Raw genomic sequence first — 144,179 nt, 5'->3', positions numbered from 1 at the left:
TTTAAAAAAAAAATCCTTGAAGTGTCTCTACTGTGTAGTGTATTAGTCACCCTATCTTTTACAGATTAAGCTCTTTGGCATTATAGGAGAAATCATCTGCTGCATACTGGCATCATCAAGCAAAAGCAGATTCATAAACTCTGCCCTTAATCTCTCTTTCAGTTTTCTTCCAATTAGAAACAATCTTTCGTTGATACTCTAATTAATACTTACACATTAAAATATTAGGCATTATAGCATAAATCATCTGTTATATTCTTGCATAAAGCAAAACTAGGTTTGTAAGCCCTTGCCCTTAATCTTTCTTTCAATTTTCTTCCATTTAAAAACCATCTTTCCCCAATACTCTAATTAATGCAAATGATATTCATGATTAGTTAGTATTATGCTAATCTGAGCCCCAAATTTCCCTAAATCTACATGGTGTTGTCTGAGTACCAGATTGCTTTGGGTTCCTAAGTAAAATTACATTAGCCTGCCAGCTGTACAAAACACCATGATAGAGTAGAAATCCAAGCAAATCATCAAGATTACATTAGTTTTGTTTCTTAATGAACAACTGTTTGCATTAGGGATTACAGACAAATTATGATTTTCGTCTCTGTACCCAGGCAGCCAGGCATCTGTTGAGAAGTTTCATTTTTTTTCCTGACTAAATAGATTGAGGAGAGCTAAGACAGAGAGACAAGTCTAATATTTCACGTAATTGAATTTTTTCCATTACAAAGCAATCAGCGCTCTGTGGCTCACTGCTAACCTTGAATTCTCTCTTCCACTCCAGCCTGGAATGCAGGAGAAACTTGAGCAGCTTTTTTTTTCAGAAAGCCATCAGTCACCCAGCTTCTCCTCTCTTCCTGCAGAAGCAGATTATGTACTTTGTAGTCATACCTGCTTGCTGTTACACTTCAAGCCTGTTTCCCAAACCGTGCTACCGCAATTCCTGCTGCTCTGGTATATAAGCAGCACGCCGCCAAAAAGCATCCCGTGTGGAAAACAGAGCACAGGGCTTGTGCCTGTCTGAGTTAACAGTGCACACAGGGAAACTCAGCCAGGAAACTGGGTGGTAATGAACATGGTGCCACCAAGACTGCCAGTCTTTAAAGCATGACAACAAAGCGCAGCCCTATACATGTACACCGTCTGTCCCTGTTTCGTGTCAAACTCCTGTAGCATGCTTGTTGTCATGTTCTGCTTGATTCAATTATGCTCCTGGTGTACAGGTTTACTCATTCTTCCATGCGTTAATCTCATCTCCAAAACTCACACCGCGACAGCTCATTATTGTTGGCAAAAATGTAATACACAGACAGGAAAAGGTTCTGACACATTCATCATTGTGTATCAAGACTTCCTGATTACAAGATAAAAGTAGCAAGTTAATCTGATCAATCTGTAGAGTGCAGGGCAGTAAGGGGTAGGTAAATCACCGTCCATATCTTGGGTGACAACACAAAGCAGTAGCAAAATAATTCTGCACAATTTCTTTTCACATATCAAATTGTATTTTAATATTACAGCTCACTCTTGGCCTATGCAGAGCATCAGATGTATAAAAATGTTTACTGAAGGGCACTGTCAGTGTTGTGGAATTTACTAAGAAACCTTACCTGAATATCCTCCAGAACACAACCTTCTTTTCACTTCATTCAAATAGCCAATTTAGTCAGTCATTATTAAGTTTATCAACAACATGTGAAGTAAGAAAGTAAATTAAACTGAAAATTACCTTTTCTATTTATTGTCAAAATTTACATTTCAGATTTTCTTCTGTACTTTTTCAAGTTTCTTACTGCAAACTACTGCAGAAAAATACCACTCTAGATCTGATGTTATATGCTGTCAAAAGGACACAAATCTAAAACTATTTGCATATAAATGTTACAATAAATGTTATTAGGACTATCATGTTATAAAACTCATTTGAGAGCTTATGGAAAAAATCTAAGTGACTTCCAAAATGCCTTGGAAAAATTATTTATTAGTATACCTAGTCTGAAACAGGTAAGCTGCAGTTCTGTCTTCACTGGGTCTTATTAGCTGCAGCAGTTTAAATTGGAGCAAGATGAAATCAGGTCTTTTACTTGAGAAATTGCGTAAGAGCCAACTAGAGTGTTTTGCCTTCCATGCTTGTCACATATTGTACTTCTGCATGAATATTATTTTGCTTTTGACAATGTGTACAGAAAATTAAAATAGTCACTAAAATTAGTCAAAGAGGAGACGACCTTCATATCAGATACTAGGAAGCTTTTAGTTACACACCAGCATCAGTTGGGATGTAGAGATTGGCAAACACAGTATCAAAAGTACCAGGGAGTACAGCATGTAAGTAAAATCATTCACTCCAAGAAGTAAAAACCTCTTTCAGAATTAAAGCCCTCTACAATTTCTGCTGTGGTAAAAGGCATCAATAAGGCAATTAAATGGACCTGAATAATCTATATGCTATCAAGTGCAGACATTCTGTTAGTTAATGATACATCAGTTTGCTTATTGATTTGTGAAATAACACTAAACATTAATTATATTCTTCCTTATTACTTTTCCATTAAATAACTTGAGATAATTCTAGTAGCACTATGTAAGAATACATCTGGGTGAAGCAGCGTGAAGATCACTGTATGATATTAACTTTGGGTAAGACTTTTTAGTAAATCAGAACTTATCTTCCATTTCTATTAACACATTCACATTGCATGCACTAAACTAAGACCTTACACCCCTTATTTGGGCAGCACCATTAACCAGAGTATAATTTTACCTGAGAAAGAATAAAAGAGTTCCCTTCTCTCATGGACAATTACTCCTTATCTAAGGTAGTCTCAGGCTTAAAAGACACTCATAACGTTTTCCCCTCTGGAATAATTCCCAGGTTAGTAACTAATTTGAATGAAAATAATAGATTTTTATGAGAAATCACAGCATGAAGTTGGAGCAAGACACATCATTAACAGGATTAAAGTGAAAAACTTGTTGGTGGGAATGAGCTGAAATTGCTAGTGAAGACTTCAATACTAACTTGAATTAAGCAAATGGCCGACCTGGCTCAGACTCTGCCCCAAGAGTCCTAACCTATCTCTCAAACTTGCTAATTATCAGTACCAAGTGTGGGAAACTCTTGGGCTTTAGGACTGCATTATACCCTCGCAGAGCCAAGATTCAAGCCCAGGTGCAAAGTGAAAGCCAGTCTGCTGCTGCTGCATCTGCCACGGTTGTTGGGTGGGTAAATGGCAGTCTTTGGGTCAGATCCATTTAATACCTTCTCCTAATGCTGGGCCTCTGAAAGTACAATCAAAAATAAATTTGACTAGCAGGATAAGAAACTTGACAATATGTTAATACAGACTTATGTGGACCATATTCTCCTTTCTTAACATGACAGGATGTTACATTGCTGCTCTAGCCAGAGAGATGACAGTTCTGTGAAAGCAATAGCTGATGTAATAACAGACCACAGCAGTATTGTGGCCAGCAGGAAACAAACCACCATTTCCCCTAGTATCCTCAAGGATTCCACTGATAAAGCCTTGATTTACAAACACTCATGCAGGAACAGTGCTATGGCTGGGATGCTGAGGCAGTAAACTCTCCTCAAGAAACATCAGTGTGTCTGCAAAGGTGTTCTGAGAGATAAAAGCCCCGTCAGACTTTCAGGATAGTGCAACAAATCTTGGTGGTCTCTGAAACTGTATGAACTTTTACTGTCAGGTAGAACAATGACGCCTTCATGCATGGAACAAGCACAGCCTGATTTATTTGGTGAAAGAATCTTGTTTAATATCCTTTAACAGGTGATTTTTAAAGATGTTATAAAAGCAGAGTTTGTCAAAACATGTATAAGGTAGTTAGAGCAAACAAACACAAGTCAGCCAGAGCAAATGGAATACGACTGGTTAAATGGGACAGCCTGGCATGCCATAATAGGAAGATGAAGCATTTCAATTATTTAACTAGTTTAGTTTAAAGACAGTATTAAAGAATTCAGTTTGATCTTCAAATTTTTTTTAAGGGGAACTTAGCTCCTAAGGTTTTGGTAACATCTTAATTTTACAGATTTCTTGCCCTAAACAAAAGATCATATAACTTCATTGGTTCAAATTTATTACATGGAATAAATTGGAAGTCTTTATTACATGGAAGAAATTAAAACCCCTCTGTCTCATTTTCTAGAGCATTGGGAAAATGTACACCTAGTCTAACCAATCTAAGCACAATATTTCCTTGACTTGCAAAGAATTAAGTTCACTACCACTGGAAGGTAATATTATTCCATATTCCCTAAGAAGTGAGTCACCATTTAAAATGATGATACATAGAAGATCTCTCCATTAGTGCTGAATATCTTTGAGAAACTGTCATTCCACAATGACAATCTGAGATGTGACATTTGACATTGAACCTGTGTTTAAAAACATAGATCTATCACTGCATTCTACTGCAAGGACAGAGAAACATTTGGATTGCATTGAACATTCAGTGGAACATTTTGATGACATTGCAAAGTACAGCAGCACCATCTGTTAAAATATTGATGGTGTGGTTTTGTTCTGTTTTGAATTCTGAACAACAGTAGTAAAATTTTAAGACAGTTAATTGCGCCACTGCATCACAGCACAAAGTGTTAAAGTTGCTCTTAGCAGTTCAAAAAGAAAATCAAAGTTAGTTTCTAACCCTATTGGGCTTAAAGATTCAAAAGAACTAATTGTATTTGTTCCCAGTGAAGCTCTTTCTTCTTCAAACTATCTTTGCCTTGATGTTATAATCTCAATGCCAGGTGTAGCTAACCTAGCCATCTCTTATTTCCAATTACTAAAAGAATGACCTAATCAGTTGGGTTTTTTTTCTGTGAATAACTTCTGTTTCTAAATTAAATTGCAGAAAGAAATTGCAGAAAACTTTACCTGTCTTTATTTTAGCTCTTCCATTTCTCTCCTGATTTTTGCTCCATTCAACATTGCAATTCTATTGTCTTACACTAGGATTCTGAAAATATATCTTAAAGAGTGAATGTGTTTTGACAGAATTTTCAGTCTGTTAGTATTAAAGCATAGAGAAATTAGCGTTATTTCTTCATTATTTGGATTCAATCATCATCAAGTAACATTGGAGGCCATAAATTCCACTAGAAAACAACCTTTTTTTTTCACATAATGTTTTTTTTAATGGAGCAAAGAAATCAAATATCTGGGAGGGGGAAAGAAAGTGAAAGAATCAAGTGATAACTTCAGAACAGAAAAAGCAACTTTATTATGACTTGCACATAATTTATGCACGTCCTACAGAAGATTCAGGTACAGCAAGGTGCCATAGCCTAGTTGGAGCACACATTTCCTCAGTCATAATACATGTTCAGAGAAGTTGCAATGGAAAGCTATAATTGAATAGCTTGAAACACCAACGTTAATTACATCTTAAATACTACAGTTGTATAAATCTCAAGCACATTATTGAAAGTACAATTGCATTTTACCTGCTGTAGAGAGACGCTTTGGAATTTCATAGCTGCTTTTTCCTGATATTAATGAGCTCTGGGTGGTGCCTTAAGCCAGCGGAGTGCGCACATGTTTAGATACCCAGCCACAAGCACACCTTCACACAAAGTAATGTTCACAGCACCGCTGACATACAGTTTTCACCATAAGAAAACTCTCAACATTGCCAGAAGGAACAGACAAACTGAGGCGCTGTCAGACTCACAGAGTAGAATCCTGATAAAAGCATGAAGCACAAGCAGAAAAAGTAACTTTGCTGAGAAGGTGCTGCAACTGCTAAACACCTCACAGTAGCAAATCTAACTGGAAACACAGTCATAACATGAGTCTAAAGACAGAGAAGAGTTAGAGAAGTATATGCTTGACAGTAAGTACAAATATTTTTTTCTTGGGACACATTTTTTTTAAATCAGCAATGAAGGAGTATTGAAAGTGATTAAAACCACCTTAATTCTACATTAGCACGTGGTGTTAGTATGTGTGTAATGTATGTGCACTGCTACTGTGTTGCTTGGGGTTTTTTGATGAAGGGAGATTATTCCCCCATTCCATAATAAAAAACATTAAACAATAGAGATGAACATGCATTGGAGAACTGTAAACAAATTTATTCTGAGTTGTCCAATTATACAGAGTACCTGAGCCAAATATTTTTTATAGACAAAAATGCAATGGTTCTGAACAAGAACTAAAAACTATATATTTATAGCGTCTCATAAGCCTAACAAACATATCTCCCAAAAAAGATATCTGGTGACTCATCATTCAGAATAACCATTAGATAGTCAGTAAATGATCTTGCATTATTTGTATATGATGTCGCCACTTTCATGTAAAGAAAACTGAACAACTTTTATGGATATAACCTTATATCCTTCTGTCCACTCCTCCCCCTGAAATGTATAGAATTAAGATCTGGTGTTCTAGGTCCACAAATAAGCACAGCACATTCAATATGTCCACAGTCATACTGACATTTGTTTCTAAATCATTTAATTAAAAGTCATTATTGAGAACAAAGGATTCATTAACAAGCTGTACATCTGAACAACGGATGGAGTTGTTGTGTTATGAATATCATTTTAATCCAAATTAGAAAACTACACAGATGTGCTGCTGCAAAATATTGACATACTGCAACTCCCCTGGAATGTGATTAACATTTGTATTAAACCAAAAAGTACATTAAAATCTGGATTCACTAATAAATTTAGGATTGGAATAATTCTTTTTAATGCTGAAATACAGCATATTACTATTTAACCTCCACTTGGGATTATTTGCCCTGTTAATATGCCTTAATACAACATGGTAAACTTTGCATTGACAGATTTTTTATTCCAAAATTTTTTTACAATGTCTTTGATCATCAGAACTGCCATTAAGCATAACAAAATGTGCAGTATTTACAATAGATCAGAAGTTTTTAATTGTCTCTGGTTTGTTCTTAATAAAACCTGTGATTTCAATACTTTTTCCCCAAGAATTTGAAAAGACAGTTTTTCATTATCTCTACTGCAGAGGCATGTAAATTTGTGCACAAAAATGGGATTTTGATATTGGGAAGAAAAGATTTTTCTTTAGAATATGTTCTTTCCCCCTATATAATTGCATGAAAATGATCTACAAACCAGAGACATCAGCTCAGACTTAGGCACAGATTTAACAAAATAGCTTTCAAGAGATATGTTAGATGTAAGTATTTGGAATCTTTTCCCACAAGAAAAACCCAACAGCCTGTTAACAATGCCATAAAGTTACGTAAATAGTTACTTAGATTTTAATTTGTGACCTGTAAAGTAATGAACTATTAAATTTGTGAATTCAATCACAAAACCTGATTATGACTATAATCCCAAACTAGCCATTTGTCATTAGTGAAGGGACAATGAAAAAATATCTACTTTTCCCATGGATATCACTCTCTCAATCACCCACATTATCATTGTTCCTCACTTTTTAAGTGGAGATTTTGCAGCAAAAAAATTTTCTAAATTATTTCCCAACTGTACTGAACAGCACTTTATAGAGACAGGTTCTGTCTCTTCATGTCCTTTCCCTCATCACAAATTTTAATGTAAAAATATGATGCACAACCAAGATGTTCATATTTACACAATTACAAAAGAAAGAGATAATCAGTTAACAGATTTTCATATATTCAGCTATTTAGTATATTAAAAGTTTACTTTTGTTTGCATTTGGTTGTTTATTGCATTCTCAGTAAAACTTTTGCCCTCTTGTGTTTTAGTAAATATGTCTGTGTTCAGGAGAACACAGATGGAGAGTGTGTCATTTATGTTTGTTTGGTTGTTCCCTGACAAACCACGTTTTTATTGTAGCCAAATAAAATAATATGAAGGAAACAAACAGGAAGGTAGGAAACAAAAAGCACCCTGAAAACTTAACAGTCATTCCATTTAGTTTAAAGAACAAGATAGAATGTTGTATTTCTTGGTGACACTCGTTCAATGTAATTACTTTAAAGTTATCAAAAGCCAATATTCTATGTTTATTCAAATGGAATTTTATCTTAATATTTACATGCTGCAAAATAGTTATAGACAGCTTATGCATAATAAAATCCCACTAATTTTATAATGATGCCTGCCATAAAAACATTTGCGAATAAACTTTTTTATAACTATGAATAACTATCTTATACAATATTTCCTGTTCTCCATAAGGCATTTACAATTCTGTGTTTACAATCATTCAAGAAAAGCAGAAGCAGAAAGATAAAGTTTATCTTGCTTGTTTTTTCACTTAGAAGTCTTAATGATTCACTTACACTACATATTTTGGATAGGAACATACTATAAATAATTACACAATCAATTCTGTGATAATATTTTGCACACAAAGGCATTGCAGCGTGAGATTTTTTTCTGAGAGAAAACAATTCGTATTAGCAGTGCACACACGGGTTTACCTTAGATCTTAGCTGCGAATTTGTATGTTAGAAATATGATGCAAAATGAAATGCAGAGCTAAAATATCATTGGATTTTTACCAATACAGAACAATTCTTAAACTCTCTTTCCAAAGTGTGCATGAAATACACACTCAAGAGAGTGAACATTTATATTACATGTATTTTACAGATCACCATTCAGGATAAAATACTGCAGTGAAAGTATTGATTTTCTTTTCTCTTTGGAAGCTATGTCATCTCACTGAAAGGTATCCTCAGTGAACACTACATTAAACTTAAGATGTGCTCCTTAATAAAAGCAAACCTTCATGCACACAATATTAAGGAAATACACTATGCAAATATTTCATAATATCTATGTCTAAACAACTGTCAGTCACTTTAACAGCTCTACTCAATAATGTACAAAATTACAAGAAGAAAATCTGATTAAAGATCTAAACATGAATCAAAAGATGATACTAAACAGAGTAACACCCAGCAAAATAGCAGTTTAACAAAACAGCTTTTTATCACCTACATTCTACTGTTCTTTTAAAGTTACGCCAGCAGTTCAACAAGTAACAAACACAGAATAATTCTTCTTCCCTGTACTCAGAAACTACAGAAACAATCACAAGTAATAAGCATAATTTAAATTAAATACTCCCTTCAGGTTTGATACCCTCACTGAAAGCACGTATCAACATCCACCTTTGGAAAGATAACGAAGTCCTCGCAAAGCAGTGTAGGAAGGCAGTTATAATCAGAAACCTGCCTTCTGTCCAGGCACTGGGATGTGCTCTCCACTGGTGCTCCCCAGACCCACTGCCCAAGAATAAAGTGCCTATTGTCCCAGCACTGTACTAATTGTAAAAACGCAGCGCATGCAGTAAGCATTATAATTATCCCGACAAACAAGCAAAGGCAATCAATGAAGGAATGAAAGGATAAAAATATGCCACCAGACAAAGCAACCCAAGAATGAAATTAATATTCATAATGGAATGCAAGCTGGCCGAATGTCCCTTTCATGGCATGGTTATTGCATACAAGAGACTATTGTCCACAAGTGAAAAAATCCATATGTGGAGAAAATTTCATGTAGTTCTGCTGAGGAGAAAAGCTTTTCATTCCCAAAATAGTTTCTCCTAGTCCCACTGTTTTGATTAAGTAATGTTTTGGGCTCCTTTGCCTGGTAACATTAAAAAAAGTTGTCTCTCAGGATCCACCCTTCCCTGAGCTCAGTAAGGTTTGCTTTTTTTCCAGCTCTCCGCTTTCATTTGCAGCTGTATAAATATGAACAAAAAAGCCAGGCTCATCCAAACAAAGAAAAAATGGACTGAATATGCATATCCTCATTAACTAAATTTAATTATGACAAGCAGCATATTAATCAGTAGTTGCTCCAGTTACTGCATTCATTGGTAGGGAGGAGGACTCCAAATTAAAGAGAAGCGTGGGGGACAATCGCATAGTGATTAGGAGGCTGCTCACAACATGATACAATGCACTTTCTAAATAATTATTCAGAGGAAACAGAATAAAGAGGCAGATTGCTCTATTTTTAAGACCAACTCAAGAACAATTAGCCAAGAGCATGATGACAAGGCTGCTTTCTTTTTACCGTGACTGCTTCCAGCTTCACGTTCTCATACCAAGTAGCTTGACAAACTGAAAAATTTGCATTTCACAGGGTGCTAGGGTGGCAAGGAATAAAAAAAAAGGAAAAATGAAAAAAGAAAAAAAGGAGGAGAGAGAGCTGAGCAGGAGGAGAAATAAAATGGAGAAAGTAAAAGAAAAATCCCATGCTGTACTTGCTGCTGTTTTAATGAGAAGGCCCATGCCCCTACAGCAGCAGAGAAATCCTGTCTGTCTCACTGTGATGTTAGGAGCTCTGAAGAGTCACTGAGCTGGAGCCGCAAACTGTGCGCTCTGAACTTTGCAGCACGTGCATTGCAACAGTGAAGGAGGAGTTCAGAAAAGAAAAAAAAATGCTTCCAGGGAGAGGAAAAAAAAGTTATCACACCAACTTACCATCCACCAGGTCCTGGCTGACATGTCATAGCAAAGCTGCCATTTTATGGAGCTGTCCGATGCTTTTCCTGCCATTACGCTGTCAGCAACCTTCATCAGATGCAGCTCAATGGAAGATAAGACACCTAATCAAGAAAACATCAGCAGTGGCTTGCTGGGCTACATGTAGGCCAATCCTTATCACACTGCATCATGGGAAAAGCTCCTTTATTAGCAAGAACTCCAACCTCACTGATATGAAGACAAGGATCAGGTCTTTTCTTTTTCTTTTTCTTTTTTTTTTTTTTTTTTTTTTTTTGTCAGAAGGGATTGGTGAAACCAGCCAGCGTTCTTTGTGTATCATGTGTACACCAGTTTAGTATCTCACAAGTGGGCGGCTGGCTGCATTGCTGGGCTGCACAGACCGAAGTTTATTTGCATTCTTCTCAGTTGTATATTGTTTGACATGATCCATGGCCGGCTCCGAGTGCAAGAGAGGAGGGGGAAGAAATTATTCTGAATTGGTATCTTCCCCAAGAAGGACAGACAGGTTCAGCATCGCGGTGGGGCCCTGGCCCAGAGGTCGGAGCACACGTGTGTGCACACGTGGATCTGGGCGCTCGCACACGCGTGCACGGGCGCGCGCCCCGGGAACACACAGGTAGCAGCTGCAGCTGGGGCAGCCGGGGCTGCCAAAGGCTACAAACTCCGCAACTGGACATATGGAAACAGTTTAACTCTTTGCAATCAGCTTTAGCGAGAAATAGGAAGACTGTAAGTCCTCAGCAGTTAGAATTTAAGTGATGCAGACTTTTCCTCCTCCCTTTCCCATGGATGTTCTTGATTTCCTCTGCTCTGGATGATCTAGCTGGGAAGGGGGGAACAAGTGGGCAGGGAACTATTTTAATCACACCTCCCTTCTGCCCCACAGCTTCAGGTCATTTACCTCTTCTAAGTACTCTCACCCTCCAGGGTGAAAAGGCGTTCTTCCTTCAAAGTTTTCCTTGCAGGGCTTTTTCCCTAATGGAAAATCTGTCATTCCCTGAAGGAAGGACTAGCCTAGAAGAACAAATTTTTCTGACTTTATTTTAAGATGCAGAAAAGAAAAAGTACTTACATAAGCACACAGAGGAAATCCATAAACCCTGGCTTACATTTAAAAGCTATATAAAGAAGAACCAGGATTTGCCAGTCCTGGATGAAGTGATCAGCATAGGTTTTACTGGAGTATTGCAGATTCTGTACATACCTTAGCAATAAATCCCTCTTTAGCAAAAACCATATCAAAGCAATCACCTTCTCCACATCTCCAAAATTTTATCCTTAAAATTAACACTTTAGCATAGCAACAATAACTACAGCAATAACAACAAAGCAACAGCAATTATTATTATTATTGTTATTATTATTATTATTATTATTATTATTATTATTATTATTATTATTATTTTTTTTTTTTTTTTTTTTTTTTTTTTTTTTTCTCTTTTTTATTATTATTTCCACAAGATCAACTCCTGAGTTAAGGGCCCATTTGCTGAGGTCCTGAAACACTGACAGCATCTAATGAAATGAACCCCTGAGCCAGCCCAGAATGCTGAAAACAGAACAGCTCTGTAGCAGCACCCAGTACATCAAAAGATAAGAGCCATTTTCCCTTCTCCCTGTGTGCTATTGAGGTTGGCTTGCAGCCTCAGTTTCTCAGTTGTTTTAAATACACTGATGAGGCCAGCATCAAAGAAGTCAGACCAAAATTAATGGGGATTTTGGCCATCCCTATCCCCTAAATCAGCACAGTTCTCTTTCTAGAAGAGTTTCTGTATAATAGATGAGGATGTTTCCTTTTTAATTTCATTTAGGTCACAGTGATCAATTTGGACATGAGAAAATTTTTGAATACTGTAAAGTCTGCCTATGATCATATGCTATGGGATGGCTCAGCGCACTTAGAGGGCACAGGAGGATTAACTCCAGCTCTGTACCCTACATCCTGCTCAAACAGCCTGGCTTTGTGATAAACATTATAAGGTATGGAGAGCACCAGCAACAGAGTTTTATCCAGTTTTTGGCAAGCAGTGCACAGGCAGATGTCCTGAGGCTGAATCTTTCATGTGGCCTTCACTAACATGCTCATCATGTTGGGCCTACAGCAGTCAACTGTGGGTGTGAGATAAACCCTGGACATCACCCCTAATTTCCTAACAAGCATATTTGCCAGCTCAAGAGAAAAATGGGACTGATGTTGAAGAGGGAGATTCTCTGCAGTTTCCCATCTACCAAAGTCCGGCCACAGGTGAAGAGACCAATTGCTTCAGCCACTAATCTGCCTTACTAGGGCAATTCACAAATCCCCAGCAGCACTGTGACGGCTGGGAGTGTGAGCCCACACTTTAGGTAATCATGAGCCAGTTCACTGTGCTTAAAAGAGGATAAAAGTTTTATCACACTGTAGCTAGCTGAGAGGTCTCAAGCTGCTCTCAGATGTCCAGCCTACAGCAGATGCAATCTTGCAACAACGTCTTTTACTAAGTCAGTCAACAGTGGAGATGCTCCATCCTAGAAAGCTCCTGAAGTTGCAAGAAGACTATGCATCTCCTATAGCCACAAGCAGCACATGAATATTTGCTTTTGTACATCCAGGAAAGACAGAGTTAATGATAAGCCTCCCTTCTGCTGCGGCATGTTGCCTTCTGGCATTAGCTGCAGGCAGAATGGGGATTTCTGGCACCCAGGAAAACAATGCCTGCAGTGCTTCCCCCACACACGCTGCTCCCATGCCTCCTCCTGCCTGCTGGGAGGTCTGCCTTTCTCCCAGCCATGTCTGTTTTGCAGGTGGAACTTTTTAAATGCTGTAATATGTGGAGGGACCACATCTCCTATGCAGCTTGAAGATACAGTCATAACCAACATAGGTGTATGCTATTGGACAAAATTTTTTCAGATGACCTCTTTTTCCTTTCAGAAAACGACAGATTTCTGAAGAAAGTATACAGTACAATATGCTTGTTACATAATAGCAATGAATTTCAAGGTAATTCAGGCTTACATATTGATATAAGTCTGGAGTTTTTTAAAGTGGAATAATTTGAATTTTCAAGTGAGCTGGATTATTCAAATTAATTTTTCAAGTGAATTTAACATAAATTTCTTTTGGCTAAGCATTTTTAAAATCTTTTCAAAGGAAAGAAGACATATATGAAAATATAAAATTTGGCAGAACTAAAATCTGTTTCTAATTTAAAATAAATTAAATGCAAGCAAGTTCACCCACTTCTAATATCTGTCTTCCATTAGGAAATAATTGCCAATCTAGCTTTTCCCCAAAGGTTTAGGTTTTTGTAAGGTTTGTTTTCTCTAGGCTTACTCAGCTTTTGATTCTATTCCAGGGAACAGTTCCATTTCATACCCAGAAGGAACCTTTAGGAATGTTTCATTTATTTCCATAAGGTTCCAACACCTACTAATAGGCTCAGAGTAAGAATTCACACTACTCTCCTCTGGAGGATAGGCAGTGCTGGGACAGAGACACAAATTAGTATTGTAGATTTAAGTAATTGTAGAAAACAAACTCTTCCACACTTACACATACTCGTTGGTGATGGGCTGAAGCTGGGAGATCAGTCCCAGCTATTTACAATGACAGATTTTACAAGTTTTAGATAGGTGTTGGAAAGCCTCTTTGGCATTCCCTTCTTTGGTCAGGGGTACATACAGCCCTGCCTCAGAGCTTCTTGGGAATCCAGAAGGACTGCTGATCTCTAGAACCCAGGGAGACTTCCCCACCATCCTCCTCAGCATGTACCTTTCCTGTTTCTCCTGCTGTTTTCTGGTAAATATTTTAATGCATCATTATTGGCAGCTGCAAAACCCGTTGAAATAAACTCACACAGAAACATTCTTAATGGCATTAGGTCTTTTCATTTCTACTAAGGGAGCAGGACGTGGCTGCAAAAGCCTGACAATCTGCTGCCTTTGACTGAGTTACGTACCCTGGAAAATATAAATTGGATTATTCCTGTATAATGTGGCAGTAATGGGGGTGGGGAGGTGGGGAATACCTGCTATTAACTTTGCTCAGCCTTTCCATTTTTCCTCATTTGACATTAGTGAAGAGACAAATAAAGCTTTTAAAAAATTAATTAAACCATGGCAGTATTTGCCCAAGAAATATCTTTGCTGACTTCCAGAGTGATGAAAAGCCGTCATTCCTATTGAGCTGTTTTCTGGGCATCTTAAAATTAGACACTTCCCTCTAAGCATTCTCTTTCTTGTGGGTAGAAATACCTCTTCTTTTGTGAAGCTCCAGAGTGCCCAAGACATGGCAGGATACTTCCAGGAACATGAAGAGCTCCACAGCTGAGTTACAAAGGTTCCTGGCGGAGGATCCAGGGGAGGCCGCAGCATTTCCACTGAGAGTAAAAGCGAAGGCTGACAGGGAGGCGTCTGAGAGCGTTCTTCCAACGCTCCTACTCTTTCTCCTGTCCCAAGTGCCCGCTAGTCTTCCAGGCTTAGCACAGCACTTTTTGGGACAGGCAGAAAACAGAGGATGGCAGGTACCATCTGGGTGGACAAACTGGCTTCCAAAAGGCTGGAGACTCAGTCCTGGTCCGATGACACTCAGGAACAAAAGCAATGCTAAAGTATTTTTTTTTTTAATAGCTTTTTGAGGTAATGTATCTGCAGTGCTGACTAGCAAGGCAAAGTGAAAGCCCTTGTTATATTCAAAAGCACACATCAGTCCAACTGAAAGGCAAATATGATTGTTTAACTTGAAAAAGGAATAATGATACAATTTCATTATGTCAAAAGAACTGATGCACCTTGTGTATATATGTATATATCCTTGTGGGCTATCGTGCATTGCAAATTGGGCAGAAGACAGTCGGGTAGTCAATGATGGAGACAGGCCCAGAACTGGAATGTTAAATTGTACAAGAAAAATGTAACAAAATTATTCATTTGCATGATTTTCATCGAAATAATCAATGTGCCATAATGAATCCAATGCACAATAAATCAACATGCTAAACTTCTAGCATTCTTTTACATTTATTTCTTTTAAAAAGTTTTTAAAATGCAGTATGTAATTTTTTTCATGTCTAAAAATACTTTTCCCAAAGGAAAACCATTATTCAAATGTGAAGGTGGAGTTACACCTGCCATAAAAAAACCCCAAACGTTTGACATTTAAGAATTATGTGTCTCACGCGAGCATTCTTTCTTCAGTAACTACCTGTTTCATGAGGAGGGTAGCCTTTAATGTTCAGTATATGATAATACTCCATCCATTGCATTTGTGGATTGGATTTCATCCCTATGAGCAATGTGAGAATCATACAAATCTGAATTGTATCCCCTGAGATGTAGTGCTAAGAACCCCAGAAATAAATGGAGGCCATTATGCTGCCTGCTCACAATCTACTTAGAAGAAAGGATGGATTCTTTTCACCTTCTCTTTGAAGAGAGGGGCATACTGATAGGCTTTATCAAATACAGTGCACTTTTGTAACTGGATATGAAGCAGGTACTTTGCTTACAGCCCATCTCCAGTTCAGTGGCTGCCAAAACAGCTCTATCAGCCAAGACCAAAACACTTACACGGTGCTCACTGTGAGCCAGTAAAAGCAGAGGGCTCTAGGGAAAGCAGTGCCCTTACCCCAGACTGCATTGCAAATCTGAGGGGGTGGCATGGGTACTGAAAAAACCAAAGCGGATTGCTCCCCTTTCCTAGGACAGTGCAAGCAGTAAAGGTTTGGAAGCCAAACCCACCCCTTAAAGTGACTCCTTGCCATTTCACTGCCATGAAATGCTGGTCCTTTTGCATGACAGTGCCCAAAGACTGCAGTGCCACACTGTGCCCTCACAGCCCTGCTGAGTGCACTCAAGGTGGGCAGGAGTGGTGGGGATGCTGCTGGTGCTCAAAGCCAGCACCTGCCTCTGGAGCAAACATAGCACTCACACTATTGAGAAACCACATTTGCCACGTAGATACCAGTTCACAACTGCTGCTCTTCTGTCAGCTAGCTCTATCCCATTCTTCTCACACCTCACAATTTCTGATCAGTACTTCACATCTCCAGGCTAACTCAGTTATTACTGGAGATATTAAATTAATAAAAAAGTGTAGCTGGATTTCCTTTATTTAATATGCCATGGAAATAAATTATTTCCAAACAAAAAGTAGATTGGCGTATTTTCTGGGTGCAATACATGCCTCCTCTATTTTTCTGAGATGGACCCACTGCTGAGCAAGGCTGAGCCCACCAGCAATGGCAGTAACACTTCTGTAATAGAGGTGAAAAAGAAGAAAAAAAGAAGGTACAGAAGGAAAAAATAGTTCTTGCACAGAAGTGATTGCAGCCCGCAAGAGAGAAACAGCCCTGCAGACTCCAAGGTCAGCACAGAAGGAGGCGAAGGAGGTGCTCCAAGCACGGGATGGGAGATTCCCCTGCAGCCATGGAGCAGCTCTGTCCCTGCAGTTCATGGAGGCTCCATGTTGGAGCAGAGATCCACCTTCAGCCAACTGAGGATGCAGGAGCAGGCAGATGCCCAAAAGATGGCTGTGATTCCATGGAAAGCCCACTTTATCTATGGCCCTGTGGGGAGAGAAGCCCATACTAGAGCAGGTTTGCTGACAGGACCTCTGGGACACATACTGGAGAAACCTGTTCCTGAAAGACTGCACTCTGTGGAAAGTGACTAATGCTGGAGCAGTTTATGAAGAACTGCAGCTGAAAGGATGGACTGAGAGTGCAAAAGTTCATGGAGGACTGTCTCCTGTGGGAGGGATTCCACTCTGGGGAAGGACTCCTCTCCTTGAGCAGCAGCATAAGCAACATGTGATGAACTGACCACAACACACATTCCCTGCCTCCCTGCACTACTGATGGAGAGGAAGCAGAGAATCTGTAGTAAAATTGAGCCTGGGAAGGCTCAATTAAGGGAGGAGTGAGAGGAAGGTGTTTTTAGGATTTGTTTTACTTTTTACAAACCTGTTCTGATTTTGATTTGTAATAAGTTCAACTAATTTCCCCAAGCTGGATGTGTTTGCCCACGACAGTAATCAGTCAGTGATCTCTCCCTGTCCTTATTTCAACTAGCTTTTAATTATATTTTCTCTCCAGCTGAGGAGGGGAGAGACAGAGCAGCTTTGGTAGACATCTGGCATCCAGCCAGTGTCATCGCACAACAGGGCTTCTGGAGCTACTTTGCCTAAAGCAAGCAGGTCTGACACTGAGTCCATAGTCACCACATATATTGAGTATTCTGCCTGCCTTCTATCAGCAGGTTAGGCATGAGGACTACTTACCTCAGTGAGCGTAAGGAGATGTGGGAGTTGAATTGTGACTGGCAATCATTGTTCCTTAGCTAGAGATTGTCCAGGTAACCTCTTGGTATTGCAAACCATACTTGGGATGGGAAGAATGTGATGGATAACTGGCTGAGGGACAGGGATTTTCCCATGTGGTTAAATACCAGCTCCAGGCCCTCACAGCAAACTCCCCCAGGGCAGAAGGACTTGGGCATGGCAGGTGCCTTGGTTTGAGTGCTGGTCAAACCAGAGATGACACAGCTGGGGCAGAAAATATGGTCTCCACCAGTTTTCTTTGATGAAACAAAACTGAGAAGGTGAAGTGCAAAGAAAGGTGAAGGCCCTGTTCCAGATAGTTTCTTCCAAGGATATTTATATTTAGATCCTTTATTTCATGTTGATGTTTTTGGCAGAATGATGTAAAAGGGGTTTGTTATTAGACACGAGGCACAGATAGTGAAGACTCCTTGGTTTGGGGGGCATCGTAGGTATCTGCTGAGAATAATCCAATGGTATCTGTGTAGCTAACTGGCTTATCTCTGAGTAAGGCTTATGGTTATCTTCATTGACCTGGCTGCCCAGGTAGTGATGGTTAATGATTTCCCCATGATGAGCATTTTCATGATCTTTCACATCCTCATGCAGTTCACAGTCTGAAAGCCCATTCTGCTTGTAAAGAGAAAACTACAAAGGTATGGTTAAGCTTTATGCAGGGTGAGGCATTGTAGCGTAGCTGCAATTGATTTCACCTGAATGATTTTCAGCTGAAGTGAGAAAAGGGGGAGAACAGGTCAGGACTAAAAGAAAAGTTCTTACTTAAAATATCTAGGAACTCTACTTCCTATTAACTCCACTGGACCAGTCAATGTTTTTGACAGCATTTTTCAGCAAAAGGAGACTTCCTTATATAATGTTGATAGTAATCATAATCCTCTCCTGAGGCTAAGCAAGAATTCTGACTTCACTCAGCACCAGACTGGGTCAGGCCCAGCACCATTCTGTGAAGAATGCTAATGCACTACCTGTATGAGTTAATATATGCAGGAAGGCAGGAAGCACAGGAGGTTTTTAAACAGTGTTCAGCTGCACACTGTGAGAGTCTTTACTGCCACAGTCAATCACAGAGGCTGTGCTGTCCCACAGCTGAGCATATGCCTCCCTTGCCATAAGGTCAATTTCTATTTGGTCCCCCAAGAGATCACCACTATGACTCCCACACAGGCAATCCCTGCAGATGTAAGATGTTAATGTAAGACCTCTGATTTCTCTGCAAGTCTTTTTCTGCTGGAGTGTCTGTCCTGCTGTTAAAAGGCTTGCATCTGCCATGATCATCTCTTCTACATTCTGCCCTGCTCAGTTGTGGAAGGTTGGTGCTGTTCCAGCAAACAGCACTTCAGGCTATTCCTCAGTTTGCAGCCCATGGTAGGCAAGCCAGATGTGTGAAGGGTCTACGCAGACGTATTTTGCCTCAAGTTTTGGTGCCAGATCATTGGAGCTCACACAGGTATCTGTCTGATGCCAGAGGGGAGGATCAAGTTTTCCCAACAAAAGCACTAGCTTTTTAACTGAGTAGTTATCAGTATCCCTGTGACTACAAGTGTGTGATTTAGCTACCTATCCATATATGTGGATAGTTATCAATGCCTGCTACTGTGACTATTGCTATTGTGCACAATGCTATTGTGACTTCATACAAGTTTTGACGTGCCCTGTTATTTAGGTGTTTACTTTCATATTCATGTGCTTCTGAATCTTCCTTTTGTCCAGTTTTACCATATAAAGGTTAGCACACTGTGGGCAGAGTATGAAGTAACTCAACAAACTGACAAATCCTCTGCTGCCCCATTAGGCACCACAAACCTGCAGGGAAGAGCAAACATGAGTAATTAGAAGTGCACAGGGAGCTCAGTGGTGCAGCACTATAAGAGGCCAGCCCCATTTCTTTCAGTGCATCATCCTTCTTTACCCCAATGAAGCACAGAACAGCAAGCTACAACAGAGAAGAACAAACTGTATATAAATAGAAAGAAGTATAACATTTAACTCAGTTCACATCTGGGAAAATTACTACCTGTCTGAAAACTGCTCCAGGGTCTCAGCAGGGTCTGTTTTTTAAAGCTTGCTTCTGAAAGGACTTTATATAATAATGTAGTTCAATTCATCTGAGCAGCTTAAAATTCTAAGGACATATTAAACAAATTGAATTAATCATTCTAACCACCTAGCCAGCTCCTCTGGGTGATAATAACTGAAACATATATAGTTAATGATAAAGATTTCTACCTGCAAATGTCCCTGGGGCTTTGTAAAATAACTGCACAAAACATATGGATTGAGATAACATTCTGCAAAGAGTTCACTAAACCTGGAGTTGCTGTCCTACTCACAAACTAATTACACATTGCATATCTGCTGTTCATTTTACATGATAAATAAATACAGCTCAACATCCATGGCATTGGTTTTGTACACAACCAGAGACGTAATACAATACTGACCTTCACATTCAAAGACTTTAGGCATTATAACTAAAAGTGCATTTAAGGTACGTTTGCCAAAACCCTTACTAGACCTAGCAATGGTAAGTGGACATATGGAGCCTCATCAGTATTCTCCTAGATGGAGACATAGCACCTTTCTCTCCAACCCCTTTTAAGCAATACATTAATGTTATTTACTGCCTATCTTTCATGAGAAAACAAACTGCTCTTTCACTCATTCATGTGTCCTTTTTCCCAAAATTTGATAAACAGAAACAATGTGCTTAAAAAAGTTTAATCTTTTATCAGAATCAGCTGCAAATAACTGTCAGAAAATTTGCCATTGTTGACTTTCTCAAACAAAAGAGATGTAATTGAGATAATCGTTTCAACTAAATGCTGCTCTGTATCATCTGTGTTTATTAATTCAACATCTATTTGTAAGAATAATGGTTTCATTCAGACTTCTCCAAAACTGGAAAATTGTTCCTATGAATCATACATGCTCACTGATTTTAACTGTGACAGATAAATTTTCTTTTTTCTTTTTTCTAAGCAGATAAAGTAAGATATATAGGGAGTGGCATATCTTAAGTATAACATTAACCTCTGGCTTTTCAACTGCTTTTGAATTAATTTTTCAGAAAACAGCACTTGTATTTTAATGAGAATACTCTCCGAGGTACATAGCTATCAATTTGGCTGGCTAGTACGTTCAGAATCATTTTGTTGCTTAAAAAAGACATGCAGGTTAGAAATCTGATCAATTGCACGTGACTATGGCTAAACTTCAACAGTTCCATCAGTGCTCCATCTTCCAAGTATCCGCAGTTTTGACACAGTTGAAATGTCTAGTTTTTGAAAAGTAAGATCTCTAGGCAATTTTCAGGAAGGGTGCACTGTATGTCCCAGCCAGATGCACCCATTCATACCTCAGCTATTCCACAGGAAAACTCCAAGGAATTGTGCTTAACAGAACAAGAGCAGCTGAACTGATGGCAGCAGAAAGGATGAAAAGATCAAGTTAGACTTTTTTTTTCACTGCCATTACTTGAAAATTAATATAAACTTAGCAACAAAAATTTTATCACCTGCCCACAGGGAGATGCTACTCTGAGATATGGAGGATTGTGCTGCATCTCTCTGTTCATCTGCAAAAACAAGCAAGAAGATAAAGGGTCACGGACCCACATTGCTACTCACAGACTCCTTTGCAGCCTCATCTGCGCCTGGTGTGCTGGGGCTGCGGTGCTGTTACTTCTGCTATCTTAAAACAACATTAGGTTAAAAATACATGCTTTATTCACCAAACAAGGCTCCCAACTCTCCAATATGCAGCAAAAAAGAATTATATAGAAGAACACACTTGGACCAGCAGAAAAGCCATTGCAGCTCCTTTCCTAGTTCACCCATGTTGCTGTGGCTTTTCACTAACCAAGGATATGAAAGTAGTACCTGTTGCATTTGACTCTGTAGCAATATTTTTTCAGATTTAAGAGGCATCATTTAACTAGTCTAAAGAAAACACTTCTTAGCTTTTTTGTTCTGGGAGTATTGAGGTAGAACACGGAAAATAAATTCTGATTTTTCAGTCCCAGATTAAAAAACCTTGACATAAAGCTGAACAGTTCATGATGCTGAAGATGTACTACTGGTGAATGAAGAGACTTGCAATAAAAATTTTCAGTCCTGGCTCTTAGTGAAAAATAACTAGAATTAGTCTTCACCCATACACATTCTGCATTTATGCTTTTGTAGGAATATGCCCTGAATATGTAACTATGTAGAAAATAGCCAAATTAAATTCAGAAAGGTATTTTCTGGAGTACAAGTACTTACTATAAAAAGGCATACATATAAAGCTTTAATATTTGAAAGCAAAATAAATTTATCTCAGGTTATTTCCCATGACATGCACACCTGTTATTCTTAAATTTAATCCAAATTTGAAGTAGAAAACTAAACACAGTTTCTTATGTGATCTCTCTTCTTGGTGTATCCAAGAAGCTCATGGGAATGAGCTGAAAAACACATATGCTTCAAATTCCAGTCACCTATGCACTGCTAGGATGTTAGGGGGCCAAATCCCTTCCTTGTGTGACGTGTGGGATATGGCTGTTTCTTCTGAAGTGCACTATTCAGATTTCTCTGACATGGGCAGTACACCTTCAGCACTGCAGCTCTGCACAACTCCCTAGTTGGAAACCCAGGTGTCTTTGCTAGGAGAACCACAGGTCACGCCGATGACTGAAGGCAGATATTCTGAGCCCCAGACTTGCAGTCTAACCCAGTGAGTTAGCATCCATCAGCCAGCAAAACAAATTATCACATTCCACCTCTAAAGGGCTCAAATTTCTGCACTGTCCACACTGACATATCTTATACTTACCAAAAAAGAGGAGCCCATTATGGCAGCCAACAGACTGGATTTTTGGGGGTTTGGGCCCCAGCTACAGGAAAGTACAAGCTTCATGGAATAAAAATGAGGTCAGGAAGCATATCCTAAACAGCAAAATCATGCTGTATTTGGAAATAAATTATTACTTGGGCTTGAAAGAGTTGCTACATTTCAGCAGCACATATCCAGTTTATTTTATGTTTATCTCTGCGCAACTGAAATACAGCTTTTTGGCTTACTCCACACAAAGCCTTTGCTCCACATGTCTGTTGTCACACTAATCTTTCAGCAAAGTGAAGGTTTTTGAGATGGGAAGTGTAATGAGAGAATTATTGTGAAACTAGAAGACACACAAAAAAATGTTCTATAACTGATACAATTATGGCCAGGTTTTTTTCAGCTTAGCTTAGCTTCTTTTTATTCAGACTAACACATCCTCCATCCTTCCTCAAGCATATTTATTCAGCTTGAAGTACACAAGGTCAAATTTTCCCTCCTACTGCACTTCCACGTCAGTATTATTTTGGCTCATATGAGTAATAAATCAGACTACAGGACTGTTTGCATGTATTTGTTCATCTGTGCTACCTGGACGCCTCTTAAATTTATAGACTCAAAAATACTGTTTCATTCAGTTTATAAATTGACAAAACACATCAAGAAATACCTTCAGGAGCAACACATCAAGAAGTACTTTCAGGAGCCTTAGGCACTAAAAATACTGGAGTGTACATTTTAAAATTACTTTTATGGGCAACTTGGAATAGAGCTCATCTTCCGCACATTGAAAAGCTGGCATGCACTCATACAAGCCAGGAAAGATTGCTATGGAAGTGATTTTTATTTCTGTTATTAGCTGAATCCGGTTCTTGGTTTGAAACAGAAGATGCAAGGCCTGTACCACAAACCATCACCAAGTAGTTTGTGCCTCCTGATTCATGAAGTGACACATGAAGTCCAGCTATGCTAATCATTTCCTTGCAGACATAACCACTGTTTTTTTCCCTTGGGTTTACTAGTCTTGCAGTGATCTTCCCAGGTGTCTAAAATCTTCCCTGTACTTCTAAAGCTGAGACTACTGCACCACACCCAGCAGATTTTGTTTGATTGCTCTCTAAATTTGTTTCCTGTGGCCACTGCTGCATTTCTTTTTACTTCTTTAATGCCAGTATCTCATTTGAAATAGACCAAAGTGTGTGAAAATTTTCTGCATCAAAATCTGACATAAATTCCCATGTACACAAAACAGAAGAGCTGCTGATTCAGATTCATTTGACTCTACCAAAAACTGCTCCAAGGATGAACAAGCTAATGCATTGTAAAAAAAATAAATAATGCAAGCCGAAGATTATAAACCCCAAACTCTATTTCTGTAATTTGAAAAATGGCAATTTATATAAATCTTAATTGATACCGACATCAGAGGTTCCTACTCTGGCTGTAACTATAGGCAAGAAAATTAACCAGTGCTGTAACTAGTATTGTGTACCAACATTAGTTGATAGACTATTCCTAACAGAGAAAGATTTTAATGTTTTCACCAACATTCAGCTCTTCTCTTTAAAGCAAACAACAAAGCTCAGATAGTAAGTACCTCACTAACTATTCAGTGATTTTTCACAGTTCAGTTTTTCAGAAGAGTCATTTGGGATTGTAGCTTTTTCATTTGTTACAATAAAAATATACAGCAGTGGGAGTAATTTATAACCTAATTAGAAAAATCTACAAACATCTGAAAAATATTAGTAAACAATTTACACAATTTTAAATCAATGTAAATGAAATTCAGTGAAGAGAAAAAAATTTTTATTTTTTTATTTAAAAATAAGATTTCATAAAAATACAGGACAAAAAATTCTCAGTAGGAATGAAAAAAATAAATCATAATTTTAATCCATCTTAAGAAATCTCACAGAAACATTACATGAATCAAATTAACAAAGATAAATTAAAAAAATACAATGCTTATAGCTGAACATACTCATGCATTTTCAGATTTGATTAAAAGAATACCACAGTAAGCTTTCCTGTTCTGATATTATCCAGTCATTCACTTCGTATATTACCATTCAGGCATAATCAGTGTTAGACCTCATAATTTTCAACTCCAGTAGGAACTTCATTCAGCTTTATTTGAAAACAGTCAAGATCAAACTAAGAACAAATGAATAAAACTGAATCACATGCCCATGTTTCAGCTACAAAATTCAGAATGTTAGTTTACAAAAATTTTCCTGTTAAAGAGACAGAGTGATAATTTCCTGTCTGCAAACCACTGTGATATACAGATATGAGTCCAGGGAATGTGCATGGAAATCCCCAGAAGTGCACAGAAATTAGAAGTTAAATTTCGTATTTTCTAACTTGAAAACCTCTGTACACCATTGACACTTAGATGGCCCTTGTTGCTACAAGAGGTTTTAAACACTCTGCCATAGCCTGGCCAAGACAAAAGATGTCACTGGATAATTTCAGCAGAACTGAAATCCTAGGCCTTATGTAGTCCACAGATACAAGTATTTCAATGCCTCCTAAGGGCAAATACTCAGCCAGTGAGAAAGTAGTACAAAAGTCTCTTGAGGAACGTTTTCTGAAGTATCCAGTCATGTAGTAAATTACCTAAGTATGGATGGTGTATTTAGAAGTACCTGTTCTTCCCAAAGGCAGTGCCGACCAGCATTCAGCACCACACTGTTGCTTTTGAGATCCTAATACTTCAACTAATTTAGAATTAGATTCAACTTCTTAGTGGGAGAAAATCACCTCCCTCAGCCTCTTGGCTGCACTTCTTATGATGCAGCTCAGGGAACAGGTGGTTTGCTGTGCTGAAAGCACACATTACCAAGTCATGTTGAGCTTCTCATCAACCAAACATGGTAACATGAACAATTAAATATCCTGGATTCTGAATGCAAACAACAATGTGATCTGTCATGGTCTGCTGGTTTGGGATGAGGTAATTTTCTTCAGGGACCTAATGCAGGGCTGTGTTTTGGATTTGCGCTGGGAAGAGTGTTGATAGCACAGGAATGCTTTCCTTACAGCTGAGCGAGAAGGAAACACGGTGGCATGGCCTTTTTGCTCCTTACAAGGAGGCCGGGGGTGCACAGGCAGGTGGGAGGGGGCACAGGTGCGACAGCTGACCCCAGCTGACTCCAGGGACATCCCACAGCACATGGTGTGACACTCAGCAAACAAGCTCGGGGAAGGAGGAACACATGAATGTTTGGAGTGATGGTGCTTGTCTTCCCCAGTCACTGTCACGTGTGGTGCAGCCCTGATTTCCTACAGCTGGCTGAACACCTGCCTGACCATGGGAAACAACAAATTAATTCTTTATTTTGCTTTACTTGCCTGTACAGCTTTTGGTTTACCTATGAAACCTAGACTCTTGACCCAAGAGTTTCACATTTTTACTCTTTCAATTCTCCCCCTCATCCTGCTGGGGGGAAATGACTGAGTGGCTCTGTGGTGCTTAACTGCTGACTGGTGTTAAACCAGGATACATGACATTCCACTTGGTGTTTTATTAACCATGCATTTATAAACCAATTAGTCAAAATAATTCTCACGAATATCTGAAGGACAGCTCAGAACATATTTTAAAAGTTAAATATATTAATAAAGACAGATGCATAGAAAATCTATTCTTAAAACTCCATGTATGTGAAAATTCAAGACTCATAACTCCTGCTCAAGAGTGAAAATTATTGTGTACCTGAACTACTAGACCAGCTATGTGATGGAATCTCTCCTTCAAAGCAACAGAGCAGAGGACAGATTCACAGATATTATTTAATAAAATATCTTTTATTTTAGACATCAGCATTTTTCAAATGAAATCTCAAATCTCTGATTATGAGAAGACAGCAAGTTAACAATTTTCGGTCCTACCAGAAGTTATCCCACACTGTAAATAAACCAGCTACTTGCAAATTTTTTCAGGGAGGAGTTCATTGGTTCTTTAAGTTCTCTTTGTGCCTTTCAGGAAATCAAATATTGCCAAGTCAGAAGATAAGATTCACTTTTCTTAATAAAGTACATGTTGTTCGGATATTATACTAGGATGAAATTTAGTAAGACCGTCTTTAAGATTTTTTTTAATGCATAAAAATGACAAACACTAATCAACCTTGAAATTGCAGTTTTTACTAAAAGAAAGAACTCTAAGGAAGACTTTCTTTCCTTATGGAGGGAAAGAAAGTGATGGATCAAAGGATTCAAGAATTTCAAGGTCTGAAGGATTTTAAATTGGTTGATAAAGTCTGATTTTTCCTGACAGAACAACTCATTCTGAGAATTAGTTTCAGAAACATTACTTGGAGAAATGTTAATAACATGATAGGGTACTTCAGCTGAATTAAGAAAAAAATTATTACTTTTACCATTTTAGATGCCTCTCATTCAAAGAATAAAATTTAGTACCTCCTAAAATGTCAAGACTCTCCAAATTCTCCCCTTTGTCCCCCAAACACTTAGAAAAAGAAAAGGGACAAAAATGAGCGGTCTTAATCATGTTGCAAATTGATGCCTATCAATTATGATATTATCAATTATTATGAATATTATCAGTTATGATGAGTAGGAGACTGAGAAAAAGTAGATTTCAAAGGAAATCAAACAACATGGGAACATTTGATAACATGAAATTGTGAAATTAGCACTTTTGTTTGAGAAACAGGCAAGATTTTTACAGACATCACTTGCTGGAAAGTATAACTGATACTCCATCCTGAAACAGTAATACTGGGAAGCAGAACACACAATTATATGCCCCATGATAAATATACCAAAAAATAGTTAAATTCTTGGTTCTCCTTCTGAATAAGGTTCAGAACTGTGCAAACTGCTCTGATAACTGAACAGCATTAAAAACTTCAAACTATGCTTTGCTCATGAAACATTTAAATATTGGCACAGAAAATTAAATATTATTTCCCTGTATATTCCAGAGACTAAAATAATGGGGGAAAGGAAAAGAACATAATAGAGCCATTACTTTATTATGTATATCCAGATTCCTTTCAATTTCAAGCACTGCTTCAAGCACTGCTTCAGTCTTTTAATCCATTTCCTCAAGCTTCTTTTTGTTTAAATATTGCTGCCAATATGTCAATACCACTTGAAAGAAAGCCTAACCTCACTACAACTGGCATGAGAAAAATAAAAAGGAAAATAGCTGACCATTAGGCTTAAATTTAAATTAAGGAAACATTGCATCTGTTTTTAATAGGACAGGAAAAGTAAAGTTGGATCAAATGTTAGACATTTACAAAAGTTTTAAGTTCAAGTGATTTTTAAGATGCACTTCTTGGAACTTTCAGTGGATTATCAAAATCTGTTAATTCAATAAAGGGACACCTAAGATTGGCACTAACTGTACTAAGACTTTAAGAGAGTTGATCTAAAAATTTTTTGCGAACACCAGTCATGAAAATTCTTACTCTTCTTTTTCGAAGTAACTGTTCACAAATAAACTATTACTTTCTGCACAATCTACATGTATAAAATCCTGATTTTGTGTCTTTTACTGTGTCCTGCTGCATGGCTGTTGTTTAAGGGGGTTCCTAGTCCTGTTAGACTACTCAAAAAACACAGTAAGCAGCATAGCTGGAAACACCAAGTTGTGAATTTCTCCTAGAAATCCATAGTAGTTTTCACAATCATGAAGTTAATATTTGTATAGATACGGAGAGCTAAAGCAGGTACATAACTTTTTCAGAGACAGGAAGACCGAGCTAGTACTTTGGAAATATTTATCATTTTACCAGATCTGAAAGACGCTTTCTTTGGTTAACTACTTCCACACTTATACGCTATCAACATTAACATAGTATCCTATTAAATGTGTTTATATACTTCAATGTTCGTGTTAATAGCAAATCTATAAATATGTATAAATATTAATTAATTTTATTTTAAATATACAAACACTTAGACCAATTCCAGCTAATCAAGACTAAAGAAAAGTAAATATAAAATTTTAAACTTTTATTGACAATATACTATTCTTTATGACACATTATGCCAACTAACTACATCTATATTTTTTAAAAGTAATCATTATAATATTTCCACCATGCAACTTCTTTGTTCATTATTGCTGATTCAAATCCTTGGGATTTAGGGAAAACATGCATAGTATCTGCATAGTTTACCCTGAAATATTTAATCCCTCTCATTGACATAAAGACATGAACACTTTTCACTAACATCATATCTAGGCCAGAAGGTAACTGTAAGCTGTTCTCTATGTAAACACACACATTTGTGTGCCTCTACAAAACCTCTCTGAGAAAGGCTTAGGAAGTACTCTGCTTCAGCTTTCAATGTTACCTTTTATAGTGCAGTGCTGCAGGATTACTTTTGCATATCATAAATAACTCATGGAATCATGGAATTTTAAACATATGCAGCAGAAAAAAAGACATTATTATTATCCAGACTGACCTACTGATAAAAACTCTAAAAAAATTTCAAGGCAGAATAAGACACTTAGTGAGAAAGCTAACCACCAATGTAAACTTCAGTGCTTTCGACACAAAAATTAAAACAGAAGGAGAAAGAAAAGGAAAAAAAAAGGAAGAAAAAGAAAGAACCAGTATCAAACTGGATGAAGACTACATTCCCATTGTTTGCTTTTGGTATTAACCTCAAAGACAAAAGGAATCTCTTCGGAAAGCTAGTTTGAAAGAAAATAAGCCTGAAGTTGATTGTTTAACTTGCCTTAATTTCAGAATAAAATCAAGACCATAACTAAAATAATGCCTGGGCCACACGGTGATGCCTATGACTGGATTTTAATTGACTTGAAGACTGTCACAGTCCTATTATCATAAAACCTGTAATGCACTTCCAGCATGGAGGACCCATCTGTGCCCACCATCCATCTGTTTAGTCATGACTGGCAAAGTGGTAGGGAACTCGCAGTGGTTGCCGCTGCCTGAAAGGAATAAACCACAGGATCTTCCAGTGAGTGCCAAAAACTTCTGAGAAGGTCTGCTGCCACGGCTTCTGGGGCCTCGATCTACAGAAGACAGCATTATTAGTGAAAGACAGCATGCCCACAGCGCACTTCAGTCAGCTACAACAATGTAGGCTGGCTGGGAATCCAATACTGGACTCTGATGAAATGTGTCCAAGCATCACAAACACAACTTTTATTTCATTACGACGCGCAGCTGAGACTTAACTTTGGAGAACAGAAATTATCTGTGTCATCAATCAAACAAAGGCAACTTTTGAAGCACAGGAGACCTCAATATGAATGAAATGTATGTCAAAACACTGCAGAAAGTATCTTTTGATCTGTACTTCTGAAAAGAAAATATAGTTCCACTGGCTTTGAGTAGGGAAAGAAAGGGAACAACATGCAGCTATTTTGTGTACAACCACTATTAAAAAGATTAGTGAGGTGCTGCTACAGATAGGAAGTACAGCGCACAGTACCATGCAAAATCATCTTAACAAAGAGCTACTCCCTTAGCATTTCAGCAATGTAGGAATTTTACAGAACTTACATGTCTTCACAACAGTTAGACATTTTTTCTATACTTGTAGTGTCCTGTTAAAGAGAAAAAATAACACAATGAAAAAGTATTTATTTACATTCCAAACTTTTAAAATGTCATTATGATAGCAAGTAACCACACCAGGGAATTAATTATTAATGTACGCTGTTTTGACTTTAGTTCATTAGGATGCATATTACACATATGCCATATTAGTTTTAAATAAATGTGAGATTATACATATAAATTTTAACTCAGTCTGTCTGTTAAATTATTTTTATAGGCATGATATGAAACTATACTGTGTAGTTTGACTACAATACCAAAGAATGCCAACAAAAACTTTCAGCATTATTACAGCAAAAATTAATTCAGATATTACAATTAATGCACAGGACATTTATGAGCAATGTGTATAAGGCCCACTCTTGCCATACTTTCCACAAGCACTCATTCCAGACTTGGAGTATCCCACAGAGATAACCACAAAGCTAGTAAAATGCAGTCATTAACAGATGTAGTATTTTGAAAAGCAGGAGCTAGTCAGAAGTTTTAAAATCATTAGCTTCGTGAGTATTATAACACAAACAGCACAACTGAAAATATACCATGAGTTTCTACAGTTCCTATCATTAAATACAAATATAAAAATTGTTCTCTTAAAATATAAAAGCTAATAATGTGCAGAGTGAAGGCAATCCTGCAGATAAGAGCAACTTAAATTCATACTTTAATTATAAAATGTCATGGTAAGTAACAGATCAGTTTTAGCTTAGATCACCCCGAAACAAAACTTTTTAAATTACCAATGGTGGGTTTTTTTCACTTTTCACTACAGATTTCACCAAAAGGCTTCCTTTGTGAGTATCATGTAGGGAGTTTCAATATAAATTCATAGTTCATTACACCCTGAAATCACTTGCGAAGTTCAAAACACAATCAATTGAAATATTCTTCATTCTTTCAACTCCTTTTTATTGGTAGTTTGGTATTTCCCTTCATTTTTCACTGATTCAGGCATGCACATAATGTACCTGTCAAATTACAGTAGAATTTGAATAAGACCAAGAGCTAATCTCAATTGCCTCAACCACATACAGACAGAAAAGGGCTGTGGTTTAATTAGGCTGCTACTTCATTGTCATCTGAAACACTCCCTAGCACTAAAAACCACACTGTGCTCCTTGATTGTTCCTGCATGCAATTCAGTGCAGGCATTGCTGGGACTCCACCCCTACCTTTCAGTTAGGGGAAGTTTTAAGGGGGAAGGGCGGAATGTGAGTGGGAAATAACATAGAGGAAGCTGATTTCCTGCTCCACCAGACGCGGCTGGCCCCAACTCCCTTGCCAACTTTTTGTATTCTGCTTCCCAGCTCTTAAGTGTTTTGGAACAGGATCCCTTACCACACACTAAATAGCAAAAAATCTTAATTCTGTCCACAACCTATCCAGCTGATACAGCAAAGGAGAGAAGTTCATTTTTCTCATGTCAATTCACCAGGATGCACAAGTTCTTGCCCAGAAGTCTGTGTAGAGAAGCCATGCCCAGCCAAGGTTACATAAACCACAATGGCCCCATTGTTAGGTGGGTTTTAACATCCACTCAGCAGTGAGGGAGGAAAGGACTGGAGGAGAAAACTGTAAACACTGTTTGTTGTTTTGATTCCCACAGATAAACTGCTGCTCCTCTCACATTATAGGCCTGTCTTCCCTCTCCTGCCACTAGCGTGGCATTACCCAAGTCCTTCTCCTTGTTAGGGCAACTTCACAGCCAAGGAATACTTTGCTTTCTTGGACTGGCTTTTTACTCAGCCTTTGTCAGAGAAAACATCATCTTTCCCTACCACAAAAATTCAGACATGGCTTTTTGAATAAAAAGGCCTAAGTAAACAAGAGATTACTTCCATGGCATTTCAGCAAAGTGGTAATACCATTTTCATGAGATGCTATAGTTCCTTTTGTAACTGCAAAAATATCTCAGTTCTAGGAATTATTCTCTGGTCCACTCAAAGCTGTTTATCAAATAGTACAAAATAGTATTAGCATATTTGAAAGCAATAATGGCAAATGGTCTTTTGTAAAATAACATGCTATTCCAGACTCTAAATGGACATGTAGCTATGGAATATTTATTCTATCATTTCAAAAGAGGGGCCTTTAAACCAGCTCTGGGTGCAGAGGTAACATCACCAAATATCTTAAACATGGCTTTCTGCTGTGTTTCTGCAGATTGCTTACTCATTAATACACTTGTACCACTCCCTAAAATACAGGTTTTGAGATTTTTTGGGGGAAAATCACAGATTGAAACCTGGAGATTGTACTTAGTTTTACATGTTGTTATGGCATGTTGTCATGACCCTGAGAACCTCTCAAGATGTGAGAGGTTCTCAGGGTCTGCTCCCCTCCAAACTGTAAATTAACTAAGTTAAAGAACCAAAGCAGGAACTAACTTCCTTCCTTTCCTCCCTTCCCATTCCTCTCTTCCCTTTGCTCCCTTCCCTCCCTTCTTTCCTCCTTCCCTTCCCTTCTTTTATTGCCTGCCTGTTTCCCTCCTCCCTCCCCTTACCTTAAAATGGCAACATACACTTCAGATTACTTTTGCTTTACAGCAAAGAAACTGGGGTTGAGCAGCGAGTCCTTTGCTTCTTGGATACTTTTTCAACATGAAAAAATATTTAGAGCCACATTTTAAAAGGTTCAAACTAGCAAAGAAACATTGCTTTGAAGTTTATCTGCTTAACAAGTACTAGTGACTGAACTTAAGAAACAAAATACCTTCCCTGCACCCTCATACCTGCCCTCTCCCCACACTGCTGCCAAACAGGCTCATCTGAAATCTGCTTTCATTTGAGAGTGAACCAGTTTACCTTTTCACATGAAAGTGAAACTTCACAGCACCCCAGGAAAGTCAGTAGCCCCTCTGAAGACAGGAGATGACGGAAAAGGAGAGTACCACAGTTGAGTTTTGACCTGTTATTTAAGGCTTCTTTCTCAGACATGAATTTTTTTTCTTTTGCAGACAAAGGACCAGAATAATCACCATTCTTCTGAATGAAAAGGTGGTCTGCTCATTAAAACATCTCATAAATGTCTTCCAATCAGAGTATCATCTCTCTTATGCATTTGATGTGTACCAAGGTTTTGCAGCAACATCAGAATTACTGTGTTCAGCCTAAGAGGCTTTGGCTGTCTGCATCTACTATCAGCTTGGATTACTATTAATACAAATAGAACTGTGCTAAGATTTTTTTTCTAGACTCAAAGCTAATGCTAATGTTAAAACCTTTTATGAGTGCTGGCACTCAACCAAAAGTTTAAAATAACTTGGTATGAGCAAACATCACATATCTATGCAGTCCTAGTAATCTCTAAAAATTTCTTGAAATTTGAAATTGAATACAAGATGAAATTGACAAATACAACTGATTAATTTGACAGGATGGATCATCTAGATTCCAAAAGGCATCATCCAGAATGGAAATAAAAACTGCTCCTGCACCTGTTTATTCAGAGATACATACCCAATGACAAGCATCTTAAAGCAGCTACAGGAAAAAAAATCACACCTTAGTGAGACAGGAAAAAGAACTTAAGAGGAAATAAACACAGGAATAGGAAAAGGGCAAAGTTTTCAGATTCTTCTGAGGAGAGAAAAAATATGAGTTTTTTTCACTCTGAGGATATACTACAGATCCATAAGAGCAGTTTGCTTACTCTAAATTAAGTAAGCTACTGCCACAACTAAGACTGATGTAAAAGGAAGGAGAAGAATGGAGAGAAAGGAATGTACGTAAAAGCACTGACAGAGTTCTGCAAACCAACCTCAGATTCACTCACAAATGAATGCATCCAAATTAGCTCCAAAGAGAAGTGCACCTTTCACATCTATGCTTCTATTTAGCATAACCAACTGCCAAAAAAAAATATAAATTAGAAAGATCACATGCACCAGTTAACCAACTGTCCTATAGGATGGGTTTTATCATGAACTAACACATCATGAAAAAAGCACACGCAAAAGATATTTTTCCCTTATTGATTCACATTTTCCAAAGTATAAACTGCAATTTGTAACTTACAGGACTAACTCCAAAGCATGTAGCTACAATCCCTGGTTCAGTTTTTCTTTTGTGTTTGCTTAAAGAGACATGCAATCATTACAGCTCTCTTAAACACTTGCACTAGTAGAATATAAGCATTATGCCATACTTTTATTATTTTCAAATGTTCACTGTAGGTGAATCAGCAGAAAAGTATGATGAAGCATAAAGAAAACAAAACTTGCAAGCCTTCCTGGATTTGCAGCCTTTGCTTTTATCTAAAAGTTCAAGACAACACATCCTTTATATAAAGGGTTTTTTTTATCTTCTGTCTAGCATCCTTTCATGGTGTGCATGTAATTGATAGATGAGCAACTCAAGAATAGAAAATACTAAACATAGAAAGAATACATCGAATTTGATAAATTTTCTTTTATTTTGGCATTAAATACATATTGGGTTTACTTCTGGCCAGTATTCTTTCCTTAATCTAGACTTTTCATATAAGATAGTTATTTTTATCAATTAAAACTATGTTCAGTCTGAGAACTATTAGTTCTATTTAAAGGTTAAACCCCTATATCAGACTCATGTACTAAATGAAAAAAAAGCTACACTCTATTACTTCTAAGGGAATAGTTCTAGACTCTTCTATGTTCTAATTAATTTAGTTAAATAATTTTTTTACTGGCTAGTAGATACTGACTCAATGACAAGAAACCATCTAAAATGGAGGCACCATAAAATCTCTTAACTTCAGGCTGTTGCAAATCCACAGCATGTTTGGTGCAGATAGCTGCATAACACGAGACAGGACAAAACATGTTCTATTTATTGATCCCTACAAGTACCATATGATAAAAATAGAAGGGAAAAATATTTTAGAAATAGCTGTTGATCATCTTCACACAGAAGTCATTTTAATAGTCTGATGTCTAAATCTGACAAGCAACATGTAAACAAAATGTACTCAGCCCCTGGAACACTCAAATATTTTTATAGTTACTTATCTTCAAGTAGTTAAAGGTACTACCTTTACTATTAGGAAAATGTATTAGCTAAAGGACTTCTTCTTTAAGTGATAAACCAGGGATAATTCTGACATATCTGATGATATTCTGTACTCCTTGCACAATTTAAAATCCAATTACATTTTCTAACTTGCACTTTTTCCTTAAAATAATGTAAATTATTAATTTAAAAAAAGTTCATATTTACATAAGACCATACAGTGAGCTAATTTAAAGTGATGTGATCTTTTTCTCCCTAGAATGTCTTACACTTCTATTTATTCCTACATTTTAAATAGCTCATAAAAAACAGGTTTTTAAAAAATAAACTAGCAAATAGATAAATACCACATTTTATTTTTATGTAAATATGTCTTTAAAGATGTCAGAGTACATTTAATAAAAATGCTAAACAAAGTGCAAACCCATTTGAGAGAAATAAGGTAAAGGTGCAAAAGAATTTACACAGTTAACAAACTCATATTCGAAGACCAGGACATTACTAATTCCTGACAATTTAATTTATAGAACTTCATGCAGTCTTCTTATAGGAGATCTAGCTATAGGTGGATTAAAGGTAAAGACAGGAGAAGGGGAAGAGATAAGAATAACAAGGAAGACAGATAATGTTAATATTAGTTTATTTTCTGTTAGTAATTTCCAGTTACTCTTTCGGGGTTATAATTTATGTATGCTTTGCTTTCCCTTGTAATTATTTTGCTCTATATTGTAGCCACATAAAGAATGCAATTGCCTGGAAACCCTAATTTCCCCTACCAATCCTAATTTTTAATATGCTAAACTTAATTATGAGGATTAATAGTTCCTTGATTACACTTCTGCCATGTTTGAAAAAACAGGAAAGCCCTTAGTATTCACTAATCAAAATAGTAATTAATAGATTATCTGATTAAAGATATGACTGCAAATATTTTTAATTACAAGATACTTATTATTAAAGACAAAAAGCATTTCAGCAGAACTAGATCATTTGTCACTCTGCATATTAAATGAGCATTGGATCAATACCATACAATACACAAATACAGAAAGAATTAAAAAGCTTTGATTTTATTAACAGAATAAATGCAGCAATATTTTCATTATTTTGAAACACAATCTTTGTAAAAAAGATTGGAAAACTACCTGGTAAAATACACTTCCTAATTTAAGGTGAAAACGAGAATCACTGCAACAATAAAAAGCAAGTATCAACATTTTTAAAAGTTTCTAAGGGGAAAAATGTATGTGATAGGTACCATACTGCACACCAGGCAGGCTGTTAAACACTATTTTCCCTTCTATCCTTCCTACAGAAAATAAAGGGAAATTTCTCTTTTCCACATCCAGAAAGTACTGATGGAAGAGGATACTGGCATATCACTGGACACCATTCAAACAGTTAATTAACAGGAAACCCTGGTAGCATTAATTAAATTAATAAAGACACTGTCCACTTAGTTTATGATAATGCATCCACTACCTTGCACAAAGGCCACATGGTATCTATTAAATTTATAAAGGCCTATCCATTAAATAGTTCTGCCCCAGAGAAACAAGTTAATTACAAGTTCTGCCCCAGAGAAACAAGTTAATTACAAGTTAATAATTTCAATGAAAAGTTTTCCTCTGCAATACTAGCATAAATCACATTAAATCATATTTAATGGACCATAATGGAAGAATTTTCTTCCATAGAAATAGTTTGTTACAACATATGGAAAAATGAAAACACTGTTTAGTGTTTGAGATAAAAACAATCAAAGGTAATCCTTTAAAATTAGGGTTCAGATTAGTCTCTGCAAGGGATGCTGTTTAACTGAAACATCTGGTAGTGTTATGTTGAGAGACAGGCCTTTTTTAACTTTGGAAATGAGATTAGTAGATCAGTTATTTGTAAGTGTCCAAGTAATTTCTAATTATTTTATCTGGGTCACAGATAATCCGCTTTTACAGGGCTCCCACAATGACATCAGAGGATCACTGTTGAACTGATTATCCTGTTACCTTCCACCATCCATGGGAAGACAGGATTTTCCTTTTGTACAGAGAAAGAGAAAGAAGTGGCTGATTGCTTCAGACAGGTGGCAGCCAACAAAATAAAGAATACCACAGTTCTTGAGAGGAAGAAAATCTCATCTATGCAAAAGGTACCAGCTTTTAAAAAGCAGTCAACAAATGGAATACTTCTTAGCAGTGTCTGGTGCAATTTAAAACCTCACTAGATAGGAACAAATATCGAAATAATCAGAAAAGCCATTGTTTAAAAAACAGTATGCCATGTCATTTTTTACATGTTTTGTAGTAATGCCTTGTAGATCATACATAATCAACAGAAGAATCCTGCAGTATAAACAGAAAAACTGGGCTTATCATCATTTAACTCTTAACATGAAAGACACAGAGAAAAAATTTCTTAAAACCATAATGGAACATGAGTGAGAGAAATGCAAAAGCCAGGGCTAATCTTCTATTAATATACACACGAGCATCCCGGGCATTCCACCTTTTTTAAAAAGACTGAATCAAAGCACTCTTTTTAAAAGAGCTCTATACCTTCAACAACCATACATCAGAAACAATCTGGAGTGGATAAAACACACTTTTTTCCCTTGGTGAATTAATGCCTTTTCCTATGAATAAATAGGCATGTTATGGGGGCTTTCGAGATAAAAAAACATTGGTTACATATAAAAATAAGAGAAAAATCCTTGAAAAACACATGTCAAGAAAATATGTTTTGAGAAAGCAAGCAAGTTTCTGGGTACTATTTGATTTAGCTTCCCAATAAATTGTATTATTTCATGTAACAACATAAAAAAAATCAAATGGAAATAAAAATTAGTAACACAAATACATCCTTCTAACACTTTCTTCTAGCTTAAGTGCAAAATACTTAGATAAAATTTTAGTGCAAAATTTAGATAAACTTTGGTTTTGTCACTTTAATACAATGTCATTAATACGTGCAAGCAACTGTTGCACAAGACAGATTGTCTTGTATTTTTTTTCCCCAGAAGATTTTAAAACTTTATTATTATATTAGTAAAACTTTATTATATATTAGTAAAAATTATCACTTTAAAACAAATTGATAATTTACCTATAAATCATACTTCTATGACTTACGACAAAGCACCAATAAAAACCCATACCTCTACCTTCATGGAGCTTTAAGTGTCTATACTGCAGCTATTTTGTTACCTGTAGTGATTCCGGCCAAAGACTAATCCGAAGTACAAGCAGCTAAAGGAGGCCCTGAAGTAAAGAGTAACAATAATCTTTAAAATTGTTACTTTCTATAGGAGAGTAAAAGAGTTGCACCCTTGTAAGGTGCAACTCACACTTTCCGGTATGTTTTTCTGTTTTACTCAAAAGTTTGCTTCTACTTTTCAAAGAATGCCATTTAAAAATCAGGGTGTCTGAGAATGTAAGAACACAGGCTCGGAATATAACATTCTAAATTGCTCTACAAGAAATGAGAGGAAACAGAGGAGTGGTAAAGGAAGTAACAAGCACTAGAGACAGGCAGGCCTTCAACATAAATGCATAATCATTTTGGAAATTACCTTTGACGGTGTTTTAATTCATGGGTGAAACCAATTTTTTCCATCCAGTTCTGTAAAAACTTGAATAATTTTAAGTAAAAATACTAATTGTTGATGAGATTTTAAGAGGAGTATCTTCTTAAGAATCCTAGAGTTTCTAAACTAGGATTTTAAATTTCTCCCTATTTCAGAGGCTTATGAATTAGAGAGAACCTAGATACCTCTATTTCAAAAGTATCCAAATAAAACTTCCCCAACAGTAATGTAAAGTTCATACTAGAAGAAGTATCAAAGTTCAGGATGATAACAAAATTAGAGGCAAATAAAGCTCAGAGAAAGCAACTGGGGAAGGAAGACGAGAAGAGCCATGTGCCCCTTCTGACAGAAGTGTGTTTCACATATGCTAGTTTCTAGGGAGAAAGCACTAATCCTGTATGCAGAGGCCACCTCAGCTGCTCTCCTCTTCATCAGAACAATTCATGTCAAAAGTTCCTCTAAGGACAGTTTTTGCCAACCAGCTGTTCTTCTCTCATTGTAGGAAGTCACCTCCTTTGCTCTTTGGCTTCTTGGACCTCCAAATGAGTTATGAATAGCCTTGTGCTAATGATACCCTAACAGTGATACCACAATCACAGTGGTGGCAAATGTACTCAGAGAAATTACTGCATGGTAGGTTACTTAGTCTATTAATCACCTTATCAAGCACTACAGCCTCAGGAACATTCTCCCTGTAAGAGACAAATTTTAGTACACAGCTTACAAAGTTTTCATTCTTACCAGAGAGCACATTTTTTCCAAGCATCTTGAAATAGATATTACCAATATCAACAGATATTGACTTCATTTCTGGAAATTTATGTAATGATGGTCAAGCAAGTTTACCTTCTGGAAAAGCAGGCAGTCTTGTTACAGAAGAGTTAAAGTTTGATTAATCTTAGATTTGTTTTTTTTCCAAAAATTTCTGCAGCACTTGTAATGTTAAACACCAATGAACCTGCTGGACTTGTTCAGCAGCAGTTTGCACCCACCAAAGTTTAGATCACAGAGCTACAACACTTACTGTCTCTACTATTTAAAACCAGTTTTTTTTTTTCCAGGAGTTGCGGAATTAATCTTGGTACATGTTAAACTGCAAAAAGGAGGCACAAGAGCATGAACTACAAAAATGTGTATTACCTGCTCTCCCATACAAGTACAAGAATTGCTTTGCCTGTATCAGAAGGTCCATGTTCTTGTCGCTTGCACACATCTCTAGGCAGCTTTAGCAATCACTAAAATTAATGCTTTCAAGAACAGCCATGGAGCAATTCATATGACGTGAATGCTTTAACTGCATATCCATGCCTTCAAGCACCTTAAGTTTGTTTCAAGGTGCTTTTCTTCATATTACACTTTCATGATTGGGTTCTGCTATCAAGTTTTAATCTATACCTTATAGTAAGTTAATTTCATCACAAATTCCACATTTAATATACAGCTCATTTCAGTTCTTACACTACTTGTAGACTAATCACAACCGCACCAAACGGACTTGCTTTGTTTGTTTGAAGTCTGACTAATTGTTGCCAAGCAGAGTTCCTCAAAACAACTGTATTACTTATTCTTCCTAATTCTGTATTTGCAAAGAAAGGAATGAAAAGGGAGAAGACAATTGCGCTGCTGGTATGAAATGCTCTGAGGGGGGGTTGGACTACATGACCTACATTCTTCAATGAGTCAATGCAACAGCATCCACATAGTGTGAATGAATTAATATTGGAGATACACCAGTAATGGATTTCTACTTCCCCAGCAATCCCACCAAGCCTGAAAACTTGTCCATGTGACAATAGCCCTTCTGCTTTTGGGGCAACAGGTAGGGTGCAATAAGAGGCCCTAATGAAGATCTGTACTTTTTACCATCTGCCTCTCATAGACCATCCACATCCACAATTACTGTAGCATGGTTATTTCACAAAGCTCAGCAAAGACAACAGAAAAAACTATCCAGACATACTGCACCTCAACAGTTATGATTTCAGCAGAAAAACTGGAGGTAAAAATGCTATACCCCACACCGAGTCCAGTGTAGCTGCCAACTCTGTAAGTGAATAGGATGTACTTCATGGTATGTAAAACAGACAGAGAAAAAAAGACTACAGCAGTTTATAGAGTGCAGTGGCGACAGAGGCCTGAAAGTGTTAAGGCTCAGGACAGCAAAGTTACAACCGGGCATTCATGCCTGTTACAGTGGCAGTGCAGTTAGTATCCTGTGTCAGAACAGAAACAGCCCAGGTTTCAGGTATATCTGACAGAAACACGTTCAGTCTGAGAGGTCATATTTCACATCCAGTAATAGTACCTGAATGGGTGCTGATGGTCACTGCTAAAATTTAGTCCAGCTTCTGGCAGCACACAGAACAAAATTATAAACTTAGGGTCTGGTTTTCTTGTTTTCCTCTGTATCCTATCTGTGGTTTAGTGCAGTCTGATCAGATGAGTTTTTTGATCCTTTTCATACATATATCCACTTAACAGAAACTAAAACAACATCCATATTTCAGTACCTAACAATTAGGCTCACTAAGTATTTGTCTCTGTCTCACCTGTTACTGGTGAGCAGAATTAACCACATCAGCTAGACAGCCACCTTAGAGGTGGTATAGGAAAACATCCCAGCCCTAGATAATGCAGACATAAAGGCAACATTTAAACAGGGAAGAGAAAACCTGTCAGCAAGACCCCGGAACAGAAATCAGGCACACAGTAAAGGTGCACAAAGGTCAATCTGCTGAGCTGGGGTTGAGAGCATGTGTAAAACACATTATGGTAGAGTAGTTGGGGAACAGTAATAATAATAGACAGTAATAATGGTAATAATAATAGACAGTGTAACTACCATGACAGAAAAAGCAAAAGGCAGTAAATATGTAAAAGTGATACAGTAAAACCAAAAAGCAGTATTATTGCTTTATCTAACATAATTTAAAACTACACTGTAGGCTTTTTTCCTTTATTCAATACAAAAGAATTACACCATACAGTTGGGAAGTTTTCCATTATGGACCTACAAAAGTTAATGCTATGCAAACCTTCATAAGTAACATTCCAAAGTAAAATCTCAGGCAGATCTCCAACAGTTGTAGCCGAAAATATGCTGCCGTGTTGTACATTACTGCCTTTAAAAAAAGTTCAGCAGGCCATATCAGACTCTTTCAACATGTATATGTAACTAATGTAACTAATGTACTCTTTCTGTCATGTTGAACAATATTTTAAATATTTGTATGGATTCTCAAGACAACTTCAAAAATTTGCTGACAGCTATTAACTTCTAATGTACAGAACAGGATGTTATGCCAAATAAAGGGTGTTTCTTGCAAGTATTTATTACGTTATCAAATTCACTTAACTGAAAAATTTTTCCATGCAGAGGGTATTTTTTTCTGTATATCTAAATGCAGAATACCCACCTGGACTGTAAACAGCACGATTACATTGCAGAGTTTAGCAAATAAAGAGATGAACATAAGCATATTTATCAAAATACTTAACAAAGATGCTGTTCTGTTCTCAAAATTTGATTTTATCAGTTGGCCTCACTGTCACATAAATTTTGACCAGGCTACACAAGAGTTTAAAATAAAAACAAGAATCAACTACATATCTTGTACACTGTGCAATTCCAGGACAAGGTATGAGTCCATTTTACTAATACAAATCACGAAACTGACTGAAGTGATATTATTAGACACTTCTGCTTTGACTAATTGTACTGAAAATAAAACTAACATATACTTCTCAAATTAGATACTTACAGTGAAAATACCCATTAGCTGAGTGTAAAAGAGTCGACTTATTCCACCTAATATTATTAGACCCATGAAGGCAGATATTCTTAGGAGAGCAAGTTCATGTCTAAATACAAACACATCCTAGAACAAGACAAAAAGAAGAGAGAGACTTTAATTTAGTTACAAATTAATTAAAGTCTTTGAACCAAGCGGAAATAAGCTGTAAGAGGTGTTCTCAAAGCCTTAAAGCTGAAGGCAAATATTGGATTCTGAGCTACATCACACATCATTGGTCTATTTATGTTATAAAAGCAGAAACCAGTAATATTTTCTTTATACATGTTAACAGTTGGGGGTTTATGTTGCCAGACTGTTAAAAAAATTCCTTCAAGTAGTAAAGGTTTTGGAAATAGATCAAGCTCAAACGGATTATTTCTGAATCTTCCGTCTCAAACTGTGCCAAACTACTACAAACAAGCCATATAATACAGGAAAACTACTCCTGTTAAATGGTCTGGTTTATTATAACTTGGCTACCAGGCACAGCTCATTTCACTTTTACATCACCTCTTCTGAAAGAAAACAAACATTCCAAGATTGACATTTGAAGATTGTACCCATAAAGTCCAACTACCCCCTACCAGATGGTTCTTACTGTGGTGCTATCTATTATCCAACATAAACTTATCTCCAACTTTTAAATTTTGGCCTAGAGTTGGATTGCTGCGACTCTGGATAAGGATGAACAGTACAGATGCTTCAGGGCACACAGAAATATGGATGTATCCAATCAGCTGCGTTGGAAAGTCTATTCTCAACCAGCAAAAAATATAAAAAGTATTACAGAATGTTATGTAATATCTTCAAAGGATAGAGCACCTTATTTTTATCACAGAAGAACATTTTTACATGGCATTAGGTGTACTGTGATTTCAGACCCCATTCTCTTACTTTTAAGTTATATTTATGTTCTCAGAGCTGTTGTTCGAATATACACATCGTTTTTTTACAGAAGTTAGATCATGGCAGGAAAGTATTAAACCCTTTCAAGTGAACTTTATATTACAACCAGAATATAGAAGAGAACTGAACGAAAAAATGAAACAAAACAAAAAAAACCCCTAACCAACCAAAAAAACACCCCCCCCCCCCCGTTTATGTTCAACCACTAGAACTTGAGGAAGAGGGATACTGGGTTTTCATTATACAGAGAACAGTTAATGTTTAGCAAAAAGAAAAAATAGAAAAAAATCTATGTTTAGCAAAAAGAAAAAATCTAATTTTTCATTTAAGTAATTTCCATGAAGATTCAAAATATACACCCAGGAAAAAAGTTTAAACTGCCTACTAAAGCTGTGAAGAAAGTCAGTATTTAATGAACAAGCAGAAAGCACTAGTTAAGCAGCAAAACCAAAAAACAATCCCCAACAGTAATTTCTGAACTATGGTAATGGTTCATCTCCTCTCCCCTCACTTGTTTATACTGGCCTTTCTTGCTGCTGTAGAAAATAGACTAATTTCCATTTCTTTTAATGCTTCTTACTCATTGAATGAGTTAATTCAAAGATAAATCAACTCAAAATAAAAGCAGTCACACTATTCTTTACTTCTCTTTCCATTAGCTAATGAAAGCTTTAAAGAAAAGCAAGGTAAGACACAACTTTTACTAGTTGTACTTCTTCATTATTTTTCAAAGAAGATGCAGAGTGGGCTTAGCAACAACATCTGTCAGCTCCCTCAGCACCTGTGTGTGCAACCCATCAGGCCCATGGATTTGTGGTTTTGTCTGCCTAGCCAATCTCTAAACAAACCTTCAGTGGCCAAGGGCAAGTATTCTTTTCTCCAACCTTCATCTCTTGCCTTCAGGGTCTGGGATTCCTGAAGGATGGCCACAGCAGTGAAGTCTGAGGCAAAGCAGTAATTCACTTTGCCCTCTTTGTGTCTTCTGTCACCAGGTTACCCATCTAAATTCAGCAGCATCTCCACATTGGTGGGGATCTTTCTAATCCTTGTTTTGTTGCTGATATACTTGTAGATGCTTTTCTTGTGGTCCTTGATATCCCTCAACAGACTTCATTCCAACGGGCCTTGCCTTTCCTTGTTGTATCCCTGCATTCCCTTCCATACTCCTACAATCCTCCCATAGGCCCTCTCTCTTCTTCCACATCCCTAGCAAATTAATTCCTAAGCAATTATGAACTGGAAATCAATACTGGGCACTCAAATCTCTACAGACAAGACAACATTTTTCTACAGAAAACCAAAGTATATGCAGTAACTGAGCTTTTTGGTAATCAGACTTTAATAATAGAATGATTTACACAATTCTACCTGGGAACAGAAATATTTACCTCCATGAAAACAGAAGAAAAGACCATTTAAAAAATAATAGTACTAATAATAATGTAGTCAGGATGCTGCAGCTTTGTATGAAAACTCAATGCAAGTTGGTTTTATTATCCCTTTTTAAAACTTAGACAGTAACTCTTTTTCAGATGAGAAAGCCAATCAAAACTATAACTAATCAAAACTAGTCAATAATCAACCAATCCCTCTTTCAATGTGTTTTGAACAGATCCTCTTGTTCAACAGTATTCACCAATATCAGTGCAGTGTGAGTACTGACTTAGGGTGATTTTGGAGTTTGCGGTGCAGGCTACTTCTGCTAACAGAAAGAACTGTACAGGCTGAGCCATCAAGCATACACACAGATAGCTGACATCACCAGTGCATGAACATTCAACTATCATAGCACAACAGGGTTTTGCTCCACAGCAGCTTTTTTCCACATTGCGCCAGGCTGGCTGTCATATATGGCCTTGGCAAAGATGCTAAAAGCATATTCTTAACAACATGAGAGCTTTCCTTCACATAGCCTCTTTCTAATCTTCTTTATGTCAGCTCCACAGCCTAAGTGGTTTGCCAAAACTTCATGTTCACATGGGTTGCTGCCACTGCCTTTCTACTTCTCCTACACCACACCACACAGCACTCCCCATTGGCTGCTGCCTGTTCCAAAGGTTTCTAAATTCCATTTAGCTGCTACTTCTATCCATCCAGTAAAACTGCAAGGATTCTTAGTTACCCATAAAAATGCACAGAAATGTGAACAATAAGAACTTGTCACAAAACATGTGTAGGTTTATAGGATTATGTTGAAAAATGGACACAAACCACAAGACCTGGTATCTTTATCTCAACAGACAATACCAAAACAGTCTACAGAAAGTCTCTGGGACAGATAAACAAGGGACTTCCTCAACCCCACAGCAGAAAACATGCCTCATCTTCATTTGTGAGCATCAACCACTATAGATGACCCCTAGAATCAATGCTACCACTGACTAGAACAACAGCTACCATGGCTTTATGCTATCATACAGGAGAGAGGTCAAAAACCTAGATTGTAGTCCATCACTTCCAAATTCAACTCTCTTTGTCCCCTACCAACAATAACAACAAAAAAACCTTTAAAAACATATAACAAGTCCCTGCTATGTGCATTACTGTTACTGTTTTCAAGGATTTATAGTTCCTTTAAAGCAGCATACTGTCCTGAGGACAGAGCTTTTGGCAGGCAACACAGGACTATCGTATCTGTTCCAGAAGAGATCATCTTCATAATTTTTCATTTACAATGGAAGATTAATTTATTCAATCTTTATTCTTTACTGAAATATGACACACACAGAGATTAATATACAAGAAAATACATAAAAAGCCCTCTTTTTCTTTGTGAACAATATTTTGTGTAACACATGATAACCTGGTTGTCTGTGCTCAGTGGTAAATGAAGTCAGTCTATCAACTTGGGTATCACAAAAATAGTGCATAATACAAAAGAAAGCCAGGCTTTCCAGAAAGCAAACTAAAAAATATAGACTGCAGGTTTTGTAGAAAGAAAGAGGAAGGATTTAATTCAATATTCATGTACTGTTCTTACAACTATAGTGAAGGACAGCAGGGTTGGGTTGGTTTTGCAGAATGCTGAGAAGAAAAATTTTGTTGTTTTTCATTTTTAAAAAGAGAAAAAGTTTCCTTTAGACTCTCTTTACAGTATAAATGGACTTTGGATGATACATATTTCCAGATTTTCATTAATATTAGTCAATGCATACTATTAATATTACTGCAAAAAATCCTTTTCCAAAGCAAAGACAATGATTTGTAATTGCAGAAACAGGAACAAAATAAAACTAAATCAGAGCAAAGGGGCCCAGGTTTTTATATGTTAAGAGGTTTGGCTATGACAATTATTGTAGCAAAATTTCTAGCAAACAGAATGTATCAGCAGAATTCCTTTTGCTTAAAATATTAAAAGCCTTCTATAAATAAGGTAAAATATACTGCCAAAAGCATTTACTTTTGCAATTTGACCAGCTGTATCTAGAATCTGTGCCAGCACAGCCATGGAGAGAGCAACTATGTAGTGGTAAGTCTAGTATTTATTCTTCTCATCTCACTATTCAGAAGACCGACTACTTCCTAAAATATACAGACTTCCTGACATTTTTTTCATGAAGATGTAAGAATATTCCTGTGTTAATCTCTGCAAATCACCAATGCCTGCAGAAGAACTAATATGCTGATTTTATTTGAACAATATATTTTGTCTTGAGCTATCACCCCACATAATCAATTTAACTATCATCTCCTTTATTTCTAGCAGTAATTGCACTCCTCCTACTGGACAAACAGAGGTAACAACCATAACCTAAATTTCTGGCAGTGTATGTTACAAGAACTAAGACTACTATGAAGCAATTTTCTGCAGTAAGAGGTGAAGCTGAAAGATTGCATCTCTACAGAAACAGCTTCCTCCATTACCTTTAGAGCTTCCACCCTTAACTCAGAACAGTTAATTTAAAATTTTTGGGGTTTTCTTTCTTGACCCTTTAAAAAAAATCCACAAATTCGAATTAGGAAAGAGCTACTAACATGCTGGCCAAATTTGCATAATGCCTTAATCAGTACTGTAATAAAATTATCATTTCACAACAACACTAAAAGCAATTTTAATTCTACAACTTCTGTGTTTTGTACTACTTTATATCTGAAGAATAAAAATGTAGATGAAGGCACACTGCCAAAAAATTCACAAGTATTTTAATGAGCAAGAATAAGCTTATTCCAGATGGCTTTTTGGAAAAAAAAAATCATCCAGTTCTTTGAATCTGTTCTAAACACTAGCCCCTGCAAATTCAGAAAATGTAAGCTCCCAGTTACAGCCAAAATTTCAACAAAGAACTGTGCTTTTGTGAAAGGCTGAAGGTACGGCGCTCTCTGGAATGCTGTGGTATCTCAGCTTTAATTGATACAAAGGAGATAAAAAGAATCTTGCTGAATGCTTGCCTAAAACCCTAACTACTACTAAGCCTATCTTTTCACCAGTCCTGTTCCTTTGGTGTCAAAAAGACATAGTTCTGACTAATTATTCCATGGCACAAATCTATACAGCATCACATCCTCAGCAGCACTTAAAAAAAAACTGCCTCATGGAGCTCTGGTGTTGTTTTCCAGGCAGATATGTTGACTAAGCATGACAACTATTTCAGTTTTCTCTACTTCGCTGTGTGCTCTCCTATTCTACAGCTGAAAAACTGAGAAAGCTAAATACTATTTAGTGTTACACTATACTTAACAAAGGTCTTAACAGCCCAGACCTGCTGTGTCTACTGTTTTTCTATATTGTATAAACATATTTTTCCTCTCTGGGGCACAGAATACTGTATACTATAGCACAGATCCACTTTGTAAAAGGAAGAGTGCCATTTGAAGTGTTCACATAAGTAACAAAAGAGAGCAAAGTAAGCAATTTCTTCCACAGCTCTCTGTAAACTTAGGCAGCCAAATACAAGAACCTGAGCCCCTCTTCAGGGAAACACATTACAATGGGTTAAAATAATTGTTGCATGTGTTCTGCCTTCTAACCTGTCACCTGTCAAAGGAGCAGGAGCATTAAAATTAGGCCTCTCTCCAAACAACTTCAAATACCGGCAAGTACAAGTTGTATACATATTCACACTTGTTTTTTGAACTGTCATTATTAATAATTATTTATCATCACCTCCTTAGGTATTGTAAAGTATCTGAAGCAAACATGATTTCCATTTCCCTCTCTTGCACAGACCACCCTCAATCAAATAATTTGGTTACTTTTCACACTACTTTTAAAAAGCAAGGCTAACAGACAGAACTTTGGCATGTTACCTAATACAGGGTAATTACAGGAAACAATGCATTCAGGGAATATTCACAATAAAAAGGAAATACCCTATCATGACATTATACTATTAGAGGCCAACAAGTCTGTTTCAGTGCCTATGGAAAGGTGCTCCAAGCAGACAGCAAATTATTTTCTGTTCCATATTTCTAAAATCCCTTTAATGATTTAAATGGAAGTATTGATGTAGATGGAAAAAATAATTAAATTCCTTTAGAATACAATTTATTTCAAGAACGAGTTACAAAAATCCTCAACTTTGGAACGTTATACATAATAAAAACTTGGTATTTATGAATTTGAATATAGCACTTTTATCAGTTTTGGATTAACCAAGTAATACAGTCTTCCTACACTTTCAGCTCTCCTTTACCACATCATCTTCACATACACTTTTATGGGAACATCACACCCAGTTCAGACTGACACAGGAACAAGTAAGAAGCTTGGAAGACTATGTCGCATCTTTTTCCAGAAGCAGAATTTTTCACAAAGTGAAATTCTCATATAACATGGAATACAAAATCATATGACAAACTTTAGTTGTTCAAAAAAATGGAAATTTTTTTTTGTGCCTTACCCACAGTGAAGGGTCAGGTTCCAGTAGCCTGGAAAGATGAGTATGACATCGCCAGCAGAGAGCATGCTGGGGTGTCACATCGACACAGAATTTAAAAATCTTCTGCACTTCAGTATTTGGAAAAAATCTCACCAAAATTTAGAGTGTAATATCTGAGATAATCTTATTCTCATATGACATTTGGAACATTACCTAATTTTGAAAATGTTTTAAACTTGTTTTCTAGGTTTTTCTCCTTCGTGTACTTGTATTTGTTATAGTCCACTACAAATACAAAGTTCATTTCAGATTTAAGCTTTAAGTTCTTATGGTTCTTCATAAGCAAGATAGTATAACAGTTTTCTTATAAAGAAAGAACTTTCAAGCACTGAGCAAATTTCAAGCAACCGTCTTCAATATTCTGAATACTACAGATAATAGGCATAAATGAGCACCAGATAGCAGCTCTACAATGTAAGTTTCATAGGGGAAGGAAGTCCTTGATTTTTTACTCTACTCCAGTTGGTTAGACCACATGAAACAAACCAAAGTTAATTCTCCCTGAACCCACACAACCTTTTCAAAGCAACAGAAAATACTGCTACAAAACCAATGTATATTTTTCCCCTAGCAGAATGATCACGTGTTCTTCTTTCTTAAAAAAGCAGTATCAGCTATTTAAAACATGATATTAGGATAGCTATATATTCTGCATAAATCTACTTTGGAAAAAGTAAAAGGAAAATTTAATACATCTAAAGTAGTTACCTTAACTCTTTCCAGTACTGATAATCACTTCCAAAGAAAGCTAATTGGTTCTTCCCTCCTTTCCTATATTCCTAAGAGAACTAATGTTGTGCTTTTAACACAAAGAACTCATATGCCCTTTCATAAAAATATTTTGTTACTTACTGTAAATCAGTTTGCTTACTTAATAACATACAGCTAGTTGAACTCTCTTCACTAAGAGTGAAACTGAGCTACCAAAAATGTGCGGTAACTAAAAGCCAACACAAACTACATTGCAATACTACTTGTTCCCTTCACAGAGAAAACAGGTTCTTACCCAGTTTTCTTTTTTCAGAGGCAAAAAGTAGTAGTAATGGCAGAAGTCAAGTATCAGTGTATAGGAACTAAGGATCTGGGTGTAGAAACACAGCTGCAAAAACAGCCAGTGATTGTCTTCACCAACACAATTATTAATCCTGTAGAGAAACAAAGCATGCATATATAAAAACAGAAATACAAATACTAAAGTTATGATACTGTGAATAGAAAACTTTATGATTTCTTAAGGAGCAAACTACTGGATCCCTTGCACCACAACTTAAAGCATAGATTGCACTACTGAGATCACTGCTTAGAACAGGAGACACAGTTCTCTGTAATTTTATATAGCAAAGATACTGCTGCAACTTGAAGTAAAAATCTAGTAATAAAATTATTTTTTGAAACTCAGTGAAATTTCACAGTAATATGTCTTATCTTCTGCTACTCAATACATTTCAGAGGTTGTAAACTACAAGAGTGCAAAAACACAAACAAATGTTTTAAAATAAATGTGATCACAGGCTAACCCAGTAACAAAGAAATATGACTTAAAAATGAACCAAAGGCACAGAAGACAATAAAGGCATCCATACTCAGAAACTCCTGCATATTCCAACATGAAAAGTGTAAAGGAAACACAAGGATTCTATCTGTATTAAGTACAAGATCAAAAGTTACATGGATGCAAATTCATACGAGCATTGGCACAGACAACAAGCTAAACCAGAGTGACAAAAGCACTATACTAGTAGTAGTCTCTGAAGTAGAAAAACTTGACAAAAAAAGGTAGTTTGAAAAATGGCTAAACCAATGTAAGAGAATCCTGGCATCATTTCTGTACTCTGCAGTTTGTCTTGTAAAAATTATAACTCAGAACTTCTTTCAAAAATGTTTATTTTCACTTACTCTGATTTTTACTGGTAGGTATAGGAAAGTTCAAATGTATTACTTCCTTGCTTTATATGTCTAAATGATTAAGCACTACGGGGAAAAACACAGGAAAAATGAGCAGCAGTCAAGACCACAAATTTCAGAATGATTCACTAAAACAGTAGATAATTAGAAGAAATGTCCTGATTTTACCATGGACAGTGGTGATCCATCCTCCTCACACAATGTCCACAGCGACTGCAATGGTGTGAACGCTTTGGTCTCATCATATTGCACTTGTTACATAACTCCCAATGCTCTCGCTCTAGGTGAAAATGTAAAGACACATTAGAGAGATTTAAACTCAGTTAATCAATGCGTACTCATAATAAATCTGTATGTTTGTAACTCTAATTAAAAAAACAAATCTTACTATGATCTGAGAAGGATAAGCACCACATAAAAAGCTTTTTCCCACTGTGACCTTAATTAAACTGGAAGATATTACTGCTACTCCATGCCAGTTTCCATCTCCAAAATTCCCTCTCTTCCTATAAATTTCTACAAAGTAAGTATTACAGAACAAACCTGTTACTCAGACAAGGAAGACTAACTCAATTATTTCCTTACATTTCTACTGTGAAAAAAATTATCTGCTAGACACAATCAGGATACAATCTCACTGCTGTTCCAGTACCCCCTGAGGAAATACTGCTTCTGCTAGCTAACTAAAAGATGACACACAGTGAACGCTTCAGGAGCATCTTCCATCTCAAAGCATTTTAATAACATGCATATCACCACATGCAATTTTACATATAAGACATGCAAAGAAAGAGATTGAGATTAGGGTTGTATATACAAATATATAATATTTTTAAATTACTGATGTGAGATTCTTTAAAAGCTAATATCGAGAGATACTGAGTAGCTGAAGCTACCAGGAGTACGATTGCTCAGCTTGGCTATTATTTATCTCAAATGCACCATTCAAATTAGAGGAATTCTTTGAAAAGCAGAATTCAAATTATATGTTCAAAAATTTCATCTTCACATGGGAAACAATAAGATTAACACTGAAATACTTCCAGTCACAAAAGCATATATTTTCTGTCTTTAAGGAAAACAGGTGGATGACAGAAATACTTTGACTGTTCAAATTGTTTCTACCTAAACAATCTTTTTTGAGGCACAAAAATTTCTCATATCTCAGGGACAGAGGGAAAAAAAGGGAAAAAAAGCTTCATATTTACAGTAGGACATTCTGAAATTTTATACTGTAAAACACTGTCCCAATGTAAACAAAATAAAGTTATATTTAGCACTTCTGAGACACCTCCAGGCAGCTCTAATCTGGTCTTTCTTGCTTGCAAAATAACAGTTGGACACTGGAAGTAAAGAAACCCAATATCTGAGATCATTAACCAAGTAATAATGACAGATGGAAACTGATTTACAATCTGTTTGCATAAATCCAGTGTCACAAAGGTGTCACTCACTAATAGGGTAGATACCAGAAGAGTTCAGAAACACCCCAACTCATTTTTAACACAATTTACACTGTGTAAAAATGTATCCTCCTGTCAGCCTAGCGCACACCAGAAAATTGTAGCACTACCTCCAAAAGTACAATACCCTGATATATCAGGCGCCAAATCAAAATATCAAAGTCATGACCTAGCCTAAACATTTCACCTTCGGAAGACTTATTAAGTATGACTGCTGTATGGACTGAATGGAGCATCCAAAGTTTGGGGATCTATGCAAAGAGACACCTTACATTAGAAAAAGCTCTTTGTGTACAAAGGGAATTTTCACTGCTCCTGGTACTTTGATAGTAAATGAAAACTCCAGTAAATGTAACTGTCTGTAACTAGCGAGGATCTCCATTCTCCATTCAGGTTGCAAAATCCATGTTGCTCCCCCTGCAGCAAAACTGCTGACTCCAGAACCCAAGTCTGAAACACCTGATGTTTTACTGGATCAAAGGATCAGCTGCCAGAAGCAGAAAGAACACTGGGATGAGATTTTTTGCAATTAGTGGTGACACATCTGAATCCCAGGGAGATACACTCCTTTCTACAATAAACTGTCTACTTCATGCACATCATATCATCAGCACTAAGGCTAAAAAGATCATGTCTCCAAACACATCATCCTAGATTTTCAGTAACATCAGGAAAAGAGAACAAAATTTTATTCTGGGCATTCACCATATCTGAAGACAAGACTGAAGCATTCAGCCTCACTGGATGGGACACATTTTCTTCATTCATGAAGTGTTACCTGTTAATGTGACAAAGCTCATGCCGTTTAACAGCCCTACTCCATTCTAAACTCCTAAGTAAAAGCTCTATGCATTAGATAGTAGCTCCCAACAGTTCATAAAAATACTGTACTTTTCTGTGGAGAATCATTAAGGTTTTAAATTTCCTCCAACTTCTGAAGCACTGGATACCATACAGGAATTGTGGGATAAATTTGCAAGGACAGAAAGTTTAAGTCACTACTTTATACAAATGCAGTCTAACTAGCACCATGGTTTAGGTTTTTTAACAGCTCATACAATCATAAGACTCTGGAAAAAAACCAGCAAAAAATACACAGGTAAAAACCAGCATAGGACTACCTTGCAACACCATTTTCAACATCATATAAATTTACTAAGACCAAAGATATAGAATTAAAATAGCTAGCTATCTATAAACATTTTTCATTAAATATTATCAAGTTAGTAGTATACGCATAATGTTTGAATGTCTAGAATGCAAAAAAAATCTGCCTGTGGAAAAATTTTCTAGCAGAAGGTCCTACATAACTGAAGAATGGTAGAATTTCTGGTAGAATACAAGTTTAAGAAAAAGAAGTTTTGAAACTACACAAGGAAAAGTGCTAGAAATTTACAACTTTAAAACAGTGACATAGTAACTTTATTCAGCAAGGACAGATCATGGTTTCCAATAAGTCTCACAAACACAAATTTATTCCTAATTATTTTGAGGCTATTAAAATAACTTTCATTCAATTATGTAGAATCAAGTTAATGTACCTGTAATTGGTATTTCTGGATTTTCAGGTAGTTTTCCTGGATCTGCTACTGAGGCTCTAAATAATGAAGCTATACAAAACAATGAGCAGAAGTAATAACCTAAAAAAATAAATAAGCATTTGTTAGACTTTTTCATACATGCAAAGTACACTGTATCAAAAAATACAGACGCTCCAGAATTGAGCTGGAAAACACTCAGCCTCCTCATTCAATTCCAGATATATTTTTGATATTAAGTACACAACATTAGGAACTCCCCAATAAATAGAGTGAAAAAAGTAGTAAACAGTTCTGATAGCACCAGCAGGTGCTACTTTGACCATACTACTGTTTTTCAGAAATTCCTCCATCATCTTACCACACAAACACCAATCATATCACACCTCAAAGCCCCCATATGGAAGGTATTCCCAACAGTGCATCTTCACCTTGAAGTTTCTTCCAGCCATAATTCAAGACTTTTCCCCAGGAAACCTATGAGCCAAACCTGTATGAGCTAACCCACACAGGGACATATGACAAAATTAACAAAATTTAGCTTGTTGCCAGTCATCACTACTATCGCACCAAATTCTGACAGGCACTCGCAGATGTGAACCTGAAATCCTGTCAACAAGTTCTAAGTACAGGACCTGAAAGCTACATTCAGCCTTTTCACCAGTTTCCACAAAAACAAGTTCTACAACAACACCCCCAAAATTAAGTCCTGCAGCTTCTCAGAACGCAAAAACATAAGACGCATCCACTACATTTACCCTTTATCTTACCTTTTGTGTTTACTTTCACCCTAATTTTTATTTTCTGATAGGATTTTTTTTTAATGTACATTAAGTAGAAGCATTATTTTAGTAGTAGAAAAAAGTTAAAATTACTTACACAAAACTGCCACAACTGAAATATTTCCCTCTTCATAATGAGGAAAAAGGATGACCTTTGGGATGAAGATTGTATTGTACAGCCAGACAAAGATAATTAGGCCCATGCAGCACCAACCCTGAGGGTCAACCACAAAGTGAATCCGTAGCCCCATTGAACATAAACAGATAATAAATTGTCACGCCCAAGACAATAATCCTAGAGATAAATAAAAAATATTTTTTTTAAAAAAGAGTAAATTAAGTAGTATAGTGCAACCTATACAGTTCATACATTCAAATTTGTACATTCAAGTAAGAAAGAAAAAAACTATCAACTGTTGATTTAAGGAATTACATAAAAACTTAAAAAACATTTCACATACATTTTTTGAGCACCATGCAAAACATTTTATGAATTCATTAATTAGATATATCTGGCCAAGAAGCAACATTTATCACCAAGATGCAAGTAAAACCACTACCTGGGTAAACTATTAAGTAATAGGTAAAACAGCAACTGTCAGTCAGGTGGCAGCAGCAAAGAAAACTCTTCCATCTAAGTAAAAAGGTTGTAAAGCAAGTAAGAAATATAGGGAATTATTTATGTTCCACAAAGATTCACCCCACCTATCTATTGCAGTCTCCCCTGTATTTCATGGTTGTTTTCTTAAAGATTTTATGCTAAAATAGTCAAAAGTATCACTAAGAATTCAGGGTTTCCTCGCTTAAAAAACGTCCTTCGTGACATTAACAGCAAACCAAAGGAGAAAGGAGTAATTACCCTGACATCTTTCACACAGATTATTAAAAATATCACACAATAGAACATTTTCTATTAATCACATTTAAAACATCAAGGTTTCCATCTTTACACTTTAGTGGGCTGATTTCCTTTTGGTTTTAGACTGCAGAAACCTCACCAAGTCCTACAATGTGAACTTCTGAACTTCATAAACCAATCTCAATAACACAGCACCTAACCACCAATAAGTCCTAACCACTATCCAGCACAACTATGACGGAAGGGATTATTACTGTTATTTTTTTGTCAGACTACTTTCATATACATATTTTATTACTGCAATGCACATATAATCCCAATCTACTCTCTTACCCGTTAGTTTGCCCAGTTTCTGGGCTTCAGAAATCTTGTTCCATTTCTGATGGTTTCTTTCCATTCCTTTCAGCTCCTACTTGTTCCACTAAAATTTTGTTTATCAAACATCTCTGTTTCCAAGGGTTTTGCTTACTTGTTTCACGTTTGACTGTCCTCAAATGCATTCAAAATTTACTTAATATTATTCACAAAAATCATTGTCTTCCTTTCTTCTTCTTTTAGATGTCTAATCAAAATCAGGCTCAAACAAGCTGCCATTTTCCCACACTTCTCCTTTGTGTTATTTACAATCACCCTTTGCTTGTTATTTTCTAATGTAACAGTGTTCCCATTCAAGTATCATACAGATCCCCACCAAGTTCTTGCAGCCACAGAAACCCCCACCACAAGAGGAGAAGCAAGCAGAGTCTCAGCTTGTCAAGCCAGACATGTCAAGCCTCTGAGCTCCAGCACCAGGAGGACAGCTCCTGTTCTGCCTGCAGCTCTGATCTACAGAGCAGGTTCTGAGCCCTGGCAGCACACATGGACAGCAAGCTCTCTCCAAGAAATCCTCTGAGCCATCTGTGCCTGAGTCCTGCAGCAGCACCCATACTGGGTATGAGGAACAGCACGGGATAAGGAATAGCAATGGGTCCCTGCTTCTGGGACAAAGACACTCCTGCTGGCCCAACGTGTCACCTGGCAAAGTATGCTGCTTGCCAGGGGCACGGGTCCTGGATACCACAGACTGACTGCTACTGAGGCTGGTAGCAGTCTGGCCCTCAGTCTATTACCCTTAGCTGCTCTTCCATTCAGGCACCATGGACACAGCCAGGGGAGACCAGGAGTTTACCAAGCATGACTACACAGTTAACAGGATGTTGGCCAAAGTCTAGTGGACAAGTGGTATCTCATTCATGCTGCTGATGAAGGGGAAGAACTTTAGGAGAAGCAGACAGATCCTGCAAATGAGCAAGTGGTTGTGCAGCATTTACATCCATAGAACCTCCTATAAGGCTCAAACACTGAGGGTGAAGGGGAACAAGACCCACCTGAAATTACATGAGTGAGAGCATCTTTGCCAAAAGGCTGGTTAATCAGCTTGGCGAACGCTTAAACAAAGAATGATGATAGAGGAAGTTGGTGGTCACATTTCACAAGCAAAGGATGCAGGATGATGGGGAAAACAGAGATCTTATAACCAACCAAACCAAGGCGAAGTGGGACTGCACCAAGTGTGCGTGCATAACTGACACAGGAACACCACTTAGGTGCACTAGGATAGAGTTGGGAAAACCAAGGTCCTCCTAGAGCTGAATCTGGTGAGAGATATGAAATTCCAAGAGAGATTTGTACAGGTTCATGAGCAGCATAACGAAGGCTAGAGAGGAAACGCCAGCCTGCTGCCAAAAGTATCAAAATCATACAAAACTGTCAAAGCACCTTGTTTATTTTGCTCTTTCATGGTTAAGACCTGCCTTCTGGAATTCCAGGTCCCTGAGACCCATGGGAAAGTGTAGAAAACAAAACACTTACTCTGAGTGAGGGAGGATCAGATTAACAAATTTGTAAGTGAACTGGACCTGTCACTTCCGTGTGACCTGCTGAGGTGCCAATGTGAGCGCTGAGAGAGCTGGTTTTGTCATTGTGAAATCATTCTCAACTAAGTTTGGAAGTTTTATGCTGATGGGTAACATTACAGAAGACTCAAGAAAACAAGTGTCAATGAAAATCCTGTTTTCAAGGACAAGAAGGAGGAACCAGGCAACTAAAGGCCTACTAGCCTCACTCTGGTCGCTGGGAAGGTGAAGGAAACAATCCTGGAAACTACTTTCAAACACATGAAGGACAAGAAGGGGACAGGGAGTAACCACCATGAATTTACAAAGGGAAAATCATGCAGACTAACAGAAATATAGATGCCAAAAAATCAAATGCAGCTAGAAACACTGCTGACCACTGAGGAATCCATCTGTTTTCCATCTTACTAGAGCAGCAGAGATTCCATGACTTCACAGCACTTCCTCAGAATAACAGCACAACAAACAAAACAGAGATATAATTAATGAAATACTTGCTCTTGAGTGACCTACTTGTACCATGTGTGAGCAATAAGCAGTGAGAGGGATTCAGGAGAAAACAGTAAGAATGCCTATCAAGAAAATACATCCCAAATTTTTATCTCTAAGTAACTTACTTTTGCCTGCATGACCATATTCACTTTTATAATTAGAAAACCAAAACAAACCTCCGCCATGCTCAATACCATACCTTGGATGGCAAAATCCAGAATTAAGCAAGAACTACACAAATGTGGACATCACTCTCAAGACAGGGTGATTTTTCATCTGTCTTCTCTATCTCCTGAAAGTGTGATATGCAAACAACCATTATCATTTGTTTGAAAGGCAGCATGTAACAGGTTACTTTCTATTTTGGTTTTCAAACCCCACCTTACTGAGTAGAGCTGTCTCCAAACAAACACGTTAATTCTAAATAGAATTTCTCAAATCTCAGTTCTAGGCCATTTCAAAAGTCTAATATTTTTTTAAAAGAGAAATGTCTGTGTAAAACAGCAGTACTGCCAATCTGTTTCAGTTAAACACATTTGTTTCCTGTTTCCTATAATCATAAATTAAGTTTTATCTCTTTCATTATACTTCAGCAGCAATAGCAAATAAATGATGTCAATATATTGACTTACTCTGGCAAAGTGATTTTTCCCCCTCTTTCCCTTGGTTTATGTACCATGCATAAATATATAACGTGTGAGGAATAAAGAAAAAGTAAGAGCTTCAAAATCTCATAACGAGGAAGGAAGTACTAGATTAAAATTTAAATCACAAACAAAGTGAATGTATTACTCTTTCAAATACAGTGCCAAAAGAAACATATGACTGATCTCATATAATTTTGTTCTTCAAAACTCATAATTTCTGATCAGAAAAACTACAATATGCAAAGAAAAAACTCTATGAGAAGGTTAACAACAAATAAATGGAGAAAAACAATTAAGTGATTTATATCTGCATACATTCAGGATTCACACAAGCAATGAAATTCTCCAAGCAAAGTAATTTTCCAATTAAATAGTTTAGGAGAAAATACAGAGCACTAATGTTAGAGCTTTTGTGGTTTTCTTCCCTTGTGCCCTAACTTATAGCTATTTCTTCTAAATAAATAACTCAAATACAAATAATTTGAAAGCCAACAGGAGCTGTGCCTATGAAAAGCTTCAGCTGCACTAAAACATGACTGAGTCTTCCCTACATTATGGGGAATTTTCTTGCCTTTCCAAAAAAAATACCTTTATTACAGGATGCGTGGGCAGCATTTTTCCCTAACCCTTTTCTTTCTGCGCAGTTCCATCAATGATATCATAAACTCAGTATTTTATTCACTACAATCACCTGCAATATGACTCTTCATGTGACATCCACAGAATACTAAGACCACAGAATGAGTAAGGAAGGTGAAAAGTCAAGAAAGTTTTGTGCTAACCAGAAATGTTAAGGTAAAATATAAATTGCTTTAATAGACTCATTTGAATGCAACCTTAGAAAAATAAAAAGTATATCATTTTGCATCAAGAATGTCCCAAAACATTTTTAGAAACTGTATTTCATAAATACACCCAACAAGAGCAGTACTCAATTTCTCAGCCTAAGAAGCACAACAGTCAGCTCTGGGGACATCCTGTTTCTCGTGCATTCATGGGTGTTGCACTGATACACAACTAGAAACTGTGCCTCACTGTAGCCCTGCTTCTTAAGAAAAGTATGACTTCTGAAATTTGACTTGCAGAAGTCAAGGACTTCTTTTAAGGGCTTTTTTCACAAGTCTTAAACAAGTACAGAACAACACAGATCAGTAACATTGTATTGCTTGCCATGAAAGACAATTTTAAGACTCCACACAAACTGAACAATACTATGCACCATAATACATATTTTGAGAGTGGAAGAAACACCACTTTCTAAAAAGGCTGTATCCTAAGCAAGTCAGAAAAAAGAACAGAGAGTAGAAACACAAGAGAGCCCACTTCTCATAATATTTGTGATAACTAGGGCAAGACAACAACAATCAACAGACCTCCCTAATTTCTGGATCTCGCTGCATTTTCACACCAGTGACCTTCCTGAAATCTAAATAATTACTGCCAAAGATTAGTGACACTAAAACAAAAAATACACTTTAATGGGAATAAACAAGGTGGACTTGAACCAACCAACTGAATTTATTTTACAAACTAGATTTTAAGGATGTCACGTGTCAGAATAGAACTGCCATTAAGCTTCTTGCAACACTTACGTTTAACAAAACAGAATAGGCATCTGAATGGCCAGGTAACATAAACAACAGCATATTTGTGCTATGACAAACCCCCACACACCTGGCATTTCTCGTGTTTATAGAATGGATGGTTGCAGCAGAGACCTTGGCACAAAGCAGTTGCTAGGTGGCTGTTGACAGGTTTGTTGAGGTAGGCAAGACATTCCCACCCAGTTACTTTTCATTGACAAGATCTAGCAAAGCATACCTGTAAACAACTACTTCATCTATAAAAATTGTCACTTGGGCTTGGACAGGGATGTGGCTTGACATTCACATACGCACACCTAACCCTCTTTATCACAAGCCCATCAAATCTATCTTCACCCACTGCTGACCAAACAGCCACTTGTAGACAGATAATGCACATTACTATAAGACCATTACTGTTTGGACCATCAGTCTGAGGCGAAGACCTGCTGTATCATCTCACTTAACTGCGAGAGCCGGGAAATGAAAGTGCGAAACCCAGGGACGCCAAGGCCATTGCATTTCCTTGTGCGGCGCCGCTGAACACACAGTAAATCAAACCTCGTGCCTCTCCTACTACCACCTCAGTATCACCGAACACCCTCCTCCTGCTTTACAGGGCAACCAGCACCCTGGACCTGCATAAAAGCGACAGCACCATTTCCTCACTTCACAGCTGGGGAGATACCCGGCAGTTCTGCTCAGGGCTTCCCTACCCAACTCCCTGCACAGACCACAGCAACGCCGGAGGGGAGGCGCAGCGATGGAGGAAGCCCCGCAGGAGCATGCCCGCCGCGGCGGGGCCGTGCCCGAGGGGGTGCCGGTGCCGCCGCCCCCGCCCCTCCCTCCCGCCCGCCCGGCCCGGCCCGCCCCGCCCCGCCCGCGGCGCCGCTCCCGGGCCAGCGGGGGTCGCGCGCGCCGCCCCCCGCCCGGGCACGCGGCGGAACCAACCGTGGGCTTCCGCCGCTCCAGCCGCGCGTGCGCGCTCCGAGCGCCCCGGCGGGCGGGACCGCGCCCCTCAGGGAGGGAGCGGCGCCGGCAGAGCCGCCCTTCGAACCCGCCCGAGCCGAACCGGCTGCCCCCCTCACGGCGCGGGGCGTGGGCGTCTGGTCTCCTGTGCGAGGGGCGGGCGCACGGCCGGCACGTAGGGGTCTGTGTGCTGAGTGTGTGCAGCGCCGGAGGAGCCGCTCGGGAGGGGTGGTCTGCCCTGCCCAGTGGGAAACCCGACCAGCCGCATTTCCCCAGGGCTGGAGCTCGCTGTCACTTGCTCGTTCCCGAGCAAAGACTTCAGTCAGCAGGAGCCTTTTCCGTTTTTCATTTTTGCAGCGTCCCTTTGCAATCCCTGTGAAGAATGAGCCCTGCAGACAAGGTCTCTTCCTGTCTCCAGGCTGCTCCTGGGAGAATCTGGCAGCTGCCCCAGCTAGGCCTCATAGCTTGAAGCTAATAGTATAAAATAACACTAGCTTCATTAAGAGAGACTTGCATTACCTTGTATAGCACATAATCATGGTTTCACGGGCTAAGTGAAAGGCCCCATCCCACTGCAAGGAGGAGGACACCCCCACCTTGCAGATAAGGACCTCTTATATTCTGTCTTGTCTCTCAGAATCATAAAGCCACCCATGAAGAAGAAAAATGCCTCTGGACTATGAAGATAACATCAGAATCCCAGTAGTTTCAACACCTCTAGCAAAACCCTGCTGGCATTGGTGGTTGTAGCAAGACCAACTCCTGGGACACCTAAATCAAGAAAGAGTCGGCTGGATGGTGACACCGCAGATTTATTGCTGTTTTCCAGAATAGCGGCATGAATGTGGGTTATGTGGTGCGTGGTCAAATCATGTTGTGTATAAATGCATGAAAGTGATAAGAACCATTTGTAAAACACAACCATTTGTTAAACACAACTTCTTCATGCTCATGAAGGAAGAACTACTCTTGTAACTCTGTGCTTTGCATCCTTGCCTCTCCCCTCAATCAGCTCAGACCAGTTGGAACATTTTATGACATTCAGGTCGCCTGCTGTGCTGTGCCCCTTGCTCACATAGAACCCTTACCTGTCCGCAGAAGCCAGTCAACATTTTAAAAAGATAATTCAGACCTGCAAGGGATTACCTTTGGGTAAGAGCCACCGACAGCTTGTAACATACAAAATTTTCAGTGTTCCCAGCTGGGAATCATGCCTCGAGCACCCATTGCTGATGAACATATATGATCTTTTTGGCTATCTAAAGGTACCCCATCTGTCTGAATGGCATAGTTCCCACTGTAAATTGATGGGCTCTTACCCTGGAGCAGTTTTCCTTCACAATGATGGATGAAATAGATGAAGAGTAATGTTGTGAAGACTACCAATGCTGAAAACTCACCTTTATTACTGATCAGATTCTTCCTAAAACTTAATCATAACACGATTATTCCGGGGGAAAAAAAAATAAAACCCAACAAAAACAAGACAAATAAAAATTAAAAAAATATTACACAGGGCAATTGTTAACATTTCAATCTAAAATTACTCTATTTGTAGCAGAAACTGGAGGTTGTCTGGAAGAAGGAAGAAGTATGTTCCAGGTTCAGAGAAGATCAGGTCAGAAAAAATCAAATCTTTCAGAACAATCTGTATATGTCAGTAGGAGCAGGTAACACTGAAAATAATAGACTTATTAATTGGACTGTTAATATGTCTGTTATAAAGGGGAAAAGAAAAACTGAAGTTGTTCTTTTATAAATATTTTAAAATAACCAAAAACAGCCTCTGGCTCTATTCCATGACAAATTTCATATATATATATATATTTATGTCTATATATAAAAGACCTAATAAGCTGTGAAAATTTTTCACTGAAGAATTCATTTCAATGGGGAAAAAAACCCGAAACAAAACAATCAAGAAATTTAAAGAAAACCATATTCTTGGGAAGTAAAATGGAAATATAAGAAAAGAATAATAGTGTGATTTCATATGGAATGAAAAAGAATCAGTCAGTAATATTGTCTTCCATTTGAATACCAAGCATTTGCATTTCTGCTGTGGTACACTGATAATGACCAGTCTTTAGACCTGTAGTCCTGCCAGGCAGGTTATATTTTTTTCTATTCTGGAATGGGATGTAAACCTAGGGTATGGAACAAGGGCAGTGGTCTTTTCTTTTAGTCATAGCACAGCATTCCCCTTTTGTTAATTTTTTTTTTTTTTTTGAGAAAGCACTTTGCAGGAGGAAAAGCAGGCAGTTGTGTGCTGGACTTCCCAACTGAAAAGTCTTGACCTGGAGATATTATCTGACTCTTTTGCCAGGTTATCAAATCTAGATAGATAGATAATGAGTCTTTGTGATTAACTACATTCTGTGTGAGAAAACATACCTATGGGAGTCCTAGCTTTGCATAATATGGATTTAAATAAAATCCAATATAGATGCATTACAGAAAGATCATTAGAAGTCTGCAAAATTATTCACCTTCTTCAATGCTGAATATTGCACAATGGCACAGAATTCCTCTTGGATTTTCTGATGTCTGTGTTGTGTTGTTGTTGCTGTTTATAAATTACCACAGGAGCCACCAGCTGTCGTCCTATAAATTTTATTGGCACTCTGTAAATATTAAATCAGCCTGCTAAAATCAAGCCATGTGCAGTAACAGCTGAGGCTCTGTTATGGGGAACACATGCAAGAAAGAAGTGTGCACTGTGACTCCCACGATTCTTACAGATTACAAGCCCCTTGCCTTCTTGAGGCTGTTATCCAGGATTCATTTTTAGCCCAACTGTGCCCCTTGACCACATGCAGGAAGGACATTTTTTGTGCACAGATACATACTGAGCTGAGAAGTCAGCCTTCTCAGCAGTCCTCAGTTTCCTGGGTGCTTCAAAAATTTGTTGCTGCCACATTTCTGCAGCAGCACTGCACTGCTCACTTGTAAACCTTGGTAACATACACAGAACACAGTTGTAAACTCTAAAACGGGAGCAGAATTCTTGAAGTCATGAAGATCTACATCATGTAGAAAAAAGTCTGTGTCAGAGAAACAGCATGCTGAAACAAAACCTGTTGTGGCCCACATATCACTATGTGACATATTGAGGATGAGGCTGTTGATGTTAAAGGAAAATGTGTCTCAGGCTCCATTTTCTCTTTTACTTAATAGCCAGAAAAATCAAAGACAAGGTATATTTTCTAATCTGCCTGCCTCAATTGTAGACATGGTGAAATCTCCTGATCCTGCAGCCCAGATAGATTAAGGGAGCGCTAAGGTAGCCAGGCACTCTGATTTAGGGGGTTAATTTTCATCTTTGGTGGTGTAGGAGTTCTGCTCAGATAGTGTCCATCTGCAGATGTCCTAGTATTAGTTCTTCTCATGACTCTCTTCCTCCAAGAGTTGCTGTCTAAGACCAGGCAGGGCAACAGACTGCTTGAATGTTCCACATCTCCTCAGTGAGGTGAGTTTGAAAAAGCTTCAGCAGATACTGGCTTGTTCAGAAGGCAGCTTAGGTACATGCCAGCTCAGTTTGAACACTCTGACTGTGGGCTGCAGCCACCAGCAGAATGTCAGATTAAATGACTGGTAAAAGCAGTAGTTAAACAAGGAAAAATGAAAATGCCTCAGAAAAACCCTTAGAGAAGCATTGGGCTTGTCCTTTTTTATTTCTTATTGCTGTAATTATCATAATTATTTTATAATTGTTATTATTACTGTTATTGTCATTGCCATTATCATTGTTAAATCAGTAGTAGTAGTAGTAGTAGTATTTAGCTTCTGGTTAAATTTTAATTTTCAAGTGAAAATACAGTTTGCTGATGCCATGGAGCCTGAGGTGCTCTAAACAGGACAATTTTGTTCTCAATAAGGATAGTTAACCTTTTTTCAATATTCTTGCATTGGGGCCAGCTACAGAGTCTTTTCATCCCCATTCTTTCTCACTTGAGCAGAAGGATTGTGCACAGCTGTCAGGGAATGATTTCAGGTGAGCTGAAGTTGGTGGTTACATACCAGATATTCAAGGAGTTAGGTTTAGGACAACCGAAAATGCAAAATATTTATAATTCATTACCAGTGTTTCCTGTTTCTACTGGTAAAGTGTCTGGTGGAGGACCCGAAGTAGCCCCAGTTCCCCACCTCTTAGAAATGCACCATCTGGCACAGCAGATACTTCTGAGTACATTGTGCAGGATCTGCTGCTCCAGATGGATCCCTGCAAATCTATGAGATGGGATTCATTTGAAAATCCTCACAGAGGTAGCTGATGTCATTGCAAAGCCTCTCTCAATGATTTTTGAGTGGTCTTGGGAATCCAGAGCAGTCCCAACTGACTGGAAGCTGGAGAACATTGTCTGGTTTTTAAGAAGGGCAAGACAAAGAACTTACCTTGCAGAAGACAGAAACCTCAGGGTCCTGTCCCTCTCACTTCAGTGCCTGGTAAAGTTATGGTGATTTTTCTGAGGGGGATTGAAATACTCCTGAAAGACAACACAGTCATTGGTCATAGCCAGCATGGCTTCATGAGGAGACATTCCTGCTTATCAAACCTGATTTCTTTTTATGACAAGGTAACACACACAGGTGACCAAGGGGACACAGTTGATGTAATCTTTTTTGGCTTCAGCAAAGCCGTTGATGCTGTCTCTCACAGGATCCTTCTGGACAAAATATCCAGCACACAGCTGGATAAACACTTCATGGGATGGGTGAGCCCCTGACTCACAGGCACAAGGGATTACAGTGAATGGGGTGACATCAGGCTGGGGACCTGTCACTGGTGGGGTTCCACAGGGCTGCATCCTCAGCCCAGTGCTCTTCAGCATCTTCATAAATTACTGGGATGCAAGACTGGAAGGGATGCTAAGCAAGTTCCCAGGTGATACAAAACCAAGAGGAGTTGATGCCCTTGAAGGCAGGGAGGCCCTGCAGAGAGGCCTTGACAAATCAGGGGTCTGGGCAATCACCAACCGTATGAAGTTCAACAAGAGAAAGCAGTACCATGGAAAGGGGGCCTGGGGGTCCTGGTCAATGAAAAGCTGAACCTGAGTCAGCAGTGCCCTGGCAGCCAGGAGGGCCAACCCTGTCCTGGGGAGCACCAGGGACAGCATGGCCAGCCAGGCAAGGGAGGGGATTGTCCTGCTCTGCTCTGAGCTGGGACAGCCTCACCTCCCGTGCTGAGGGCTGGTTTGCTCGGCTGAATATGAGAAAAATACTAAGTTATTAGAGAGCATCCAAAAGAAGCCTGTGAAAATAGTGAAGGGTCTTGGAGGGAAGGAGCCATTATGAGAAACAGCTGAGGTCACTTGTCTGTTCAGCCTGACTGAGGAGACTGACGGAGACCTCATTTTGGAAGACAACTTCCTTGTGAAGGAAGGGAGAGGGGTAGACATTCATCTCTGTGGTAACCATTGACAGGATCCAAGGGAATGGCCTGAAGCTGTGTGAGAAGAGGTTGAAGTTGGATATTAGGAAAAGTTTCTTCCCCCAGAGGGTGGATGGGCACTTGGACAGCTCCCCAGGGAAGTAGTCACAGCAGCAGTCTGACAGTTCCAGAAGTGTTTGGACAACACTCTCAGGCACATGGTGTGACTCTTGGGGATATCCTGTGCAGGCTCAGGAGTTGGACTCAATGATCCTTGGGTGTCCCTTCCCATATTATGCTCAGCATATTATGATTCCAGACATGATTATGCAGCTGGCAGAGAGCTTCTGCCTGAGTAAGGAGTCTTGTTTTGCTCTTGCAGCAAGGTGCAAGTAAGTAAATTTAGGAGAAAGCACTGCAAGCAATTTCACCACCTGCCAGTAAAAGCTAGTCAGCTGAGAGCCATGAGGTTAGTTGTGAATGTTTCATAGGCGGTGAAAAAAGTACCAAGCACAGTGTGAAGTGCAGCTTCAGAGACTTTTCCCTAGAATATATGGTTGTGCAGAATTCAATAAAAGTTGATGTAAACCTGGTATTTGATGTATTTACAGGCATTAAAGCTGGTTGTGTTAAATTGACACTTAAAGAAATAGCATGGATTGAAGATTTCTTTTGCTAAAGGAGTAGGAAAAAAACAGCACTTCACTTACTTTCTACACAAAGCACACCCATTTGAAAAAGGGACAGTGGGACAAATAAAAGAGCAGAAGTGTAGAAACTGTGCTTGGAACTGATTAGAATTTTCAGAGAGCTCTGCAACTATGGTCTTGTTCTGTAAGTAGGTTTGCACAAGTGCTCTAAAATAGATCACCTTAGCAGCACTTATCAGCATAGCTGCATTGGAAAAGCTTTCATTACAGAACGCATGCAAGCTCTGAGCAGACACAACTAGGGTCTGTTGCTATTATGTTACTACTGAAAGCATCCATATAGTGATAGGGATCACACCCCTCACCTTTCTAATCCACAGTGTTCTGCTTGTAGAGGTAATCATTATGCCCAGAGAGCAAAATCTCTTTAGGCCCTCGATAAAATATATTCCTAATTTGGATTTTTTAAACGCTGAGAAATCTGATCCAATTAACACATTGATTGATTTTGCAAAATACTGTGCTAATTACGTGCAACCAGTCATTGCTGAGTTAATTAAACGTGCATCCAAAAAACCTACAGCTCTAATCTAATTAGCAATTACTACAGCTGTCATTACCTCTTTTCACCTACTTTTAAGCTGTGCAAATTCACACTAAGAATCTCATCCTGCAAACTCCTTACATGAATAGCTTTCTTTGACTGCTGTAATGCTTCAGCACAGAGAAGAAGCTTTAAAAATTGGGCTGAATACTTTGCAGTCCACAATACAGCTTCTATTCAGACATCATCATGATAAACTTATACTATATCCATCAGTTTTGTCAAAATTACAAGATTGGAAGATTTTTCTTTTTAATTGACGTGATTTTACTGGGAGTGTTTGTAGATCCTACCTTCAAGTGGTTCCTGCAAATCTAAATGCATACTTGCATTTCAGAAAACAAAAAAAAAAAAGTGGATGAACATTCTTATATATTCAGACAGCTTTAAAACATGTGTCAAAAATTCTGAGTAAAACATCTCAGAACACAAGTTTTTTTTCAGATTAAAGAAAATCATCAATAAAGAGAAAAGGTTTGTGAACTGTAATGCTGTGGGTTTCTTCCTTAGGCTTGATTAAAAATGTACACCAATTTTCACACACAATTCAGGGATTATAAAACCTTGATATCTAGTTACTTGGAATGGCATCATATATAGAATATAAACAGCCATATATAGTTTTCACATCAGTCCTTCATATAAAAGAGTATAGAGAAGACTTGCTTGAGTTTTAGTACACAATTTTTATTATTTAAAAACAGGTTTATATGTAATAAAATGTAGCTGTATAGTAATCTTTAGTTCATTCACTGCAAGTGACCTGCAAAAGGAAACAGCTTCACATCCAGTATCAGAATATAATTCAGATGAAATTTTTAGTAAATATTCAACTTGGGCCTTGGACTTCAAAGCCATGCTGCACATGTTTTCTGAAAGAACATTAAGTTATTTCTAATTCCATTGCAGTTCAAATACAAGGAATCATTTACCCCAGCCCTTGGGTCACAGAATTTGACCTTGAATAAGCTATTTCCAATTTCCAATACCCTAAAAAAGAGCTTGGACAGTTTAACAACTGCAGCCCAGATCTGAGAGCAGATTTCCAGAGGACTGAAAAAACTGGCATAGAAATATGCTGAATTCTTCTGCTGGAAGCTGATCTCTGTCTGGTGCGCCAGGTCTGCAAGAGAAATCCAGGGTGAAGCAGCTGGAGAGAGCAAGAAAGCCAGTAGTTCAGCTAATAATCACTATTGCTGTGTTGCCTAGCAGTAGACTCCAGTGCTTCCTAGCAGGGCTCTCTCAGCTCTTCCTGTAAAGTTGTTAAGGTATTGCTATAATGATAAAGCCCTCCTCAGATTTTCAGTCACACAAATGCCTTTTCTGCTGTAGTCTAAGAGTTGAGAACATTATTTAAATTTTATCTTAGATTCAGTGACAATGTAAAAATTCATCAGACTGGAAAATGTGCATTGTCTTTCCACAGTGAATTTAAATAATAACAACACTGTATTTATCTGTGATGTTTTCTGTAGGAGTATGGCTTTTTTCTCTCTTTCTGCGGTTGAACACTTTAAGTAAAAATAAAGGTACAGAGTGAATGCAGGCATGTGGAAAAGAGAGCAAGTGGTTTCTATGGCAAAATACCCCTTGCCATTATCTATTGGTGTAAATTGTGTGGTATATTAGTTCAATGAGAACTGAACTCCAACTGAGCTCAATCAGCATGACATTAAATAGTTGCAGCTTTCTATGTACCTCATGTCCATTTATGTTTTACACTCTCCAGCCATTATCTTGCTGCAAAAGTAGACCCGTTTTTGTAGGGAATAGACTAAAATCTCATCTTTGTTGCCAATAGAGCTATATTGGCACTCCTCACAAGGAAAGGCAAAGAAAACAAGTCAACATTCAGGTTTTGCACAGATAAATCATGTTAATTCAGTCTTTGTTGACTAGCATCCAACAAACAATGATAGGAAGGGTGGAAAAGTTTTAGTTTTCCCTTGTCAAAGACCTTTACATATAAGCCCAGTAATTTCACCTCATTTTCCTTAACAGCTGCAAGGAAACATTTGTTACACTTTAGGTGAAGGTATTGTTGAAACAGAAATCATGTAGAAAGTCTACATTTTTAATGTTTATTTGTACTGGAGTGATGTCAACTTGTTTTTCATTGGCAAATTCTTATGATCAAGTTCAGAGGTTCTTTGCGCAAGTTAATTGTGCTCATGTATATTTTCATAAAAGTCTGACAGTAGAGTCCCAATCACAGGGTCTTTAATCTTCCGACTTTCACATTTACACTCTTCTACAATCATGATTTCTTTCACCACTGGAACAGAATCAGTGCAGTTGAGATCCAGGCGCTTCATGGAGAACTTGCTGGGCAAGCAACGTGAACAGAAGGTATAAAGATGATCTTCTGAACCAGGAACATGAAACGAACTACATTTTCCAAAACACAGATTATTCTGCACTGTTACCTTCTCACAGTTGTTATGAGTAACACCCTGAAACAGAAAGCAGTTTAATGTTAAAAAAAAAAAAAAAAAAAAAAAAAAGGGACAAAAACCCCAAAAAAGCTACTGCACTTTTTCCTTCTCAGAACAAATAGTACAGGTTTCTAGGCAACATCTGTATGTATGTATGTCTGTGTGAAATAAATTTAGTTTTGGATGTGAAAAGACGTAGTCCTTGACAGAAAGGACAGAGAATTGGTTACATGGTTACAGAAACACTGAGAATTGATGGTGATTTACAAGGAATACAGCACTTTTACCTATACTGTTTGCTTGTCTTAATGTTACAATGTGACAGAATGGCTTCATCTATGCATGGGACAATTTACCAGTTCTCTGAAATTCTTAGCATAGAGTTAGACATAAGCATTGGTTTTCTAATTAATACAGAAGAAAACAATCCTTGCTTAGGTGTAAGAGAACAACCAGCTTTTCCTGTAAATACTTGTTCTGAGAGTTTCTATATGCACACGCGCACACACACACACACACACACACGTATAGCTATACATATATGTATATATTAAAAGAGAGAGAGGTCATAATTCAGATGTACAAACAGTTGAGATATATATTTATTGAATGGATAATTACTCGTCAGTTTCCTCCCTTCTTAGACCATGTTGAATATCTGTGCATAAAAATAATAAATAACTCTATAAAAATTGAGTCTGCGGCTTTCCAGTGCTGCAGTTCAACAGTTTGCCTCATCAGACTAAACTTTTTCATCAGAGTCTTTCAGCCACTTTTGATCAAGTGTTCTGAAGGCCTTAAATTACTTAAATAACCCATGTCCCTTTAGTTGCTGATTACAAGAGACGGGGGAAAGGCATATTTGTTGATCTTGGATACTTGTTCTTACCTGGGCAAAAGGCAGGGTTCTGCAGTTTTCTTGGTGCATTTCATTGGTCTTGATTGGCAGGACAACCTCTTCAGATGCTGAATTTTTCTTTAACATGAAATGGTCCCAGAATTTCTTGGCATCTTTTCTGTAGGGAACTTCAGATTCTTTCTTGCTGGAATAATGGGATGGAGAGAGGTTTTCCACAGGAGAGGTCTCTCTGGATGCAGCCCAGGTTCTTGGGTTTTGGTCTGCATGGAGTCCTGCACTGGGAAGTATGAATCTGGACATTTTTTTCTCTTCTTTCTTCTCACTTCCAGATGCTGTCTGTGGAATTGATACAAAAAAGCTTGGTACTTTCAGGGTCTCTTCAACTCCTACTGGGTTCTCACTTGTCCGCTCAGGAGAACTTTGACTTTCAAACAGATTTTTGTTCAGGTAGAGAAAGTGCTGAAATGGCGCTCTGCTTTTCCTTTGCTGTGAATTTCTCTGTAGCTCTGTGGCTCCAAGACATGAGAGCACTAACATCTGAAGCAGAAGCAGTGACATGATCCTGGGAAGGGCAACCTTGTAGAGCTGCTGCTTTTGCAATGAATGTAGTATGCTAGCTTTATACAAGAGGTTATGGCAGAGGAGAGGAGGGCTCAGGAGAGACCCTGGTGGGGCTAATTGCATTCATTTACTGTAGATTACAATTATGATAGTGAAGTTTGTGCTAATGAAACTCTGCTTTCAATCTGAGTTATGTGTATTAGAAGCTCCTATCTTAAATCTAGTAACCCAGGATGTTGTGGAGGACAGGAGTCAACAGGGGGAAATGTTTGGATAAGGTGTCTAGTTTAGGCTGAGGAATTAAGTAAACATTTGAGGTTGTGTATTAGAATGTTCAGTGTGGTCTCCATTGTTTATTTTGACTTTCTATTCCATACAGCCAGAGACTGTTAAAACAGGGAGTGTTATTTCATTACGATAGGAAAAGGCAAAACAGTTGCTGAAGCAGTAAGCTCAATCTGGAGACTGTGTTTTCAAAAGTTAAGTCTAACTTTGGACTTTCAGGTTTAGGATATGACCCAAGGTCTGCATGACTAACAGACTGCTGCTCAGACAGTCAGAGGAATCTGTCAGGAAGCACTAGTCCTCACTTCATCTTCCTCACAGCAGGTTTGCAGCTGCTGGAGTACAGACATGTCACTAGCACAGAGCAAAAGATCTTAAGGTGAAGAAACTCTGCTTCCTGCATTTTCAAAGATTCTCTTACATCCTGTTCAGGCACCAAAGCCACTCCAGACATCCTGTCAAGTGATAATGATAAATGAATATTTAAATAAAATGTGTTAAAAATAGGTATTTATGATTCTAGCTATCAAAGTCTCAACAGAATTGCCTAAAGACTATTAGACGTTAAAACAGAGGCATCTTTTGCATAATTACCATGTTATGCAACATGTAAAAAAAAATAATCTGCTAGAACAGCATATAGAGAAAAGCTTTGGGAGAAAAAAAAGTTATTTTCAATAAATATTGCAAACAGTGATGCCAATATTAAAATAAAAAAAAGAAATTCTGCTTCAGATAATTTGCCATTTAGGTATGCTAATCTTCACAGCTCCTGTTTCTATGAAACTCTATCAGAAGACTCTAAAGTTTGTATTATTCTTGAAAAATTGTGTGTACTAGATGTATGATGTTACTTTACTTTGATTTTCAGGGAATTAATTTCTTGCCTAGAACTGCATTTTGATTCCACACATCATATTTGTGTTTGCCAACAATTTGAACTGAAGCAGTTGATTTTTGTAGCTAAAATACCTTTTATCTATTTTATTTATGTGTATTGATAACAGTCACACAAAACTATCCAGCAATGTCTTTCAAACATGAAATTTTTGAAGCAAGATACATATTTGCAGGTCATCTAAGGATGTCTCTGATGATGCACAGATAAAAATTAAGTCAATTGTAGAACTGGAATGATTTGGCTTCCCAGACTACCTAAACTAAACTGGCCTGGGTGCAGTGTAACTGTTAACAAAGAATGTATAAAAATCTTAGTATTGACATATATATAGAAATGTTTTGCTGCTAATGTTACATTATAGTGCAATGGCAATGAAAAAAGCCTCTTCAAGATCAGAATCCACTCCTGTCCTGTAACATACAGCAAGAAGAGAAGCCTTTGAGACCTTCAGATGTAAATGTAAAAATTATTATTTACAGAAGGGTAGGGAAGAAGACCGAAGCAAAGTGGTGTCAGCAAGTCACTCTGCAAGCTGGTCTGCAACCCAAAGGCTGATAAAAGAGCTCTCTTCACTACTAGGTTAGGCCAGTTCTAGTTCCTGGGGTTGGGATAGTGTTACTTAAGATCTGATGACACCAAAAAGCAGCATGCCAGCTCTAGTTCTGCTAAGAAAGTCTAACACTGTTCCTTCATGCCTGTAATATCTATGGCTGCTTTCCACAAGGCAAAAAGGGTAAGATATGGGACATGGTACATCTGGACATGGTTTTCAATATCTAAATACTACCATAATCTGTTTTGAAGTCGGCTGCCTATATAACTGTGTAGAGGCAGCAGGTCTCTCCTTAGCCTCTCTGCTTAGGCTCTCAGGAAGGCATCCCAGTTCAGACAGCAAGCTCAGATAGTCATTCTGAAGTTAAAAATAGCAAGCATTTGCAAGTCTCTTTGTGGTGACATTGACTGCATAGGCCAGTAATTGACTACTGGCATTTGACTGGGTACATAGTCATTATGTTCCAAATAGACCTAATCTCAGCTTTCTACAAAAAAAAATGCTGTTTCTTTTCTAAAAACTTGTTTTCCTGCCTGATTGCCCTTTCATATAAGCATAACATGTTTTCACTGTTTTCTAGTTATTAAATCTTACAGCTATATGCAGCAGTGTCTTTCAAGCAGGCTTTAGTTTACCTTCATAGTAGCAATTTATTCAGGACATTCTGTTTTCACTAGAAATAGTCACTGTGAATGTTTGCCCATCCTTTTAAAATTGTCAGGTCTATAGATGATGAGTGCTATGCAAATGCAAAATGGTATTATTCATTTGTTTCAAAGCTGGAGTTTATTCAGTCATTAATGGACATTATCTGCACTGCTAGTTGATGCCTAAAAATAATTCTTGGGCAGTGCTTGAATTACTTGCCTTCTGTTGAGCTAAATAGTCTCATCATACCATGATTGATGATAAAATCATTAAAATTGATTATATGTATACAGTCCAATTCAATATCTTGTAATTTTTGAAGCACATCTGATGTAGACAAACTTGTATCCAGATATATCTTTCACAGACCCCATATGAAGACCTCAGAACTAATGAATTATCACTATGCAGTTTATTCTCCAATAATTGTACTTATCAAAGAAGGCCATCTGTGGTCTTTGTTTTACTGAGTTTCAGGGAAGCAGATCACATACAGGCCACATGGGAAATTTTTAATTATGAAAGCAAGAGTCTCTTAACAAGGTATGAGATGAAAGAACAGGCAATAGGTTTGTTTAGTTTTGTACTTCCAGCCTTAGTTACTCTACATCATGAACTCCCCTATGTTTCAAGTCCTCTGTTGCACTGTTTCTTTCTCCACTCATTTATGTTTCCTTGTTAACATTTCTCTGTTTCTTTTCTGTGTTCTGGCAACAGAACTATGAACAGCATTAAGTTTCATACGGCAGCCAAAATGAAGGTGCTGTTACTTTAGAACATTTTTTTATGGCTTCAGTGGGACTAGTCCTTTCACATGTATTGGACCATGTTCCCCTGGCTGTAGGTACATACAGAGGACACAATGGGTGATTCTGTCTCTGAATGGTACAGGCACTATGTGCTGCCAAACTGACATTGTATCCAGTTCCAGACCCAGCCTGATGAATCCTCCTGGGTCTGAAACTGATTGCTGCAGATTGCTAAGGCATGGGACAGGGAGAAAGACACTGGGAAAACCTGTGGGACAGGGAAAAAGAGTTTGGGCAAAGACAATCAGTGTCAGGAAGATGCAACTTCCTAGATTGTTGTGAATAATTTGAGAGACACAGGTTATTTACTGAAGAATTTGATACCACCACCAAAATTTTTGTAATATAGTCCAAGGAAGATGCACACAAGATTTTTTCTAGTTAATGCAAAAATAGATGCAAACTTATCTTAAAATTTCTTCTATATGCATAAAAGGATATTCTTTTGCTCACTCTGATTATATGCAATTCTTCAGATACCAGATTCTTAATCACAGAATCACCCTTTCAGTCATTAGGGTTGAAAGGAACGTCTAAAGATCATCCAGCCCAAACCTCCTGCCAAAGCAGGGTCACCTAGAGCAGGTGACAAAAGAGTGCATCCAGGTGGATTTGGAGTGTCACCAGAGAGGGAGACTCTGCAGCCTCCCCAGGCAGCTGTTCCAGTGTTCTGCCACCCTCACTGTAAGGTTCTGCCTCATGTTGAGATAGAATGTCTTATGCTTTAGTTTATGGTCACTGTACTTCAACCAGTTTCTGGGCACCATTGAAAAGAGTCTGGCACCATCCTCCTGACACCCACCTTTAAGATATTTCTGTGTATTGGTGAGATCCCCTCTCAGTCTTCTCCAGACCAAACAATCCCAGCTCCCAGAGTGTCTCCTCATGAGAGAGAAGCTCCAGACCCCTGATCATCCTTGTGGCTCTCCACTGGACCCTCTCCAGTAGCTCCTTGTCTCCCTTGTGCTGAGGAGCCCAGAACTGGACACAGCACTCCAGGAATGGCCTCACCAGGGCTGAGTGGAGGGGGAGGATCACCTCCCTGCCCTGCTGGCCCCACTCTTGCCAATGCAGCCCAGGATGACATTGGCCCTCCTGGCCACAGGGGCACTGGTGGCTCACGGGCAGCTTGTGATGCACCAGGAGTCCCAGGTCCTTTTGCACAGAGCTGCTCTGTAGGAGGTCAGCCCCAGGCTGTGCTGGCACTTGGGGCTGTTCCTGCCCAGGTGCAGGACCTGGCACTTGCCCTTGTTGAGCCTCACCAGGTTTCTCTCTGCCCAGCCCTCCAGCTGATCAAGGTCCCATTGAATGGCAGCAGAGCTTTCAGGTGCATCAGCCACTGCCCCAGTTTGGAGTCACCAGCAAACCTGCTGAGGGTGCCTTTGATCCCTTCCTCCAGGTCATTGACAAGTAAGTTGAATAAGTTTGGTCCCAATATTGATCCCTTGGGAATATCACTATGTGCAAGCCTCTTGCTGGACTCTGCTGCACTGATCATGACTCTCTGAGCTCTGCCTTCAGCCAGTTCCTGATCCACCTCACTGTCCATTCCTCTAACCCACAATTTCCTAAGCTTACCTATGAGGATTTTATGGAAGACAGTGTCAAAAGCCTTGCTGAAGCTCAGGTAGGCAACATCCACTGCTCTCCCCTCAACAACCATCCTGCCCTGCCATCACAGAAGGCCATCACATTGCTCAAACATGATTTGCCTTTGGTGAGTCCATCTTGGCTACTCCTGATGACCTTCTCTTCTTTTATGTGCTGGATCACAGCTTCCAGAGTGATCTGTGCCAACACCTTTCCAGGGATGGAGGTGGGGCTGACTGGCCAGTAGCTTCTCAGGTCCTCTTTGTTGCCTTTTCTGAAGATGGAAGTGACACTGGCTTTACTCTAGTCATCAGGCAGCTCTCCTCCATTATTTTTCAAAGAAGATGCAGAGTGGGCTTAGCAACAACATCTGTCAGCTCCCTCAGCACCTGTGTGTGCAACCCATCAGGCCCATGGATTTGTGGTTTTGTCTGCCTAGCCAATCTCTAAACAAACCTTCTGTGGCCAAGGGCAAGTATTCTTTTCTCCAACCTTCATCTCTTGCCTTCAGGGTCTGGGATTCCTGAAGGATGGCCACAGCAGTGAAGTCTGAGGCAAAAAAGGAATTCAATTACTCTGCCTTCTCTATATCTTCTATCACCAGAATGCCCACAATACTCCTATAGGTCTCCCATATAGCCTCTCCCTTTTTCCATTTTCCATAATTTCCTGTTTGAGATTTGCTAGAAGCTTTCTGCTCATCCCTGTAGGTCACCTGCCACCATTGTTTGATCATGGGGATCCATTTGTCTTGAGCTGGGAGGAATGCTGAATACTGACCAGCTATCCTGGACTCCCTTGTACCTCTAAACCATGGGATTCCTCCTATTAGATCCTGTTGATCAGGACTACTTCTGATTGAAAAAAAAGACATTACCTCTATGCAAAAAAAAAAAAAGTCTTGGGAACAAGAGCTATTTTGTTCATATCATTTAAGTGTACTGACACTGAGAACAGTATTTAAGTAACACAGAGTTGTCCATACTACAGTTAGCATAGCTTCTTAAAGGGCAACGAGGGAGGAGAACTTCCTCTGAAGAAGGCTGAGGTTTCTGAGGGACAAGGACTTTTTTCACATCCTTATTTAAATCAAGAATCATATTTAAATAATTTTTATAGACTGGCAGTCTTGCTTGAATTCATTCTTCTTCTTGTATATCTGCTTGCAGACCTATACCTTTTCTTAGATTTATTGCTCAAAATAAGCAGCATTTTGTCTTTCATGTTGGGTTAACTTATGGTACCAATGTCCTTATAGCATTCTCTCAATAATTGGCCCAAACAGAAGAAAAAACTGATCAGAAGCTGATCAGAGTAAACAGCAGCTATATTATGCTTAACTATAAGGGCATTTATATTATAAATTTATATTATTTATATATAAAATATAATATATATAATATAAAAATATAATTAATTTATGTCTATATATGATATATAAAATATAAATAAATATAAATAAATATAAATAAATATAAATAATAAAATCTTATATGATGTATAAATATCTATAATTATATATTTATATTATACATTTATATTATTTCTATTAATAACTAAAGTCATTATCACTAGAAAGTAAGTTTTTGTGCAATTTTGAAATTAAGAAATTCATATTCAATAAAGTATGTTTTTGGGTTTTTATTAACACATATTACAGAGTTAAACATGACAATACATATAGTGTTTTGAATAGAAAAATTACCATAGCACCAATCTTGTGATGTAAATAATGCAGAATCACCAGTAGTCACTGAATCTTATGCATAAATCTCTCAAAGTTATTTTGATAATTTGAGTGAATAAAGGCTTGAAGTATCCATATGTAGGAAGAAGATCTGGAAAACTTTTCTGATATTTTTCATACTAAATACTTGATATATATATATAAAGTTAGTAAAAACTCAAGTTTTTAGAATATTTTGGTTCAGAGCAAGTGCTCCTGTGACCTGTTGCCTATCCATTTTTTCCACAGTCATTGGTTTTGAGTTAACTACCTCCCTGTAAAATTTGTTTGAAATATTGACATTTTAAAAGATATTTGACAGGGAGTGAAAGTGGTTAAAAGTGACAAGCACACACAGTGCTCACACAGCCCATCCCTGTATATAAATCTAATATAACTGCTAGATTCTTTTCACTTAGCATCTTGGTTCTGTTGCTCTTGGGTATGTATTTATGGATAGCTCGGGTGAAATAAATCCTTTGTTTATCCAGAAAGTGTGGCATCCATATGTGAACACCAGAATTTCATGCTCCTTTTTCTTATTTTCAGCCTTTTGAAATACTCCTCATATCACTCCTCATAGTGCTGATCCCCTAAATACTGATTTTTCCTGGAGTTTACTCAGCATCTAATTAAAAAATGCTGAAGATTAAAAAATCCCCAAAGCTCCTCAGAACTGTAGGCCCATCCTTTCTAAACTTCTTAGAAGCCATAATTTCCTATGTCAACAGAAAAAAAATATTTGTGCCTTCCCGGATTTGAGTGTGTTTTGTTCTTTGAACTCTAGTATCTAACAATGACAATAAAAGAAGTAAAGATCTGTGAAAAAATACCTATTTAAGGACAGGAAAAATGAAATTTATTAATTAAATGTTTGGAGCAGTTAATTGTATTGGAAAAAAAATCAGCTGCCCTCTCAGGGCAGAAATATACTTGCTCTGCAATATAAGAATTTTAGTTTCATTAGTGTATTGTTTCAGACAAAACTAAGCCAGTAAACTCATGCAGTTCGCACAACTAAAAATCTGTTGTGTAGTAAAATCTTCATGCGCAGAAGTCACTATAAAGTAGTTCAAATGAAGTACAGAAAACAGAAAACTTCCCCTACTCTCAAAAGCAAACCTGAGGTCACTGTTGTGTCAGATGGCATGGGTCATTTATTAGTTACTGATCAAGTAACATGCACCTTTGTCAAAATCCCCACTCTGTTGATATCATTAATTTATTAAATTATTGGGAGAGATTTGAATAATCTTAATAGGTTTTATCAAATTAGCACCAATAAATTCTACATCTTTTATTTTAAAAAGGCCCTAAAAAATAAAAGTTTATGTTAGTCAATTTTCCCTGGAATTCCAGAATACACCACTAAAAGATACTGAGAGTGCGTTTTTAGATGCTTTGTTTTTTTCTGTAATGAAAAATTTCAGGAATAAAATCAGGTCTAAAACCAGATATTCAGGAGTACTTGGTTTGGAGACAAGTAGCATATCTATGTTGACCTAGAAAACTCCTTAAACAAAAGAGTTTCTCTCTAGCAAAAGTGTCTAAAAACTCCTCATAATTATTACCTTAAAAAAAAATTCTAAAAGAATAAAAAAAAAATAAAAAGAAAAATTAAAAAAAAATTAAAATCCTGGAAATATTTTTGTCTGCATCTGTTGATAGCAAGAGAAAAGGTGAGGAGTTTCCCTCCCCAGTATGTTTTTTCTCTGATTCTGCAATGCACCCGTATTTATTGGCAGCAGTATTTCAGGGAGGCTCTTTCCTGTATACAAAGACTGTTCAGCTGCTCACGTGTTGATATAACTTGTTACAGGTAAGGAGGAAGGATGAGTAACCCATGCATGACACAGGCAAAGAGGAGGAAGATATAACCCCTGAAAGTGTCCTTTAGCTCAGAGAGCAGAGGTGATTCTACTCTGTCTGTCTCTTGCAGGACTGAGAAATTGCTATGAGCAGCACAAGAAGGAGGTTTTGCAGCTCTGTTGCAAAACTGATCCAGAGGCTGGCTGAACAGATGAGCAAGGGGGATCAACTGCCAGCAGCAGGCAGGCAGATGGGAAGGATGAGGGTTCATAGGTGCGGGGCAAATTCACCCTACTCACTTCCAAACCAGCTGCCACACACTGGCTCCTATTAAGAGGAGATTTAATATTTGTTTTTTAGGAAGCCTATGCTTGGATCCTCATTTCATTTTTGTTTGGGTTTTTCATTGTTTTTGTTTGTTTGTTTTGATTTGTTTTTGTTGTTTTGATTTGGTTTGGTTTGGTTTTTTTTATTTGTTTGGTTGGTTTTTTGGGGGTTGGTTGGTTGGTTGGTTGGTTGGGGGTTTTTTTTGTAATTTTAAGGCTGGCAGTAAAAATTTCAAAAAGCAAGCTTTTGACGGGTAAAATATAAATCTACTATATTGTTACAAAATGGTTATAGTGCAACCGTATTTTTCTAAAATAATAAGTTCTGGCCAGCTGGTTTTTTTCCTATTAATTGCTGAGTTTTAAGCCATTCTTACAAATAAATCTGGATTTTTAGAAATTATTTTTAAAAGCCTCAAAATCCCTAATAAGGACTTAGATTAATACTTTTCAAAAGCCATAGCTGCTTTACTATGAAATATGTCTCATGATTACATTGGTTTATACACACATATAAATCCTATTGATGTTCATGTATCAGTGAATATCCCCAAATAATATCCTAGGATTAAGTTGTGGTTTTTTTTTTTAATAAATCATCATTTGCTGTAAGATTTGATTTAGAGATGTCCCATTATTTAATTACACTAAAAATTACAACACGATCCTGCAGTTCCAGGGAAAAAAAAAATGAAAATTTTTGCTTAGGAATGTGAAACAGATGCAACTCGGTGTGGGCAGGTCCATTAGGTTCTGAAGCTGGCCTGGGGAGGTAGAAGAAATACAAGGCCTTGCTCCTGTTAGTACTCTGTCACCAGGCAGTGTCCAGCCATTGGTACTTTTGTAAGATGTACTTGGGTATCCACCAAGCAAACTCCAGTACTTACATGACATCACTCACATCATCACCCAAAAGATCTGGTTTTAGGCAACTGTCTACCCTTAGACAGTTTAGGCAACTGTCTACCCTTACTTCCAGCCCCAGCAGCATTCCTCTTTGTGTGACTGCAGAGTAAAACTGCAGTTCACAACTCTTCCTTTAAGAGGCAAGCAAATCAATTGACATGGTACTTTCTTTAAAGAAAAAGTACTTTTGCACAGAAGTGTGATGAAAGCCTTGAGACCCAGCTCTTTGGTATAAAAATACTCATAGGTAAGTGGCAGATCAAAGTCTTTGGGGAGATTTCAAAACCTTAACCTGGGCTTAGTTTTTGCATCTGATCTCTATACCTTCGTTAGTTGCCAGTGCATCTGCACCTCTGACAGCATATAAAATAAGCCCTGCTGATGATTAGAATGGTTTTCTAACACAGCTAACATACTGAAATAGCATGAATGTCCATATTCTTTCAGAGGCATCCTCCATCCATTACAACTTTCTTGAACATATATAGCTGTTTGGTTTGACCTTCTTGCAGTCAGTTGCTTGCCATTTTCCTCGCTTCTGCACAAATACACAATTTCTTCCTCTCACTGAAAAGTGGTAGGAGCCTCTTCTCCAGTTTATGTAGGTTACAGGCTCTCCTCCATTCCACTCCCAGTGTCCAGGATTGACTTGGTCATTCAAACCTGTGTGAAATCAGTAAGACAAATCAGTGGTGTTTATTGTCACTGGAGCCAGATGCCAAGAGAGTTATGCTGTTCTATAAGTTGTTCTTTATTAAAAAATGCATACAGTTGCATGCTGAGAGAAAACATCTGATAGAACACAAGCAAAACACAATTTATGATTTAATTAGTTCACTTGAATCACAGTTAGTGCCATATGAATAAAGGAAAGCGCACTTCTCTGCAATAGTGCGTCTCTAAAATGTTTTTTTCTCCTTTCATTTATTGCATGTCTATGACCTCATAGGCTTCTCTTTCGATACTTGAAATAGCAAGGAGTCTGGGCAGCATCATATGCCTTCAGATTTCTTCTGAATATAAAATTCTACAGATCTTTATGGACATGATTTACACTGTTTAAATTAACACTTGTAAAACTAGTTTGTGTTAATTAGTACAATAGAAAACATATCTTTTCCCCTAGCCTCTAAGACCAATAGGCATGGCATAATTTCAGACATGACTTGTCTTCTTGTGAGAGACCATAATTGGCATAACAATCTTGTACTCTTTATCTTTGTCAAATAAATTTACTTCTTTCAAGTTAGCAGAATTATGATACCATTAAACATGATCCAAAACTAACTGTATTTTTCTAAGTTAATTTAGTATACCTAGTAGGTCCATCTCAGCAAATTACTAAGAGCTGATAATCACAGTCCAGAATCAGAGAGAAAGAACAACACTGAGGACAGTGTAGCAGAAACGAGGTTAGAAAAAAGCAGTACCACTAGTATATGAGCTAAGGCAGTCGTTCACAGAAAGGATGCACTAAGACCCATCCAAATTCTTTCAATTTCTCATTAAATATTAAGTGCCTAATAAGAAGTAGCTAAATCTGAAATGATATGATGAAATTTTCTTTAGCTTATCATCTAATTAATTAATAAGATTTCTAACACAAGACAACCCCATTAAATTAGGAGTAACAAAAATAATTATCTAAGTTAAAACAAAATAAAAGAAAAAGCTAAATTAGGGATAAATATAATAACAGTTGAAAGAAAGACAAGATAAACAAAATTGTAGGAGCTGGAACTATTTTCTTCAGCTTGTGTCAAAATAGGAAAGGTTTCAAGGCAAAAACAGTCCAGCAACAGACATCATGATAAACACATCTTTTTGATAAAGACTTATAAAAGTAGCCAGGTAAATTATGGCTTTTTGGTTTATGCCTTGCACTGAAATAATAAAGCAGCGGAAATATGAGAACAATACAGTGTTTGAAATCTGGGCTTGAACTGCTACAGCAGTTTCTGCTTTTCAACATGCACAGTAACTGCAATCTGCAGAGAGAACTTGCAGCCAATATACTTGCCTATCCAAAAGGGCATCTTCCCACTGAAGTCCCACAGCCACTGCATGTGTTGTTCATTAGCTACACTTGTTAGACTCCCCAGGTACCTAAGCTCAACGAGAGAGGGCAGAGTAATTAGCATTCCACAGAGTGACAGACAGCTCCCATCAACTTATCAACAATGGGTGTTGATTCTACTATAAAGCATATAAATAATGAGTCACAGGAAAACCACAACTTACTGGCATGAAGGAATAATTACATGAAGATGAAGTCTTAAAATTGTGGATTACCTGGGGAGGAACCAAAGTCCTAATCTGGTTTCTCTAACAGAAAAATTAAATCAGTTTGGCAATTGAAGGAAATGTATACAGGAAATATGTGCCTCATACTCACAAACTGTGTTTTAAACTATTGGCACAATTATTGATACCTTATTTTCCATAAAATAATAAACATCCTACACTGAAATCCAAGCCACTGAAAGATACAACTTCATCTATCTGGTAATAGAGCAGGAGATATCTTTTTAAAATAATATTTTGACAATACTGAAGCCTTGAATAATACATTTAAGTGGTAATTTGGTTCTGAGAAGTAATGATAGTATCAGAAAATCATAGAATGTCCTGAGTAGGAAATGACTGAAAAGACCATCAAAGTCTAGCTATTGGCCCTGCACATGACAGCCCCAAGAACCACAAAATGAGCCTGAGAGCATTGCCCTAACACTTCTTGAACTCTGTCAGGTTGGTGCTGTGACCACCTCCCCAGGGAGGCTGTTCCTATGCCCAACCACCCTCTGAGTGAAGAACCTTCTCACTATATCTAATCTAAATCTCCCCTGTCAAAGTTACACACACATCCTCTAAAATCAACATTTGGGTTGTTGCATCATTCCCCTCCCTCCATTTCCTTCCTCTGCCTCTATCCCAACCCTTTATTTTTTGCATTTTCATCCTTTTCAAACAGAACATCCTCAACAAGCTGAGCTGTTCTGTTTCTCCATCCTCCTGTGAACCTGCACTCAGTAAATGCAGGTATCCCATGGGTTCCCCCAGTTGTTCATCACAAGAAATTTGCCATCTGGAAAGCAACACATTCTTCAGAGGATTATCTGCAGTGGCTATGCATTTAGTTCAAATTGGAGAGTAGTTTTGGTTTGTATTAAGCAGACTAATTTCTGAATTAAGTCAACACATAAGCTCTGTTCTGCATTTGTACTTATAGTTTGCCAGCTCCAAAGGAGGATTTGCAAAGTTTAGCCACTGAGTGGCCTTGCCACTGAGAAGTCTTCCAACCAGTACCAAATATACAAGCACCAGCAGGCTGTTCTTAAGCCATTTAGAGATTGGGCTAAATCTTTAGGCATTAAGAGACAAATGTCATTCTTCACATTTGCTGGGAACTGTCAGCCATCAGTGGCTCCACTTTCCTATTTATCCATCTTTGTGTCTGCATTGGTATATCACCTTTTTACATGTCACACCTGGTGTTGCCATCCCTCTGATGCTGAACATCGGGTGCTGATGTTTATTTTGTCCCATATTTTCTGTTTCTGACTGCTGCTCAGTCTAAAAGCGATGCCAACCCCTTCAGCCTCCCAGAATATCCTGGGTGACAGTTGATAGGGCCAGAGCAAACAACACTGTTCATAAAAACATTTTAACAGAGGAAAAAAAAAACTTTTCTAAAATTAGAATAAGTAAATGGTATTGTAAGGATATTTTACTAATTTCATTTCTTTTGCCAGATAACAGAGACAGAAGATCACTATTGTTCCAGATGAAGTGATAACTCTCTTCTTTAGGAGCTGGGGCAGCAACCAGGCCTGAAGAATGGCATGGCAGACTTGAGCTCACTATGGAGACCATGAGCAGATGTTAGAGTGAAAGCCCACCATTAAGCATGCCACCTAGTTAAAGATCCATGCCTGGAGCTCCATTCCCATTATTGCCCTGTATGTCTTCTAAGAGTACTTATCCCATGGATTTCATATGATGCCACACAAAGGGAGCAGGAAAAATTTACATGAGAATAATTCAAAGTAGTAGTCCACAATATTCTGCACAGTCCATACCGCACAAAATCTGGACCATTCCTTAATCTGGGCCCACAGGGCCAGGATATGAAATAAATTAATTGTTTTTTTCTGAGGGGGGATGCTCCTGCTGCAAAGTCATCCTCCATTATCCCTGCAGGCCAACCAAAGCAGGAGGGGATGGAGCTGCCCTCTGCTCCGTGCTGCACTCCATGCTGCAGTGGATCTGCCAAGGCCAGCAGGTCAGCTGGGTGTTAGCCCTTGCCTGTGCCATCACAGCTGCCCTGGGGCAGGCACTGTGCAGTAACAACAGGCCCATCAGGGGCACTCTGAGTTCCTGGGCCACCAGAGAACAGCATGGAAAGGTTCACACTGACACCTGTGTACACTCTCCTCAACTAAAGGTGTGGCAGAACAGCCTCAAAACTGTCTGGTAGCAGTCAGGATTGTACACCCACTGTGGTAGAGGCCCCCAAAACTGCACCCAGTGAAGGTATCAGCTGAGCTTAGCTCTGCCTCTCATCAGGGTAAGATGTGCCTGTTCCACCCTTGGGACAGGCTTCCACCCTTCTGGGCCAGTCTGCCAGGCATAGAATCTCTAGTGAGCTAGGAGCAAAGCTGTTACTCTGACAAACACTGTCGGGAATTTTCATACTCCATCTTCTCCTACAGACAGAGTCCAGGAAAGCAGGCATAGCTAATTCAGGTTGTCCTCTCAGGCTAACTGCTTCAGCAGCAGGATTCCATTCTGACTGCCAGGGGCTGTGGTTGCACTGACCAAATGGACCTGAGAAGAGGTTTGCACAGCAGTTTCTCTGGTATCATTACTAGGTGAACAAGAACAAAAATAGAGCATTTTATCTGTGTTCTGCTTAAGGACACTCAAAACCCAGGAACTAAGTAATTTACTTTAGGTGAGCATAAAGCATTATGCACCAAAAAGCATCAATATGTGTCAGTAACTGCTCTATTATTTATGACATACAGGCGTAGTCTGAGCAATAACAGTTTCAGACTTCAATCCACGTACCAGGGAGAGACTTCATCACTGTGAAAGGAAAGCACTACAGTAATTACAATTTAACCTAATATTTTCTCTGTAGGAGTGTTTTCTAAGTACAGCTTCACAAACACACAAAATTACTGAAGAGAGAACAACTGTTCTAATTGTTATACCTGTTTAGGGGGGTTGTGTATTTTAGGGAAATGCAAACCATCCTGAAAGAACATAGCACTTCCATAATGTTACTCACTGAACCTTGAGGCATAGGATCAGACACCGGAAATTACAAGATAATGTTATTTATGGAGTGTGCATCTAACACTTCCTCATGTAAATTAGTCAAGATAAAGAGTTATTATGCCTTATTAGGGAAAGAACCCAAACAAAACAAAAAACAAACACCAACCAAAAGACCAAAAGAAGCCACAACAAACCCACACACACCACTTTTTTCTGTGCTAAACCATCTATTTAAAATTGTTCCTGCATGCTTTATAATTTTTGTTATTGAGTCAAGAGCATCCTTTATCTTAGAGCAGTTGCACAAATTAAGGAAGCATTTTAGGTAGCTATTGACCTTGAAATATTATATGGAAATACTTAGCACAAAGACTTTACTGATTTTCTATTAAATTGCCTGATGCATTTAAGAGTCTTGTACCATTTTGGCAAATTTAACAATGGCAAAAGCACACTTAACTAAGTATGAAGGTCTCCATGGGACATAACATTTTATTTGAACTGCTGCAGTAAATGTGTGTCCTATTCTGATATTGAAGGGTGTGGGGGGTGACTGAAAGACTGTGCTTATCTCAGTCTTTTGTTTGGTCACCTAGGGAGTTATCCTGATGCCTTGAAATAGGTGTCTCGTGTTGCTTACAACACCTCCTATCATTCAGAACATTCAGATGAGAGTGGCAGACGTGATGCAGAGCTTGCAGAAGCCCTGCACTTCCAGACTGGCAGCTGAAAGCCAGACAGCATACACAAGGCCTTTAAAATTACTCTAGGTACCTGGATTCCTCTGCTGGAGTCACACACATATGAGTTAACCATTTAGAAAACCAGTACTAGAAGAGGACTGATGTTCCTAGGGAACACTGAGCCATCGTGAAGTAACTAATGTATTACTTTAGATGTGGTTCTGCCTGTAATTCCGAAGGACTGGGGCCACATGTAGCTATTCAAACAAAATAACATGTCCTGCCTTACACAGCTAGCAGTACAGGATCTGAAACCTAATAATATTTGAGCTTTAATTAAATGTTCAACTTCAAAAAAGATGAAGGTATAATATGACTAACAAGGCAAAAGACACAACTGTGGGTTCTATCTATGCAGTTCTTCCATCCCTTCAGTGGCAGCAGTGAAACCATCTCACACACAAGTGAGTCCTGCTGTACTGACCCTTGGGGAGGACATGTTCCTATTGGATAAACAAGAGCTGTGGCATAAATCATTGAAATTGCTTCTAAATCAGACTGCTGTGGGATCACTCAGCCATAATATCCCCCAGATGCTTCTCTTCAGGTTGCCAAGAGTCTCTTCATGCATACAAACAAAGCTAGAGAAATGAGTTCTTAAACCACCTTGCTCTCCATTGAATTGGAGAAGGGTTAGAAATAGTGCAAGATTTTCACAGCAATTAACTGAGATTCCCTGTTCCCCCATCCCATTTAACACTGATATATAGAAACTTGCATCAAGACAAGCACTTATTTTTGTCTGCTTCTACCCTTGAACATGAAAACTAAAGAAAAGGGTTGTATACCACCTGCAACAAATGCATACAATGTACATCAATATAAACTCAAACAGGCCTGCATTAGCCCATGTATATGTACTTATGTCTAGACAACAACTGCTTCCACAACAAATACATTACTGTGAAGGAACAGAATCATAAACTATCATGTTGAAAGGAACTCTAAGGATCATCTGGCAAAAGGACAGTCCAGACAAGATGGGCCAGCACTCGGTCTACCTAAACCTTGAAAGTGTCTGATGTTGGGGAATCTGCTATCTCCCTGGGGAGAATCTTCTAACGGCTGATCTCACAGTAAAAAAAAATTCCCTTGTGTGTACTTGGAATCTTCCCAGGAATAATTTGTTCTCCTAGCTGTTCATCTTTTCTGTATGACTCCTTGTAAAAAGGGAGTCACTATCCTCTTCTTAGCTACCCTCTAAATATTGAAATACAGTGAAAAGGGCTCACCCATGTCTTCTTTCTTCACATGGCAGGCTTTACTGTGCTTTGATCAACTTTGTGGCCCTTGTCCAGACACTTTTTAGCCTACTTCTGTATACTTTTTGTATAGCCTATTCCCAAGTCCATCATCTCACAATTGCAAGATTGTCTCAAAAAGGGTAGGGCAGGAGACTGTTAGTGAATCAACTTCAAAAATGCTTGGGCTCTTTTTCCTGCATAATAGAAAAATTCTAGCAAGACAAATGAATAGGGCTTAAAATTATGCCATTTTTTGTAGTAGTCAAAAAATTATTATTTTTTTCATGAAAGTTGGCTGATTTACTAAAAGCCAATTCTAATATTTTCATTTAATATCTAGTTTGTTGATCTATTGAAAATTGAGGGCTGATCTCCATGGTAGTTTTATTTCCCTGTTGGAAACATTTAAATGTCAATAGAATGCATATTAATAACAGAAACACTACAATTAGTGGTGGTGATGATTGCTGGAGAAGCTGGGGAAAAGCACAAAATAAAATTTAATAAGTTATGTACTTTTACCACATTTTAGCATGTTCCTGGAGCTGTACTCTTGTAAATTAGTTCCAGATGGAGGCAAGGAGTACTCCATTTACTAGGATAAATCTTCCTTAGTCTATGCTAGTATGACATTAATTGAATTAGCACTGCCGTAGGATTCATTTCCTTGTGGATTCAGTGATATGCCTTGATTTTCTGTGTAGCTTTTTTAACACTGTACTTTAGTTACTGTTGTTTACATTTATTTACTTTTAGTCCGTTTAGTATCTACACTGCACTATCAAGAAGCTCCCACCTACAAAAAATATGGGTCACAAAGACTACACTCTTTTAGAAGATAGGATACACCTCCCAGAAGAGTGACATATGGTTCCAAGAGATCAATTCACTATTGAAGCCTTCAGAAAAAAAAAAAAAATCACAATTTATAGCGTTGTTTGTTAACAAGTAGCATAATAAAAGCAGACAATAACAAAAAATTTCAGGAGCTGAAATAGTAAGTATACCAAGTGTTAACACAATATTTAGGGCTGGCTCACAAGAGGACATGACTTTTACACTTTAGTAAAGAATATCTTCCATCAGCTGGAAGGTAGTAGTATCAAGACTTTTCTTTTGACTGTTACCAAGACAACATAATCTGGCATAACTAAGTGGAATGAATCAATGCTTGTTATGCATGCTTGGCCATGATTCACTGTTCAGCATGTCCTTCCATTACTTTAGGAACATAAGCTGTTTCTATCATTTCTCACTCTTCCCTGTTTCAATTTTCCTTTGGAGTAATGGAGAGGTCTGTTTAAGCCCTTCCTATTTTTCAGATTGGTTTTCAACCTGGTGCTCACAATTCAGGACAAGGTACAGAGCATGCCTATCCTTGGACAAGCTTCACGATATCATGGCTAACATTTTTTTCCAGTGCTAACCTAATACCCCTAAAGCCAAAATCTCAAACATGTATCCAGAAAACAAGACTGACAGGTTTTTTGTCTCCTACTTTGAGACAGCTATTATTATTATTACTATTGTTGTCATTACTGTTGTTGTTGTTATATCCCTAAAAAGTCAGAAATACACTGTTAAATTGAATGTAAAAGTTTTCAAATAGTTACTGAATCTTCAAATCTGCATCTTCAGAAGAATACAGCGAGGCACATAGGAGCTGGCAATATTTTACCATTGCTATATCAAGAGGAGGTAGTGCCAAGGAAGTGGTGGGTAAGAGAGGATTAAATTCTGAGTCTCTACTGACTCCCACTTTCACTTCTCCTGAACTAACTCTCCCATTAGAAAAATATCCTCACTGCAGACGGACAGCTTTGGGAAACAACCACCTGAAGCATTATGAGACTAATATTTCTATGGTCCACTGTGTTTGAATCCCAGGATTTGTGCAATTTTGGGGGGAGCTGTGCAGAGTAGCCAAAGCTTGGCTTATCCAAATAAATTTGGTCTCAAGAGCATCATTTGTCTCAGGGCAACAGCGCTGTACAGCAAATGCATGATGGTCTCTTACTGATCTCTGCAAGCCTGAGCAGCGATGTTCCAGGTGACCTTGTGATTCACTACCAGGAAGTAGCAGCTGCCCTCATGGTAAGTCCATCCAGAGGGACATTTCTTCATAGTTACCTCCTAAAATAAAAGAGGAAGAGGTAAAGCAGACTTCTATCTATGCACAGATAGCCTGTGCACTAGTGTCCAGAATTAAACCAAGCATGAACTTTGGTGTCTATAAATAAAAATAGAGCATTGCTTAAAAGATTTAAACAAATAATGCCTGACAGAGGATCCTACAGTTTATAATTAGTAGTTTTGATGGTGACAGTAGGATTCACTTCCAAAATTCTTCTAAAGACTTTCTATTAGTTTGAACACCATTTTCTGTCTCCTGTACTCTGTACAGGAAAGCAGCGCAACAAATTTCAGCATGACATCTTAAGTGGTGGGGGGAAAGTATGTTTACATAATACCTAAGTAAGCTTATTTTACTAAATTCCACCTATTCTCCCACAGACTTCATTCACTGACTGTGTTATGTCCCCATTGTCCCAAGCACCACAACACTAGTGCTCATGTGGTTTGTCCAGGAGCACCTGAGGATGACAGAGAGAAAAAGGCAACCACAGCAGTCAAGTCCTCATCATATTCCTGGGAAACTTTTGTTTCCGCTGAAAGCAAACCTGAATCTGGTTAACATTTATGCCCTGTTCAAGTAAATAACAGGTCTTCTGCTATAGGGTATCACCAATCGTAGACTCCATGCTCTGATGTAGATAACTACACATGGCTGCTTTTTTACCTTGCCTTGGGAATTCCAGAATTTCCATGATATCCCATCACACTGAAATAATTTCTGTGTTCTTTCTTCATAATGCAAGAGACCCTTTAAATCTGGTGTACAAGGCTTTTGAAAAGTGTTAAAGTCCTGGAAAGAGAAAATGTCATTTGAGTATTTGAAGGAAAATAATTACACAAAGCAAGTGAAATGAAACAGATTAATTAGGTCTTATATTAAAATTGTATGCCATGAAAACTCTTCTAGGTGTTAAATCATTTTGGAAAACAACACGACTGAAAACAGATGGTGAAAATGCCCATGGAAAAAAGATTTCATACCTTATGTCTTGATCTTGGTTCAGCTGCAAGTTCTGCCTTATCAGCCAGTGGGATTTCTGTCTTCCTAGAGGAGATTACATTTATCTGTGGTTGTGCTTCCTTGTTGGTTTCAGCTGAGGAGGTGTCATCCTCTATTTTGAGTGATACAATCCCATGATACTTCATTTTACAGTATCACACAAGAACAGGAGAGAAAAAGGGTTAGTACATACAAGGAGCTCTTTAATTTAGTTTATTTAAACTAAATTAAAAATAATAAAAAATAATTATTATAAAAATTATCACAAATAAAGGGAAATTACACCAAAGAAAAAGAAAGATAGAAAAATAAAGTATTAGACATAACAAATTATTAGGAGTGATAAAGCCTAGAAAGAGCAGAATCAGAAAGAAATCATGGAAATATCCAACCAACACCCATAATACTCTTACTTTGAAAATCACATCTGTTTCATTTCTAAATACAGATGAAGGAGGAACCTGAAAAATGTAGAACAGAAGAATGAGATGGGATTATAGAAACAAGAAGACTTTATGCAACATTTATTACTAGGTTATATGTCATGCAGAGCATGTCTTGGTTTAGTTCTTTCTCTTTTAGTATAGAAGCATATAATTTCTGAAAGGAGCCATTAAAAAGCACAAATTACAAGTGTAATGCTCAGTGTTCATAAAAATAGATTCCAGTAATCTTTAAGGTCACAATAGCAGAAAGTTACTGAATACCTAACTAAATTAATATAGCTTAAGCAGGAGAATCAGTGGAAAGGGTTTAAATAACTATTCCATGTTAAAACTAACAGTATTTTCAGCTTTATAACTTCAGTACCAGATGCACAGCTTTGCCTGGTTCCACCAACTTCTAACTTACCCATAATTTTTATAAGATTGGGATTTTCATAATTGCTGAAGTTGCTTCATGCCTGTTTCCTCCCCCAAGTCTTGATTTTATTCCTCTCTTGCATACATGGATCCTCAAAACGTTTGGTTTGTTTTTTGGCTTTTTCCTTACAGTTTTTTTTTAAATAGCCCCAGGTCTGACTCAGAGCAAACTCATGTAGTTTATAGTTATTGTGTGATCAGATAGAATTGCTACAAAAATGACAGTTAAATGAAGATGTCACATCACAATAAATTCACAAATCAGTTCATCACTAAACTACAGAAGTGTCTTACTATTCTGCCATTTCCAGTTACTCTCAGCCTGGTCCTTGACCGATTCACCAAGCTGTGCTCCTGCCACAGATCCCCTCCATGCCCTCTCATCCCTTTGGAAGAAGGCAGTGGGATCCTTTCCAAGGAAACATTGCCAGGCCTGGAAGGTGATGAGGAGCCTGAGGAAACTGGAAACAGCGTGCCTCTCCCCCAGAAGTCATGCTTGCTTTGGCCAGAAGAATGGGAATAGCTGCATTGACCTGAAAGCATAGAAAATGGCAGATGGTCAGCTTTAACTGCATGAGCAAACTGGTCATGTTCACATGGGCACATAAACAGCTTTTCCTTAAAAGTTGGATGATTCTTTCACTTGAAGAAGTTGATTTGCTCTTTGTTCAGTCACCCTCATTTTTGGGGTTATCTATGACTGTAACCACAACTACTATCTCTATAAGATTTTATATGTGATGCATCTGTCTACCCACAGGTCAGAATTCAACCAAGCATCTGCTGAAAACACCTGCTTTCATTCTTATACTGGGCTTTGAAGTGCTGGGGTTTTTGGTCATGAATATACAGGTATCTTTAACTACCATTGATGATATTTCATCATCTCCAGAGAAGCTTCTTCTTGGAAATCCAGGATACTGTTGTTTCAAAGAAGTCGCTGCATTGATGAAGTCCTGATTTACACTAGGAATAATTAGAAGACAAATCTGAAATTTTAAAGGGGCTTCTTGTAACATGAATCCTAATTAATTGCAATATGGATATTTTGCATTGCATTGGATATTTTAAATATTGTTTCACTAAACACCAGAAGAAGAGACACTCTTCAGCAGTCAGAGGCTGCAACTGCTTTTCTAGTTGTTTCTATTTTTCTACCATTTTCCTATGATTCTCTTTCTACAATTGCCTCCTTTTTGGTGTGATTTCAGGCACTCCACATTTGATTGCTGAAAAACATAATGATCATGCAGCCTTCAAAGACTAAACTATTTGCTGTGAAGTTATGGACTGTGCTTTTTAAGTATTGGAAAATATATTGTTAAGAGATAGATTAATTTGCTACATTTCTTTTTGAGAGAAAAGTAAATCTCTTTTAGAGGGTGTATAACAACTAAATAATAACTGGGGGAAAAAAAACCTAATGGATCTAAACCAAATTTTCCCCACTTTAGAAAACGCAAACTGAACACATGTTGTTATGAAAAGTGGTTTCTTTCCTGGCATTTTTCTCCTTTTGTACTCGTTGCTTTTCTCATCCTGTGAGGATGCATATGATTTTGTGACAGAATAAAGGGCCTGCAAGTGTCAAGCCTGTTTTCTCTAAAAATAAATTAGGCAGTTTGGTCTAATGGTGAATGTTAGGAACAACTCATGGTTGAAAATAGGTAGCTATTCAGCCAAGATTGTCCCACCTTTTTAGTCACAAAGATCAAAAGAGAATACCTCCTTTTGAGTCCAAAATTTTCACTACAGCTTTTGTCCGTGTGCCAAGAACAGCATTCACAGGGGAGTTCAGAACTACTTCAAAGACTTCATCATCTTCCTCTAATCCGTCATAGGTAATTGCTATATTCCACATCTTGGTTGATACTCCTAACAGAAATAAACATTTTAATTACTCTTTAAGTGCTATTTCAATCAATCAGGGTGTCAAAGAAATAGATTAATTAACATGTCTGCAGCTAGAGTGGAGTAGATTGTGTATGCTATTGTACTCCTACTGACTGACTGGACTCCTGCTGTTCTTCCAAATAACATTAAGTTTGAATTCGTTCCTGGGCAATGATGATTCAGTTGAAGTGCATACACTGTAACAAAATGCTGCTGTAGATGTGCAAAATTGCACTGTAATACATTGATTTAGGACTTCCACTGATTTTCAAGAGAAAATGTATCATAGAGTTTGTATCTGAAAAGTTTAACTTTAAAGATGGAGCACTTATTTAAAATACCTGCAAATGGATCAAAAACCATGTTAGACTGAAGTGCAACCATTTAGGCAAATCTTACCATTGTTTTTTCTTGTTTCCTTGTCTTTACTGGGTAACTTCAGTATTGTATGTAAATGAAATAGGGCCTTGGACATCTTGAATACCCTAAGTTGTTCTCAGTTTTGTCTAAATTTGACCTGTGTCCGGGGCTTTACCTATAATGACTGAAGTCCTTAAAGCATCCCACAGATCAGCTCAGGGTGAGTCCTATCCAGCCTAGTTGTTGGGAGATCAGGAGACATCATATCAGCACTTTTGATATTGTAAAAAAAGTAAAAGACTGTGGGCAATCTCATGCCAAATAATTAGGATACCAATTCACTAAAGAAGCCCACAGCACTCCCAAAAAATGAGCTCAAGTCTTAAATACTATTCAGCTTCTCTAGCTGTAGATATGTAATAGATTTCATTCTCCAAAGCAAGAGGTTACTCTTCTAAAGTCAGTGAATTGATTATAGAATTACTCAGTACACTATTTCATACCTGGATCAAACTGAACAAGGTTGGATGGAGTCACTGTGAAGTCCTTTCCCAGCCTAGCAGATATTTCATTGACCTGAGAAGAAATCAAACAGTAAATACTACACTGTGACTCTTTTCACCAAACCACTGCACTCTGCTGCATCCAGAAGGTACTTTGGATGTCTCAAATAGACAGGCCAACCCATATATATACTTAGGCTGGGGAAAAAGATAAAGAGCTGAAGAGTAAACCTTCTTATGTGCAACTGTCATTCTGTTCTTGCTTATGGCTTAAAAAATTAATCATAAAAAAAAAATCCCTATCTTAAAGTTTTGCTAATTCCCCTCTGAGATTGCTATTTGACAACACCAGGTAACACTGCTGTTCACCATGCCTGGGGACCCTGCCATACCTGGCTCCTGGAAAAGCACATCCTGTCATCTCAGAAGAGCAGCAACAACTTGGCCATGTTTCCCTATTTGGCCCTTTGTGGTATCTTGAAATAAGCTTTTTTGCACAGAGCCTTCTGTCACTCCCAAAGACTCATTAGGATAAATGTGAACCCTACATATGTAAATACAGGGATTCCAGCAATTCCCTGAAATTTCACAGGAGGCACCAGAGAACACCAGTTTCCATACTGCGTATGTTTCCTGCTCTTGATGCTGGAATCAGTTTCACTGCTTCAAGTGACTGCTGGAGTAGAATCACCAAGGTCTGTGAAGGGTAGGACAAGAGGTTCCCCGAGGGCATCATTAGCGAAATTCCCACTCATTTCAGTAGAAGAAAAATCAAAATTATGTTTCTTATTAGGGCTATAATCCTGAGAAGCTCTGAGAGGGAAAAATGGTATTTCTCTAGCAAGGGGAGCTGATAAAATACTGGAATTTCCATTTTATGAGGAAAGATAAAATTTGTGAAGGCAAGTTGCACAAAACCTGCTTTACAAAATTATAGCCTGGAGCTTTCAGTCTAGTCTTTTTGACATTAGACAGAGGCAGTCATTGAAGGTACAGGGGAATTTCCCTTGGCTGTGGGCAGTAGGGGGTGAAATGGAGAAGGCTGCCATGGCTGTGTAGTTGAAGTACCTACACTTCCTGGGCTCCTCCAGCCTGAGAAGGCAAAACAAAAGCCCCAAGGCCCCAGATTGCCCAAAACCTGGATTTTAAAGTGGCAGATCCTGGAAACCAAGCTTCTGAGCACAGTGCCAGAGGAAACTGCCTCCTCTGCTTTTTCATCAAAACTGAAACGCTGCTCCAAAACATTCCAGGTTTGGTTAATTAGTATTTCTACTTAAGACTCAAGAAATTTTGTCAGAAGTATTTCAGCCATCTGTAGTAGCAGGGACAATGTCCCAGTAAGTATGGATTGAATCACATGGCCTCTTTGATGATTATTGAATTATATTTACATCTGAGGAATAAAATAACAGGCAGCACTTATTATTATTAAATTAGGTTGTTGGCTTTTGGCTTTACCTTCACGGTTATGAAGGCAGACTCCCCCAGGTGTCCTGCCCTGGTGATTTTCAGAGACACCACTCCTGTGTTTTCACACACCTCATATTCAGTCTGTAGCATTTCAATTCGAGACCACCGTAGCTCCAGCCTGTGGGAGAGAAAGGAATGTGAGTTTAGAGCAAAGCCACCTGGCCAGCTGCCCCCAGCCCCTGCTGCTCAAGGGCTGTGTGAGGAGTCTTCTCTCCCGACTGCTGATTTAGCCAATACACATACTGAGTCTTTGTCTCCAAATTAACATATTTGTGTGATTTAACTGATTAGGAAGAGGCAGTAATAAATCTTCCAGTCTAGCCCTGATGTACCCTAAGCCAAACTTGAGCCTTATTTTACAGCCAGAGGGATTCTGCAGTAACTTTGAGAAGAGCAGTTTGTCCATTACAAAAATAGGCCTAGACAAGTTAATCACTGTTTATCCTGGTTCCCTTTAGCCTTGCAGTTTTATTATACTCTCACTCCCCAGTCTTTCCTCAGCAATATCCTCCTTTCCACCCATCTGCCTTCATGTATCCTCTATCTCTCATCCTGAAGCACACAGAGTATGCTCTAGGACTTTTCTGCCTCTGTGCAAGGGACTTCTTCCCTTACTTTAGTACTTGGCACACTTCACTCTTCAACCTTTACCCTATCTGATTCCAGGTGTCTTATGCACTGAATTTTAGAATTTTTTATGGAGGATGGGGGCAGTGAACCTCAGAAGACTGTGTGCTGCACAGGATCGCCAATAAAGATCTTTCTTTGTTTAGAGCTGTAATAAAAATTAGTAAGATTCAGAGAAGGATGAATGAGATTGCAAAGAAGGAAAATAAGCTGAGATATATACAATTTGTACTTTACTAATACAAAATTCTAGGCCTTTCACAGCTGACTAGCTCTATCACCAGTGGAAGTTCTCTCCTGTCCTCCTCTACCCTCTGATTCTGATTTTGTGGGAAACCCATTTGGAAGCTGATTTGCTTTATTTTTGCTAAAGAGGATGGATGTGCCAGATGTAGTCCAGCAGCATTCAAATAAAAGCTGGGACATGAACAATAAATTGTGTATTTTGAAACAGTTACCATTAGGTGATAACTTACTTTAAATTGAAAAAATACCTCATAAGCTTTTAAATCCAATATTAAAATGCTATTTTTCACTAAACTTCCCCTTTGATCTACTGGCAGATAACTTCACTGAAACACTTATTTTCTGCAAAAGAGTTTTTTCTTTGCTCTTCTCTTAAAGCTGTGCTATGCACTGTCATTCATTTAAAAGGAGCTGCATTTTCCGTGAAGTGGCATCACATAATGGTGATTTTTCATCTGCAAGCCAGCACAGAGCAGCTTGGCTGTCCATGCTCAGATGTGTTTGTGTATGGGGACATCTTTTGGCACAGCACATAACTGCCTAAATGCTGCCTCCAGCTCAGCTCGGTCCCTGTCCTCTCTCCAGTGTGCAGAGAAGTGCTCTGCCCCTGGGTACAGCTCTCTGCTTCTCTTTCTTCACCATGAGTCCTGGTTTGTGAGCAGCCATTTTAGCCCAGAAAAAGCATGTTGGGCTTTTTGTTGGGTTTTTTTTTTTTCCAATTTTTTCTGATTAAATAAGTTGGTTGAACACTTAGCCCTATTTTCAGGAATAAAAAGAAGCATTGCCTCTACTGAAGAGCTATTTGCACTTCTGGCTTTTATCATCAAAGCCCAGTTCAGATGATATTCTAATTTTTCTACATGAGGCTTATGGTATGTCACAAGGATATATTGGATGGTGTGCCTAATACATGCAGTGGATGACAAAGGTGTTGTGTGTTCTCCACCTTCTTTCAGTGCTCTTTTGCAGAAATATGGCACTCAGCTTTGTCATTTGAGAGCATCCCATCCACTGTAATGTCAAGCTAGTGAAAAATGCACTGCCATCAGCTAAGGGCAAGAGTGACCTGCAGCTGCAGGACCATGTTCATGAAGCGGTAGTTCCATCCTTCAGCATGCAGCATCTCAGATATCCAAATGCCCAACCCCACTAAATGCATTATGTTTCCTGGTGAAGGCCTGGAGGCCCTTGAGAACTGTGACACAGTCTAACCTGCAGCTCAACCCTTGCTGAGCTTCAAGAAGGCTTCAAGAAGGCTTCACCTTCTTGAGGAGGAGAAATCTTCTCTACTCTTACAAAAGCAATGGCAGGTTGAATTGTAGCTATGTCCATGTCTGCGTGGCTTCAAGCCCAGCACCTGTTCATTTGCCCCAAGGGGTGGCAAGCACAGCGCAGCACAGCCCATGTCACCAAGGACTGGAGCTACCTTTGGGGTGCTGCAGAGTTTCCACTGGCATCTGTCACTCGAAATTCCAAGCTGTCTGAATTCACTTCTCGTGATTTGTTGATGACATAAAGTATGATTTTGCTGTTTAAATCCTTTTGGCTAAATCCATCCTGAATGAATCCACCTAGGAAAGACAAATGGTATGCAGGTGAACGAAAATCCTGCTAATAAGAGCCATGTAGATCATATAGACTCTTTTCAACTTTTCTTTTAGTTGAGTATCTGAACTTTGAGACATGTATGTTTACAGCTAAACAGCAATATCTGTTCATTATAAGCCCCTGCCAATTTCTTTATGTGTAACCTGTTTATCAAAAGGCCAAGTTCAATATTAATCTTTTTTTTGATAAAAATAAAAAAGTTTCTCAATAGTTATTAAAAATTATCTTAAACTCTTTGAAGATTCATAACAAACTTAAGACTCAGGTTTCATTGTCAAAGTTTTGTTATTACAGTCAAACTTTGCCCAAAGTTTGCCAAGAAATTTTGATTCTATCAAGCAAATATTAATAGGGTAGGGTTTGAAGTCTGGTCTGGTATGGCCCATAATAGAGATTATAAAAGAAATCACCTGTCGTTATATTTTCCAGGAAGCCATAATGAGGACCTCGCAAAATCTTAAAAATTATTTTGTCATCTTCTGTATCGGGGTCAGATGCCCTCAGGGACCTGGCAGTAATATAGATACCATAATTGCCATTCTTCAGCAGTTCCACGTCAGAAAAACAATGGAGATGAGTAATTTTTGGTGCCATTTTGTCCAAATGATCCACCTAAATCAAAGTTAGACATTCATTTTATAACATCAGGATATTCTCTGTCCTGCTTTTGCTGAAAGAGCAGTAGCCAGATCAGGGTGGCAATATCCACTTTGGCTCACAGTCTGCTGCAGACCCCTGAGTTCTAGGTAAGTTGTACTTCACATGAAAAGTTTCCAGGTCCAGATTACCCATCACTTGCCACATGTAGCAGGGTATAGTACACTCTGGGGAGTGAAACACAAATTCTATATACCTCTGACCTTATGTCCCACATTCTCCATAGCCCTCTTTGTTTATGTAATTTTCTTCACAGCAAAAGATAACTGCGATAAAGGTTTGTCACCTCTTTTTTGTAATAACAATTCCATCTTTCACAAATTCTGGTGAACCTTCTAGCAGTCCACAATGGTTGTTGCTGTTCCATATATCACTCTCTGCTGAAGTAGTATTCCTCACTGGTTGTATAACTTGAAACTTTGTCATCAGGAAATATTAACAGTCTCTTCATTAGCATCAGGGTTTTGAAACACAGAATTCTGACATGCAGTGCAACCAGACATACTTTGTGTACTGAACCATGCCACATAAATAGATACAAAAAATCACAGCAAACAAATCTGAGCCTATGACAAAGTATGAAGGACTTGAAAGCACAGGAAACGGGAAGTGAACAGAAAGATTCTAGCAAAGAAAGAAGAATCAGAGCATCTTACACAGAGAGGAAAGCTCAGAGAGGACAGGATGTCTAGGTGGGGAAGCAAAGTGGCTGTAATTCAGGATTCCTGTGACATGAAGATCAGCAATCATACTCACACCCCCATATGTGCAAATCACAGGATCAGGCACCAAGTGGGAAAGCAGAGCAGCAGAAAGTTCTATCCTTCCCATAGTGAAGATTCCTATGTAAAAACTTTAGCATGCAAGTATTAAGTATTTACTTGCTTATCTTTATGCATTTGGTAAGTAGTTAGTTCCCCAGGTTAAAACATACAAGCTACACAATTAAATCAGAGACTACAGCAAGTACCAGCTGTCATCACAACTGCTACATTTTTGGCTTTATCATCCTATTCATCTCTCTTAAGTAGGTCTGTGATCACACTTGCCTGAATGGTGAATGTCACTGGCTCGCTCCGCACCCTCCCATTCACGATGAAGCCTTGGTTAGTCCTATCCGAGGCAACAAATGTAAATCTGTCAGTCTGGGAATTCCCACCTCGGTGCTTGTATGCAACATCCCTGTTGTCCACATCTTGCTGTGTGAAATTGTACTGCAGTAGCACGGTCCCATTATAATAGAGATGACCGTACTGGGGGAGCTGAGCCAAGAGGAAGGTAAGGTTTTCTTTCGCAGTATCTGGGTCTGAAAGCTGCAGTACATCAGGAGTAAGAAGTGCCATAGCTCCTTCAGTTAATCTTAACCCCATGTTCCTAGATAGAGTGGGCAAAGCCTGGTCAGCTGCCTCCAAGGCAATCTTGAATGTCCCATGCTTAGTCCTCAGTCCATTGCTGATGATGAATCTGGCAAAGAGAGGCAAGGCAGTCTTCAGCATCTGTTCTTGATTCAGCATGTACTGAAAGGAAATGATAATGCAGACCTTTACTACAGGACTTGCCTGTGTTGATACTGCAAAAGTAGAAGAGCTGGGTGAAGCACAACCCCAGACACTGAGTGGAGTGGATGTAAAACATAAAAACATGAGAGCAGACAGCCAGGTATTATGACGGGAGTTACAATGCACTGGCAGGGTTTGAGCAGATGCCAGAGGAAAGGCCTTGAACATCAACAGTCATAGCGGAGCTGATCTCAACTGGAAGCTGAGGTACAGGTGGAACAGATCTAAGAGGAAAGGCTGTCAGGGGGGCTTATTGTAGCTTCTGGTGTACATATTTTATAAATCCTTAAAATTTATCTTCACTTGGTTACCTGGCAGTAGCACCTACATCTTACAGAAAGATGTATGTTAAGTGCATGACCTGCCAGGTTTTGTTTAGTTTGGGTGTCTTTCTGTTCACTGTTACAAATCTTTTCTACCCAATGCCCCCAAAGCTATCTGAAAAACCATACTGGAGAAAGATTCAGCCTTATCTCACTTCATGGGTTTGTTTAGGCACTAACTCTATCTTTAAATTTTCATCCATTCAGTAGAATATGATTTATGTTTCTTTACAGAAGTCATGCAAAATTTCACTGAAATGCTAAGATATTGGGCAGAACTGTACAAGTTGATAGGATAATTTTAATAACGTAGATATCCATAGCATAAATTTATCAAATGGTCATATCTGTACAGCTCTTCTTCCATGCTGGGAATTTCTATCAATAGCCACATAATTTCTTGTTGTTCTCTCTCAAGAAGTGATGTCAAGTAGTGATGTTTCTTTAGATACACTAAAGATTTGATTATTCACTACACATAGTTTTCCTTTCAAAACTAAGAGAAAAGCTTTGGCGAAAATCTGTTGGAAGCTCTGCTAGTTTTGACGGGGGTACAGTTAATTTTCTTCATAGTCATTTGTATGGAACTATGGTTTTGATTTGTGCTAAATACAGTTAAATAGTGTTGATAATATAAGGATGATTTGGTTACTGCTGAGCAGTGCTCATACAGCATCAAGGCTTTTTCTGCCTCTTACACTGCACAGCCAGTGATTGGGATGGGAGTGCATAAGGAGCTGGGAAGGGGCATAAGACAGCTGACCCAAAGGATATCCCAGAAAATCTAGTGGCATGCTCAGTGTATAGAGCTGGGGGAAGAAGAGGGAGGGAGGGAGGGAGGGAGGGAGGGAGGGAGGGAGGGAGGGAGGGAGGGAGGGAGGGAGGGAGGGAGGGAGGGAGGGAGACGTTTGGAATGCTGACATTTGTCTCCTCAAGTCACTCTGTGCGTGATGGAACTCTGCTTTCCTGGGGATGGCTGAACACCTGCCTGCCCACAGGAAGCAGTGAATGAATTCTTTGTTTTGCTTTGCTTGTGTGCACAGCTTTCAATTTACCAATTAAACTGTCTGTATCTAAACCCATGAGTTTTTTCACTTTCACCTTTCCAATTCTCTCCCCAGTGCTACCAGGTGGGGAGGGAGCAAGCAGCTGCCTGGTGCTTAGTTGCCGGCTGCAGTAAAACCATGACAGAAGCCTACCAGCTGGGTATGGGCTTTTGCCATATGTGTGACAGCATGGTCTGCAGAAATTTATTACTAAATTTAGTTGTGGGAAAAAACAAGGAGAAAGCCAATCTTTTAGCCTTTAAAATTCATCTTTGATTTCACAGGCAAGATAATTATTTATGTATTTTCTTCTGAAAATAATTACATGGAACATTTTCATGCCTGAAACAAAAACTTTTGAGGATATATGAAACTAAAAATTGCTCTGAAAATGTTTCACCATCCTTCATGTCCCATCAACTTATAGCATGTATGAGTTACTCTTTCTACATAAGTTTCAGTGGTTATGCTGCACAGTACATGCAAAAATATTTTGTAAGGTGGTTTTTCACCCAGGTTGGTTCTGCCTGAGTCAGAGCAGAGTCTAGTGTGCAAAGAAATTTGTCTCTACTAGAATGGGACAGTTGTTTCAGCCAGTATGAGGGCCAGTCTCGCTGGCTGCTTTCCATGTAACACTCTTCTACCATACTTAAGTGAAATGGGGAGTGGCTGACATTTAGTGGGTTATCTGTTTCCCCTTGGTCTCTTGACTGCAGACCTTGAACAGGGTCAACACCTAGTGTATTGCTGCATGACTTGAATGGGAGTGACTTTCGGTAGGTCATGGAGCAGCTTACTGTGTCACAGAGACTGTCCATCTAAAACTCCTCATTGCCTTCACCAACACTGGATGATTAGAGCTTGATCACTTGTAAACTGGCACTGTACCATGAAACAGATGGGAATGAGCATAGGCAGACCAGGGACTATGTAGCAGTTTGAAATATGTTTACTGAGGATGGTATTCCCAGCTGGGAACCCAGAGACATCTGCCTACACTGACCAAATGCTATTGTGCCAATGGTAAAAGCATTGTGCTATTTGTAAACTATCTGAAATCAAATATAGAACTAAAATAATGATGATAAATACTGTGATAGGAGAAAAAGGGTAAAACATCTTCAGTCAAAACCTTAACCTTCTCTCAAAATGCCTGGAGCATTGCAGCAGAAGTGAATTTTCTTTCATTCTTTTGATGGTGTAAAAAAATGTTTGGATGATGTCTCAAACAATATTTAGTGAAAGACTTAGATAATTCAGTTAATTAATCTGAATATTTATCCAGCCTTCTCCAGAATGCCAGATAGGAACAAAGCTCCTGCATGGATACATCAGACTGAAATTTACCATGAATTTCATTCACTGCTCAGTTTCACAGGTGATGAAACTGCCTGTGTCCAAGATGTCCTTCTGCACTTTGGGATATTTTGGTTATTTGTTTATTTCTAGTTTATCTCTGCTTTGTAATTTCCTCGGGAATGGAGAGCAGCCAATATTCTCACTCTGATAAAATTTATGATACAATCCTCAGACAAAGTTTGGAGGACATGTTGCATGGTTTGATTTCACAACTACCAACATTTCATGCTTTCTGCAGTTTGATGGCAATAGAGTTGGCTACAGGACCTACCATCTGTCATGGCATTTAAAGGATAAAAATGGAATCATAAATAGTGCCAACTCATTACAAAATCGAGCCAGCATGTCAAAATGGAGGACATTAGCATGTTCTCTTAGCATTCTGCTGCCAGCATCTGATGTCAGGTTGCTAATCACTTGAAGTCATCTGTCCAAACAAGCACTGCCAAATCTTTCTTCCAGGCCAACAGCACCAAACAATACAGGTAAATTTATGTCTGAAGGAAGTACTTTAGTGGGAAGTAAAAATCTGGTCAGTTAATTCCTCCTCCTCCCACAATTACCCATATAATTAATTCCTTGTTGAAATAATAATACTGTTCTGCCAGAATATTTATATGTGTAGACAAAACCAAATTATTTTCCAAATGATAACATCAAGGAACTTAATTATTTGGATTAAAATAATTATCAAATATCAATATTTATTAAAGCAGCATAACCTCACTTTAATAAGACTGACTTTCTGGTTTGTTTCTTAGCCATTGGTCTAAACAGAAAACATTTGGTTTATTTAAACACTTGCAATTTGCCTAAAATTGCTCAATCTGTTTTTAATAGTGTGATATGGGAGTCATACTGACACAAGCCACTATACTACACTGCCCAAACTAGGGCTTGCATGACTGTGATCTTACTTGAATAATCTAATTCTGGTTTTGGTGAACATGTTTCACAATTAAGAAACATAAAACCAGGGAATATTTTCTCACTTTTTCTGTAGTGAGTACAAATGAATCAGACAAATCTCCTAACTAGAATTTCCACCACACTGAATGCAGTGGAAGGGATGGTTAAAAATATTTAATCTGAGGAAAGTTTCAGAATTACTTTTGGGTTAAGTCTGGACAATGCTACCTGACCCAGTATCATAGGGAGATTTATTTGATGTCTCCATGCCCAACTTGCTTGACTTGTCTGCAAAAAAGTTCTCAAATTGGATGATGCAACATGTTCTTGTAATTCATCATGCCTCACAGAAAAAGCCATTCAGATCAGAAGTCTATTCTAGGAGAGTTTAAAAAGGAGTCTTCTCTGAATTTCAGCTCTAAGGAGTCAATTCTTCAATTTTTAGTAGTCAGAAATGAAAAATAATAATCTCTTAATTTTGAATTTTGCAGTAAGTCCATCTGCTGTCAAAAGCTGTTTTCAGAGAAAATTACCAATATTAGCAAAAAGTAAGCATTCTTCTTTTAGAAACATTTTCATTGTTTTTGAGCTTTATCTTTTCCCTGTTTTTGAACTTTTTACAAAACTGTCCACAGAACATCTGCTCTTTATCTGATGATAATTCATTGCATCATTCTACTTTATAACCAAGAGAGCTTCATTTAAGAACAAAATGAATGCACCTAGTCGAAACTGTTCTAAGTGGAAAATTTCAGAAATAGGTGAAAATAATTATCATTAGGCTACTGAACTGGGCCTGTAGGTAAACCTACGGATTTACCTCAAAATTTCAAGAGTCTACATGAATTTCCATGTCAAAATAGCATGCCAATGATAATGTCAAAATAGATTAAGTGCACTGGTTTTCATTATATTCCAGAATACTTAGGGATTCAAAAACCCATAATCAAATTAATATGATGAATTATAATCTCACAGATAAGAAAGCTTTTATTTAATACCTGAATGGACCAGCTTTACTACATCCAGCTGTAGCAAGAAACCAAAGGAAAATTCCACCAACTATGTTCTCAATCCTTCTCTCTCACTCAAATCTTAACAGCTGAGTATGTCCGGGTGCTGTAATAATGTTGAAGCTGGTATTGAGTAAATGTGTCTCTGATTATGTTTTCAAAGTCAATGAGAAAATTCATTTATTTTCAATGCATTCCCAACTATATTTATTGCTGTAGAAATAGATGTGCTATATAAACATTGGGAATTCACACAGAGCCTCCAGCTCTTTTAATAAATTATTTTGGGGAGGTTTGGGTGTTTTTTTGGGAGTTGCGTAATGCAGGTTTTTTAAATACCTCAAAAATTCAAGGGGAAGAGCTTAGGGGGTGGGGTACTACCCCTTACCTGAATGTATCTTCATGAACAACTGCCTTGGCTTTGTAAACATAGCAGACAATCTGCCGTGCTACATCCATTTGACTGAAGCTCGTAATGGGAATGCCAGGATAGCTGACATACTCTATTTGTCCATACTGGGGTGGGGAGGTTATCACATAAAGGAGCTCCTCTGGCCTGTCAGTACCATCCAATGCAAGGAGGACATCAGTTGTAATGTAGCTGTGGTCTCCTTTTGGCACTCTAAGGAGTTTTGTAAAAACAGCAATGTCTCCTGCAGAATAGACAAAACAACACTAAAATAGTCATGTTGAACTGGATGATCTCTTCTGCATTTTTAAGCCACAGGAAAGCCATCACTGGTAAGAAAAACTAAAAGACTTTAAGATTATAGAGAAATTCACCATGGAAGGGACTTCAGGATATCTTTATTTGACCTTCTGCTCAAAGCAGGGTCAGCCATGAGATCAGCCATTGCCACAATGCTTGGGGTTTTATCCTGTTGGAACCTAAAAACTATTACCCTTTTGAGGCCAAGGATGAAGAGACCACAGACTCTTTTGACACGTCTTCCAATCTTAGCATTGTGAGGTAAACATTTATGTTTCTAATAGAGAGGAAATAAAAAAAAGAGAGACCCTAAGACTGTAGAATAATCTGGAAGACAGAGCTGTTTCTGAAGTCTTTTGCCTACTTTTTATTTTCTTGCCATTTTTCTGTGCTGCTTTACTCAGACATAAAGCTAGTTTCAGAAAGATATGTTTAGCTGTATTTGCAAAGCAGCTGGTAGTCCGGGGAAGCAAGGTGGAACACATTGTATTCAGTGGAGCCTTTTCAAATCCCAGGACCTGGCCAACTGTGAAATCCGAGCAGTTAAATTTACAGGATCTGCAGGAACACTGGCCAGAGCCTATACAAGGAAAGGATCAGGACACATACTCAAATATCTTGGTTTCAGAAACAGGCACTGTAAAACATCAAGTTTAGTGGATCTTTACCCTTTTCCAAGTCCTTGATATTTATGTAGAAGTCCACAGCTGGAGATCTGTTGTACCCATCCCAGAGGTAAAATGTGAAGCTGTCTTTTTTCTTGGACCCCGCAGTTCCTGTGTGGACATATCTCACAAGGTTCATATCCAGCTCTTCCTGAGTGCACTTCATTCCAGCTAGGAGAGTAACCCATCCTTGTCCTACCTAGAAAACACAAGCATCCTTCATTAACTGATAATCACCCACGCATCCTTCTCAGTTAATTGTATTTCTTTGTAGTTATATAGGCTGTTAGTGGCAGCTACCTGGCTTTCCTTCTATAGGCTCTTTCCTCATAGTATGTTTTGAAGGGCAGCAAATAACTGGAGTTTTTTTCCAGCAGATATAAGGCTGGAGAAGATACAATGATCATTAATAATATAGGAATATGGAGTTTAGCCACTTTTACTCTGGGAAATCATTTTATGCACACTTCTCAGTCAGACACAAGATGAAAATTAAATAGTTCCTGAACCAGCTTATGTTTTCTATTTCTTAATTTCACAAATCTGCTCTTGATCCTATCTGAAATCATAACTAAAACAGTATGAGAAATAGCTTCAGGGAGCATGGGAGTTTTAAGCCCCAGAGGTCCTCAGCTGCAAAAAGAAAAACCATTTGGGGTTGGTTTTTGGACCAACCAACCAACCAACCAACCAACCAACCAACCAACCAACCAGCCAACCAGCCAACCAGCCAACCAACCAACAAAAAAAAAAACCCAACAAAAAACCAAACAAACAAAAAAACCACAAAACAAAACAAAACAAAAAACCTAAAAAACCCCGACTTACACCATAAAATTCTGTGCCTTTCTGAAGATAGCCTAGTACCCTAAATTAAACTTATCCATGAAGTTCATCTCATGTGATCCACAGATTGATGTTGAGATCCAGCATCAAAATGCTTTCCAAGTTCAAAAGATTTAGAAACAGAATTTTATTTCTATCACATAGGCACACTATTTAAAAGTGGCATTTTTTTCAATCTTTGTTCCTTTTTCTTATTTTAGGTCAACATATTATCATCTCACCTTCCATTTCTAATCTTAATTTTTGTGATTCCTCTTGACACATCTTTTCTATCATCTTCCTTTTCCCTTCTTTCTCGCTGTGCTTTTCTTCTAGTTGGTGGGGTATTACTCACTCTTTAACATGCAACTCCTTCCATGCTTTCTGAACCTTGAAGTAACTGAAGTAAGGGTTGGATTTTTTAACCAGAGACCTTCCCCCATTCCCCCCAGCTTGATTTTCCCCCTTTGTGGGATTATTATCCCAGAATCTCTCTCAATTTTCACCTCAGTTGGTCTGCCATGTTTCTTGCCTTCCACCTTCTCCTGTTCAGGATCTGGGTTTTAATGCCAAAGCCTCTGGGACAGCACCATTGTTGTTGCTCCTTCAACAATTAAACTGGCCAAGCTGTCTACTTCAGAATATGACAGGCATTTGGGAGAAAAGGAAAATGAACTTCATTTTGCCCTAAAAAGAGAGAGTTCTTTGCATGCCTGCTTTTTGTTGAAGTACAAAGACTAACCTTGAGCTGAAGCTGACCATTTTCTGGAAGTCTTTCAAATAAGTAGTAAATTCTCTCCCTGGGGGTATCTTTATCTTCTGCTGACAGAACAGCACTAGAAATTATATGAGTTTCACCTACGTTCACCTCTATATCGTTCTTCCTGAAAAAATTAAAAGTCATGTATTGATGCAATAAAGGAACCTTTTCAACATGTAATTTCTCTGCCAGAAATATGGATTAACCAAATGCTGAGAGAAATGACGATTTAAGAGAGAATAGAAGAAGGGTGCCTTTTTCAGTTCAAAAGAGTAAAAAAGGCAAGCAGTGCAGACAAGCTTCTCCTTATAATGGTAAGAAACAACAAAGATACCTAAAACACTGATTTAACACATCTCTTATTCCCCTGTACCCTATTCTGCTCACCTTTATACAATTTATAGGAATAAGACAATGTAAACCAGTAGATTGCATTATTACTGCCAATATAAAGCACAGCAATAGTGGTTCTAATGGACTGATTGCTTATTTAAGAAATGACTGTCTTTCAAACAACTAGTCTTCAAGGCTCACCTTTATCTGTAGGAGACACAACCATATCTAAGTGGCTTCTTCTCTGTACTCCTTCTAGCACCCACATCTCATTTTGGGAAGAAGCTCTCAAGAGGAATGTGTGAAGGCTTTACATTCCCCAAGGGCACTCTCTGCTACAGGATGCAATCCAAGAGGTGACAGATTGAGGTTTTGGCAATCACTCTGAATAAGAGGCACTGTTTGCCAGGCAAAAACATCCCATCACAGGTTCTTCAGTCTGTTGACCATAACTAATGGAGATGAGAGCTGAAAATCCCTGGGGTGGACAATGCCCCAAGATCAAAAGGTTAAGAAAAGCTTTCAAGTACTGCCCAATATTCAGCTGTAAAACTGCACTAGTATAAGGAACTCTGTGAGCCTATAGTGAACATGTAGTGACTGAATGTGGCAGGCTAAATCACCTCAGTGTCAAATTGAACATTTTCCTAAAGCATACTGCTTAAACACTGGCCACACATCTCATCTAAGTGGAGGGGCAACAGCTATTTCTTCTTATAAAGGAATAGCTATTTTGGGAGTAAATTTTTCAATCTATGAAATTGTTCACCACAGGAATGGCAAGTGGTGAGACCTAATATTGCTAGACAAGGAAGCAACAGTTTCTGGATATAGCTGGGCAAAGCCAAAAACACTTGACTTCTTGCACTTCATCATCTTCTTTCACAGAGAGGGGGTGGAAAATGGCATATCAACAAGCTATAGCATGTCAGGAACAAATAGGTAATTATCAATAATTATCTGTATATAATATATGCATACATAAATTATACTCTTTATTCGAAATGAAAATTCTCAAATATTAGCATTATGTGGTCATTGAAAATCTTTTTAACTAAGAAACTGACATTTGTTATTGCAGGAAGCTGTACCTGGTAAAAAAATAATAATCACTCTGATCTGAAAGTAGGCAAATACCCTGACGGATCAGAAATTCCCTCCTTAGAAGCAGTTGTGATTCTGAAATGCAAACTTTAGAGTTTCAGAGCTATTCCCACAAAACCTTTGGACTCTTAGCTTCCTGTCTGTCAGTCTGGGGCTGGAAAACAGTCACAAGTATGGAGGTCCTGATGCTCTATGACAAGTCATCAGCTGGAAATCCCAAGGGATAAACTTCTTTTTAAAATGTCCGGGAGGTTTGGCTCTCTTGCAGCCAGCTGCCTATCTATCTATATGGTCTGCCAGGCAATTTCTTATCATGTCTAATTCATTTATGACTCCTAGCTTTGAAGTGTAAGGGAAGTTAGTGTGTACTTTTGCAGCAGTTGAATTATGGCAGAGAAAAGTTTTAGAATATAAAAGAAGAGAATTATATTCAGAAAGCCCTTCCCCTGCTTCAGCCTTGTGGATCCTCCCATTCCAAAATCCAGAGCTGCTTTCAGAGAGGTATTTTAGGCAGGTCTTTGTCTTAGGGAAGAGAAAAGCTGTAACCATGGTGGTCAGTGTTCAGCAGAGGTACAACAGCTGGCAAACACCTTGAAGCAACTTATGAAAGAAACAACCAAAATTTTTCCCCCCATACTTTTATTTTTCCTCTATTTGCTTAATGTAGAGCAACAGTAAGCAACACTAAAGCTCTCCTTTCAGTAAAAATTTTTTGTTAAATAGGCTGATAGAAAGAGACCTATACAGGAACGTTTTTATTGACATTATTCTGTTGATTGTTATGGCTTCTTCTTTGCATCAGACACCAGACATTGTTTAATGGTAAACATGGTGGGATGCTAGACTGGTGGCTGGATTTGATTATCTTAAAGGCTTTTTCCAACCTTAACAATGGCACGATTCTATGATTTGGTGTTTTGTTCTCTTTTCCATCATTTTGTCTAAACATCCCACTGCCAGGAACAGAAACATGTGACTTACTTGCTCAGCACTGGTTTCTCATCATTAACCGGAATGATGTTTACTGAAATGGTTCTGAGGACTTTATGTTTTCCATCTGATAGCTGAATTTTAAAACTGTCAGTGAGATTTTCAGAGTTGTCATGCATGTACATCAGCTTCATTCCTACATGAGGCAGGAAGAGGGTAAAAACGGGAGAAAGAGAGGAAGAGGGACAAAATAAATGGAAATATTTATTTTTCCTGCAAAATCCCTCTCATCACTTCACTCTGCTTCAGTCACCTTTCTTCCATCTCCTCTCTCCATATGCTAGGGTAACAACAAACTTGCCTTAGCTATCAGAAGATGAGTTTGATGAGCCATTGCTGATCAGTGATCTAGCAACATACTATTGACTCAGGGTCACCAGCCTGACCTAAGTAAGGAGTGACTGTCCAAAAAAGGATTCTTTGACAATCTGAAAAAGGTGCATTTCTTCTCCTCTCCTTATTCTATGGGAACTATAGAGAGGATGAAACTGCCAGGCAACACTTTCCTGTGCTTTAAATAATCCTCAGGGAACTTTGAAGAAGCCTTTGGAAGGACAGCTGGCTTCTATGTATCTTCTTCTGTATCTATGACCATGGACAATCAGATGTTATAGGCTAAAGATGGCTCAATCACCACTGTGGATAACAGGCAAAAGCCAAAAAACAAAGTCAAAACCAAGACTTGGGAAGGCAGAAGAATTTGGGGTGGACTCCTGATATTTCTGGAGGCTCATGTTAGACAGAGAGACAAAAAATCTTTCCTTGGTTTTTGAGGGCTGAACTGAAATTTGAATGACGCTATTGAATTAATGCTCCTCTATAGTGATAGATTCCATCTTTTACTAAATAGCCACAGTCAGGAGGGATCCACCATATTCCGTGCACTGTTAAATACACTTTTTCATTACATGTACTTGAAACAGATTTGCTGCTTTAAAGCAGGCTGACTGCTCATGCTAAGCTGTGGAATCCCAATTTGTATGTTTATTGCTAGACATATGGTATATTGCAGCCTTTCAATGTCTAAAGAAGGCTTATAGGAGAGATAGAGAGATTTATTACCAATGCCTGTAGACATAATAAGGGGCCGGAGTAGGTTTAGATTGGGCATAAGGACAAAAAGTTTTACAGTGAGAGTGGTGAGACGCTGGAACAGTTTGTCCAGAGAGGTTGTGGAACACTGGAAGTGTTCAAGGTCAGGTTGAATGGGGCTTTAGGCAACTTGGTCCAGTGCAATTTGTGCCTGGCCACGGCAGGGGAGGTGGACTAGCTGACCCCTAAAGGTCCCTTGCAACCTAAAATGTTTTACAATTCTGTGATCATTTGAAGAAACCTCATGATCAGTTAATGTGTTTTTAAATCAGTCTTACTGTCTCTCTATTCTAGGTACTGTAAAACATTTACAAATCTATTTGATGATGTTAAATTATGTTACATTATTCCTTTTATTTCTTTTCAGAACAGATGATTTTCCTACTCATATTACTACCCTTTTCGATACAGAGGTCTCTCAGGATGATTTTATAGACAGTTCCTAAAATCAATAGATAAGGACAGCATTAAATATGGACAACTTCCATTCCTAAACATTGTCTTGAAAATAAACATAAGGCAAGCGAGTAAATAAATAAATTATGAATATTTCTTTGGTGTGCCACTTGCCTCATCAAAATAATGAAAGACCATTGTAAGAAGAATGCTGCACCTACCATTCCTCAGTAGTTCCAGGGAAAAGGCATGAACAAGCAACGCATGGCTGTGGTGATCATGGTTAATTAACTCTTTATAGTGCAGAACATCACTGCCGTGAACACCGTTAATAAGGAACCCATATGAGGGCATCTGCACAACCCCAAATACCAGAGGGTCTTGAGGCACATCCAGATCAACTGCATTGATAACAGACAGATCCAGCTCTTTCATCTCCCCTTCTTGAACCTGAACGTGAGAGAAAAAACATCCAATTCTTTTACATAAAAAGAAATCATAGAATTGTAGCATGGTTTCATGAGTATTTTTGTGTATAAGTGTATCTCTTGATCCATCCACCCTTACCAAGGAAATTTTTAACCAACCTCTGACTTCAACCAGTTCAAGAGACAGAGAAAGTGCTTATAGTGACAAAGAGAGAAGTTGCGATAAGGAGATCATTTTGCCAAGATTAATAGAAAATGCATTAAATCAGTGCCAAATCTAGTGCTCAAAAAGGGGAAAGCCTTTCAATATATAAAGTTATCTAAAAATGTCAATGCATATAGATTTATACATCCACTTTTTACTTTGCAGTAAGTTTACACTCTGTTCATGGAATTATTTATATTAATGACAGTCTACAGAGAGGGGAGAAGCTATGCAAGAAATATTTAAAAATACTCTAGTAAAAATGTGAAAGCTCTTAGGAATCCAGAAGGAGATGAAAAATTTCACTGTTTTCTAGATCACATATTTGTTTAAAGATTTGATCACTTCTTTTTACATAAGTGCAAGTTTCCAAGATCTATGCACTGCTCCTATCCCACTGAAATTCTGTCTTATAGGTTTACATGGGATTTCACTGGACTGTTTCCTGAAGTAGGCTGAACAACAAAAAGTAAGGGAAATATGCAGAGGAACAGAAGGACAATGTTCTTATTTATATTAAAGAGTGGTTTCTGGTTAAAGTAGTTCTATGACAAACATATTGCTTATTTCCTTACAGTAATATTCCTGGCTATGAATTCTGGAACTTCATCATTGGTTGGACTGATTAGCACAAAAAATGGAGTCTCTGCTGAGCGATGCAGCCCATCAGTGACATAAAGTACAAATTTGTCTTCTGTTGGCTCCATTCGCACGTGCCTGGCTTGAACGTAGTTTATATTCACGGCTTTCAGATGCTTCAGCTGAAATGAACCTACAGATTTTAAAAAGAAAATGAGTTAGCACAATACTTTCATGTCTCCTAGTCTAATCCAGCATCAAAATAATTGAAACTATGTCTTTTTTCAAAGAATAAGTAACTTGAATTTTTAAGCTCTTTGTCATTTTTTGACGGTAAGAGTTACATTGCGCATGTTACTCCAGGAAACAAGCCCTTTACCCCCAAAAATGCATAATTTTCCTTCAGGTGGGATTCTGAAGCTTGTCACTTTTCAGTTAAGACTGCACAACTGAGCCCACATGAAACCAACTCAAAAAACAGGTAGGAAAATATCTGAGGTCCAAGGTCCAAGATTCCTTGATAGCGCTAGGTTAATCGCTGGACAAGATGCTTTTTCCAAGCTTAACGATTCTATGATTATATTATTCTAATTACATTTTGACTGACAGACCACAAAAATGAGAACTTAAAGACTCAGTGATTACAGGTTTCCAGCTGAAGATGCCTGGTAAAAGCTGATAGCATTACAAATCATGTCACAATGTGTTCTGCTGAGGGTGAAACTGCCTTTCACAGTTTGAAAGTGGACAGGGGAAGTTGTCATCTGAGTCAAACACCACCTCTAGCACTTCTGCAACTTTGCCTTGGAAACAAATGTGGCACCCAGGCTACTGCATTTAATTGGCAGAGGTGTAGGTGAAGGGACACTGGAGTCTTTCATGGGGGACTGAAGAGGAAGGCAGGGAGAGCAGATTTGTATCTCATATTGTGTCTTCTAATAGATCTCAGCAGGATGCATAAAACAACTGTTGCCTTGTTTGCTTCAAGGGCCGATTCTTCACATTTGCATTGCTTTAGTCTCCCTTTGAACTCCTCCACAAAGTCCCACTGCTCTTCATTTGTCAGCACCTGCGTTCCTCATAAGTCTGTATGAATGCCCACACCTGCATCTGCACCACCAGAGCCCACTGCAGAGCTTTCCACAAGCCCTCCATATCTAATCTGCTTGATTATCCTAAATTGTTAAGACTTACCTATGCTTATCCCAATGTTGCTCTTCTCAAAGCCAGGAGAAGGCAGTATGTTTTCAATGTAACCAAACTGGGGAGGAGAAACCAGCACAAACTGTAAGTCATCTGCAGCGGTGTCAGGGTCAGCGGCAAACAAATGTTTGGTAGTAAGGGCTGCTGAGGAACCCTCCTCCACCACAAAGCTTGCACCTGCGCACAAAAAACATGTTAAGCATTATAGATCATGAGCTGATTTTACTGTTGTTTTTGGTAATAAGAATGGAAATAATAACAAAGGGCGGAAACACAACAAATACTGAATTACTGAGGGGGTTTGTTTTAATGTTTTCTTCTCTGCTTTCACTGACATCTCTGCTTTTGCCATCACAGAAGTAGAGAAGAGGATCATGAAATTATTTTACTGATTAAGTTATTAGCTAAGGTTTATATACTGCTCAAGAACAATTGTTACTTCTGTTTGTCAGAGCATTAATTACATGAGAGCTGTTAAGAATTGCTCGTAATGAACAATTTCTCATGCATCACTGCTTAATTTCCCTGCTGGGACAATGCTTCATTTCCAGAACATTACTTGGGTGAGCGCCTGCAAATTACAAAACTACTCATACATATGCTTAAATAGTCTCTGAGATACATAACATATACCTGATATTTACAAACAAATGACATTGAAAGACACAAGCATATAGAAAACATACTTTTAATATGTACACCACAGACCACACTAAAAAGCCCAGGAAATTGATGGAAATTTCACATAATGGGCTGCAGTTGGACTAGATGTACATTATGAACTCTACTTCCATTTTAACTGAATTTCTTAGATTCTGAAGTGTAGTTGTGAAAATGTGGCTTCATATCTATTAATGTATAGCTTGTGTCTTTATTTGCTAAAATAATTAAATATAGTAATTCTGTCCCAAATTTCTGTTTTGTGCTCTACAAACACAGGTAAATAAATATCTCTATTTATGGTTATTTATGATTATGCTTTTGCCCTGTATAAACCTGATAATTGTTGAGCCATGAGTTCAGTTCAAGGACAAGATATAGATCACTTTTAGACCATAGCTTACATATGCAGCAGTTAGCATGCAGACATGGTAGGGAGCAGATCTGAGTGCTCTTATCTCTAACTGCATGCTTTAAGCATGCAGCTGAAGAACAGCCAGCTCAGACTTGCACTGGCAGCTGGATTGGGTGTTTGGACTGTACAAGGAAATGAAAGTAAAATTGATGAAAATTCTGATACAAAACTTTTGTATGCTGATTCAACTAACTATTTCTAATGCTAAAAATCAAAAACAAAAAAAAGCCACTCTGAGTCTGTAGCCATTACAGCACTGGGTAGCCCCCTCTGTACTGCTGTATTAAGAAGAAGCTTTCACCAGTTAAAATTGATGGAGGCTGGTTGTCCACTGGAAGCACAGTGATGTTAAGGTCATAGACAGGAAAGGGATCATCACGTGAAACTGGGGGGGAAGGAAGTCCATCATAACAGCAGTCTGTCACATCTAGGCCAGCCTCGCCATCAGAGACAATCAAGGTTAGGATCTCAATGCAAGGAGTCAGGCCAATCTCACCACCTGTGAAAAAATATTTAGAAGAAATTATTTATCAAAATTTCCTGAAGACTAATTTTTATCCTGCAAGGCCAGTCTTCAACATCAAGTCCGAAGAAAAAGAAAGCAGCAGCAAAATTACTGGAATTCTTAATTCTGAGTGGTGAGGTGCTGCTTGGTTAGATATTTGGTTTGTTGTTAATAATTAATTTTAACCAGCTCTCTTCTATGATATAATAAGAGTATGTAGAAAAGAGTCTTAGTATTGCTATAGTAATTATAATGTTATAATTGTAATGTTATGATATTATGTTATATTGTAATAACACAGCTAATTGTTCTCAAGATTCTGTTCTTTGTGCACTAATGTATGTACAAAAATTTATATTGTGTGGGAAAAGTGTTTTTTCTGCACTTCTTCTCAAGGAATGTAGGAAAATCTTTCCTTTATATATGTTTTCCTCTATGACAAATGGTAATATCCATGCTCTTCCAAAAGAAAAATATTAATATAGCAAGTAATGTATATGTTCTTATGTGCTTCTTATCCTTACAAAATGGACTATAACAAGGGCTGTACTTTATTACGGTACTGTATATTATGCCTATATGCAGTTACATTTAAAATGTGGGCTGATACAGCACTGGGAACTGCCACCCCTTGCAAGAAGCATCTGTGGGCTCAGAGCATTCCAGCTGTCAGCACTTCTGGCAGCCTGTGTCTTGCATTGCTGCAAGATACCATTAATAAGCAGCCTGAAAGGAAAGTGACTCCCCGACTTCTCTTGTAATACCTACTGACAGCACATTTAATGTTAGAAATTTGGAAATGAAAGCCACAAACGCTACATCCTTGAAAGTAAAACTTCATTGCCCCTGAAAAATATTGTCATTGAAATACAGTTTGTGATGTCTTTAGAAAGCAGAAGAAAAGTTTGTTGGTGGTGGCCACAATTAAGTACTTCCTTTTCAAATACCAGCTGCTCGTTTTAGACAGTGCCAGGCTTGAAAATACCACATCTATTCTCCATGCTAACACAGAATTACAGAATCATTAAAGAGAAAACCAGAGTGTTTCAGGGGAAAAAAACCACTAAAGCTGCTATTCAGAGACGTAGAAAGGATAAATCAATCACAATGAAAGAATAAATTTAAGTAAGAAAGGAAGTTTACCAGCCCTTGATTTCTGCCAGTAATTAAAATAAAAAAAAGGTACTAACAATAAAACCACAAAATAAAGCATTTTAAACATTTCTTTGTCTTTATGAAACTCAGAACTTATCTTGTGGCATGGAAAGACTATGAAGAGTCCAAAGTAGATAGCCTTCTAGATTGGAGAGGCAAGGAAGAAGTAAAAATGGGGGGTTTTACTGTCATAAAGCACATCAAAATACTGTAGTTTGTACTTAATAATAATTTTGTCAAAAAAGCCCAAGACATTTTGTCAGCAACAGTGAAAGTGTTCCTCCTGGATTATGGTGCTTTCATATACTTGTTCAAATATAATTTTCAGTTCAAGCAGGGATTTGGATTACATATTAAAACATTTGCTGATTGTCTATCAGACAGCTCTTTTTTAAAGCCAGTTTATTTTTTTCCCTAGTCACAACGCACGGTTTCTAAGAAGTTCCTACTGGAATTCTGCAAAAAAAATGTTAAGATACTTTTTAATAATACTTGTCTGACCGCCTTTCATTCTAATTGTGTCTTTAGCTCACTTACTGGTGTGCGTGTAGGTGACTAAACCAGCGATGACATCAGCCTGGGAGAAACGATCCGTGGCAGAGCCAGCTCTCCTCACTAGCCCGTGGTGGGGCTGGCGGGCCAGCATGAACACCAGCTCCATGTCGTCGCTGTCCGCATCTGTGGCATAAATGTACTCTGAGGAGAGGACAACTTCTTCACCCTCCAGGCAGTGGAGCACGGGAACAAGGCCTGTTTGCATAACAGGTAGCTCATCATTCACAGGCAACACCTAATCAGAAAAATAATTTAAGGTTTTCTTACTGTTCATTTCAGTGGAAGCCAGTTGTTTCAGGACACTGCTTTGCAGCTCAAGCTAACAGTTTGATGCCACTGTCAGAGTACACTGAGCTTTCTCTATAAGCAAAAAGAAACCAGCTGAAGTAAAAAAAAAACCCCAGTTAAAGTACAAAGTGCAAGTCAAAGCTCCTCTTAATTTTGCCACATTAACCTGAAACCTAGGGTTGAAATGGAAGTCTAACATATGCATTATCTTCCAGTTTCCAAGGTAATGCAAGGACTTTCAAAAATCAAGCTTTGAACCATTTGCCTCCACACAGACAATCGCTCTCAGAAACACGCCACACACTGACCTTGACCTGCAGGATGAACTCTACAAAATGGATGCCATCTGAGGCTGCAAAGAAAATTTCATCAGTGAGAGTCTCAGAGCTGTCATGACGATATCTGCGGAAAAAAGATTACAGAGCTACACAAATTTTTCACAGATTAAAAGAATCCATGCTTTCTGGTCATGCCTTACGATGTGTATCCCTCTCTGTGTAAGGGTGTACACCTAACCCTGCTGATTCTGAATCAGAGTTTCTCCAAAGGGTTTTTGGGATCTCTTACAAGAAGAAAACTCCCAAAATAAACCATCCATCAGTCAGGAAAAAGATTTCCCTAAGGATTTGTCATCTATGTCCTGGCTGCTTGTGAGGTGTTTAGTAAAACATGTATTTCAGGACTGTGGTGAGTCCCTACTTTCTAAAAGATGGAAATAGAGCCAGGGAGCTCTAACTCTGCATGCATGTGTCATGTCTTCTTCTTGCCACAAATAAAGAAGCAAAATTTTCTTCTCTACATTAATTAATATTAAAAAAAGTTTTCTTGTAAACAAACCAAGCTTAATAAACACACAACTTTCTTAAAAGAAAAAAACTAGCACCAGTGTCTTCTTCACAGGAACTTCATGGCTGAATACAGAATTTGTCTCCTCACCTGCTTGAAGCAGTGCTTTTATAGAGAAATCTATTTACAGCAGACATGCTGACTCCCATTTCCTGGCCACTCAATGCTCATTTCATGGTGACATTGCAATCCCAAGGTTTAGCCAGCAATCTTCTGGAGCAGCTCTGCCAGAGCTATGGTGAGCACTGCTATGGTGAGCTCTGCACCACTTCAGGCTTTAGCTCATTCAAGTGAGAGCCTCAGCTACCACAAAAGACAGCCACCACTCTTCTAACCTCACTGCCAGGGTACGCAGGTCCTCACAGGAAAGCCTGTCACCTCCATTCACGGGAATGTTATCCAGCTCCACCACCCCATGCTGCGGCTGCCTCTGCAGGAGCAGGAAGAGATGCTCTCCTTTCGTGTCAGAATCAGAGATGAGAATGTGTCCCTCTGTAATAGGGGTCGTGCCACCCTCTTGCACTCTCAAAGGGGTTGCTAAAACCTGCAGGGAGGAGAAATGCTGAGCTTTCCATGCTGCTGCACCTCTAAACACACACCAAACAGGGTTATTCCCATTTGCTGTGCTATAAGGATGTGTGACACAATAAAAAAAATATGCCAAAGGATATCTCTTTTCTGCTGTGTTAGAAAAAGCTAACGAAATTACCAACAGTGGGCTATAACATGTGCATCATAGTTCTCATCCCATTTCTGGAGGCTTCAGACCTCCTAAGGCCATAAGCAACACAAAATATAGGGATGCAGTTTTGCTAACCAAGATGCAAAACATATATGTTTTTGTACAGATACATAGATGCCAAAGGTAGTCCTCTGCTTATCAAGGAAAATGACATTGCACACTCGCTAGACTTCACTAGAGAAGCACTCACCTGGTGCTTCTATCCCAATGCAAGCTGTGTGCAAGACTCTGAAACCCTGATACCATGGAAAATTCTTTTTTTAACTCAGTAAAATCAGAACATTTTATTTTGTTTGTACCCAAAGCAATTTCCAAGTCCTTCCTTCTCACTTTCCTACCCTACACACTGCCCTACCTCTGGGGCTTGATTGTCCACAGGAAGAATTGTAATATTGAAGCAAATCCCATACAAAGTGCCTCCATGCTGATTGCTGACAGAAAAAACAAACTGGACTTGCTGAGGTTCGGGTCCAATGTCCTGCAGGGGTGGCATGTAAGCAACTTTCATATAGTTCACAGCATGCTACAAAAAGAGAAGAAGGGTACATGTAAGAGAAGATGATGGGGGGATATTCATAATCCATGACATTAGGGATCTTTATCCTCCCCTGTTTAGGTGCTATCCAGCCATCAAAATAAACTTTAGAAATTTTGTATGCTTTAGCTACTAGCCATACCTTGATTAAATGCATCTTTAAATATAAATTAGGTGAGTACACGTTCAAGTACTCAAACTTCTAGCAAAGAAATACTGATATGGTTTAGAAGTGATAGCAGAGGTCATGGCCTAAACTTCTTTACAGGTCCCTGTCAAAATGGTGGTCCAAGGACCTTTTCTAACTGTGACTTTAAAATAAACAATTCATAAAAACTAACATCTCCCATAGCAGCTGATTTTGCCCTCAATAGTATGAATAGTAAGTGCATGCCCTCTCTTTCATGGCAAGGACAGGTCAGTGATAGGAACATTAAAATCTTGCATCCAGATACCCATATTAGGCACCCTCTGTAGGGTCAGAACTCTCATTATGGTTCTGCAATGATCATTATGCCACTTTAACCATACAGCAGGATATAAAACAGGTCACTTTAGTAATTCTTATTTGTCAACCTACAAATGCATTAAAACTGAATTACAAAATCCTGAGAAAGTCTGTTCCAGCCTGTTCTATCCAGCACTACTGGTATCTACTAGAGGAGACACTGTGATGAAGCAAGAAAATGTTCAAGATCTCATTTCCACACTTTTCATACTTTTTCATTCCTCTTTCATCATGTGAAGCCAAATTCAGCCTACCAAGCAACTGTAGCCCCCTGCTGCTTTTAGGATATTTATGTTTACATATTGAAAAACTGAAACATGATAGAAATTTGTTTTAAAATCTGGTACTGGAATAGCAGAGTTTCGAGCTTCTGAAGCAAAGATTGTGATAGTACTGCTCCTCAGTTTTCACCTCTCGTTTTCCTGTCAAATAAAAGCTATACACTTGTAACTTTTAAAAATTGTTTAGAACTCATTACGGTATCAGGTAGCATAACAAACCTGAGTAAATGACCGCAGTGCAAGAGCAGTAGGATCCTTGACCAGTTTGGGGATCGTGTCCACCATAAACAGCTTCCCAGCATCTGAGTAGCTACACAAAAACACGTGCGTCACATCTTGGCTAGCAATACCAAAGAACAAGGAAAATAGCTATGTAGCTCAATCTTGCATTTCAAATTAGCTTCAAACTTCCACCTGCATTGAAAGGAAAAATATTTTCCTTTCTTCCATCCTTGCTATCCATTTTAACATTACCACAGAAAACTGACCAAAAGAAATACTTTTCAGGATGATCATGAAAAATCATCTCATAAGCAAAAGTTACTGTGAGTGTGTCTCTACACACCTCAGATACTATTTACACCACCTGCAAGTCTAGTCTATCACAGTATTATTATTATTATTATTACTCACACACCTGCATTTATCTTTAAGTGGAAAAATTAATTATTTCTAGTTTCATGCATCTTATAAATTCTGAAATTAACTGGTTTCCAGCAACCCAGCTTTCCAACAGCTGTAACTAGCAAACTGGATAACCATGTGGCTATTTGACTGATTAGGAAAATAGCCTGCTCTCCCAGCTACGTAATGATCCTTTGCTGCTTGAGGTCAAAATTGCAAGTGTTAATCTTCAGCTTAAACCATGCAATATCTGGATTTTAATCTTTTCGTTTAGCAAATTGTTGCTGATGTTCTAATGAGATTACATCACCAGTGATGTAAACTGCTACTGCACTCATTCATTCCATACCTCCCTTGCTCCCATAGTGTGTTTTGCCTGTTTTCTGCTCCATGTCTTCCTAGTCCACATTCGGGAGTGTCTGATACATATTTTTGAAAAAGCTGCAGCACCTCCTGGTCTCAGTCTGGGGCAGGCACAGGTCAGCCCCATTCTAACTGTTAGAAGAGGTGCTGTGTCTTGTGCTTGAGGCTGTACAAAATCCCAAAAGTCAGTGTAAAATTCATATCAAACAAAAGGAAAGTATTTCACAAGGTTTACTCCTTCTTGTTTCTTGTTCAACTATGAATTACCTATTTTTTATTACTCTGAGTATTACTCTCTTGCTTCAGGCTCTAGCTTACCCTTAATCATCAGCAGGAGAACTGCATTCAACTATTGTCACCTGCACTTTCAGCAAACAGAGGAAGAACTTGAGGCACCAGTATGTTACTGTCACTGAGGCTGCTGCTCTTACATGGGTTATTCCCCAGTCCCATCTGAAAGGTTTATCAGGTTGCACCTACCCATGGGTGCAAGAGAAAAATGGGGAAGTGGTTATGGTGTATGTGAGCTCCCTGTCTTGCTCTTCCACATCTATGAAGTGGAGATGTTTCTTAGTTAGGTGAGAAATCTCAGTCTCCTTAACAACCAGGTGGCGGGTCACTCCTGGAGCTTCTCTGGGCAGCTGGTCATCCACAGGGATAATGTGTACCATCATCACCTGCAATTGGGGAGACAGCAGAATCATCAGCCATTGCTCTCAGTAAGAGAGTGTCCCAAGCAGCTGTTAAACAACAAGCACACAGAACTGGATCACTGGACTGTGAGATACAGAATGTGGCTGTCATGTCATATCATCAACACATCATTAATGGAGGTGTTTACAGTTAAAGGCAAAGCTTTTGAAAGTTAAATTTAGCATGTTGGACTTTTGCATAAAAAAATAGTCTATTCTCAGTTGACTTCAGGATGGTTGTTTAATTTGTTTGTACTATCCCCAAATATGATTTGCTTTCAACATTTTGTTTTATAGCATAGGAAGAAGTCTTTTTGATGAACTTTAATCAGCCAGGGAGAATTACCCCATTGAAAGCAAGAACAAGAAATAGCCCTAAAGAACACGGGTTTTGGTGATGACTGTCATCAGAAAAAATCTATACAAGTCTTATTTGAAAGCCTGTCAGAACATGTAAGATATTAGCCATTTGAAGAAAAAATTCAGGAGACCGCAAAGATGCTTCCTTTCCATACCTGTGGCTCTGAGAGATTTGGAGGGTCATGACTATCGCATAGCACAAACTCAAGGGAATCTTCAAATACTTCTCCTCCCAAATGATGATAATAAATCATTCCATTAAATAGATCCCTCTGAAGAAAACTGTTGACAGAATACCCTGTTGAAATGAAAAATTCATCTTCTATTGAATACTCCATGATTTTAATACTACATTAAAGTTATGCAGTTAGCTGTCCAAGTAACTGGAGAAGTATAATGTCCTCTTTTTCACCCTAACTGGAGCAAGTCCTTCAAAATGTTCTCTCATTGTCTTCCACATTCTCTGAAGATCACCATCAAGTTCTTTTCTGTGTCAGTTAAAGATCATTCAAAAATGAAGCAAACGGGCCAAAAGCCCTGTTCAAAAGTCAGAACAGAATTTGCAGGACTAGCAGCCTCTACAGCCTAGCACAGGAATTTATGGGTTATTACATGGAAGAAGAGTTTTCTCATCATTTAGCATGATTAGGATCATGTCTTAGCTCTGACTTTGTCACAGATCCTTGCATGTAAACTAACTCACACCAATACTTTTTTTTTCCGGAGTAAAGGACTGCAGGAAAATGGACTCAAAATGGAAAAATTACAGGATAAATTGTGTACATAGGAACAGTTATGCTAGTGCAGAGATCAACATTAATTAGTGTTGGGGTTTTACACTACAATTAAATAAGTTCAAAATTGCCACTATTTGTCCTGAGCCAAAATAAGGTGTCTGACTGTAACATGTACTGTATTTTTAAAAGGAAATGACAAAGAAAAATTTGTGGATGTGCTTCATTACCTAGCAAGTTTGGTCCTGGTTTCTTCAAGACTTCTCCTGCTTGTGGTGGCTTGGTAATATTGAATAGTATGTAGTGATCACTGGAATCCATGTCCGAAGCATGGAGCATGGAGCGCTGAATCAGGATTGTCTGTCCCTCATGAACTTCAATGACTACATTGCTGATCAGAAATGGAGGGCTGTCATCTTTAGGGAGGATATTTATTGGAAACTTATGGCGAATACTGTGGGAGCCATCAAAAATTCTAAATAGCACAAAGTCCTTAGTAGAATCACTGTCATCATGATGGTAGTGGACAACTCCATCCTGAATGTCAGAGACAGTGAACATGAATCCTTTCCCTCCTGTTAAAACAGTGGAAGAAAAAGCATCAAAAATGTGTGGTTCAGCCCAGAAAAGTATCTTTCCACTAATATGAAGATTATTGAGGGAGAGAGATGAACAGCATGTTGCTAACTAGAAAAATCAAACGCAATTTCACCTATCAAAAAAAAAAAGGTTGTAGGAGTTGGAATAGCTAGTAAGAATGCAAAATTTGTAACTGTGACAGCAGAGAAAATCCTCCAAATGTCACTAAAGGTATGTGGAGACATCAAGGATTTTTAACTGTGATTGTTTCCACTTTAATTTCTACTTTCTTATCAGAGCATTTTACAGGCATTTTAAGCATTAAAGAATATATCAAATATATATTTTTATAATTAAAGATCAGGACTTCATTTCAAGTAAAATATAATGACGTAGGGATTTTGGTATATTGAGGTTATGGTCTGTCATAAGACAGTTTTATAGCTCTGCTTCACTAGAAATGTTATGCATAGAGACAAATATTCAGGCAAGCTAAAGGATTCATGAACTGCAAGCTGGCACTAAAAGGTATGATCTCCCCAGGGCCACCAAGAAAACAAGCCAGGCTTTCCTCTAAGGTTTTGCCAAAAAAAAGACAATTCCCAGAATATGTGGTAATGTTTTCCTTGGCATGAGGAGAGCCAAAAGAGAATAAGGCACAGTCACTGGAGATAAAATACCCACCTCTGGCTGCTGCATGGTAGCCTGAGAAACCCTCAAGCTCAGTATGCACAGGCAGGATTGCCACAGGAGATGGGCCCTGGCGGGCTGCACAGCCTCCCTAGCACTGTCTCTGGGGAGAGACAGCACTGCTAGCCCTGCTGCAACCCACCCAGCACTGCTGCCAGCACACAGTTCCTGCCTGCAGCTCTGCAGGAGGATGATCTTGCACACACTGTCTTTTTACTGCCTTCTTAAAACTTCCTGATGTTTTATAGATTCCCACACTGGACTACTTGTCCGAATTCCCTGGAGTTAAGTTTACTTCTGAGTAGTGTCTGTATCTGCTATATTCAAAACACCACCCTTCTCTTCCTTTAAATAGCTTCTTTACATCTTTAGGTTATGCATTTTACATGAACACATTCAACTATCAAAAAATCTCAGCATTGATAGTGGCAACATGTTCCCACCCTGCCAAGAGCAAAGTGATTTCCATTACATAACCTTTTCCCCAAGCACTGTGATGACAGATATGCTGGAGAGTAGAACTTGTGATATTGATAATGCAGAAGGCTAATGAGTTAGAAATCTAATTTAATTTCAACTTTTTGAAATAAACCTTAAAGCTGCCAGTAACAACTATATCCAAATGCTGTCTGTATTTGCCAACAAAACAAAATCACTTGGCATTCTTAAACATCTGCAAGCAAAAATGTAAGAACTGAAAATGTATTGACTGTGTTTCTTCAAAGTCATGTTTCTCAATGAAAGAATAGCTGATTTCTTTAAAATTTTGCCTTTGGAGTGTAAACATACATTAAGAAAATGAAGGTTTAAATACTGAATTTTTTGAACATTCCTGTTTTAATACGCATGCCTAGCGTGGTTGTAGCAGGGGAAGGTGGTCAGCAGAGGGAGCAGAGCTGCTGTTTTATCACAGAGGAGATTTTTCCAGTCTCTGCAGTTGAAATTACCTACCTCTGACTGAGAGCTGCCCATGCTGTAAGCCATCAACTGTCACCAAGCGAACATTTTGGATGTCATCGTTGTCTACAATTTGGAAGTGCTGCCATGTGATGGGTCGGGATTGCCCCTCTAGCAGGTTGAGTCCTACAAACAGCAGAGAGTTACGTCACTGTCAGCATCTAACACTTCTAAAAGTGTTTCCAACCAGAGGAAAAAACTCAGAATATTTAATTCTATCTGCACATCTATGTGTGAAAGGCATTCCAGTGGAGGTTTAGATATTAGGAAAAATTTCTACACTGAAAGAGTAATTTAGCTTTGCAACAAGCTCCCCAGGGCAGTAGTGGAGTCACCATCACTGGAAGTGTTCAGAAAATAAGCAGACAAGGCACTTCATGATATAGTTTAGTGGGTGTGGTGATATTCAGATGAAGATAATTTTGGAGGTTCTTTACAACCTTAATACTTCTATAATGCTATGATTTTAAGGCCACCTAAAAGTCTGATAACAGCTTCTGACATACTTGAATTTTTTCATTGTCTTTAAGGAATCTTTTTCAGAGAAATAACCAATCCTGATGTTGCAGGTAGCTTCATGTGTAAGTTGCACATTGTGTCCTGGGGGGAGGGAAACATCAGGAGCCCCAGGCAAAGAACCATCAATGGGCATGGGGTCTGTCTGGTCCCCCAGAGACTGCAACAAGAACAAATATCACCACTGGAACAAGTACACACAGACTGTGGGGGTATAAAAGACAGGGATTCCTGTGTTTGGGGTCCCTCCCTGCATACCCAGTTTGAAGTAATTTTGTGCTGCTGCACCACAGTTAAATTACATAAAGGAAACAGACAGCAAGGATTCCAATATGGGAAACCCAGACTGAGCCAGTAACAGAAACTTGTCTGTTTGTATGTGTGTGGTGAGTGTGGGAAGTCAAGCAGGACATCCATTGGATCACTGGAGCCACCTGCTGTGGATAGCTTCAGTCCCAGCAGTGCAATCGCTTCAGTCTTGGCTAGTGCAATTGTGGCTCACAGGGAGGGGTATCTGAAAGGTAAGGCAGGATTCCTTGACATCTGGTTTCTAATTATCTGATAATCTAATGAGGCACATTTCTGGACATTCGCACTGACAGGAGCATTGTTCTTGAAATCTCACAATGTCTGAAACTGGGCATTTAGATTTTTTAGTGAGTTAAAAACATATGTTGATCTTCCTGAGAGAGGACAGGTGCTCCTTCTTAATTAGATAGTCATGTCAGGTGAGGTTTCTCTGGAAGACATGAGGCACCTTCTGCTCAGATCCTTTCCTTTTCTACCATAGGAAAACTGCACTTTCCCTGGTGTTACCTTCTAGACGTGTTTGATCTTATATTTTTTCCTTTTGATGATTAAATATCAATGCACTCTAGATGAGACACTCTGTTCCCTTTCCAGTGTAGGCATTATAAATCTGTTTGAATTAGACCTAACCCTGTAAGGTTTCCAGGCTTTAAATGCTGGTGGTATATCATGCCCTTTTTCCTATTTGTTAATTTTTGCACACTTCCACTTTAAACAACACCAACAAGCCTTGGTCTTTCCTACGTGCTACTCCATTCTTCCTATTCCATAGGAGTAGCCCTTAATATTCATACCTTTTTATGTACAGTCCATTCTTCAAGAAAATGCTATATGAAAAAATCACAGTTTTCCTGTAACTCTATTTTTTCTTTATTTTTCATTCCAGTTAAGACATTAGATCTTTTTGAAGTTGTTGTAACATGTTCCCTCCAAAATGGATATAGGGGAAAATAGATTTCTGCTCCTTCACTTTAATGATCCTTAGACTCCAGGTGTAAATCTGATTTTTAGAGCTTTGTCAAATATTTGTGCCAAAATGTTATTGATTCTGAAGCAAAATTAACTTAGCATAAGAGATGTCACCTGTATTCCACGAAACCCGTGGGGCATTTGTATCTGTTGTTCTGATAGAAAGATGCACAGTGATTGATGAACTCCTTTCAAAGTAGAAGTCATGCACCTCAAACTCCACCTGTTGTGAAAACAGATAAAATGCTTATTGAAAACTGGAAACAAAAACACATATACTCCAAAACACATATAGTGCATTCTCTTCTGAGAGATCTTACAGGTTATTATCTGATAATATGTTAATAAACAAAACTTGATTTAGCTTCTAAAAAGAGCCACAGAAGTTCTGCACAAAACTGAACCTTCTTTGCTCTTTGCAGTGAATTCTGTGAAACTTAGTTTATAGTGTGTGTAATTTTCATTTTTTTGGGGGTAGTTAAATCATCAATTAATATACAGCTTTTTTAAAGTAGTACTAATAAAAAGTGAGGGAGACATTTCCTGATTTTTTAAGATGTGTAGGACCGAAATAGGTATGACAGAAAATATATGCACTAGTGCAGAAAAAATAATTAAAAAAAAAAAAATCAAACTCTTGAGCTTTCAGATTCCAGAACTGTCAAATTCTTGAACCTGCAATCAGACAATGCTGAAAGCAGAACAGAGATGAGGCACTTAAGGAGCAGATGTTTTGGTAGGATGTCTGGTCCTCACTTTAGGAAACAAGGAAATGGGGCTCCTGTGAGAGCCAAGAAAAAAAAGGTGAGACAAGTCTTGCCAGCATCAATTGCCAGTTACTGTTGCTGTTGCTTGCTCTGCTTTCCAGGCGACTATTTCCTCAGTTTATCTTGCTCTGATTTCTTGTTTGTTCAGTTTTATTGCTTTAGTACCAACCATTTTGCTTTGATTGGATAATTCCTGAAGTAACTTATCAGACAGTATTTCATAACTCACTCAAGAACCTGCAGACAGAAGTCTGACCTCATTCATCATTTCCATCATGCTCTCTGTGTTAGTGACATGCTTTTACTACTCCCAGCAGGAACTGTTGGGAGCCCTTTTTTGTTATCCCTAAACCCTCATTATCACAGCAGGTAGGCTGTAAGGCCAAAGAGCAATCCCGGCCTTTACCTGGTCTATCTTTCACGACTTTAAATATGTCACCTCTGCACAGGTCACAGAGATCAGTAACATCATGCAGGGATAAAAGCTGTGTGGAAAAGGCACCACTGATCTTTCCAAAGCCTCTTGGGTAGAAGTAAAAGCACTGTTATTTCACTATTCCTCCTACTAAAAAAAAAAACAAACCTGTTTAGGTATTTCTCAGTCAGAGGGGATAAAAGGTTTTCAGTACAAAGAAATTCTTATGGAATGAGCAATAAACATCTATTTTGTGTTAGTTAAGATGATGTGTCATAGGAGAAAGTGGTAAAAGATTTTGCCTCTGCTCCTGTATTGCATATAGTTTTAAAAACGTTTTTCCCCTGAAAAATGTTCATTACATGTGATTACATTTATTTCCATTTTACATAATCTTAAGGAGGTGAAAGCCAGTAAATGTTCACACATCCCCTTGTTACCTCATAATTCCTCCTCTCTGAGTGGCTGTTATTTGGAGGCTGATAAGCAATGAGCATGTCGCTGAGATCCTTCCACGTGAAGGAGCCAATAGGTTTGGTGTGGTCAGAGAGGTGAGTGATAAAGCCTCGTGGAGGTGGCTTGGTGATGTTGAATATAAGCAGGGACTTTGGAGTTTCATTGTCTTCAGCATCAATGGTTGTGGTTGTAATAGGGGTTAAAATAAATTGATCTACTTCCAGAATGAACTTTGCCATTGGGGCAGCTTTGGGTCTTTGGTTGGGAACAGCACCTCTAATCTGAACAGGGAGCCATGCATACTCTGTCTACAACAGAAAAAAAATGAGACAACTGAAAAGGCAAAGTAAAGTGAAAAAATAAATCAAATTTCTTCTAGCTTCACACAGCAAATCAGGGTACATGTTAAAGCAATAATTATTTTGAAAAGAAAAATTAAAATATTTTAATTAAAAATGCCTAGAGTAAATATTGAGACATCAAGAATATGACTTTCAGGTTCACTAGTCTTATTTGTGTCCTTAATTTGAGGCTGAAATGACTTCCTTAATTTGATGTGAGTTTAATGAATAACTTTATCTGACAGAAACATGCACAAGCTATTAATTATTATTAACTGAATATGTTCACAGAGCTCTTAACTTATAATTACTGTGTATGCTGAAGTCAGTGCAGATCATGCTGTACAGAAGTTGTGGAATTATGCCAGAATTAATTTTTCTCTCAGGATAAACTACTTATGTCTGACAGTAATCAATCAGAGGTGTTTCTCTCTAGCCATAGTGGTCTAATCATAGAGGCATGGAGATAATGCCTTTCATTAACTTAGCTGGCAAATTTCTAAGAACTGAAAAGATTTAAAGGCTCCCCATCTCTCTTCAAATGTGACAAGGAGGAAAAAATTATTAAAAAAGAAACAACAACAGAAACCACAGGATGACAGTCAGACATTATAAACTTGCATAAAAACCTACCTTGTGCAGAGTTTTGCTTCTGCTATCTGAGAGATCCAACCTCACAGGAATATAATCAGTGTCAGGTGAGGGGGGATCAAGGTGTCGATACTGAATTCCCATCCTCAGAAATTCTTCACAGCTCATCTTTTTGTTGGTAATGTCTCCTAGTCCCTGTGCACAGCTCCTGTTTCTGCACTGCTGGCCCAGGTTGTGCTCTGTAACCCAAAAGCAATAGTGAAAGTTACCAGAGCAGAACCACCATGGGGAACCTGCCCATGTAGCTAAAGCAACCCTGAGAGAGACAGTGTGATGAGAAGGAGGACTCCTTTCCCTAATTTCTCCTACAGGATTTTGTTTTCCTCTGATGTCTTCCAACTCCATCCTACCTTGGTGTTTTGGTTAGGTGCTGCCTCCAGCAACAACCTGTGCTGTTTCTACTGAGTCTTGGCACACGCAAAGTTGTCACATTGGTCCTACGCACATCTATGGGCCAGAAACATGGCCAGAATCCAGTCAAGGAATTATTGACCCAGATCTTGATCTGCATGGTGCCTCACAAAAAATTCATGTGCCTTTCATGTGCCACAATAGCTCAAACTGTTCATTAAATTTCACACAACCCACTGTTACACAGCACGTCTGAAACAGCCCACTGCTCCCGACTTAATCTGCTGCACCTCTCTGGAGGTGCTAATGCAAACAACAAAAGCAAGTCATACTAGTGCCAGGGAAGAGGCTCCATGGCTGATCTCCACCAAACTGCCCTTGCTGCAATTTCCGGGCAAAAAGCTGGCCATGAGCAGGCAGGTGAGTTTCGGAAGAGATTATGGAAATGGTGCAGTCCAAGTTTATCTTCCTGTCATAATCAAAGGTGAGGATGTTCTTGTCAATCACCCTGGACAGACCGTAGTATTCAGGGACCTCCAACGCATGGGAGCGCATTTTTATGATGTTACAGTCTGGCTCAAGTAACTGCACGTGAAGGGTGAATGTTTCTACAAACGTTTCTGTTTCTGTAAACCTGCAAAGGACAGAAGAAAATCAGTTATGCTTCATGCCATCTTCTGTTGCTTTGTGATCTGGGCATTGTCCTCATCTTTGAAACAGAATTACTTGAACTGATTTCTCTCTTGTGTGCTCAAGCCTTGAATCACCATAACATAGATCCTGGTGCCCAAATTCCCCTTCTTATAAGGGAGTGTGTGTGAAGATGTTACTCTCTGTGTGTATATGAGAGTACCTGTCCCTATCAGCAGGACAACAGAGAACAAACATGCAGTATTCTGAAAGTGCTATTGCCACTTTCCACAGCATAATGAAAAATCACTGGTTGTGTGTAATAAGCCAGCAATACATAATACACATTAAATGAGCATATCTGCAATACATTGTGAGAAATGTTTCTGTAAACAGATGGTCACTTGTTGACTAATGATGCAGCTAGTGGATCTAAGTGGTTACATCATGTACAGCAGAACATGCTTTAACTGTAAAAAATGGACTGCTTGTTCTTCCTAAGGTCAGCTGGGCTCCTGGTAACAGTGAAGTGTGACCTGCTGGTGCTGCTTACCTGTACAGCCTAAGCATGACCATGTCTTCATCTAAAATCGGACATCCATTGTGGGTATATTTGACTTCATTAGGAAGGAAGTGGCAGTCAAAAACCTATGAAGGAGAAAGAATATTCTGGCACCACACTGCCGAAGAAGTTAACTTCACAGCCCCTGTTCCACTTCTCTCTGAGTGCCTGGAACCAGACTAGCAGAATGTTTGATATGCAGTTCGTTTCTGTGAATGGGTATTCACCAGTACTGTGATCCCTCAGTGAGAGCCAGAGCAACCACATGACCTGGGGCTGCCTGCATGCCACAATTAGAAGGGCAAAGGTTGTATCTGATTGTTTCAGGCTGCCAAGTCCCTCCCCAGTACAACAAAGAGTTTGACCTCACCTTCTTTACCACTGCAGCCTGTGGAGTTAAGGCTGTGGATATATCGAGCAGTATATACAACTGCAGTGGAGCTGAAAAGCCAGCAGTTCCAGCATTATAATTTGAGACTTATTGACTTTTAAAGTTGCTCATGACAATAGCTTGATTATATAGTAAATCTTGCTTTATGTCCACAACAATTCTACCAAAAAAGTACGACACAGCTAACTTAGAATTGTTCCTAGTTTTTGTGATACTGACTTTGTACCAGTTGCTCTTTTCTAGATCAGACATCATCTTTGTGCCATACAAACATCCATCCCCAAAATCAATGTAATCCACAGCACAAAAGCAAGCAGATACCTATGCTTTCCTACCAGCTAATTCAAAACGGACTAATTCTGACAACATACCTGATATAAGCAAAATCTGGGAGTCTGTCTGGCCACAGTTTAACCATCTAAGGCAGACACTTCTTTCAGGCAGATTGATTTATTTAATGGTTGGTTGGTTTGTGAAAGCAAGGCAATGAGGAAATATGCCTGATGCAAATAGAAAAAAGATTGCTTTGACACACCCATTCTTTGGAAAAGGGATTTGGATTCTGAGGAATACAATTTCCATGTTCTCAAATACTGCAAATGGCAACACTGACAATTTAAAATTCCCTTGCAGTATTGTTTCTTTACTGAATCACCAGCTGAAAGTTCCTAGCATTGGTAGACTGTGTCAACCTTGTGATAAAAGGGAATCCCTACACAGTCCATGGAGGATGGGACATGCTCTTGTTTCATATCTACAGAGAGAAAAGGCATATTCTAGCCAGCAAGAAACCAAAATCACTGCATTTCTTAAGTGAATCTTCACTGTGAATCTAAACATAGTTTTCATTGCATTATTTGGGGCAGTATTCACAAATGATTACATGGACTTCCACAGACTAAAGTGGAATTTGTTCAACATTTACTAACAGACATAATAAGGCCATAACTAATAGCAGTTAATATATGTATATGGCTGACTGACTAGCCACCTTTTTTTTTCAAAAAAGAAGAGGCAATTTCTTAATGACAGTAATTTTTTAAAATATGACAAAAAAATCATGAAAATTATTCTTTGAGCCAATTCGTGCAAATGCCTTGCATGAACTGTGTTCATTCCCTAACCACTTTAGACGATGGTGAAATGGCTGAGAGACTTTAGTAAGGTTCTAAAATTTTGACGGAAACTGTAACTCATAGAGAAAATCTTTGGATGCTCTGACTTTAAGTGTAAAACTTATGTAATAATTCTAAATTAATTGTTAATATATGCTTAACTGAAGCACCTCATGACATTTACATTAAAGAATTTAAGAATTATTGAACTTTGTTTCTTTCTAACCATTACAGAGAAATATAACTTACATCCTTCTTTAACAGAAGAATAGCTGGAGTTTCTCAGCTTTCATTATTAGTGAAAGGGTTTACTTCCACTGAAGCCATTCTCAGGTGCTCAAGCAATGTGATAATTTTTCTATACTCCAAGCAATTTTAAAATTTATTGCCTGCTTTTAACTTTCATCAAGAAGTTCATTGTACACAGTCTTTCTTTTATTTAGTTGTCTTTTGGGGTTTTTTTAAGTGATGAAGTGGTTGCTTTTCAGACATATATATATGTGGATTAACCTCTTGGAATAATCTGTGGTTTTATGGAAAGTACACTTGGTTTTATTTGTTGGGTCTGCTTAGAAAGGAAGGACAAGAACAATATGTGGAAAACAAAATTACTCTCATATGATTAAAATTTTGACTATGTTGTGGCTGTTCTGTTGTGCATTATTTTCAAATTCTGTAGAAATATGTACTCTGCTTTATTTTTCAAACAAAACCAAAAAATATTCCTTTTTCTTACTTAATGTCCTTTCTTTCTTAATACAAACTAATATAAAGGAACATGATATTTAAGTAATAAAATGGATAGTTTTATGTGATAGTCTACAAAAATGGAAAATAAAATTAAGAAGTAGTTATGTGGTATGCTATCTTGAAGAAAGAAAAAAATGCATATTATATACAAAACCCACTCATATGGTAGATTCAGAAGCTTAATGTTGTACACTGAAAGTAAGATTCTTCACTGACATAAATCAGTCTAGAGCCCTCAAAGTCAGTAGGATTTTGGTTTCATAAGGGTGTTGTAGGGGACAAGGCCAAAGGGATTACAGAATTCCAGATAAAAGACACCCGAGCCCTTCCCTTGCCCCCTGATGGAGTCACTCCATCACAGAGAGCCAAGGGGGGTCAGGCAGGACCTGCCCTTGGTGAAGCCATGCTGGCTGGCCTGAATCACCTCCTTGTCCTCCGTGCACCTTAGCACAGCTTCTAGTAGCATCTGTTCCATGATTTTCCTAGGAACACAGCAGAGGCGGACAGGTCAATAATTCCCAGGAAAGATCTACCTTTTTATAGGATGGTTACTGTAGCCATCCTCACCTGGCTGCCATGACTTTTCAAATATTATGGAATGTGGCTTCACAGCTACATCAACCAGTTCCCTCAGGACTCAAGGATGCATCTTACTGGGTCAAATCATATCAAAGAATGAATGTCCTTATTTTTAAGACATCATTAGTTGCACATCTTAATTGGTAACAAGAGATTGGAAAATTTAGAACCTTTCTACAAAGGTTTGTTACCACTTACTGACAGTCAGTTTATATATGTATTTAGACACAATCTGCTTTGCAAAAAAGAAACATCTGGTTTATGTTTCCTGATATGTTTTCCTTTTGTATGAACAGGCAACTCTGTCTATAAATTCACTGGGTAAGACAAAGGAAATCTAAATATTTTCCTAATTACTGTTGGGCTTTGGATTTTTCCACTTCAACTGCTTTTCAATTACAATTTATAATTAAATTGTCATACATTCCTAGAACATTACCCAATCTAATGGAAGCAAACCAAATCATACCAGAGACATTTTCCGGCTGCAGAATTTCCTGCAGAAAGACCATGAGTGGCACAAGGAGATCTGGTCTCTGGCACCTTTTTTCAGGAACGGTGAAAGCTCAGGCACCACTAGCAGGCACAGTCCTTGTCCAGCCGGGTGCCCTGGGGCCACCAGCCCAACAGAGCTCTTCCCTCTACGTGTGTGCCTCCAGCTGCCACACTCAGCTGCCTGGGCAGATATGCAGGGCCATGAAAGGGCAGGTGCTTAACAGATGTGAGGCTGGGAGAGGGGAGGTTGTTTGGAAAACAAGGTGCAGTGAATGCACGTCTCCTGGGACCTCTTGTAAAGCTATGTGCTTGGAAGATGTTGGGTTACACAGGACAAAGTGGCTATTTCAAAATTCCTGGGTCCTACTGCACATAGAAGCTGAGGCAGAAGTTAAAAGCAAAATTACTCCTCAGCCAGACAGATTACCTACAGAAGAGGTTCACTATGTAAGTCCCTCCTTTCTTCCTCTCCTTTAGGTTGTATATTATGAAAAATTTCTTTACTGAAGCAATTAAAACAGGCATTAAAACAGGCTCCCCAAGGAAATGGTGGAATCACCATACTTGGAAACATTAAAAAATTAAATATAAGTAGGTCTTAGGGATGTGGTTTGTAGTGCACCTGGCAGTGTTGGGTTAATGGTTGGACTCATTGCTCTTCGAGGTCTTTCCAGCCTCAATGATTCTATGTTTGTGGGAGCCAAGGACCAGCCTGCACTGGGGAAGTAGAGGTGGGGTACTAAGCTCAGTGTCCCTGGCTGGCAGAAAACAAGCCCTGGGTAGTTTCTGCAGAAGCACTACACTACTTAAGGCAGTCTCTAGAGAAGATCACACATTGTCTTCCTGGTTTCCCTGGTATGCCTCTGCTCCTTAGGAGGGCTGATTCAGCTGAAGTACTTGTCAGTGGTTTGCAAAAATAATACTGATGACCAAGCCAGAAGTTTTGAAAAATCTATTGAGATTGGTGCTTCTTCACCTATCTTCACAGAAGACACCAAAAACCCAGGAAAGGAGGTTAAAAACTATATTCATATACAAGCACATGAAAATATATGCTGTGGCACAAACCAGAATTTTTCAAACTCCAAAACCTTCTTAGTTATGACATTAAAACCATTTATCTTCTGTCTATAACATTACATCTTCATGAAAACTGTGTTCAGCTCCTTCCTGCTATAACTCAGGTGGGCAATTTGTAAAGCAGATGAGTAGCAGAAAAGTCATATGTGAAATATATTTCATTATTTCTACAAGCTCGACATTTGAAAAGAAAACAGGGGAGTTTTAATGTATTTGCCATCTGCTAACAATTTGGCTGTTGCAGAGCAGAACAAACAATGATGCACACAAAGTGCTTATTGTATGTGATTATTTTTTCTTAATTGGTCCTTAAGTAGTGGCTCCGTGACTAAAATTCAAAATGCTGTAGTGGGATGTGCATTATTCAAGGGGCACTGGCTACCCTCATGGGAGAAAAATAAGCAGCTGAGAGACTGGAGGATATCTCCTAACTGGAAGTTTTGAAATACCCATTCTTCACTTGTGAAAGGAGACTCTGACCAGACTCACTTCTGTGCACTCATGCTACTGATCTCAGCTTTTGGATTTCAGGGTTGCAGTTCTCTGCCAGCTGTCCACTTAAGCAAAAGGCTGAATCCCACACCCCATTCAGTTTCATGCCTTTTAGTCGGTACCCAAAAGAAGAACAAAAATCAATCAAGCAGCCTCTTGTAGTTTCTCCCAGACCTGCACACACCAATACTCAAGGCAGAAAAACAGAGCCCAATTACCTGTGGAGTAAGTTTCCCAACCCTCTGTGTTATTGGCTCACTGATCACTTCTACTTTGCAGACATCTTTCTCTCTGGGGATGGAAAAGTTGAGGTCCTCTTCTGACAGGAAGACAGACTGTCCCTTCATCACTTTCACCCCAAGGTTCACACTAATAAAGGAGGAGCACACAACTCTTAACACGACAGGCAACAGTAGAAGCAGCCAGCCTTTCTCAGAGGGCTTCATATTACTGGGGGGTGCCAGCCTTCTTCAGTGAAAAAATTTCTTAACAAAAGGAGTCTTCTTCCTCCACCAGCAGACTTTCACCATGTAATTAAGGCATTATTAGTCACAGATTAAAAATGTATGGCATGTTTTCTATTAATAGGCTCTCCTTGACTGAAATTTGGGCAGTTATTGGGCAGATATTTTCAAAATATCCTTAGGTTTTTATAAAATTGATTGGTCAAGCCTTACAAAATGATGAATGTGTTCTCAAGGTTTGTTAATCCTAAAAAAAAAACAAGAGAAAGAAATTGCTATAAGGAACCAGGCAACTATAGGGATAAAACCAAAACAACTAACATAAAAAATACTTCCACTGTTTTTGACAAATGCAGTTCATTTCAATACCGTTCAGTGCACACATGATCAGAAAATAGCAGACAACCCCTAAGTCTGAGAAAAAAATCAACGGAGATAAAGAAGACAAGATAATATAGAAAATAAATTATACAAGTTTCTCATGCCCCTAATTACAGTGAATCTTCATCTTTCATGTTTATAACCTCATAAGAAAATTTTTTTTTCTGGCATTAAACAAGCACTACTGAAATCCTTTTAAAAGCCTAATTTCTACAATCCTCCAAAGTAACTGAAGCTACAGCACAAAGAACAGGAAGTGATATTGATTTAATTAAATTTGAGAAGATCATAAGAATTCCAAGACAGAAAAGCGTCAACATTCCTTTTTGTAAAATTTTGATGCCCTGACTAATTGTTTGCCACAACCTTACAACCAACAGGGAATTTTCCTGAAAGTGAATTAAAAACCAAGTTCTTGTATGTCTTTATTTTCTTTGTTGTTGTTAATAGGTAAATGTTCACTGTACTGTTTCTGGCAGAATGAATTTCTAAGCAGCCTGTAACTGAATATAGGTATCCACCCAGATTTAAATTTCACTTAAAAATAACTAGCAGTTCAGAAGTTCTGTAAAATTATTCACTTCCAAAAGTTAAACATGACAGATCCACTCACTTCATCACATGTTTAAGATTGAAGATAATGAGTCTCACATACATATAAAGTTAGATGTATGCTGACTATGTAGTCTGGAATGCAAATTTTTACTCTAGTTTTCTAGGTATTTATCTGAAAGTCTTTCCATTTTGGTTTAAAATGTTGAAACCATACCAGTCTGAAGTAAATCTGAGAGACAATGTAGAATTCTAGCCAGTGGAAGAGGAATGAAGAAAATTCAGGTAAGAAAACATTTAGAAATTTTAGTTTCAGACTAGGACCTGGCAAAGTGCTAACAGACAGTTAATGACTCTGATACATGGTTTGCATCTCATGACAATGCCACTTATTCTCTGCTCCATAATAGCAGGCTGAGGCACAGAAATATGGTGCAAAATAGCTTTATTCACAGGCATTTTCTTACATGGCGCCTCATCAGAAATTATAAAATTAAAGCCTGGATAATTTTGACTTTCTCCACTCCAATGTGGATAGCTATCATAAAATGATGTCAAAGTTGAGAGATAGCTTCATCACCAGTTTGAAAATGACACTCATGCAGAGACATCTGCATCTTGGCTCTGCTTCATTTGTTTCTGGTGCCTGCCCCATAAATCCCAGCATGGAATACAGCTCTAAACCTTGGGTGCAGGCAGTGGCTTCTATGCTGCCCTTTCCTGCATCTAAAACAGAACAGCAAGTGTTCAAGAGGAATCAGGAGCATTTTGATCAATTTCATGGTGGATGTATGAGATATTCTCTGCTACAAATTTGGCCCCTTTGTCACTGTGTATTACAGTCTTGCTTTGACTACTTTAAGGTGCAGACAGAGCTCCTGTATCACTGTATGTTTGCCCCACATGTTGCAGCCACTGGCCTCTGCTTGGATGCTGTAGGACTGTCTCCTGAGGTGGCCAAGTGAAGACCTTGGGCAGTACAACCTCACTTTCTCAATTACTTACACAAAAAATCGTAGCAAGATGAAATGGCAAGAGATTCTTTCAACACATAATGACAATAAAAATGAGAAGGCTTTGGGGTGAATGCCAAGGCATTAACATCCTCCCTATCTGTAAAGAAGGTCATTGCTTCAATGAAGTTATGTGTGCTACATGGTACTTATACTGATTGACAGTCTTCTGCTCTTCAGCAGATACACAGCTGCTGGTGATGCCACTGTCACATTTTGTGGCTGCTTTGAACTTCCTTACAATCTCCTTACTTCTCTGCCCTTAATATCACAGCTGAACCTGATTCTCCTCTGCTACCCATTGCCACGTCACCTGTGTCTCCAGAAAGGACATACAACTAAGGGACTGTTTAATTCCAAGTGCACCAAAATATTTAATATTATGTAGTGGTGTAATGAAATAATGGTATTCACAAACAACATAGAAGGAAATTAAGGTGAAATTAAGCTGTTTTCTCTTTCTAAGGGTCTGTCTATATGCCAAAACAACTGAAACAACTGAGCAACTCCAGGTGCACTGTGTGCGTACAAGCTCACAGAAAGCTACCAGCTTTGGTCCCAGAAGCAAAACAGTCAGTTCTGTAATATAGCATGTAGAGCTGTTATTCCTCAGTGGGGATGGAAGGTTTAATTTATGAGGAGGGGCCAACACAGCTGGATTTGTTCAGCCTGAAGAAGAGAAGCCTTATTGCTTATTTTTAGACTTCTGACAGAAGAGTGCCTGGAGCGCAAGGAAGAGACATACAAACACACTAAAACAGCAAGGTTTATTTAATAAACAACTAATCAAGGCCCAAGCTGCTTGATGTAAGTTTGGAGCAAAATTTTCCATAAAACTGGCTTTTCTTGGGAAAAGAGGTAGGCACAGTTACCTGCAGAGGTCCTTTTCACCCTAAATCATATGCTGACTCTAAGCTGAAAAAGCAGAGCCATCTGACTGCTAAGATCTAAGATGGTTAATTGCAAACATAACAAGTGAGTCTGATTGTGAGCAGAGCTACATTGATGTAAGTAAAAGATTAATACAAATTATTTAGACAGCTATCTACCAACACAAAAGAACTGAAAGTAAAATCTGACACAGCACCAGTAAGTCTCAGCTTTAATAACTAAAACTTGACAAAAATACCTGTAATCACAAGTGGCTTTGAGCCAAGTCTCAATGACACCTAAAGCCTTCATTGGGATTTGGATGAGACTTCTAGAGTTTCTCTGCATGTGACAAAATCTCTGGTTTCCCAGGGTATTACCCTCAGCACATGGATCAAAATTGCCCTAAGCTTTCGCGAAGCTGGAAGGGCATAATGGAGAATGATTGTTGTAGGTTGGAAGTTGGATTGATTTGTTTTAATTAATACCAGAAAAGGTTTGCAAGAAACAGAAAGAACATACAAAAATTCTTGAGGACACATTTAAAGAAAACAAGCAAGAGCTTTCCATGATTTCTAGGAAACAAGATTAATGTTATTATAGTAATTAAAATCTGGCACGGGGCAATGAAAGGATTGTGAGGTATTAAATTAGGAGAATGTGCACTTAACACATGCACCCCTTGGACTGTTTGCTATTTAATGGTTCTGTTCCATGCACACAAACAGGAATTACAGGTCACCAAGTAAGCTAAGTATCTGGCAAGGTATTTGCTGAGTTAAGGAATGGCAGATAACACCCTGTAAGTAGTTGCACCTTGGACCCATGCCAACGGCAGAGATGCATTTTGCCTAAGGTAAAGTGCAATCCTCAGTTAGCTGAGATTGTGACTAGTAGAATTCGCTAACTAGAAAATACATTACTTTAAAAATACCCTTCTAATAACCATTTGAAGAAACAGTGTATAATTTTCTGCAGAATTTGCTGGAATATCTCAGCAAAACACAGTAAAAGCAACTTGTTTTTAAAAGGTGATGATTCCAGACAAATACATAGAAATCAGCAGGAAATGTAAAATCTTTGTAAGCACATACATTAAGGGACACATGTAAACTTTTATGCATGCATATGACTAATAAACCTCTTCCTATTTTAGATTAATCAGTTGTCTGAATGAAGATGAAAATGTAAAAATGCTGACAGTTCCCTATTGCAAAATAAGTGTACGATTTTAAAACATGCATTTAAAAAATAAGTTATCCCAACTAAATGAAATATATCCTTTTTAATGACTTACTAGTATCAAAAGGTTTTAGCATATGTTTCAGAGCTTTTTATCACATTTGTGTCTCTCATTAATAAGACAATTCTAAGCAAATAAATCTTATTTAGCTCTTCCAAGCTTTTAAAGCCACAAAGTTTCATTATGTCTGATGAAAAAAAGCCAGCATGGTTAAGAAATTTATATCAAATTAGGATAAAGTAAGCTGTTTGGAATCCCAACTTCCAAGTTAGCTTCTACTAAACCACTGGCAAAATCCAGTGCCTGCTTTCCTCAAAGTTAGAACTGAGCTTTCATCCATCTCGAGCTCAAAAATTACTGTCTGGCTGCTCTGCTGCAGCATTCAGCAACAAACTGAACTCTGCAAGCTGTTAAGCACTATTACAACCACAAACCCCACAGCATTCAGTTTGTACAACAAACTTGAATAAGATACTTACAGGTAGCAGCGTTTCTGCTGGAGGCTGAACATGAGATCATTCTAGAAAAAGAGGAAAAATGTATGTCACTGACCCAGTAATTTCTGTTTTAAAAGGCTGGCAGAGAAAGAAACCCAACGAGTGAGCGACAGAGAGAAAGCAGAGAGGGGGAGGGGAGATAGATAGATGAAATTCCAGTCTTTCTGGTCAGCTTGGCTGTAGTTTTCTCTGTACTGAAAATCCACAACAAACACTCCTTGCGTGCAAGACTGCTCCTGACTGCAGAGTCACAAATTACAAATACTTTCAGGCTTCGTATGATAAAAGCACTCACAGATGCCTTGTAGTGTTTACACTCAGCGATGTTTCTCTGCCAGTCAGCTCCAGATCTTCTTTTCCCCTTCTCCCAGTTAAGTCTGTTGGGACCAGAAACTAAGCTGCTGTTACTAATGTTTGCTCTTTGGCTCTTTGTTGTTCTCTTTTTTCCCTTTTTTTTTTCTTTTTTTTTTTTTGTCCCCATTTTTGCTACTTTATTTCCTTTGAAATGCACACAAACACACCACTACAGTAGTATTCAAATCATAATTTTATTTTTTCCCATTCAGAACAGCAAGAAAGACAAAGAGTATAGGCAAAATCCTACCAATTATTAAATATCTAATAGGATTTAAGATGTCTCTCCAGCTTTCTGTTATGAGATTCACATCAGATTTAACTGGCTGATGAGATTCTAAGTAAAATTTGCTATAATACAGTGGGTCATGGGTGCACCCTGAGGAGTAAACCTGACAGCCCTAATTTTCAGAGCACAGAAAGTGAATTGCAAAGCGCCAGTACAGGGACAGACTACCCTAATCCATCTCAGCACAGGGACCTAAAGAGTTTTTTAAGTATATAGAACAAAAACATTTTCAGCCCAGCAACAGGGCACTGGGACAAGGGCAAGAGGGACAGCATGGGGAAGAGCTACTGACTTCCAGGTTGTTTTGCAGGAGTCAAATCCAGCACAGCTGTAGTGCTGCAACATTGTCTGCCCTGGTCCCTCTTTGAATCAGCAAGCTGACTTTGACCCTCCTATGGAGACAAAACCACAATATAAAAATGCAAAACTGAAGTCAGTGGGAAGAAAGAAAAGAACCAGCAGATGTTCCTGTGGCATGGTTTACGTACAGATGAAGAAAACAGATGACTGTTAAAAATTAAAATG

General features: G+C 38.4%; 3 protein-coding genes across 4 annotated transcripts; all 3 read right to left on the bottom strand.

The window, feature by feature from the left end:
* Positions 1-27,656: 27,656 nt before the first annotated feature.
* On the bottom strand, positions 27,657-61,466 carry ZDHHC21 (zinc finger DHHC-type palmitoyltransferase 21). 2 transcript variants are annotated; one of them, XM_058044492.1, is made up of 9 exons: positions 61,452-61,466; positions 58,470-58,562; positions 55,122-55,319; positions 54,246-54,344; positions 51,410-51,521; positions 50,343-50,481; positions 42,519-42,635; positions 30,130-30,173; positions 27,657-29,636 (listed from the first exon to the last, which is right to left on the bottom strand). In XM_058044492.1, exons 3-9 carry the CDS (start codon positions 55,273-55,275, stop codon positions 29,504-29,506), a joined length of 798 nt encoding a protein of 265 aa, XP_057900475.1. In that variant the 5' UTR covers positions 55,276-55,319; positions 58,470-58,562; positions 61,452-61,466; the 3' UTR covers positions 27,657-29,503. The 2 variants fall into 2 exon arrangements, with proteins under 2 accessions (XP_057900475.1, XP_057900476.1); XM_058044493.1 differs by lacking the exon at positions 61,452-61,466 and adding an exon at positions 60,592-60,650.
* Positions 61,467-70,253: 8,787 nt separating this feature from the next.
* CER1 (cerberus 1, DAN family BMP antagonist) lies at positions 70,254-71,946 on the bottom strand. Its single transcript, XM_058044448.1, has 2 exons — positions 71,419-71,946; positions 70,254-70,547 (listed from the first exon to the last, which is right to left on the bottom strand). Exons 1-2 carry the CDS (start codon positions 71,944-71,946, stop codon positions 70,254-70,256), a joined length of 822 nt encoding a protein of 273 aa, XP_057900431.1.
* Positions 71,947-81,965: 10,019 nt separating this feature from the next.
* On the bottom strand, positions 81,966-138,437 carry FREM1 (FRAS1 related extracellular matrix 1). The gene is made up of 36 exons (XM_058044090.1): positions 138,210-138,437; positions 133,081-133,175; positions 132,230-132,531; positions 131,529-131,725; positions 130,539-130,862; positions 129,031-129,139; positions 127,117-127,248; positions 125,127-125,471; positions 124,318-124,460; positions 123,591-123,787; positions 122,343-122,433; positions 121,155-121,322; positions 120,393-120,601; positions 119,520-119,613; positions 118,906-119,158; positions 117,010-117,207; positions 115,625-115,810; positions 114,427-114,623; positions 113,440-113,668; positions 111,722-111,866; positions 109,286-109,427; positions 107,722-107,917; positions 106,733-106,997; positions 101,185-101,599; positions 99,889-100,090; positions 99,297-99,441; positions 96,986-97,115; positions 95,528-95,600; positions 94,497-94,646; positions 93,066-93,304; positions 92,322-92,369; positions 91,890-92,048; positions 91,573-91,698; positions 90,790-90,905; positions 83,523-83,608; positions 81,966-82,165 (listed from the first exon to the last, which is right to left on the bottom strand). The coding sequence occupies exons 1-36, from the start codon at positions 138,435-138,437 to the stop codon at positions 81,966-81,968; spliced, it is 6,534 nt and encodes a 2,177-aa protein (XP_057900073.1).
* Between the last annotated feature and the right edge of the window lie 5,742 nt (positions 138,438-144,179).

The sequence above is a fragment of the Melospiza georgiana genome, chromosome Z (assembly GCF_028018845.1).
Source record: "Melospiza georgiana isolate bMelGeo1 chromosome Z, bMelGeo1.pri, whole genome shotgun sequence".
Lineage (NCBI taxonomy): Eukaryota > Metazoa > Chordata > Aves > Passeriformes > Passerellidae > Melospiza > Melospiza georgiana.
Note: the sequence above shows the minus strand (reverse complement) of the source record. Positions and strands in the feature narration are given on the sequence as shown.

Coding starts and splice junctions, on each gene's coding strand:
- FREM1 (XM_058044090.1), bottom strand. CDS start 138,437: ATGAAGCCCTCTGAGAAAGGCTGGCTGCTTCTACTGTTGCCTGTCGTG. Junction 114,624..115,624: donor CAACATTGGGATAAGCATAG/GTAAGTCTTAAC, acceptor TAAAATCTGTAG/GTTCATTTCAGCTGAAGCAT. Junction 83,609..90,789: donor GCTCAGGCTTGCAGAGATCA/GTAAGAGACCAT, acceptor CGTTGAGCTTAG/GTACCTGGGGAGTCTAACAA.
- ZDHHC21 (XM_058044492.1), bottom strand. CDS start 55,275: ATGGGGCTACGGATTCACTTTGTGGTTGACCCTCAGGGTTGGTGCTGC. Junction 51,522..54,245: donor TCCAGAAATACCAATTACAG/GTACATTAACTT, acceptor ATTTTCACCTAG/AGCGAGAGCATTGGGAGTTA. Junction 29,637..30,129: donor TCTAACTGTTGTGAAGACAT/GTAAGTTCTGTA, acceptor TGTCTTCTGTAG/ATCGAGGCCCCAGAAGCCGT.
- CER1 (XM_058044448.1), bottom strand. CDS start 71,946: ATGTCACTGCTTCTGCTTCAGATGTTAGTGCTCTCATGTCTTGGAGCC. Junction 70,548..71,418: donor GAACCCTGCCTTTTGCCCAG/GTAAGAACAAGT, acceptor TTTCTGTTTCAG/GGTGTTACTCATAACAACTG.